The following is a 122,028-nucleotide window of genomic DNA, read 5'->3' on the forward strand; positions in this document are numbered from 1 at the left end:
TTAGCCCTTTCCAAACCCAAACTCAACCAGCTGTGTCATCTTCCTTTGACCTCAGTGTACAGTGGCCCCCAAGCCTGACTATCTTCTTGATGTGAGGCTCTGTGCACATCCGGAAGCCTGGTTGGGAAGGACTACCTCCTGCCCACCACCGTTCTTTAGGTCACTGCTCACTAACCACCTGTCTTCTCCCTTCTGCTTATTTACTCAGGGATTTGATTCTAGAGTAATTTCTATGGTTCCATTGGTCAAGACTGACATATGTTTCCCTGCAGTCCTGAGTATTGAGCCTAGGCCTCATGCATACTAGGCAAGCACTCTACCACTGAGCCGTGTCTGTGGCTCTAACACACACACACACACACACACACACACACACACACACACACACACACACTTTTATAGCAGCTTTATTTATAATTGCCTGAACTTGGAAACAACGCAAATGTCCTTCACTGAGTGAATGGATAAACACACTGGTCCATTCAGACAGAGGAACATTGCTAAGCCCTGGAAAGAACTGAGCTACTGAGCCGTGAAAAGACTCAAAGGATGTGTAAATGATTATTGCCAAATGAAAGAAGCCAGTGTGGGACTGGCAAGGTGGCTTGGTGGGTACAGGCCCTTGCTGCCAAGTTTGCCCACCTGAGTTTGATCCCTGGAACCCACAAGGAAGGACAAAGCCAACTCCTACAAACTGTCCTCTGACTTCCCTGTACCCGCCTACCTACCCATCCACACAAATAGGCCAATGCCATCTTTAAGATTTAGGAGTCAGGGCTGGAGGGATGGCTCAGTGGTTAAGAGCATTGGCTGCTCTTCCAGAGGGTCCAGGTTCAATTCCCAGCACCTACATAGCAGCTCACAACTGTCTGTAACTCCAGTTCCAATGGATCTGATACCTTCATACCAATGCACATAAAATAAAGTTAAATAAATTATATTGAAAAAATTTAGGAGCCATTGTAAAAAGGATGCAGCCTATGCTTCCAGCCCCCAACACTCTGGAACAGGCAACACTACCAGGGTTAATGAAAAGATCAGGCGCCTGAAGGCAAGAAGAAATTCCACAGGGAATTTTCAGGGCCATCACACTATTCTTTTCGATACTATCGAGCTGGATCTATACTGGTTTACACTGTCCAGACAGATAGAATGTTCAACCCCTAAAGTGGCCCCTGGTGAGAATTGCAGGCCTTGAAGTACTGCTGCGTTGTGTTTTAAGCCGGGCATTGGTGGCAGAGGCAGATTGATCCCTATGAGTTTGAGGCCAGCCTTCCAGGACAGCCAGGGCTACACCGGGAAACTGTGACAAGTGTACCTCTCCAGCACCAAGAGTGTTTTGTTTACTTTTAAGGGTCTCATCATGTCACCCTTGTTGGCTTGAAGCTTGCTGTAATCTCCCTGCCTCTGCCTCCCAAAAGCTAGACTGTAAGTGTGTGCCACTAGTCACACTACTTTTGTTTTTTGTTTTTGGGTTTGTTTTTTGCTTTTTGTTTGTTTGTTTTCAGACAGTGTTCCTCCATGTAGCTCTGGCTATCCTGTAACTCACTTTGTAGATCAGGCCAACGTTAAACTTAGAAATTTGCTTGCTTCTGTTTCCTGAGTGCTGGGATCTGGCTGCTGCAAGCCCCCATCTCTAACCCCCACCCCAGGACTTCTTTTTAATAGCTGGGCAGTGGTGATGCATGCCTTTAATCTCAGCACTCAGGAGGCAGAGGCAAGCAAATCTCTGAGTTTGATGCCAGCCTGGTCTACAGAGTGAATGCCAAGATAGCCAGGACTTTACAAAGAAACACTGTCTCGAGAAAAAGAAAGTTGTTTGTTTCTGTGTATACTTGTGTGTCTGTGGGGAATATGACTGCAGTGCCTGCAGAGGCTAGAAGGCATCAGAAGCCCCGGAGTGGGAGTTACAGGCAGCTGAGAGCCACCCTGTGTGGGTGTGGGAACTCTGTAAGAGCAGTTCACTCTCTTAACCACAGAACCGGTACCGCTACTCCCCCTTCTTAATAAAAAGGGATTCTGAGTGGAGGGAGTATGTGAGGGGCATTAGGGAACTGAATGCCATGCTTTCGGTTCAGTTTCTCTGTAAACTGAAAACTTCTCTAAAACTCGAGGTCTACTAATTATTTTTAAAGTCTTGTGTGGAGGGCTAGGGGTGGGGAGCTCATTTAATGGAGTGCTAGCCTAGCATGTGTGAAGTCCTAAGTTCCATTCTTAGCACCCCATAAAACCGGGCATGTTGGCACACCCCTGTAACATCAATACCCCCCTGAGGTACTGTCAGGAAGATCTGAAGTTCAAGGTTATCCTAAACAATATAACAAATTCGAGAACAGCCTAGGGTTACATAAGACCTCCTCTCAAAGATTCAAAGCAAAAAACTCCAAAGCTCAAACCTAACCCCTCCCCCCAAAATACAAGCAGAACTGGACTTGGTGACCCGTGGTTGCAATCTCTGCTTTTGAGAGGGTAAGGCAAGGAGATTGCTGAGGGTTCCAGACCAATATGGGCTACATAGTGAGTTCAAAGGCAGCCTGAGCTATGTACTCTGTCTCCAAAAACCAAGCCAAATAAAACATTCCCAATAACAAAAAAAAACACACGATTTTTACTCAAGAGCTAGTTCATAACTGTTTGTTAGGTTTGTAATTTGATTTGTCTTTCCGGTTTGGGTTCCGGTGCTGCATGGAACTCAGGTCCTGGTGCACGCTAAACAAGTGTTCTACCACTAAGGTTCCGGACTCCGGGGATGAAGATGTTTTGCAAGCCTATCTGTCATCAATCCCCATTCATAACTCCTCCTCCCCACTCCCCTACAACCTCCATGGCCTGCTTTTCTCTTTTTCTAACCCATCTCTGCTTTCTGCTTCCAACATGAATAGGCTGTTTTCTTCCATCCAAAAAATGCAACCTCGGGGCCTAAGAGGATTCCCATTTTTGCTTCGGATGCTGGGCTGACCTTACAGGCACTTCTCTGCATCTGTCTCCCTTGGGCTGCTAGGACTCTGGCCTCCTTTCCCCCTTCTGAGGAAGAGTGCTCCAGGGTCTAGGTCTAGGCCAGGCGCCAATATGAACTGAGGCTCTAGAGGCCTGGCAGTGCGGTTCCCTCTGCCTGTCTGAACTGCCATACCCTGTTCCCTGCCCCTGGTCCCAGATGGAGGTGTCCATTTCGCTACCTGGTAGCATTACCCCTCTACTCCCCACGCCCAGCCAGCTGAGGGGCGCCAACACGGCGGTGGGGACAGGAGGTGGCCGGACGACAGCTGGGGGGGCGGCCCTGACCTTCCAGCAATCGATGGGGCGCGGCCGGCCGCGCGGAGCCGGGGCGGTGCCGGAGCCCCCTGCCTGCCGCAGGGGCAGCTATAAAGCAGGGGCGCGGGGCTCAGGCTGCAGTTGCACACACAGAGCCGGACCATGGAGCCTCCACTGCCCACACCGCCGCTACTGCTGCTGCTGTTGCTGCTCGTGGGCTCCGCCGCGCTCCCTGCGCCCCCCAGGTGAGCTGGGTAGGGGGACTCCACTTCACCACGGCCACGCCCACAGGCCCATTTGGTCGTACTCTGAGCCCCCTCACGCCGCCTCTCCCCAGGATCCCAAGGCACTCAGACGGGACGTTCACCAGCGAGCTCAGCCGCCTGCAGGACAGCGCCAGGCTGCAGCGCCTGCTGCAGGGTCTGGTGGGGAAGCGCAGGTGAGCAGCCTGAGGTAGAACTCTCCAGACTTGCTGGTATGGGACAGGCCTGGCATGGTCCCCTATCAGCAACCTGCCACATCCCAATACTACCACTAATTCTAAATTGGGCTGGGGTGGGGGGCAGTGAGCAGGACACAGAAAGTATCCCAGAGAACAGCCTGGCCCGGTCCAAGCCTTCAGAGGACCAGCTCTGCTTGCTGTGGTCGAACACTCAGGCCCTACAGGACTGGTGAGCATTCCACCCTCAGCTGGACTCCTAAAGCACCCTTTCCTGTTCCCTCGCCACGTGGGAGCGTGCGCTCTAATGGTCACTTCTAATCCCCTGACCACCTATCTCCCTCCACAGGCTTCTCCCCAGGCTTCCCCTGGATGGGTCCTGGTCTCCCTGGCTGCCTCCTGGACCAAAGCCTGCCGTCGATGTTTCAGAGTGGACTGAAGCAACCAGGCAGCCCTGATGAGGGAGGAAGGGGCCTGGCTGGAGCCAGGGTTTGGTTGTCCTTGGTATCAATAAAGAAGGAATTTAGACCCTGGTCTTTTAGCTCATGGTGTGGTGATGTCTTATAAAATCAAGGCAACCCCTGCTCAGTGAGCTTGGCAGGTGTGGACAGTTCCGTCAACCTCATACAATGGCTAGGACCACACCCAGCTGCCCTTTGAACTTGGGAGGTCAGCTAAGACATTTCTTCCTTATCTCCAACATCAACTGTACTCCTCTTTCCCCAGTTGAACTCCCCAGTGTCCCACCCTGCCCTGGGATCCCAGGGATCCCAGCCCTGGTTCAGCCATGTGGTCGGGGTGCTTAGAGTAACGAAGAGGCCCAGGCAGGACAGATAGGCTTTACTTGTGAGTGGAAGGACCTGCCTGCATGTCTATGTGGTCTTGGCACAATCCTGAGCCTGGATAGTGATGTCATCTCCCAGTAGACAGCTGTGGGACCACTGAAGGGTCATGAGACAAAGTACTTAATCCTGACAGAGGTCTGGAGACTCAGGCATCCAGAGCAGCTCCGAAGAGGCCCAGAGTGATGATGGCTCTGCAGGCCCTTTCAACACAACACTCCTACCACCCTCCTGGCTCCACCTAGAGGCCTCTCCCCAGCTCTGAGGGATTATAGGGGAGAGGGGAGCAAGCAAGGAAGACTGGAGCAGGTCTAATGGAGGCCTGGGCTGTGTCTTCACTAGGATTCCTGTCTTCCATTAGATACCGCCCCTCCAGCCCCCCCCAAACTCCCATCCCCCCCACTCACCCCCCACCCACCCACTCCAGCTCCCAGCTGTGGCTGGAAGGTTTCATTTGCATCTTATTACCAAGGCCTGTCATGTCCTGCCAGGCCCTATCCTGGGGGAACTGCTGAGTGTCCCAGACAAGCGGTAGCATGCTGGGACAGTCTTTTCCTTTGGGAATAGAACAGAGAAGGGAGGCAACATAATGTGGCTTCAGGAATTTTGCTGAAGGACACTGGAGAGAAAGAGACAAGATGAGGGTTATCCTGATGTGGGTTACAGTCTACATCCCGTCCTTGCCCCCAGCTCCCCAGCCCTGCTCCAGCTCTTCCAGTTCCCCTAGTCCTATACCAGCTCACCCAGCCCGAACCAGTGCTCCAGTCCTGCACCAGGTGCCCCCCAGTTCCTCCCCAGACCCACCTTAAGCCTTTCTAGCTCCCCTGCCCCTGCCCCAGCTCCTCCCCAGCCATTTCTATCCCTCCAGCCCTGTCCCAGCTCCCTCCAGCCTCCTGCAGCTCCCAGACCTATGGTTCCACCCCGACAGGCCTCCTTCAGCACCCTCCTCCTACCTCAGCTCCCCAGGCGTGTTTCAGCTCCTGGGCCCTGACTCAGCCTCCTTAGACCCGTTGCCCCAGTCTGTCCTATATTTACCAGGCCCCACTCCCAGTGGTTCTCAGGATTTTTTTGTTGTTGTTGCTGTTGTTCTCAGGATTTTTATACCTCATGTGTAATGTCTACGGCTTGAGTCCCCACTTCCTGGAAATCCAGGCTGGAATGTGACCTCATGTCCCCTCTTAGTGCCGGCCAGCGGGAGCCCCCTTGGTAGAGGCCATCAGTAAAGGGTCATAAAATGAGGCGGTGCCTGGCAGGGGCGAAGGTCGCCAAGGCAGGAACTGTACCAGCCCTGGAACAAGGCAGCTGGACCCTTCTTCCAGCTGATAGCCGCCGCCATGGGGGCTCCGGCCCTCCTGTGGCCTCCCCTGCTGCTGCCATTGATCATAGTGCTGTTTGGCCAACCTCCAGGGACCTCTGCCCAGAACCAAGGTATGTGCTGGACAGGGGCAGGATGGGTAGGCAGCAGAGCTGGGGTGGAAGGCACCAACTTCTCCTTTACAACTTTCTAGCCTGCTCTGTGACCTCGGAATATTTTGAAATCAAGGAGAACACGAACGTTTCTGAGCCACTGGCAAACATTTCTGTCCCAAACGGTCAGCAGGTGTCCCTGGGATCCTCGTCCACTCCTTCTGCATTTAAGATTGCAGGCGATCAGCTATTTCTCACCGCGATTCCAGATTATGAGGTACAATGTGTAGGCTGGATGGAATGTGCCCCCATGAGACATAGGTGAGCATCCACTCCCCTAGCCTGAAGAAGATTCAGGGGAACAGGGGTTACTGGCTCTGTGTCCCCCACACAGTGAGGAGCCCTTTGGGTCCAGTACTTGGTGGGTCGGTACTGAGGGGTAGGACCACTGGGGAACAAAGTTGCCAGATGCCCCCTACACCCAGGATTTGCCACTGATGGCAGGGGCCCTGGAGAAGTACCGGCCCTCCTAGCCACACTCTCCTAGCCTAGGTCACTGCACTTCCTGTGGGACAGGTGATTCATAGGGCATTGGCTTCATCCTCAGGAAAACCCATTGCTGGAGGCAGTCCTGGAGTGCAAGACTGGAGAGTCTGTGGTAAGTCAACCCCATTATCTGTCCACTCTTGCCCTCTGTCAGAGTACCCCAAGACCACTCCTCTGGGACCTCCCCACAGGGAGTCTGAACATCAGCTCTTACTGGCCACTCCCACACTTCTTTGAGCCCAGACTTCCCTGAACTCCAGATTCAAATTCAGCTAATTTAGGGCTACATACAAGTCAACACCCTGAGACTCCCTAGTCTGCCCCTTACCCCTTGCCTGGGAGACAACTTCACCAGCCAGCCACTTAGCCTTTTGGGGCTGTGAAGGACAGATCTCCTAACTGACCCTTCTAGCAGATCCACTTGCTGCTGTCTTGTCACTGGCCCTCCTCAGTCCCTTTTACAGCATCGAGTCCCTTTCGGGTCATAACCAGACCCTGCCCAGCCTCACAGAGAAACTTCCACATTTTCTTACTGGAACTGAAAGCTAATTTCTCAGCTGGGCAGGCAAGGCTAGGGTAAGCAGACACTGGCCTAGTGGAGACCTTATACCTGCCTGCCCAGGTCAGCATGGAAAAGTCATCTCCTCAGGGGATGTCTAACCCTCTTACTCTGCCCTGTCTACCTCCCTCAGCCTATACCACATGACAGCCTTCACTAAAGGAAGCTTGCAGATACAACAGGCCCCACACAATTTCTGCTCCACCAAGAGCAACTCACACCCTGCACTCCTACCCTGTCCCATGACATGTTACCCACACATGTCTCAGCCCATGTCTCTGACAGATAAAAATTTTAAAAATAATAGCTGGGCAGTGGTGGTGCACGCCTTTAATCCCAGCACTCAGGAGCTAGAGGCAGGCGGATCTCTATGAGTTCGAGACCAGCCTGGTCTACAAGAGCTAGTTCCAGGACAGCCTCCAAAGCCACAGAGAAACCCTGTCTCAAAAAAACAAACAAACAAAACAAAACGAAACAACCCCCCCCCCAAAAAGCAAAAAACAAAAACAAAACCCTTCATTTATAGGAATAGTTTAGTAGTAGAGTATCTGCCTAGTATGGTTGAGGCCATGGACTACACCCCTAACGCACAAATACACATCACAGAGAGACACAGACAGACAGAGAGATGGAGGAGACAGAGACAGAGCAACCATGGCCTTGATATCTGTCACTGGAGAATAGCGCCTTTTCTTCTCTGTCCTTCAGCACCTGGCTGTGTTCACCTCTCCTCCTGGGTCTCAGGAAGGTCTCTCTCTTGGGAAACAGCTGGTTGATTTTAACCTGAAGGCTCCTTTCTCTGCTATTCGTTTGGAGACCTGTTTTTGAAGCTGTGAGGCTGCTCACAGTTTTCTTTCTTTGATACTTCACCCTTACATCTCCTCAGCACACTCACCGCACACATGCTGCCACACTCTAAAATGTGGTTTAGTTTAGTTTTTATGGTCTGAGTTCCTCCTAGCACAGGAGCCCACAGGCCACTCCGTTGTTGATGCCACCCATGTCTGTTGAATGAAAGAGCAAAAGAGTGGCTGAGTGAACTGATGAGGAAGGAAGGAATTAATGATGGGGGGTCAGAGCGCCGTTCCTTCCCCGGGGCTTGACTTGGTGACTTTTCTGCAGGTGACAGTGCTGAGGGTGTTCGTGGTTGTCCAGGATGTCAATGACAATGCTCCGGAGTTTCCCTTTACAATCAAGAAACACGATGTAGCAGAGGTGAGTCCAGTGGAGCCCGAGCAGGTGCCTCCTGAGTATGGAGGGGTGTCTGGGGGACACCGTCAGGGAGATTTCTATACAGAAGCCACAGCATGGCTGGATCAACTTCTTCTCCATCCCCAGGACACCAGAGTGGGTTCAATCGTCATCCCTGGGACAGAACTGGAGGCCAAAGATGCTGACAAAGATGACACCCTAATTTACACTCTCCAGGAAGTGACCCCTGTCAGTGCTTCCCCTGTTCCCACTCATTACCGACCCCTCCCTTCTGATGCCTCCAGGCCTCAGTCCCTCCACCTTCCAGAGTCTCAGGTTGTGCCCTCTCCCCCCTTGTCAGGACGCCAGCAGCTTCTTCTCCCTGGTGGGGCAAAACAACCCTGCTCTGAGGCTGGAGAAGACCCTGGATTTTTACAAGATTCAGAGCATGACCCTCAAGCTGCTGGCACGGGTAAGCAGACCACAGCTACCTGAGTCCTGGATATTCAGGCCCTGTCCAAGACATTGTAGGCCTGACCTGTCAGAGCTGGCTGTTACTACAGGATACTTTGGAGGAAGATAAAAATCCCAGCCACACGGCCACTGCCACCCTGGTCCTGAACGTGCTTCCAGCTGACCTACGGACCCCCTGGTTCCTGCCTTGTTCCTTCTCAGACGGCTACTCATGCATCCAGGCCCAGTACCATGGGGTGGTCCCCATAGGATACACACTGGTAATGGGGAGTAAGAAAGCCCTGGGTCTGACTTGAATCCAGAGCCAAGTCAGAGTGGGTTCAGGGTAGGGATCCAGCAGTGGTCCTGTGATCCTTGAGAGGCTTAGGTGATTTTGTGATTTTTTTTTGAAACTAATATGAATGAATAATCATTCATTAACTATCCCAGCCTCAGGTGGGGGACATACAGACAAAAATCAGTGAGGAGTGTGAACCCTGTGATGTTGGCTGGGATGTGAGGACTTCAGGCTGGGCTGATGCTAATAAAGGACTGCTATGTCCTTGCCCAGCTGACAGAGGGACTACAGGGCAGGTGGTGTCCAGCCAAGGCTACCACAGCCTCCACCGTGCAGAGAGTCACACATGGAGGCTGCGAGTCTTCTTTCTTAAGTTCTTGTTGCCACTGAGTCCTGCTGTGGTCGAGGCTCTGTCCCAAGCAGGCACTGCCCCCTCCTCTATGCTCCAGTTCATGTTTCAAGCCTTGAGGGACAACAAAAGAGTAAGAATTGGGTTGGTTCAACCTCAAGATGTCCCTATCTCCATAGCCATCCCCTCTCATCTTGAGTCCTGGTCCCATCTATGCGGTGGACGGAGATCAGGGCATTAACCAGCCTATCATCTACAGCATTGTGGCAGGTGAGTGAGAGCAAGTCCCATAGCACCTGGGCCCTACAACAGAGGGACCAGACACTAAATTCCATCCCAAATTCTCCCAGGAAACACGGATGACACATTTATCATCAACGCAGATTCTGGCAACCTCACGATGGCCAAAAGTATCCCCAGACCCATGACCTTCACCCTGGTGGTCAGGGTGGGTACCAGTACTGGATGACAGATAGGTCTCCTGCATTCCCTTCAGCCCCAGCTGCAGCCCTAGGTCCAATAAGTCTCATTGCTCACTCCAATTTCCCCTGACTCCCCAGGCTGATCAGGTTGATATGGCCCGCTACTCAATAACTCAAGCCATCGTGGATGCTCGTAATGCCACCGGGACCCCACTCCAGTTCTCTCGGAACCGGTACCATGGCACAGTGGTGCTTGGTTCTAAGGCTGGCACAGAAGTTAAGGACAGGACCTCCCCTTCTGAGATCCTGAGGATCCAGGCTCAGTACCCAGGCTTCCCGGTATGCAGTCCCTCCCTGACTGTCTAGAAACTCTCTAAGTACGACTGGACTCTGGTTCTCTGTCTGGGCAGCTTGGGATGGACAGTAGGACACCCAGGCCCAGGTCTCACTGCAGTCTCACCTAGGACCTCGACTCGGCCACCACGTACCAAATCACCAACTCCTCAGATTTCAAGATGGAGGAGGATGTCATGCTGACCACTGTGGCTATGGAGCATGTCGACACCTTCTATGTAGAGGTGGAGTGGGGAATAAGGGGACCAAAGGTGTGGGGTAAAGAGGGACCCAAAAGGAACAAGCCCCTTTCGTGATCCAGGTAGAAGCTACCAATACTGTGACTATGGACACAGCCACCACTGTTGTTGAGATCCAAGTGACAGAGCAAGAGCCCCCCATCACAGGTGAGCCCCAGGGCCCCCAAGCAGGGTGGCCCCTTCTCTGCAACAGGCATATTTGGGGACAGAGGCAAACCAAAGTTCTGTCCATGCCACCCCCAGAGTCCCCCACACCCCCAGAAGCTGGAGGAACAACTGGGCCTTCAAGTAGCACCACTTTGGAAACCCTTACAACCTCGGGGACCTCTCAAGGATCTGCCACAACCAGCTCTGGGGGAAGCACTGGCCCAGTTCCACCCTCAGGCACAACTCTAAGTCCACCTGCCTCTGCCTCATCCATACCTACTCTTGGAATCAGCACTTCCCCCGAGACAGCCACTCCAGGTGGGGGCTCAACACAGGCCCCTAAGCCAGGAACCTCTCAGCCAGTGGTTCCCATTACAAGAACAACTACCACTCCTCAGCCAGCCACACCCAGTGGGGGCTCCACACAGACCCCCAAGCCAGGAACCTCTCAGCCAACGGTCCCTATTACAAGAACAACTACCACTCCTCAGCCAGCCACACCCAGTGGGGGCTCAACACAGACTCCCAAGCCAGGAACCTCTCAGCCAACGGTCCCTATTACAAGAACAACTACCACTCCTCAGCCAGCCACACCCAGTGGGGGCTCAACACAGACCCCCAAACCAGGAACCTCTCAGCCGACAGCCTCTGTGCTCACCAGGAGTCCCTCACCCTCAGGTAGTCCACACATTTTTTGCCCTGGAGTCACCATCACCCTTGAGTCAGACAGGTTCAGACAGAACAGGGTCCACCCAGGTATTCTGGCCTTACCACACTGACCACCTCCAAAAGTATGTGTCTAGTTCCAGACATGTGGCCCCAGGGGCCAGAATAGGGTGAGCTGAAGAAGGTATGGGGATACAGAAGCAGATTTTGGAGCCAGTGAGTTCCATAATTCCCAGGACAATCTATCTTTAGGGCCTTAGGGTGGGAGCACTACTCCAATAATTAGGGAGATACAAGATAAAAATTAAGATTTTATGGCTGTCAGGGTGTGCTAATGTATCCCTTTAATTGCAGCACTAGGGAGGTGGTAAAAGGAAGATCTCTGTGAGTGCAAGGTCAGCCTAGTCTATATAGTGAATTACAATCCAGCCACAGCTACACACAGAGACTCTATCTTTAAAAACATAATTATGAGCCAGTGATAGTGGCACACACCTTTAATCCCAGCATTTGGGAGGCAGAGACAGGTGGATCTCTAAGTTTGAGGCCAGCCTGGTCTACAGAGGGAGTTAGCTTCAGGATAATAGCCAGGGCTACACAGAGAAACCTGTCTCAAAAAAAAAAAAAAAAAAAAGAAAAGAAAAAGAAAAAGAAAAAAATTATGGCTGGATATAGTGGTACATGCCTGTGATCCAACTAATGGAGAGACTGAGGCAGGAGGATCACCTGAGCCTAGGAATTCAGGGCTAGACTGGGCAACATACTGAGGCACTACTACTAAAAACCAAAACAAAAAATACAAAACACACACAATCAGGATTCAGGAGGTGACTTATTGGTAAAGTAGTTGCCTTCCAGACACAAGGACATGAATTTGGTTCCAGAACCCACATAAAACAGCTGAGCGTAGGAGAGTGCACTTACAATTCCAGTGTTGGGAAGCCAGAGACACGAATAACCCTGCAGGTCACTGACCAGATAGCTTAGCCATGGCCAGTGCTAGGTCAGTAAGAGATTGGTCCTGCCTTAAAACATAAGCTGGGGACTGGCAAGGGGGTCAGCAGGTGAAGGGCCTTCCCACATACACAGTAGAAGAACACTGACTTCTGCAAGTTGTCCTCTGACCACAACATGTACTAACCATACCACTCAGCACCAGCACAAATACACACACTACATAAATAAACTTAAAACATTCACGCACACACACACTCACACACACACATATATATATATACATACACTCACATACACACACACACATATATACATACATTCATGTACTCACACACACACACACACATATACATACACTCATGTACTCACACACACACATATACATACACTCATGTACTCACACACACACACACTCACATATATACATACACTCATGTACTCACACACACACATATACATACACTCATGTACTCACACACACACACACACTCACATATATACATACACTCATGTACTCACACACACACACTCACACACATATATACATACACTCATGTACTCACACACACACACACACACATATATACATACACTCATGTATTCACACACACACACACACTCACATATATACATACACTCATGTACTCACACAACTCTCACACACACATATATACATACACTCACATAGTTACCCCACACACACACACTCACACACACATATATATACACTTATGTACTCACACACACACACACTCACACACACATACATACATACACTCATGTACTCACACACACACACACACACACACTCTCACACACATATTTACATACACTCATGTAGTTACACCCCCCCCCACACACACACACATACACTCACGTAGTCACACACACACACACACACACACATATTCTCAAGGTTCCCACTGAAAGATTTTTGTACTGGTCATTTAGCTGTACCCACAGCTCTTCAGGGTACAGGATCACAAGGGGCCACACAGAGTTAGGGTCCCACAGGAATGGTCACCAGTGGCAGTTTTACATGGTACTTCTCACGAGTGTTCTCTAAAAACTGTGTCAAGTGTCACTGAACCCTGCTTATGGTCTAAGTGCAACATGTATTCAAAATTGGAGTTGAAGGCACATAAGATAAAGCTCACATTCAATTGTTCACAACATGCCGTTGAAGGCCATCCTGATGTATCAGAAGCTGGTGGCCATGCCATCAGGGGCCTTGAGATGCCCAAGCAGCCTCCCTGGTGGAGTTAGCACCGGTTCTCAGAACCTCAGCTCTAGTGGGTGGGCCAGGCCATGTCTGTCATGTTTTCATGGTACCTCAGGCTGGCCCAGGTTATACAGGGAAGTGCTTGGGAGTGTTCCAGCAGTAAGTGGTCAAGTCATGGTGTCTTGGACAGGTACACAAGGAGAAGACCAGCGATTTTCTACAGTGGACATGGCAGTGCTGGGCGGAGTGCTAGGAGCGCTCTTGTTGCTGGCCCTTATCTGCCTGTGCATCCTCATCCATAAGCACTACCGTCACCGGTTCAATTGTTGCTCTGGCAAGGTTTCGGTAAGGGCCTCGGTGGGGAACTGGACTAGGCAGAGTAGAAACAGGACTAACCCAGCAGGGCTGGGGAGTCATAGAAAGAAGGGGGGCATGGAGGGATGAATGTGAACATCTGGGGAAAGGAAGCAGAGGTAGGCAGGGGAAGCATGGGAGCCAAGGGGTGCGAGGAGGGTTAGGAAGGCACTGGCGGGAGTAACTGCGCTGCCGCTTATGCCTCTGCTCTTGCTGCACCTGTAGAAGCCGCCGCCGCCGCTGAGTGTCTATGACAACCTGGCCTTCTTCCCAGACCACAAGGCCAGCTGGTTGTCCACCTCCAACCCGCAGCCACAGCCGGACCCGGAGACCGCCCGGCCGCCCTCGGGGCCCCAGAGCCCCATGTCGTCCAGTCTCACGCCCCCCAGCTCCGCGCCTCCTAGCCCCGAGCTCAGAGCTCCTGGGTCCCCTAAGACCGTGCAGGCTGGGGACAGTCCTTTAGCCGTGAGATCTATCCTGACCAAGGAGCGGCGGCCAGAGGGGGAGGGCGGCTACAAGGCCGTGTGGTTCGGCAAGGACATCCGGGAGGAGGCTGACGTGGTGGTCCTCAACGAGCCCGCGGCAGGCGTGGACAGCGCCAGTGCCTCAGGAAGTGAGGGCAGCGACGAGGACAGCCCTAACCAGAGTTATATCTAGTGCGGCACCATCACCCTCCACTCCAAGACACTCCCTTTTCCTCCGCAAATTAAAGCAGCACTTTCGAATTCTGGAGTCACAGGGCGGGTGTGCGGGAACGAATGCCAGAGAAGGTCGCTCAGCAAAGCTCGATCGCTCGATCGCTCATGCCCCCTCTTTTGGAGCGGGACTATCCCGATACCCCACCCCCACCCCACCCCCACCTTCCACGCCCCGGCCCCCCCCCGCTCCCCCAGCTCCGTCCCTCTGCCCCCCTCCCCATCCAAGCGCGGGAGGGAGGGAGCCCGGGGAGTAAAACACCTGCTGTGAGCGCCCAGCTGCGCGCTTCCGGATGCCCTCTCTCCCACGGTAGCAGGCGGGGAAGAGGGAAGTCCTCGCTGGAGATCTTCAGCGCTTGGCCCAACGTGGACAGCTTCCCTTGAGCGAAGTGAAAGAAACAGAACCGCCCACGCCACATACACGTTCATTTGGGAGAGGGTGGTCTCTGGGACCTTCCTGAGGGTCACAACCTGGTTCAAAAGTCTGGCACATGCATTTAAAGTCAGCATTCGGGTAGCAGAGGCAGGGGGATCTCTGTGAACTTGAGGCCAGCCGGGTCTACAAGAGTGAGTTCCAGGGCAGTCAAGGCTTTGTAGAGAAAACCTTTCTCAAAAAAACAAAACGAACCCAAACCAATAAAAAGGCTGTTCAGGCAATGAACAATGCACTCTGCCCGACACAGAAACTTCGCCTATGAGAAACAGGGGCCTGCAGGTCATGTCAGTAGACGGAGGTTACACACGGCTCTCTGGGGCTGTTTGGGGGGGGGGGTAACATCATAATCTGGGTTCTTCCAGCAGAGCAGTCATGACATATTTCCTAATGAAAAATCAACCCGAATATCTTTCCAGAAGTTTCTATTTCTTAACAGTATTTGAATATTTAAAAAAAATGACAGCTTTATCCGTTTATACAATGTATTTTTTGGTTTCATTTAAACTGGTGGTTTTCATGGCCCATTTCCTTCTCTCAGCGCCCCCCCCCTGCCGCCCCGTTGGAAACCTTCTCAACAAGTCTCCCCCTACTCTCATCTTTTCTGAGCAGCCCTCTGAGTTTAATTACTTTCTCCATCCAGCTAGAACAAGGACAAATTACCACCGGATAAACGACACCCCCTACCTTAAAGGTTGCCACTAGTGGGGGAGGGGCCTGGGCCCATCCCATATCCATGATGAACTGTTAATGAGACCAATCTTATGGAGGTCCTGTGTGGATAGCTGCAGTGAGCTCATGACAGCAATGGCTATGTCATGCTCAGAAGACATCTCCTTTTGCACATCTCTCCATCCTCTGGCCCTTTCTACCCTCTTTTGGGAGATGCCTTGGAGGGGGTGGTAGAGATGTCTCCTTCGGGATGAACACTCCACCATCACTTATTCTCTGCTCTTGGGCCAGTTACAGGATTCTGCTCATTGCAATTAGAAGCTTCTGTAATGAAGGCTGGATGCAACACTAATCTGTAGTTATATTTTACATTTTGAGACAGGATCTTACTCTTTAACCCAGAAGGATTGGTCCTGAGATGGTATTACAAGTATCGGCTTTGGAATATTCTTCTTTTGTGTGTGTGTGTGTGTGTGTGTGTGTGTGTGTGTGTGTGTGTGTGTGTGTGTTTGGTTTTTTGAGACAGGGTATCACTGTGTAGCTTTGTAGAACAAGCTGTTCTCGAACTCAGAGATTCCGCCTGCCTCTGCCTATCAAGTGCTGGAATTAAAGGCGTGCGCCACCACCCGCTGAAATATTCTTACTTGTATCATTCTCAATGTGAAGCCGCTCTTTAGACTACACTTCCCAATACTTTACTGAGAGTTAAACAAAACAAAAGCTGCTGACTTTGTTTGAGATACCCCGCCTTCTCCTGCCGTGTTTTCCTGAGGAGGTTTAGAGGGAAAGACTTTTCCCACTCTCCCACCTGGGCAGCCAGGCGGGTAGACTAGGCTGCCACTCCTCCCACTGAACCTCCGAGGCTTGGCGGTGCTGTCCAAAGCAGGGTCAGCCTTTCTCACTGAATCTATGAAGGACTTGGGCGACTGTGATTCTGAGAGTGGAGTGCCCCCGGCACGTGATACCCCAATGGCGTCAGGAGCCCTTAGGCCACACCCAGCTGCACTCCGCCCCGCCCCTGACCCGGGTCCTATAAAAGTACTGGCCGCGTCCTTCTCACTGAGATAAAACCGTCCCGGCGGCTCCGGCACCAGGTATGCGGGACCCTTAGCCCACGCAGGGAGGGAGCGAGCTTGTGCCACAGGAGGGGGCATTCTTGTCCTCTCCACGGAGTAGGGAACGATCGAGGAAGGGAAGTGTAGAGGATCAGGGACACAGGAGGGCAGAGGGCCCGGCGGGATCTGCCATCAGAAGATCTGCAGGTGGGGTTGGGATCTGTATAAGGATAGGGTGGAGGTCGAGGACTGCGGCACCCGTAGCCATTGAGACACAGGGAAGCCCGCGGCTGCCCGAGAGCTGTTCGGGCTATTTAGGTTTCATTTTCCCGGGATGCAGTTTCGCTTTACTCGCTTGGGCCCGCCCCTTTTTCCATCCTGTCTTTGCAGGGTCCAGCCTGCGACAGCTGATCCAGGCTTGGACGCTGGATCAACACCTGTGACTTCACGTGTGCGTTCCCGCTACATCTGTAGTCACATCTATAGCCACCCTGGCAAGAGGAATCCACACTTAGGTTTGGAACCTAGGTGGCTACAAGTTCTCAAACCTCATCTGTGACCCTCAGTACCCTACACCTGGGTCACATTTGTGACACTTAAATTTCCACCTGAGACCAACAAACATAATCACATTTGTGACACTGGGCCACACTATCTGTGGCTACACCCTGAAACTTTAGTGACACCCAAGGGACTCTTACCTCCTGATTGCTCCAGTGACAACAACACATCACAGAGTAGGACCTACTCTTGATTCTTCCAAGGGAGCAATGGCCACAGAGAGGTGAGAACATGCCCACCCAGGTTGTGTCAGTTCCTGTATGCCTTGCCCTTGGTCCTGGTCATAGCGTTGCTGCCCTGCTTGCAGGGGGCCCCAGCGCATGCTCTTCGGAGAGTGGCTACTGGGTGAGGTCAGTAGCGGCCAGTATGAGGGCCTTCGGTGGCTGGACGACGCTCACACAGTCTTCCGTGTGCCCTGGAAGCATTTTGGTCGCAGGGATCTGGATGAAGCTGATGCACGTATCTTCAAGGTGGTATCCAATCCAGCCCGCTATACAAATCTGCCGCAACTCCCAGGGAATCCATCCTCAATCCATGTTCTCTGTCCTCTCCTTCAGGCCTGGGCTGTGGCCAGAGGAAGGTGGCCACCTAGTGGAGGTAACCTGCCACCCCCAGAAGCTGAGGCTGCTGAGCGAGCAGGCTGGAAAACCAACTTCCGCTGTGCACTCCACAGCACAGGGCGCTTTATCTTGCATCAAGACAATTCAGGGGACCCTGTTGACCCCCACAAGGTGTATAGACTTAACCCGGAGCTTGGATGCACTGGTAAGGGGTGCCATAAATAGGAATGGGTCAAGGAGGTACATGGACTGTTGTCTTGGTGGCTTCCTGGCTGGATTTGTGGTTTTTAAAACTGGTTGGGTAAAGGTTTGATTGTACTCCCAGTTGCTCTCTTTCTAAGGTGTATGGGGTTGGGGTGCAGCACGTTTCCTCCCGAATCAGAGCCTTGGGCTGAGTAAGCTCAGCCCAAGGGTACAGGGAAGAGAACTTTTGGAACTACTCAAGCATCATAACTAGGTTGCAGGTCAGTCTCAGATCCAAATTCCCCCTCTCCTTCAGAAGGCCCCGCCATGGAAAATAGGGAAGAAGAGACCCTCAGCAATGCCTTACCTACACAGGTACAGTCTAATTGGCTCTTCCTAAGTGGGAGGGATGAACAGCTGCCTACCTACCACTATGCTTTTCCTTACAGGGTGTGTCCTTGGGACCATTCTCTGCAAGAGGAAATGCTGGGCTCCAAACCCCAAGCCCTCTGCTTTCTGGTGATGCTGGGGACCTCTTGCTTCAGGTTCTGCAGTACAGCCTCCTGGATAACCACCTACTGGGATCTGACTCAGTCCCATCACAGGATCCTGGTGAGTGTCGGCAAGAACGGTTACTGAGCTGGGGCTAAACTAGAGAACCCCCACCTGCCCCAGGCTGTATGAGAGTCCTTGGGGACAGGAGGAAAGATAAGGATGCCAGCATGACAGGAGTGGGGAAGCTAGCACACCACGATGGGCAAGATGGACAGGCAGCTTCAATTTGTCCTCAGGCCAGGAGCAGGAACATGCTTCTGAGGATCCTCATGCAACATGGCAGGTGGAAGCTGTCCCCAGCCCGAGGCTTCAACACCCAGCTCTGATAAGCGGTAAGGACTTGTGAACCTGTTGGTGTGGGATAGAGCTGTGGTGCTAGCACAGGTCTTCCCCAGCACACATCTATTACCCTCCACCCCCCCCCCCGCCCCCCCCCCGCAGAGCACTGCATCACTCACTCACCCCTCATGTAACCTCCAGTGGGAGGTGAAAGGGTCCTAGGGGGTGGGACAAAGTGCCCCACCCATACCCACCACTCATAGCTTGGTCTGTACACAGAGCGCAATCTAGGGTACCTGGATGTGACCATCATGTACAAGGGCCGCACAGTGCTACAGGCAATGGTGGGGCACCCCAGGTGCGTGTTCCTGTACAGCCCCATGAGCTCAGCGATAAGAACCTCAGAGCCCCAGCCAGTGATTTTTCCCAGCCCTGCTGAGCTCCCGGATCAGAAGCAGCTGCATTACACAGAAACACTTCTACAGCATGTGTCTCCAGGCCTTCAGCTGGAGGTGCAGGGGCTGTCACTGTGGGCCCTGCGCATGGGCAAGTGCAAGGTGTACTGGGAGGTGGGCAGCCCCATGGGCTCCACCAGTTCCTCCACTCCAGCCCAGCTCTTGGAGCGCAACTGCCCTACCCCAATCTTCAACTTCAGCACTTTCTTCCAAGGTCAGTGAGGTGCCTGTTAGGGGTGCTGTCCTTGTGGGTCCCTGGGCCTTCTCTTAACTGCTCACCAGAGATACCTCCTAATAGAAGTGGAAGAGTTTCAGGCCCGGAGGCGACAAGGATCACCACACTACACCATCTACCTGGGTTTTGGGCAAGACTTGTCAGCAGGGAGGCCCAAGGAGAAGAGCCTGATCCTGGTCAAGGTAGAGTCTGGGTGGGCAAGTACAGGTGGGGGTGAGCTGCTGGGTGTGGCCCTAACATGTTCTTCCCACAGTTGGAGCCATGGCTATGCAAAGCATACCTGGAAAGAGTGCAGCGTGAGGGTGTGTCCTCCCTGGACAGCAGCAGTCTCGGCCTGTGCCTGTCTAGCACCAACAGTCTCTACGACGACATTGAGCACTTCCTCATGGAGCTGGGTCAGTGAGCCTAGCCCAGAACTGTAACTCACAATAAAGAGAGTCTACAAGCAGTGCTGTCCTGAGTCAGGTTTACTCCCTGGCTGTATGTTATCCTCTTTACTGGACTTGTGGGGTCCCATGAAAGGAGGTGAGCCCCCATCCCTGCACACTAATCCTCTTTTGTAGTGCTCATCTCTACAATGATGAACTGGCTTGAGTTACCATGCCCCTTACTGGATCCAAAAGCCCTAAGACAGCATTGGGGAGCACGCTTACAGTGCCAGGTGTACTGGGGAAGGTGGGATATGTGTGAGTCCCTGAGACCCACAGCACTATGTCCTGTCTCCTAACAGAAGCAAAAGCAACTAGAGTAACAAAACTGAGTGAGTGCTGGCAGGCAGCTATGTGGCAGATATAGGAGCTTCCCACTGGGCCATCAGGCTTTCTGAAACCAAAGAAGCTTCACCTTCCAAGCACGAGTACACAGAAAAGTTTCTAAAGATAAGCCATTTTTGATAAATTAGAACACAATGGAAACAGTGTATCTATAATATACATATAAAAAAAGTCCAGTTTTCAATTGTAAGCAAGACAGGTGCAGACAGGTGTCATGGGAAGCTCAGAGGCACGAGCGCTGGTAGCCCCATTTCTTTCCTACTGGAGCCACTCCTCACAGTGGCCAGCCTCAGGCCTCAGCACCCTGAGTGGGTGGTTCCTCCCCAGCTTCAGTCTTTTTGTGCCTGCGCATATGCCGGTATTTGTCCACATAGGCCTTCACCAGGTTGGCCACCTTCACGGGGTTGATTTCACCACTCTTGCTGTGGCAGATCTGAAGAAAGAATACAATCACACTGAATGTTCTCTACTGTCAGAGACCCAGCCAGGCGCCCTTGTCCTGCCCCTCCACACAGGCCCTTGGTCTTGTTAAGAGTACACACACCCCTCCCACACACACACACCTGTAACTACACTTAATAGAGCTGTTGAAGTTTCTCTACATGTGTCAGTAGGAAGCTAGAGACTTGTTCCTATAGAAAGATCTGGCCATCTCTCAGGGACTTGGTTCCTCCAAGAAACTGGATGGACTGGGAAAGTTTAGTTTATTTATTTATTATGTATACAATGTTCTGCCTGCATGTATGCCTGCTTGCCAGAAGATGGCACCAGATCTCATTATAGATGGTTGTGAGCTGCCATGTAGTTGCTGGGAATTGAACTCAGGACCTTTGGAAGAGCAGCCAGTGCTCTTAACCTCTGGAGCCCGGACAGGGGTATTTTAAATTCCTCATCTATGTTATTATTTAGTTTTAACAAGCATTGTTTGCGGGGCACTTATTAGGAGACAGGACTGATCTAAGGCTTCAGCCACCTGGCCCAGCTGACGGACTCCACACTTAGACCCAGGAGTCCGTGTAAACAAGGAATGGCAACTGCCACATGCAGATCTAGCAGGTTGTCAAAAGGCACATGTTTGCCTGCTTGCAGCCTACCTTCTGCACAGCTTTGCGCAGGATATCCTTGTACTCCTCCTTGGTCACTTCTCTCTTTTGGTAGAAGGGCTTAATGGCCAGCTTCACCTCCTCCACAGCCCGCTCCTGCATGTGCAGCTTCTTCATGTACTAGGAGTGAGGACATGTGTGACCCTGTGGCAAGATGGCCAAAACTGGCCTGTGGGCCCCTTGGTGGGAAGTTAGCAGTTCTGGGATGGCCCTTCACCCAAGAACACTAAAGGCAATGGGCTCGCTGCTCTCTTACCACCCTGACCACGCCCCCAGGCCTGGCTGTATGCTATAGCTAAAATCAGGCCCAATAAAACAGGGGCTGGGGCTGTGGAAGGACAGGCAGCACTCACCTCCTCCTTTTTGGTCTTCTCAGCAGCTGACTTGGGAGTAGCAGTTCTTTCCTCTGAGTTGTTGGTGGTGGTAGGAATAGCTAGCTCTGAGGTTGTGGCTGGCATATTAGACACTGGGGCCAGGCTCTGTGCTGCACCACAGCCTGCTAGGGGGAGGGTCCCCTGCAGGATCAACTGGACTGAGGGCTGGCTGACCAGTGCATAGGGCAGGATGCTTGAGGGCTGAGCCAGGGGTGGTGGCATGTTGGGGCTGTAAACCTGGGCAAGAATACCCCCTGCTGAGTGTAGAGTCCCAACAGCTGGCAGCCCTTCTGCCCTGGAAGCACCAGGGGGCTGTATAGAAAGGAAGCAGTGCCATGAGGTCTAAGCCCTAACAAGGGCAGCCCAAAATACCCAGCACAAGGACCATGCTCCTCTAGCCCAGCACCCACCTGAGAGGGATCTGCATCAGGTAACCCAGTCTCCTGGAGCACGTGGATGGGAGGGGGCAGGTCGGAGAATGGTGCCTGCTGAACTCCTATGAGGGCCCTGTCCTCTGCATCCCAGTCTCCTTCCTGGGGCCTTTGTGGCCTCTGAAGTGGTGTCCCTGAGGACCCAACAGACAGCGAAGGTGGGTACCTTGTAATCAACCCTGACCAAAACACTTTCAGAAAACCAGCAGCGGGAACCAAGGCCAAGCTGCAGATCTGTCTCTAAGAGGCTGGACTCAGCTGGGGGCCCCAAAGAGTCAGAAGAGGCTCTTGGGGTGGCTGCCTCCCTGCCTCATGTCTGCTCCACACCCCTGATTCACAAGGACAACCACCACCAGGGGCCCAGCCATTGGCAGGGCCAACTCACTTGGAACTCTGTCGGGGGTTGGGGTGTTGTCCTCTGCTTCCTGCAGGTTCCAGGTGACTCTTTTCACCAGGGTTCTGGACCGTAGCAGTGGGGCCTGGGCCACAGCATCCTTGGGCTGGACTGTTTCACATCCTCTCCCACTTAGCAAAGGACTGTCCTTTCCCATGGGGACCACACTCGGGGTGCTAAGAGTTGCAGCAGCGGTCTCTACAGTGTCTTGCCTAAGCAGGCACTGATCTGAACGGGTCAATGCCTGGGTTGCAGGCTTTGAGATATCTTCACTATGAACCAGTAACGCCTCCCTCTGGATAGTAGGTAGAGTAGTGTCCTGTGGAAGGCTGGCTGGGGGCACTGTGGGATTTGATGGGAAGTCTCGCTCAGGGGAGGAGTCTGTACTCTCAGGGGAAGGTGGTGAGCTCATGTCATCGAGCTGAATGAAGATGGCTTCATTTGAAAAATCTTCAAAGACGTGGCCTGCCTCCACAGAATCACCATAGTCTAGGTCCTCAGGCACACACTCAACTGGTTCTGCCAGGACAGGAGGGACATCTGGAGGGTTCAGGTCAGCCACAACCACCTCTGGCAGGACACTTACTTCCGGGACTGGCTTGGCAGGGTGGTTTCCATCCTGCCCTGGTTCCTCCTGTCGAGCAGGGGCTGGGGAAACCTCCCTCACAGCCTCCTTCTTCTCTGGGGAATGGGGCCGCTTCTCACGGGAACGTGGCCTCCGTGACCTATGCTCCAAGCTGGGTGACCGAGACCGCCACCTTCTTCTCTCTCGGGACCGAGTCATACTCTCCTTCTTGTCCATCCTCTCTCGGCTCCTCTCCCGATGTTTGTGTCTCCGGTCCCTCTCCAGGCTGCTGTGGGGTGAGCAGTCCCTGCCTCGAGACCTGGACCCTGAATGTCGCCTCTTTCGTCTCCTACTCTCATGGCGCTCACAGGAAGAACTGCCAGGACTCCCTGAGCGGGACCTGGACTTCCTCCAGCACCTGCCATGACCCCAGGGGCCCCGCCTCCGCTCCCTGTCCCTGTCCCTGTCCCTCCTCCTCTTTGCTCTGTCCTGGCTGCTGGCACGGTCACTGGAAGACCTCCGGCTCTTAGCCTTGGCTCTGTGCCTCTTGGTGTGTTCTTCAGACACTGGAGACACTGAACGTGAGGTCCTGTCCCTGGAGCCAGACCGAGTGCTGGAGCGTGTCCTCTGGTGTTCTTTGGCAACCTTCTTCTTCTTAGTTTTCTTCCTGCTGCGGGAGCTGGAGGTGGAGCGGGAACGAGATGGGGACCTGAGCTCCACAATCCTGTGGGTGGTTACCTGTGGAGCATCTGGACTTGGTGGAACATCTGGCTCCACAACAGTCACACATGTCACCGTCCGTTCCTCAGAGCCAAAGAAGGGTGTACAAGACACTCCATCCTCATCATCCCAAGGCTCTGGTGGGGATGGCCGCTGAGTTCGGACTGTGGAGCCCTGGATCGCTGTAGGTTCCATCTCCCCAAGTCCTTCTTGCTCCATATCAGAGGCTCCCTCAGCAGGTTCCTTGGCCAGGAACTCCAGCATGCCAGACACAGACTCACCAGGGGGCTGGGGCTCAGGCTCCACTTCAGTCCCAAAGTTGCTTTCTACCCTGTAGGAGGTAACACAGCGCACAGTCTGGAAGGCTGGGGCCTTTGGGCTGTTGATGGAGATAGTTCTCGTGATCTCAGAGGGCAGAAGGCCTGGGCCAAGACTCTCAGGGCTGCTGCTAGGAGGGCTGGAGTCTGAACCAGTGGGGTCAAAGGGGTCATAGATTTCACTCTTGAGTTGTTTTGGTTTCTTGATGGAGAAGAGGGGTGAAGGATTCTCCTTCCTCTGCACCTTGCTATCTACTGGCCGGAATGTGTTACAGAAGCCAGGGCTAGACAGCTGGCTGCAATGTGCAGTGTTCCCAGGGATGTTTATCCTGAAGCTTTCAAAGGTAGATCCGATGCTCTTTCCTCTTGAGGGTCCTAGGGGGGCCACGCTGCCATGGGAGCTAGGGGCAGGAGGGCGAGTACCACCAGTGTGTGAGCCAGTCTCCTGGGGACCCCTGCTGCTGGGCTCATTGTCAGGCCGGCCTCGCCCTGGCTGCCCAGGACCTTCCCTGCCAGTCAGGCGGCTGATGCAAGTGCTGGGGAGCTCCACGGTCTGTCCACTGGCTGGGGCCTGGTCCTGTGTGCCGTCACTTCGGTCCCTGTAGATCTTTGGTATCCTGGGTAGCTTTGAGAAATCAGGTTTCCTGGGATCTGTTTTCTGGGGATGCCCAGGAGTTCTATTTTTAGATGGAAAGTTAGAATGAGTAGTCATCTTAGATGAGGCAGAACCAAGAGGCAATGCCCGTGTATTGGAACCATTAAGCCGAGGGCTGTTATTCTGTTTCACAGTAGGCCTACTCTCATTTGAAAGGTTCCCAGCCTGACTTGAACGTGGGGTCACCAATGAGTCCAACCTTACAGGTGTCTCCACTGTGCGGCCAGAGATATGGCGAAGGGCTGCTCTGTCCCCACAGCTCAGCCCTGAGCTCTGTTGCCTGTCTCCCATGAGTCCACTGGATGTGCTCCCTGAGGGTAGTGCTCCAGTCTGCAGGTTGTCTCTGGACCTGAACTCTTCTCTGGATTGAGTCACAGAATTTCGCTGAAGAGAAACAGGAGCTAAAAAACAGAAGTCAGATAGCAACCCTTCCCACCTCCTGTAAGAAGTTCAATGATATGTCACATAAGATCAGAGGTGACACTGAAACTGTTGTTTCCAGAGTGGACACTTCTTGCCACCCCACAACGGGAGTGACATGGGCAGATGTACCTCTGCCCATCCTGTGGGAAGACAAATGCCCTCGCTGCCATGTAGTCTCTCTCTTTTCAGACATGACCATCTTCAAATGGGTCCCATCTAGTGTGACACAGACAAGAAGCTGCAGATGGAGGCACTGCCCACTCTTGACCATGCTGGCTCATAGGGCACTGGGCACTAAGTATCTGTGAAAACTGTCCTGGAAATGCCACACTCACCTAATTATACTCAGGCATGGAAGGACCCTGACAGAAACTCACAATGGTTATGCTTTTAACAGTGTTGTCCCCAACTCAGGGCAAAGCCTGAGAGCCTGTCCAACTCATCCATTTCTAGGACTGTGATTTCACATTTCCAAATCCATAAGGAAGGGCAGCAAGCCCATGGGTGCTCACCTGCCCTCTTGGCACTGAGAGAGCCATCCCGGTGGATAACAACGTCAGCACTGCTCATCATCAGGAGGCTCTGGCCGGACAAGATGCTCCCCAACAGGTCAGGAACTGGGGCCTCCTCCACGCTGGGCTCTGGGGCCACAGCAGGGAGCTGCCTCCTATAGACACAGACCAGAGAGTGGTTCTGCTAGCTTAGTCTCTCTGCATTCCTCTGGCTGGAATTCCTACCCACCAGCCCCGACACGAAGGCACCAGGTGTGTGCCAAAGTCACCTATAATGTATGTCGCCCACTCTACCACTAAGCAAGAGTGGGCAGGAGAGTATCTCCACCTGTTGGTAACCAAGACTCCTGTCCTGCCCAAGGACCCCTTCTCTCTCAGAGACTGCGGCCAATGTGGCCTGTAGCTGTGCTACTTGACTCTGAGACAACTAGCTTTGAGGTAGCACCCAGAGCCAACCTCAAACACATCCGCAAGAGGAGTTGCTCAGCCACTTCACTACAGGGCACACAGAAAGGATAAGCAATTCAGTGTCCTTACCCACCCCAGATGCTTCTGCTGCCCCATACCATACCTAGAGAGCCCCATGGCGACAGGTCTGGCCACAGGCTGGTGAGACTGCAGGGCTGAGCGGGACAGCACTCTCCTCTTAGCACTTAGAGGGGAAGGTGGATCTACAGATGGTTCCTCGTTGCTGGAGGGAACACTGACAAAACAGACCATTCTATCAGTTCCCATGCAGCCTAAACAAATCGGAGGATGAGCTGGGACACTGGGAGTCACCACTGCAGTTACCTGTCAAAGGGGTCCAGCTCATAGGGATCTCCAAACAGAGACAGAGAAGCTGCTCCAATATCTGCCCTCATCAGCCCCAGAGTGGGGTCCACTGGCTTGTACACTGAGGGCATGCTGGTGCCATGGACAGGCCTGCGGAGGCCTAGTGTTCGTGCGATGCGAGAACGAGATGTGACTTCATTCTAAATTAAAGTGACAGATAAAATTTCAATAAATGACTGGCATCCTGCACATGAACAGCCACACAAGAACAGTTGTGAACTTTTAACAGTATCACAACAGTAAACTATTCCTAAGACAATCAAGGGGCCACATGCCACTTCCCCTAGATTCTGAGCTTGGGTGGAACAGAACACCACCTTCAGCTAGGACTTCTCCCCAAGGAGTGATTCTTTCCATACCTCTACCTTGGGCATGGCCCCAGATGTTCTATTAGGGGAGAAAAAGGAATCACAGTAATTGCAGATGAAGAACGTGAGCTCAGGATGGAATCTACAACATTCTAGAATTTCCTAAAAATTAGGAAGAAAGCACCGACATTGCCAGGCCCTCACCTCAGGACACAAAGTGAGGGCTAGTGACCAACACTATCTACTTAACTTTCTCCTATTTAGTCACAGCCACAAGAATCTGTTCTGACTCTTCAGAACACATGTTCAGCTGGGCGGTGGTGGCGCACACCTTTAATCCCAGCACTCAGGAGGCAGAGGCAGGTGGATCTGTGAGTTCGAGACCAGCCTGGCCTACAATAGCTAGTTCCAGGATAGGCTCCAAAGCCACAGAGAAACCCTGTCTGGAAAACAAAACAAAAACAGAACACATGTTCAAACTACTGTCTATGCATGTCTTTATATACAACCATACTCTACAGAACATTTATCAGGCAATGGGCTAACAAGCATAAATTCACATAAAAACACAGGAAACACATGGCTAAGGGTTTTTTTTTTTTTTTTTCCTCAGCTTCCTGTGTCTTTACCAAATTTGTCTCATGGCAGCAGGGCTGAGTGAGGACACAGCAACTGAAATAAGTCCAGGCTATGTGCTCTGAGGACTTCAACTCAGTCTGTCCACACCTGCCCCTAGAATAGGAGTGAGAGCTTTTTGATCTCACCAGCGAGGAACTACTAGGTGACTCGGCCCTTGAGCTTTGCAGTCTTCCCTCTCTGCCTCTATATTTCAGGGGTCATCATATATAACTTTTCTTTTTGCGGGGTGGGGTGGGTGGGTGGGGTGGGGTGGGTGGGGTGTGTGTGTGTGTGTGTGTGTGTGTGTGTGTGTGTTCCAAGACAGGGTTTCTCTTGTGTATCCTTGGAACCTGTCCTGGAACTCCTTGAATTCACAGAAACCCACCTGCCTCTGCCTCCTGAATACTGGGATTAAAGGCATGAGCTTCCAGCCATCATACACAACTCCCCACCCCAAAGGACCTAGAAACATACCCACCCACCTCTGAACTGTTCCACAGAGCAACAGAAAAACAGCCATTCTGTTGCTTCCTGCTGCAGAGCCATATAGGGGAGCTAGACTGTTAAACTGGACACTACTGAAATAGCCCACCTTCAGCTTCCTCCCTTTTGTCTTCCTCACACGGTGCTGCCGTTTCTTAGCTCTTGTACCCCCACTCTTACTTTTCACAGATGACCTGGACCGGATTTTCTTTCTTCCCAGGACTTTCTTCCGTTTCCCTAAAAAGACAACATTCAATGTCTATGATTCAGTATCTGCAGGGCCCTTCCTGACCAGGTAAGCAGGTCCTCCAGGTCTGGTGGGGGAAAGCCCAGTAAGCTAGGGAGAGGATCTGGGCACCTCAGGATTGTGTGCTGGCTTGAATTTTACATACAATACACAGTGTGTGTGTGTGTGTGTGTTCACACATGTGTGCACACAATGTAGGTGACCACGAAGGAGTAAAGTGGGCCTTAGAACCCCTGGAACTGGAGTTATAGTTAGCTATGAGCTGTCCAATGTGGGTACTGGGAACTGAACTCAGGTCCTTTTGGACAGTAACAAGCACTTCTCTTCAGTTGAGCCATTTCTTAGCGCCCCGATTTTACAGATAACCTTGAATTCTTAATCTTCCTACCACCGCTTCACAAGTACTATATGTGTGGCTCTCTATTTTTAACTTAAATTTATTTACTGTTTTCTTTCAAAGACTTCTTTTCCTTTCTTTTAAGATTTTAAATTAATTTATTTTTATTTTATGTGCATTGTTGTTTTACCTGAGAGTATGTCTGTGTGAGGGTATTGGGTCTCCTGAAAATGGAGTTATAGAAAGTTGTGAGCTGCCATGTGGGTCTGGAATTAAACCCAAGTTCTCTGGAAGAACAGTCAGTGACCTTAACTGCAAAGCCACCTCTCCAGTCCCTAGTTACTTTTGCATTAACAATTATCTCAGCCTGTAGCTGGTCTGGAATTCATGGCAATTCTTCTACCTAGCTTCTCAATGTCGGTACATGCCTTGCTTAAAAAAAGTTATTTTGGAAGATTCTCTTCATTTTATGTATGTCCATCTGCTTTGTCTGCATGTGCACAGATGCGTGTGATACCCAGGCACTCAGAAGACGGCGTTGGATCCCTAGAACTGGAGTAACAGGCAGTTATGAGCAGTCATGTGAATTCTGGGAACCAATCTCAGATCTCCTGCAAAGCAACAAGGGCTCTTTCTTAACTTTACTCAGCCATCTTCCCAGCACCCTTGTCTTGTTAGGTTTTCTATTGCTGTGAAGAAACACCATGACCATGGTAACTATTACAAAGGAAAACATTAAAATTGAGGAGGCAGCTTACAGTCTGAGAGGTTTAGTCCATTATCATCATGGCAGGAAGTATGGTTGTGTGCAGGCAGACATGGTGCTGGCTACACCTTGATCAGAAGGCAACAGGAAGTGGACTGTTTCACTGGGAGTAGCTTGAGCATAGGAGACCTCAAAGCTCAAACCCCATAGTGACACACTTCCTCCAACAAGACCACACCTTCTCCAGCAAGGCCACACCTCCTAATAGTGCCACTCCCTTTGGGGACCATTTTCCTTCAAACACAACCCCCCCCCACCTTTAAAATTTTATTTGTTCATGTGTTATAGAAGTCAGAGGACAATTTGAAGGAATTGGTTCTTTCTTTCTACCATGTGGGATCTGGAGATTAAAATCAGGCTTGTTAGCTAGCATCTCTATCTGCTACCATTTTTTGCGACATGTTCTTACTGTGCAGTGTAAAATGACCTTGAACTCTTAATCCTCCTGCCTTCACCTGCAGAACACTAGAATTACAGACATGTACCAACTTGTTTGCAGCCTGGGCTACAAGCACTGACTTGGCTTGGATCCTCTCCCCGCCCCTCCCCCACAGGTTTCTCTGTGTAGCTTTGGAGGCTGTCCTAGAACTCAGAGAGATGTGCCTGGCTCTGCTTCCCAGTGCTAGGATTGAAGGCTTGGATTTTTAATCAGATAAATAAACCGGTAACATTTTAAAGTAATGTGCTCCTGGGGGGAGGAGGATCCAAATAACAAGGATGGGTTCCATTACTCTGAGTAGACCAGACTTTTAGAACCATCATATAAATTACATAAATCCAAAAAAACCCATGGTAACCAAGTGCTGAAGACAACAATGACTACATTCATGGTCCAAACAGAGAGTACCCCTAGAGACTGGAAGACAAGCGCTCTGGACATTTCTGCAGGCACAGTCTCTAAAAACAGAAGTTAATTGTTAAAAGACTTATGCTTTAGTCTAAACCCAACCTCCAAGGTGCTCCTGTGATTCTTCATTCTAGGATTCTGATAAGCTAGGACTTAGTTCACCAGGATGTGGCAGAGTATGAAGGGAATACCACGTAATTGGAAACACCTTCATTTTTGAGCTGGTAAATAAGGAAAGGCCGCTTGGTCCTGATACCCCTGCAAACTACACTGCTACATATGAGAGCAGATCCAGGGCAGTTAGTTATCTTCCCCAGAAACCCCCAGTAAGCAGAGAACATAGTACCCCTTCTCCCCTGGTTGCTCTTTCTATGGCTCCCATAACCCATGGTCAAGCATAAACAAAAATACCAAGAGGGAACTTCAAGAAGAAAGAAATCCACACATTTTAAATTGTATTATTTGGAATAATGGGATGAAATCTCAAGCTATCTTAAGCAACTCTGTCTGGGTCAGGAACCAATCTCTTCCTAGAGTGTACATGTGGTATGGGTCAACCCCTATAGCTGGCTTTGTGGTTCTGGTTATTAGACAACCATGGGATTGCAATGCGTTAGTTCATGTGACACTTATAAAGTAGTCTAGGCACTTGGGTCATCCACTGCCTCTCTTTTCATAGGCACTGACTATCTCATGGCAACACAGTAGAAGGGACAACAGTACAGGAAGACACTTGGAAGGAGAATGAGCTCACCTAGTTTTTATTACAGGGCTCTGTTATGACTGTTAAATACATAGCCCTGACTGACTAGGAAGTATGTAGATCAGGCTGGTCTCAAACCCAGAGACACACTGACCTATGCCTCCCAAGTACTGAGAGTAAAGGCACAGACACAGAACACTCTTGCAACACAAAAATCTAACACACTGAACTCATGCCCAGGTCTAGTAAGTGTCTAAGTTCAAGCATACAGTTTACAGACAGGAGGCAGTGAAGAGCAAAGAGAAGGGGCTAACACATGAATCTGACTTGGATCATAACTCAAATAAGCACTTTCACTTTTAGTTTGAGAAAGGATTTCCGTTGTAGCCCAGGCTGGACTCAAACTCATAATGTAGCTGAGGATGACCTTGAGCTCCTGATCCTTCTGCCTCTACCCCTGCCCCATGCCTCAAATATCCTAGCATACAGGAAGCTGAGGGGGAAAGATTTTTTTTTTATTAAAAAGGGGGTGGGCAGAGGAGCAGGAGAGGGAAACAAATTCAAAGAAATAAAACCAAAACCAAGGCTGAAGAGGCGTCTCAGTGGTGAAAGCACTGGTTGTTCTTGCAGAGGATCCATGTTAGGTTCCCAATACCAACATGGGGCTCACCACTGTAACTCCAGATCAAAAGGACCTAATGTCTTCTTCTGGCCTTTGTATGCAATAGGCATGCATGTGGTACACAAACATATAGGGAGGTAAAACACTAATACATAAAAATATAAAAAATAAAAAAACCCTTAAAGAGGAGTGTATGTCCTTATTGGAATTAAAAAGGAAACAAACTCCTACCTCTAATCAAATGCTGGTCGCAATCTACATAATTTGATGGAGCAAATGAGTTGTTAACAATCAGCACTGAGAAGCAGGATGTGACATGAAGAGCACGAGACACAGACGCACAACACAAGAAGTAAAAGCCTGACCTAGACAATGACCAACTGCTTATTCAGAACACAGAAAAGATTCTGGCTTCTAAACTCTACTCCTGATGAAATGAGAGGCTTCCTGAAGAGGATTCTAAAGACAGTCAGACTGATACACACACACTCTGATGAGTAGAAATTAAAACTCAACTATTATGGATGCTGCTGAGAATGCACTCATAATATGCAGAGTAGGTAGGTCTTTGAGAATACACTCATAATATGCAGAGTAAGCAGGTCTTTCAGATATACGTAAGAGATAGTTGGAAAGTTTGGTACTTCTAAAGTTAAATGTAACATCAAGCTGATGATCTAACCTCTTCACTCTTCCACACTGCCAGAAAAAAAAATGAAAGCATCTGCTCACAAGATGACCTGCATGCACGATGTTTCCAGCAGTTTTACTATTTTTGAATGCATATATTTCTTTGAGAATTTCATATATGCACATAACATATTTTGATAAAATTCCCTCCCAGACCTCCTCCTGGATCCAACTCATATCTCCCACCTCTCTCACCTTCATGATTTCCTCGCCCTCTTCTTCTTGTTTTTAATAAACCACAAGTCCAAGTCCAATTTGTGTTGCATGTGTACAGGGCCATCTCTGCTCTCTCAGAGGCCACATCTTTTAAGAAAACTGATTCTCCTTCCCTCAGAAGCCATCCACGGTCAATAGTTCCTAAACTAAGGGTAGGGGGTTGTGAAATGCTTACTTTTTTGCAGTTTTATTTTGTTTGTTTTTTACTTTTTGAGACAGTGTCTCACTATGTAGCCATAGCTGGTCTGAAATTCACAATGTATATCAGGCAGCTCCCAAATTCCTAGAGATCTACTTGCCTTCTCCTAAATGCTGGGATTAAAAGCATATGTCACCATACCCAGCTGTAGCTTTCTCTTTAGGAGACCTAAATTGGAAATAACACAAATGAGACCACCAACAATAAGTAAACGACTGACCTGGGAGTGGTGGCATACACCTTTAATTCCAGCATGTAGGAGGCAGAAGGAGGCGGATTGCCAGACTGGTCTACAGAGAGAGTTCTAGGAGAGGCTCCAATACTACAGAGAAATCCTGTCTAGAAAAAAACAAAACAAAAACAAAAAACAAAGGAAAACAGAAAAAGAAGAAAATTTTTGTGTCTGCACTTGGCACAAACACAACCTATCAAGAACAACTTGGACATGTTAGTTCTCTTTCCATCAGGCAGATTCCAGGGATCCTACCTGAGTTGTCGAGATGGCAACAAGAACCTTTACCTGCTGAATCATTTTGCCAGCACAATAAAGCATATTTTTAAGAGGCCACAGATTCATTATGATCCACTTAGGGAGGCAGAAGTCCTAATCCACACTGAGTTGTGCCCACCAGGAGCATCAAACAGTATTCAGAAACTGGGGGCAGGTCAGTATGGTAAGGTCAAGATGCAGATGTATTCTCAGGTTTCTGGGTTGTAAGGAGAACCCCTACAGAGCTACAACTCATCCTGGTTTTCTTTGATCTTCCTTATGTGATTGCTACCCTGTCTTTAGCACCTTCTGTCCAAAGTCTTATTTCAGAGTTTCCTTGGGGTTCAAAGCCTATGTAAACTTGGTTTTAGAAAAACCTAGCAAAGTGCATTATTCCTTGAATTTGCATTTGCCATTGTCTCTCTGACTCAGATAGGATGTTTGGGATATGGAAATGAACTTGCTAAAGGTATAATTTGGATAATAATAATGATGATAATAATAATAATAATAATAATAATAATAATAATAATAATTTAAAAAAAGCCCTGAGCTAAAGGAGAGCATCTCAGTCCCTGACTGAGCCCCCCACCTCTCATCACTCTGGTTTTATCTCCAAGGACCCACATGAACCCACACCCACACCACAACACTAGGTCCCCTCTAAAATGTGTCAGTGTTTGCTTACAGTTTATACTAGCTCCAGGTATTTGTAGGTTTAGGAAAATGCAGAAGCCATGTCAACACCAAATATAGTCTCCATCAGGAAATGACAGTAACACATCTGTCCCAATCAGTCCAGATGTACTTCTTTCTCCCTAGTGTTCTCCATCTAGGCTTAGATGAGCTTGTCAGCATGGAACCCACAGATGTGAAGGGTGTGCTGTACTTCAGGCAGAGAAAGTTGCAGGAGCAATCAGAAATGACCACACAACTAGACTCTAGAACAGAGCTGATGGTGGGAGGCAAGCCATCATGCCAGCTTACCTGCCTTCCTTTTCCGTTTTGCAGGAACACGAGGTGTCAAGGGACGCTGGTATACAGCAGTGCTCAGACCAGTGGCGACAGCCTCAATAGTTTCATCCAGCAGTGAAGACATGAGGTACCTTGGCACATGCTGCATACAAGGGACAGCACCACTCAGTGGATGACCACCCTTTCCATGGGTGGGACACTGAGCTAGGTCATGTGAGTAGATAGTATCGGTTCAGATTCCCTTTCAGATCCCTGAATGTGGCTCATCAAATTGACCAGAGAAGCAGAATGGTTTGGCACTGGAACCACCTCCCTCCACTCCTACCAAGAATGGACAGGATGATCACAATGATAGTGGTTCTTGGCAGTTTCTAAGAGGGAAGGTCAGGGCAAGAATGGACTAGGGTATTCCACTATCAAGGATCAAATGTAGGTACAAGCAGGAAGAAGGAAGGGAGCAGGTGTGAGCCAAGAGGAATGCCCCAAATGAGGCAGGGATAGGGAAAGAGCCCACAGATAGAAAACAAAGAGGTAAGTTAGAAATAGCAGTCCCCAACACTGTCCTGCACCCAGGGCACAAGGCAAAAGAGGAATGGCTAAGACTCCAGTGCAAAAGTGGAGATTATGAGACAGGGCATAGGACAGGAGATAGTTCCCAGTCCTCCAACCCATTTGGAACTTAGACCATGATACCACTATACTGACCATGGGAAAATGACTTCATAGAAAGAACTTCAAAGCTCCCTCAGTACCCAGAACAGAGGCCACAGACATCTAACATTGAGTGCCAGGAGCCAGGCATGAGGAAGATAATCTCTTGTGCCTGGAAGGGGCAAAGAGCAGTGAGTGGCCTTTTTCACACTAGAGGAATTTCCAAAAATCATCATCCCTCCATCAAAGCTTTGAGAAGGCAGTCACACTCATTGGTCCTGCTGGCATAGATGAAGTATAGTATCATCAATACACTGACCTGCTCTCTTGCCAAGCTAACTGCCTGAATGCTATGCCTGGCATATGAGAATGCTAGGGGCCCTTTACTGCCAGCAGAACCTCTTAAGCCCAGTTCCCAAGCCCAGAGATCACCCTATGTAGACCCAGCCTAGTGCCAGCTACCTACCTGGACCCTTCTGGCAGAGGAGATCCGGTTCCGGTTCACAGTTGCCCTCACTCTCTCACTCTGTCGTGTCCTAGCGATGGCCCGGGTCCTGCCTACTCGAGGCCGAAGCCTGCTGGTAGTAGGCACTACATCAGCCAGAAGCAGGGAGACCTCCTCATCACTTACAGGAGCTGCATCTTGGAAGAGAGCCAAAGGCTGCTGGGTCATGTGCAGTACACAATACAGGCTTTCCCCAACAGGCCTTAAGAACTGAAAGCCCAAATTGACAACCTGTTAATCCCAGCACTTGGAAGGCAGAAGCAGGAGTTCAAGGCCAGCCTAGTCTACAGAGCAAGTTTCAGGACAGCCAAAGCTACACAGAGAGAGTCTGTCTTAAACAAACAAACAGCCTGCCCAGCTTCTACCTAGGGGTCCACAGAAAGCCCTTTCCCGGATGGAGGTTCACCCTACATAACAAGTCCAGATTTTCTCCATGGTCCTTCTCTAAAACTGACAATAAGAAAGAGCCAAGTGCTCTGCAGGAAAAAGGATAACATATTACCATGAGTGGGAGCAACCCCAGGGGCTGCACACTCTGGGCAGAACCATTCATCCACAGGCACCTCCTGGAGGGGAGGGTCCAAACATTCCATGTGGTACCTATGGGAACAGGAGGTACAGTGTTAGCCCTAACCGTGAACCTCAAGTCTTACAACAAACCAAGTTGCAAAGATGGCATCTAAATACACCCAGTCCATAGGGCATCCTGCCAACGGCTCAACCACATCTCCACATTACGGAACGCTCAGTATATTCTGGTCCTGGAACACAGTCCCTGCCTCTAATCCCTAATCCCGAGAAGGATCACAGAAACTCTCTGACCCACTATGTCCTACAGCAGATGACTAAGTCGCCTTTCTTTTCAGGGAGTGTTTTAAGGGGCTAAGGAGAGAACACTTTCCTAGCAAAAAGTCCTACTCCATTCTTGCAGAGAGGATCATGCAATCTGGGCAGAGGCCCTGCTGCCTGATGGCTTTGGCTATCCCTGCCTGTCCAATTACATTTCAGCCCAATTGTTCATGCTTCGACCATACTATGTCATAAGTCTCCTTCAAGACGCTCAACGACAGGATATGGAAAGTTTCAAAGAATTGAGCTACACAGGTTTCTCAAGAGGGTATCCTAAGAAGCCCTGTACTCAGCCTCTACCTCATCATAAGCTTTTCTCTATCCATATCCTTTGGTCAGTGCCATTTCCCCACCCCCACCCCCCTTCCCCCAGACAGGAACTCACTATGTAGACCTGGCTGGCCTGGAACTCACCATGTAAACCAGGCTGGCTTTGAACTCACAGTGTTGAGATGAAAGGTGTGAGCCACCATGCCTGGCTTCAGGTCTTTTTCTTAAATTTTTTCCATCAAGCACTTTAAGCACGGAAACAACTCTCTCAAGTCTTAACCTTTTACCTTTCTATATAGCAGAATACACAAATGGCCCTGAGGTAAACACAAGTACACAAGACAATTAAAGTTCTTCTGAAACTCCAGCCCTGAATTCAATGTGACATAACTACCCTGTACTGACCACAGGACTGAGCCAGAGAAAAATCACTTCTCTACCAACCCAACAGTCAGGCGTGCGACAATCACTGGGACATCACACATAGGAGAGGTGGCCTATTTCTCCAGAACACATCACATACCAACACAAAGCTTTCTCCTGTCTCCCTGTGAACATGGACCTTTAAAGTGAGCCATAATTCTTTAAAACTCAAAGACAATCTTTACCTTATTTAATAAAATATCAAAGCATACACACACACACACACACACAAAGCATCTTTAGAAAGCCTTGTAATTCTGTGTCAAAATGAATGAGAAATTTTAGACTTGTGAGCTGAAAGACAATTATGAAGATATGGAAAACTGTAAAAGCCAACAGTATTTAGTTGCTGAGAATCACTAATAAGTGTTAATTTTAATATTTTAGATCTAACAGGACTTTAATGCTTGCACTGTAGTATCTGTTAGGTGAAATACATAAATCGGTATTAGATTTACAAATTAACTCTTTTTTAAAAAAAGAATCTTAACGAAGATAGAAAAATTCCCCAGAAACTCCTAATAAAAAAAGTTACTATGACTTGGCCTGACCGTGGTGGCACACACCTTTAATCCCAGCACTTGGGAGGCAGAGGCAGGTGGATGTCAGTGAGTTCAAGGCCAATTTGGTTTACAGAGTGAGTTCCAGGACAACAAGGGCTACACAGAGAAACCCTGTCTCAAAAAACTAAACAAAAAGTTACTACGACTAGAAACAAAACATCGATTTACAGAATTAACAGGCCCAGGCATAGTGGTTCACACCTGCAGGTCCTGCAACAGAGAAGAGATCTGTTACATAGCCTGGCCCACACAATTTATGTCAGATTAAGTCCCTATCTCAAAAAACAAAACAAAACAAAAATGAAATAAAACCCACAGACAGAAAGGATTAATAGAATTAGGTGTGGGAGTAGACATTGGTAATCTCAGTCCTCAAGAGCTTAGGGGGAAGGGTTGCATAGTCTAGTAGCTGGGACCTGATCTGGGCAACAGAGAGGACCCTGTCTCATAAATAAAACAAGCCAGTTAAGGTGGCAGAAACTTTTAATTCCAGGACTCAAAGGCAGAGGCAGGCAAACCTGGTCTACACAGCCAATTCTAGGCCAGTCATAGCTACACAGTCAGATATTGTTTCAAAATAAATAAATACACAAATTAATAGGGAAGAGGCCGTGGATGCTTGTAGGGCTCTTGAAGAGTTAGTCAGTAAAGTAGAGACATTCAGTAAGTTGTGGGGAAACACAGATTCAAATAAATTTTAGGCATGGAGGGAAGTCTGGAGCATCAGCACTGGGGAAGGAGGAGACCAAACCTACGGAGTATCGCCTATGAGGGGCAGGTAGGCCCAAAAACTGCTGTGAGGTATTCACTGTACCAACCAAATTTCCACAGGTGTGGGAGGAAACAGGTGACCCATGTGCCGGAACTCAGTTCCTGCGGTATATATCACACACAAAAGAACAGCCAGCAGAGCCAGCACAAATGGCAATACAGAAAGAAGAACTCCAGTGAACGGAGAGTGAGGGCAAGTTCAGGAAACAGCTCCCAGCATCCAGCACAGATAAAAAAATCTCTTGATTTATAAAACGGAGTGTTTACATGATCATAAATTGTTTTGTCTGTAATATTATGCTTTGAATAAACTTTCTGTACAACTTAAAAAAAAAAAAATCTCTTGCACAAACCTTGAAACTGCTACTTCTGTCCTAGGAAACATTTCAGATTTACCATCCTCACCATTTCAGGAAGTGTATTTCTATAACTCTTTGGTCACAATTTATAGCAGAAAAACCTTTCTAAACAAGAGCCAAGACACAGCAAGAGGCTGAGGAGGCAGTTCCATCTAACTCACAGAGATCAAATAGTAAGCAAAGAACATCAGCAGGGTCCCAGAAGACAGGGTCATAAGCACAGTAGATACTCTTCATTTTCCTGCTGTGGTGGGAGTGACAGAAAGTATATTGAAAAGGAGAATGCAGAGGCCTGGAGAGATGGCTCAGCAGATAAAAACCATATATTGACCTTATAGGGTACAAGGCTCCCACTTCAGGCAACTTAGACCCATCAATAATTCCAGCTCCAGGGTGATCCATGCCTGTGCTTTCCACAGATACCTGCACTCACATGTGCATATCCATGATACAGACCACACACATAGTGAAAAGAGTAATAATAGTAAAAAAGATGCAAGGATCCAGAGTAGCCAAAATAATACTGTCCCAAAAGCAACCCCTCAGCCTGCTGCCCTCTCTCCTAGGCGAGCCCACTCTCCTATCTTTCTTTTCTTTGGTCTTGATACACTGCAAGGTCTTTGAGCAGCCTCAAGTATAGACACAAGAGCTTGAGAGGTATTAGTGTCACTGTTGGTAAGTCACGGGGTCCTACTAGGACTCTACACTACAGTGGAATTCTCAGTGTTCCCTGTCTTGCTCTTTTAACCAGTTTAAGAGCCTGCAAGGCAGGTAGAAGACAACATTGCCCTTACCCAGCATCACAGCCATCACAGAGTAGAAGTCGGTCCTCACGGTCACTCCTGCCACACACCTCACAAAAGGTTGGGTCCTCTTCTTCGGCCTCCTCATCCTCACAGGCTCTAGTGTTTTCCACTGGAATCTGAAGACAGAACTGCTGGTCACTGAATGTACCCTCAGAATCTAGTGGTCAATTCATAGGACAACATGCATCTAATTTAGGGTAAATCTGTTGGCCTAAGATCTTCTTGGGCTCTATGCTGGCTAGTTTTATGTCCACTTGACTTAAGCTAACTTAAGGAAATCTCAGTTGAAAAAATACCCCTCCAGACTGGCTTATGGGCAAGCCTGGGTGGTATTTTCTTGCCAATCCACTGAAGACAGTGTCATCCTTGGGCTGGTGGTTTTGGGTTCTGTAAGAAAGTAGTCTGAGCAAGCCATGAGAAGCAAGTCAGTAGGCACCCCTCCATGGCCTCAGCTTGAGCTCCTGCTTCCAGGTTCCTGCCCTGTTTGAGTTCCTGTCCTGACCCCCTTCAATAATAAACAACAATATGGAAGTGTAAGCCAAATAAAGCCTTTCCTCTCCAATTTGTGTTTTGGTCATGGTCTCTGTTGCAGTAATATAAACTCTAACTAGGAGTGGTGGCGCATGCCTTCAATTCCAGCACTTGGGAGGCAGAGGCAGACAGATCTCTGAGCTCAAGGCCAGCCTGGTCTACATAGTGAGTTCCAGGACAGCCATGGTTATATAGAGACCCTGACTCAAAAACAAACAATAGGAGTTACACATGATGAGGAGCCTAAGGCCTGTGATATAAAGAACACTTCATGGTTTTGACTTGCCAACCTCTACATGTCAGTGAAGAAGTACCAGACATGAATGGGGAGAGCACATGACAACTTTAAAGCTGAAGCCACAGCAGCTCCACAGAAAAATTTCAGCAACACATAGAGCTCAGAGGCAGAGTGCTGACCCAGCATGTGTGGGGTCCTAAGTTCAATCACTAGGAAAGATCAGAAGGGGAAGAACAAGAGAACTAAAAGTTCTCTGGTTATCGTTTGGTTTTTTGAGACAGGGTTTCTCTGTGCAGCTCTGGCTGTCCTGGAACTCACTCTGTAGACCAGGTTGGCCTCAAACTCAGAGATCCACCTGTCTCCGCATCCCAATGCTGAGATTAAAAGTGAGAAAAATCATGAGGTCAATCTTTTGAAGCATACTAAGAATCTGTTTCAAAAACAAGGGCACCAGGCGGTGGTGGCACAGGCCTTCAATTCCAGCACTCGGGAGGCAGAGGCAAGTGGATCTCTGTGAGTTCAAGACCAGCTTGGTCTACAGAGCTAGTTCCAGAATAGCCTCCAAAGCCACAGAGAAACCCTGTCTCGAAAAACAAATAAATAAATAAAAAAACAAAAAAACAGGGCTGCTGTGAGTTGGTACACACCTTTAATTCTGGCACTCAGGAGGCATAGGCAGGGGGATCTCTGTGAGTCTGAGGCCAGCTTGACCTACATAGTAAGACCCTCTCTCAACAAAACAAAACAAAGAAACGGGGCTCAAGATGTAGCCCTTGGTTGTTTAGCTTGCCTAGAATTTGGCCTGGAATTTGATCCACCAAAAGGAAGTAAGGAGGAAGGGAGGGAGGAAGAAGAGAGAGAAAGGGCGACAGACAGACAGACAGGAAAGAGATTTAAAAAAAAAAAAAAAAAAAAAAAGGATGGGAAGGAAAGAAAGTAAGTAAAGAAAGAAGGAAAGGATAGAAAACAGAGACAGCAGACAGGAGAGGGAGGCAGGAAGGGGACAATTCGTAATAAATATGCAAAGGCTTTTTGTGAGAGAGGAAGAAACACCTTCCTTTCCATCCCCACAGTACTTTCCAAACTTCAGTTCACATGGTCCTTTGTCCTATCCTACTGCAACCTTCCCTACCGAGAAGCTCTGTAGTAAGAAGGGATGAGCAGGGCTGGAGAGATGGCTCAGAGGTTTAAGAGCACCAGCTGCTCTTCCAGAGGTCCTGAGTTCAAATCCCAGCAACCACATGGTGGCTCACAACCATCTATAATGAGATCTGGTGCCCTCTTCTGGTGTGCAGATATACATGGAAGCAGAATGTTGTATACATAATAAATAAATAAATCTAAAAAAAAAAAAGAATAAGAGAAAAAGAAAAAAAAAGAGAAAAAGAAAAAAAAAAAAAGGGATGAGCAATACAAGCCCAGAAACCCTTACATCTCTATCATGATTCCTATCCTGTGCCCAGAAAATATGGACAGCCCAAGCCTCCGGCTTTGCTCATGGCCAAAATGGGTGCCCCAGTTACTCCTGTATAAGCCTAACTGAACTGACAACCTCCTCACTGAGAAAAGCAAGTCACCATTTAAGGACACACATGAACAGAGATAGGCAGCAACTACACTTACCTTCTTTAAGATTTTACCATTAAACTGGGCTCGAATACAAATACATTTAAATATTATTCGATCCACTGGACAGGAGTTGGCATTCTGTAAGAAATAAAGATGGCATCAGAATCCTGTAGAATCATCTTTACTGGCTTCAAAAATAAAGAATTTACTTAACCATCAACAATTTCAAGCTAAATGTTGGGGCAACCACTCATTATCCCAGCATTTGGGAAGCAGAATAATTATGAATTTGAGGCCAGTCTGATCTACAGGGCACATCTCAAAAAAAAAAAAAAAAAAAAAAGTATGTATGTATATATTTCTTTTTTTATTGGGTGGTGGAGAGATGGTTCAGTGGTTAACAGCACTGACTGCTCTTCCAAAGGACCTGGGTTCAATTCCCAGCACCCTCATGGCAGCTCACAACTGTCTGTAACTCCAGTCCCAGGGGGTCCAACACCCACACACAGGCATACATGCAGGCAAAACACCAATGCATATGAAATAAAAATAAAATTAAAAAAACCTTTTTATTAGCCAGGCAGTGGTGGTGCACACCTTTAATCTGAACACTTGGGAGGCAGAGGCAGGCAAATCTCTGAGTTTGAGGCCTGGTCTTCAGAGCAAGTTTCAGGCCAGGGCTACACAGAGAAATTCTGTCTCAAAAACAAAAAACAACCCAATAAATAAAAAGATAATAATAATTCCTTTTATGCAGAAATTTTTACTGAAAGCCTTGGTCTTGGCTATGTTCCTATGCTAAGGTGCTAGAACTTGGTGAAAAAAAAAAAGTCTTTTGAAGCCACCATGCTAGCAAGGGAGAAGGACAGCAAGCTGGATGCATGTTACCATATAGGTGGCATGTTGGTGAAAAGGAAAAGGAGAGGAGGGAAGGAAAGGCCAAGTAGACAGCATTTCAGCCTGTTTGCTGCTGTGCCACATCCTCTCTCAAGCCTCTGTGAACTGCCCACAGAACCTGAACGTCTCTATGTATCTTCAGCATTTGTTTTCTGAGTATATGCTGATCAGATGCACACTGCAAATATTTCCTACTTGTCTCTTCAGTTCAAGTTGCTTTTCCTAATGTATACTATATACGATAAAACACATCCTCTTTAGCTGTGTACTCCACTAAATTCAAATAAGCGTATAAACTGAAGGACCACCCAGACCTGCCACCTCCCTGTGTCCTGCCACTAGAGCTGTGTGAGAATCAAGGAGTTATGTCTTCCCTGGGTGAGATTATACACAGACTTTTTAATGCCAAAGCCATGGAGGATGAGAGAATTTCTGGGGCTTACTGTCTTCCTATCTAGCTCTAAAAACCATCCTGTCTCAAAAGGACTAAGGTGAAAAGTGACAGAGCAGGATACATGGCATCCTTCATCATGTAAGTACAGGCACACACCATGCACCTGTACATACATAAAACTCTTTGCCAGTGGGAGAAGAGTCAGGCAATGCCCCTGAAAGTTCATGTGAGGTAGGCAGCATGATGCAATTTGTCTCTTCATTACTAGCTGACAGAACTGAGTAATAACACAAAGTAATTCAGTATCCATAGAGGCTGTTTCTCACTATTTGAAGTTGCCTCAGGATTTGTGTCCTGATCCTCAGAAAACCCAGAGTCCTCCTCTCTGAAGTTCCTAGACACCCCTAGACACATCCCCAGAGTAAGCCTTCCTGACAGTGCTAAAACAGGGGCCCAGGACTCAGCCCTGTGTTCAGCTTTGCTGAAGAGAAGCAGGTCTAGTCATTACAGATAGGAGTAGCCCAGTGAAAAGCAAACTCACCCTGGACCACTCAATGATACAGTCCAAGCAGAAATAGTGGGCACAGGTCTCTGGGGTGCCCACAGCCTGGTCTCTGAATGCATTGAGGCAAATGGGGCAGCTCTCTGCATCATCATCAGAATTGGGTGCACTGATAGTTTCAAGCTTCCCTTGAGTCTCCACTGCTGCCGTTGCCATTTCTACTCCATCTTCTGAATCTTCAGAACCTTTGGTAAAGAGAAGTATTATATTTTCCGTAAATACAGGAATGAATGCATACTCAAGGACTGGCCTTGGACATACCCAAGATGTACTCTGGAAACCAGCCTCTAGCCAGAAACCCAGCTCCTCTTGGGATATGCCTCCTCATCCACCTGCAAGGCTTTGAGAAGCCAAGCTAACCATGTCTCCTTACCCAAAGCCTCTTTGACCACAGCTGCTCTGAGCTAAGGGAACAGGGATGCTGGCTAAGTAATTACACGTGAGCCTCAGAGTAAAGACAGAGCATCCAAGAAGTTAGGTGTCAGGAACTACCAAAGGCTTCAGAGAAAACAAAGCACTTGCAGCCTTAGGTTCAGTCCTCAGCTCTCAGCTCTGGGGGGTAGGGGAAACATACAACATGGCAAACTATGACTAAGCCCAAGAATGCCATCTCTGAACAATAATCTTTGCATGCTGCACAAGTCTTTCAACACCATGACAACAAATATCTCCTCCTTCTTCCTTGTGGGATATAGCCAGAAGATCCTAACTGGGACAGTGGCTATAAAAAATGTGGTCAATTTTCAGGCTAGCTGTCTACTACACTGTTGGTACTAGCACTTGTTAGCATTTCCCTTGGATACCATCTTAGATACTTTTTTGTTTCTATGATAAGACACCATATAGTTAGCTACTGTCCATTAGGCTGTGGCTTAGATGTGTCTTTCTCTAAAAGCTTTTTACCTCCAGCTGTTGAAGCTCCTCACCACCATTACCACCATCACCAATGTCACACCCTGGGCATCTATCCCTGGTTGCTACTCTCACAGCTGGTCTCTACCACTAGACGATGAGCTATGGAATACCAGGAATCCTGACTGAGTTGGTACCACCTTCAATCTAGTCCATAATCACTTTCTGGCATCTCAGTCTGCAAACTTCAAGAAACGATGCCAGAGTCACCCAACAATGCCTGCCATCTTTTGCCCGCTGCTCTGGCAGCATCAGCATTGTTCAACCCTGCTGAGGATAGGACAAGCCTACCTCAGTGCTGGAAACAGGTACAAGAGCGAACCATGTCTGTGACTTTAACCCAGAACAGACTCACTCTCTAGTCCACACTGGGGTTACCTTCCTGGAACACTCAGCCATAGGAATATAATGAAAGATTAACATTCAGATGATAGTAGGTGCTTTGGGACTGTGACCTCCTGGTTTGAAGACCACATCAGAAGGAAACGTGAAGTGAACAGAACCCCAGTCCAATTGAGCCCTTCGTTTGTGTACTACCTAGTTTTATGTCAACTTAACACAAACTAGATTCATTTGAGAAGAATGAACCTGAATTGAGAAAATGCCCCACCAGACTGTCCTATGGAAGAGACTGTGGGGCATTTTCTTAATTAATAATGTGGAGGAGCTCAGCTCACTGTGGGCAGTGTCACCCCTAGGCTGGTTGTCCTGGGTGCTATAAGAAATCAGAACAAACCAAATCTAGTGAGAAAGCTAGTAAGCAGCACTCCTCCATGTCCTTTGAATAAGTTACTGCCTTGAATTCCTGACCTGATATCCTTAGATAACAGACTACAAATTGTAAGATGAAATAAACTCTTTCCTCCCAATGCTTTTTGTTATGGTGTTTTCTACCAGCAATAGAAACCCTAAGACACACTGAGAAAGGTAACTATGGGTGGGTGGGGCCAAGCCAACCATGAAAAGCCCTCATAGGCTGCCCAGGGTGGTCATGAAGGTTTTTCAGAGTAAAGGTTTGCCATTCAAGCACTGTTCTTTGCAGAAGTTTAAAGTTACAAACTTTCACCAGTGTACATAAGTTGGAATTTATTTATTTTTTGATTTGTTTTTCAAGACAGGGTTTCTCTGTGTAGCTTTGGAGCCTGTCCTGGAACTCACTCTTGTAGACGAGATTGGGCTAGAACTCACAGAGGCAGAGGCAGAGGCAGATGGATCTCTGAGTTTGTGGCCAGCCTAGTCTACAGAGCAAGTACCAGGACAGCCAGAGCTACATAGAGAAACCCTATCTTAGGGGGGCAAGGGGAACCCCACTAAAAACTATAGTAGGATTCAGTTGTTACTCCAGTGGCAGGTAACAGCCAATGTGGACAGCTGTGGATGTTCTAACACAGGCTGTCTCCTTCCTCACTAAGAAATCCAAGGCAACTGGCTCAAATGCCACCAATCTTACCAGATCTATCTTCTGGGTCTTCCTCCTCAGACATCCCCTCTGTTTCCTCCCCATCTGTGTCATCTTCATGCTCACTGCCTGTATCATCTTCAGAGTCTCCACTGTGGCCATTGCTGCTTTCTTCTAGATCACAAGGGGATAAGCACAGGCCTGTGAAGGCATCATCACAACCTAAGCATCAGAGAGCCACAACTGCTCTGGGAATGTACATGTAGCTATAAGGACTGACGGGCTACCAGAGCTGGAGTGTAGAGATTAGAGAGAGGCTTACGATGGGGAAAATGAGTCCTCAATTATCCTCAGCTATACATTAAGTTACAGGCCAGCCTGGAATACATGAAACCCAATCAAAAGCAAACAAACAAACATGTAATTCCCGAAGTCTGGAGATGTAGTCAGACTGCTGTTCAAGGCCAGCCTACGCTACATAGTAAGGCCCTGTTTCAAAAAATAAAGAATAAGCTCAGCAGTAGACTCTTACCAAGCACTCACAAGGTCTTAGGTTCCATCCCTAATAACTCCTCCATACAAAAGACCAAACACAATGACATGTGATTGTGGTCTTAGCTACCAGCTATTTGAGAGGTTGAAGAGTGCTGATTGCATAAGTCTAGCAGTTCAAGGACAGTCTGGAGCACACAATAAGACACCATCTCAAAAACAAGACAAAACAAAAAAGTAAACTGGGCAGTGGTGGCACACGCCTTTGATCCCAGCACTTGGGAGGCAGAGGCAGGTAAATCTCTGTGAGTTCAAGACCAGCCTTTCTACAAGAGCTAATTCTAGGACAGCCTCCAAAGCCACAGAGAAACCCTGTCTCGAAAAACCAAACCCCTCCAAAAAAATCAAAACCAAACAAACAAACAAACAAAAAGACAAAAACTTAACTTAATCAAAGACTTTTTTTTTTTAATTTTTTGAGACAGGATTTCTCTGTGTAGCTTTGTAGATGTAGTGAAAGATGGCATTCAAGCTTCCAAGAGGAGCTAACAAAGCCGGGCGTTTGGTGGCACACACCTTTAATCCCAGCACTCGGGAGGCAGAGGCAGGTGGATCTCTGTGAGTTCAAGGCCAGCCTGGTCTACATGAGCTAGTTCCAGGACTGCCTCCAAAGCCACAGAAAAACCCTGTCTTGAAAAACCAAAAAAATAAAATAAAATAAAATAAGAGGAGCTAACAACCTGGAGAAAGCAGACACCCTGCCAGCAAGGGGGGGGGGAGGCTTACCAGCATCACTGGCCAGGTCTGAGGGGTCGACTCGTGGTGGTCCATCTGGCCCAGGGCTATGAGTCACAAGCTCATCCAAACTGTCATCATCCATGGCTGCACATTAGAATTCCGCTCTGAAAAAGACCAGAGTCAAATAACTCCAAACTTCTTTGGCTACAGAGCCCCCTCTGAAAGGAAACTTCCCCGGTGACACAAACATCACCACACATGTAGACTTTGAGCTGTGAGACACAATACACAGGACCCTAGCCATAAAGCGATATGCAAACATAAAAGTTAAAAAATATACCTGGGTAGTGGTGGTGTACACCTTTAATCCATGTACTCGGGAGGGCAGAGGCAGGTGGATAAATATTTTTATAATATATTAATATCCTCATAAAAAGACAGTGACTTGAGCTAGGCGTTGGTGGCCCCCGCCTTTAATCCCAGCACTCAGGAGGCAGAGGCAGGTGGATCTCTGTGAGTTCGAGACTATCCTGGTCTACAAGAGCTAATTCCAGGACAGCCTCCAAAGCCACAGAGAAACCCTGTCTGGGGGGAATGGGGGGGGTAACAATGACTCATTTCTATAACCATATGAAAGCAGGATCTTAATTCCTAAGGACTAACAAAGTTTTCACTTGGGCATTCCTGGAGAGTCCCAATACCAAAGATAAGCCAAATGGTCATCTGAACTGAGACAGCAGTGCTTTTCTCCTGAGAGCTGGTTATCACAAGGACTCCAGTGATAAGTAGCCCACTTGCCTGCTGCCACCAAATGGGCATGCCATTATTGGCCAATGCTGGCCCTCTGGCATCTGCTCAGTTGGCTATCATCAGATTACAAAGCTCAGATGAAGTTCCTGAGGACTATGGCATTCCCAGGGGCCAGGCTGAAAGGTAGAAAACGCTGGAGGTGTCCCTCTCCTGACTTCAGGAACACCTGCTAGTCCTCCCTTGCAAGCCACTGTAAGAACAATGGAATACCTGTATAAAAGACCTCATAAATGTCACTAGACATTTATGTCATCTTCCTTCTATACCAAGCTCTCAAACTTTGGTTCCACAAAGAACCTTCTACCCATCCATATATATTACATGGTCTTTCCTCATCAGCAATACTCATCTCTTTTCCCAGTCACTCCCAGAGGAAGCCAACTCTCATAGGGAATTCATTCAAGAACTCACCAGCCTGTGCTGTGGGACCATGTGCTTCCCACTAAGTCTAGTGTCCAGTCAGAGGGAAAAAAGAAAGGGGGGAGAACCCCCCAAAAAAAACAGCAAAAGGAAGCTAAAGGGCACAGCTCGAGATCAGAGGCCTCACTTATGGTTCCTAGAGGTACAAGCTTACTTGTCTCCATCAGCCTCAAGAGAATACATGGGCTGCATGCTCAAAGCTACAAGGAGAAAAAAAGTGCAACCCTTCTCTAAGGTCAGATCAGGGCCAGGACTGCCAAGGCCCAGTAGAAGAGCTGATGTCCTCTAAACAATGGGGGCATGATAACTTAAGGAAAGTCAATGGTCACACATTGCTACTGGCTGGGAACAGTAAAGTGAGATTTTGATAAACTATCTTACTTTTACCTGATGCTTGGTGAATTGATCAAGTTGGAAAGGAGTCCTGGACGCAGACTCCTGCAAAACACCACCTCTTATATAAAAAGGCAGACTGAGACACAGAGCTATGGCCTGTCCAGTTTGGTGGCCTCTTTCCTGTGGGGTGACCCAGAGCACGGCACCAGTTCTCGGAAGAGAGGACCTATAACTAATTCTGTGAACCTCAGAATACAATTCTAGGCTTCTCTCGGTGCTCAAAGAGCCACAAATTGCTGTTTTCACTCAACACTCTCACCAAAGAATGAAAACCAAGGGGTTGATGGAAAGAAAGGAATGCTGAGCTGAACGCCAAGCCCGATCTCAAACTCAGAACTTGTGCTTCCAACCAGCGGCCAAAATGACATTCACCACACACGTTACTGGTTTTTGTTGTGGAGTACTACTCGCGAAGATACGATGGGGCAACACGGGTCTCATGTACTGCACAGAAGACATAGAAGGTTTAAAAGAGCAATGTTGGCTCTGCCACTCTGCAGCAATGTAACACCGACAACTGACTTTCACCTCTCTGAACTCTTGACTGTAAAACCCCAACAAACAGCGGAGCCTGCTGGAGACAGCTGCGAGGGCTCTTCGAACTGGGGAACATGATAAACCGCGACACCAACCACAATTTAGGCAAGTGCGGATGGTACTGACCGGGCGAGGGCCATCAGGACAGAGAACAAGGTAGCTAGGGGTCACACCTTTCTCATGCACCAGGCCAGGTTCTCGCACGACCACACAAGTGACCAGCACCACGCCCAGGAGCGTCTCGACCGCAGCCGGGCGTCCCGGGGCTCGGCTCGAGGCCTCGGCCGCCCTCCGGACCGACCCACGGCCAGCGCGACGTAGGCCTCGCCCGCCCCGAGGGCCAAAGACAAAGCGCACGGCCACCGTAGGTATCCCGCGAGACAAGACGCGACAGGGACACCGGGCCGGAGCGCCCACCGCACGTACCTGGAAACCTCGCGCCTCCCAGACGCTCCTAGAGGATCCCGCCTCTGTCCGAACGCGACCGCAACTAGGCCGGACAGCCGCTGCCGCCGCGCGCTCCCCGACCCGGAAGTGCACCGCCACTCTTCCGGAACTTTCCGCCCTGCCCGTTGGTGGAAACTACTGAGACCAAAACGGGGAGGAACCCGCGGCTCGGGATATCGAGACGTCGGAACAGCCCTCTCCCCTCAGAACAGTGACTGGAGCAGGAGAACTATCCGAGAGAGGAGACCGGTGTCTTGCAGGACATTTTCTGTCCAAGCTATTACCAGTGTACCTGGCCACGCTGTGCCCTCCACTTCGGGGAAGTTGGTACGGTCCGACTCTCCATCCGCCGCCCGGATGAATGTGAGCAGCACCAAGGCCACGCCCCCGGCCGTCACCGCCCCCGACTGTCCCGCCCTCCCCTGAGCGCCATCTCCTGGTTGCAGAGCTTAGGAGCTGCGGGCGGCGGCAGGAGCTCAGGAGGAAAGCTTCTGGGTATCCTCTGGGGCTTCCGGTTTCCTTCCAGGCATATGCTGCTGCTGCTGCTGCTGCTTCTTTTTGTTTGTTTGTTTGCTTTTTGTTTTGTTTTGTTTTTCAAGACAGGGTTTCTTTGTGTAGCTTTGGAGCGCATCCTGGCACTCGCTCTGGAGACCAGGCTGGCCTCGAACTCACAGAGATCCGCCTGCCTCTGCCTCCCGAGTGCTGGGATTAAAGGCGTGCGCGGTCCAGGCATATGCTTCTAACTCAGGATGGATTCTGTATCTGCACTCTCCTCCGTTTCTTTCAGCCGGGCGAAAGAGGCACACTAAATCGTGAACTGTAGAGAACTTAACTGTATGGTACAAGTGATTAATAGATGGAATGGGACTAGAGGTGCACTCGGTAGTAGAACACCTTCTTGCCTAGCATGCTTAAGGCCCTGGGGAGAGGGGAGAGAGTATGGTAGGATTAGGGGCAGAAATACGGGAGGACTGGCCAGTGTCAATAAGGTGTTAATAGGACCATGGAGCTGAGGGGAAAATTCGGACCACAAAAATGAGACTGACCTGCCAGGCGATGGTGGTGCATGCCTTTAATCCCAGCACTCGGGAGGCAGAGGCAGGTGGATCTCTGTGAGTTCGAGGCCAGCCTGGTCTCCAGAGCGAGTGCCAGGATAGGCTCCAAAACTACACAGAGAAACCCTGTCTCGAAAAAAAAAAAAAAATAACAATGAGACTGACCTAGAGGCTCAGAGGCACTGACTGGGGTCCCAAACAGGTGGCAATATTGGCTCACTGGATTCCACTGTACATTTGGTGGCTCAGGGACCACTTTGCCTTTGATAGGAATAGAAGACAGAGATTGTGAATTTCCTGAGAAGGGTGTGAATGGGCAGGAGAAGGAGATAAGGAAGAATATGAAGACAGGCATCTGTTTAAAAGGGGGAAAGCCAGGGGATCCCCAGATAGCAGATGGACAAAAGGCCTTGGGGATAAAGTGGGGTGGTGGTGGGGACCAGCATCATCTGAATCTCAGACCACCAGTGCTAAGAGTCGGGATTCTGCAAAACACATGCATGGAGAAGGGCAGGCATGGTAGCATACACCTTTAATCTCAGGCAGGAACAAGAGGATCTCTATGAGTTCAAGGATAGCCTAATGTATATAGTAAGTTCCAGGACAGCCAGGGATACAAAGAGACTCTCAAAAAAGGGGGGAGGGGGGACTTAGGGACTGGGGGTATGGCTAGCTTGGAGGGTGCTTGACTATCATACCCAAAGCCATGAGGCATACTCAACACAAAATAAACCAGGCATGTGCTTGTAATACCAGCACGTGGGAAGTAGAGGCAGAAGTATCAGAAATCCAAGGTCATCCCTGGATACATAGGGAGTTAAAAACATCCTAGGCTACATGAAACTCTAACTCAAAAAAGATGGTAAGGTAGGAGCTACTGAGGCTCTGATAATATCAGCCCTATCAAGGGGCAGAGGCTGTCTGGAGGAACTATAGAGAAACTAGGAAGACCAAACAGGGAAAGCCAGTGCAGTAACTGTTTGCAGTAGATTTGGTGGGAAGGGAGAAATAAATAGAAGTAGTTGAGAAGAGATGATTCAAATAAGTTTAAAATGGAAGAAACTGTCTGGGGCTGGAGAGATGGCTCAGTGGTTAAGAGTACTTGCTGCTCTTCCAGAAGGCCCAGAGTTCAATTCCCAGCACCCACATGGTGGCTCACATCCCTCTTCAACTCCAGCTTCAAGAGATTCAATGCCTCTGGTTTCTGAGGGCACCTGCACTCATGTGTATATACCCACATACCCCCTCCCACAACTATACTCAGCTAAAAGTAATGAATAAAAGACTGCGCTGGGCAGTGGTGGTGCACGCCTTTAATCCCAGCACTCAAGAGGCAGAGACAGGTGGATCTCTGTGAGTTTAAGACCAGCCTGGTCTACAAGAGCTAGTTCCAGGACAGCCTCCAAAGCCACAGACAAACTCTGTCTCGAAAAAAAAAAATGCTACTGGCAGAGTACAAGGAAGAAAGGATGGTGTCAGAGAGGGTTCTCTTGGAATAAATCCTCTCCTTTCTGTGGGCCATCCTGTTGTATCTGGATGGAAGGGGATCTGGACTCAGGTACATTTGGCTATCTATTGTGTAGCTTTGGGTGAACTTCTTACCCTCTTTGTGTCTTAGTGTCCTTTGCTGTAAGATAGAGATGCTAGCTAATCAAACTGGGCCAAACCCATCCTACATAGCACCTTATTCATATGTTCTGACACAAGGCCTCATGTAGTTCAAGCTGGCCTTAAACTTGCTATGTAGCCAAGGCTAGCTTTGAACTCCGAATCTTCTGCCTCTTCCTATAAAGTACAGGTAACACAGGTATGCACCAATCATGACAAGTAGTAGTACCTCTTGAGAACATAGACAAATATCTCTACATCTTACCTGCTGATACATTACCCCCCCCAAAAAAAAAACCCTGGTATATAAAACTTCTCACCTGTCCCCATACACATAGTGGACTGTCATACATATCCCACCCTCACATCAATGTTATGACCGACCTAGTGGCTATGAGTTGCTTTGAGTTGTCTACTGGCCACTTCTCACATGCTCCTGATAGTGTACACATAGGAATGCAACTTGCTCACCTAGACCTGTACCAGGAAGTGCCTGATTTTTTTTTGTTGTTGTTTTTGTTTTTTTTTCGAGACAGGGTTTCTCTGTGGCTTTGGACACTGTCCTGGAACTAGCTCTTGTAGACCAGGCTGGTCTCGAACTCACAGAGATCCACCTGCCTCTGCCTCCCAAGTGCTGGGATCAAAGGCGTGCGCCACCACTGCCCGGCGCCTACTGGATTCTTAATGTATGCTGGCACCCACTGCTTCTATCTCATGCATGAATAGACATAGAAATGGCATGTATGACCGGGCAGTGGTAGTTCCAGGACAGCCTGCAAAGCCACAGAGAAACCCTGTCTCGAAAAAAAAAAAAAAAAAAATGGCATGTATGTTCATAGAAGGTATAACTAGACTGTGTGTTGCCACTGTTCTGTACAGTCCAAATCAGCCTCTCTCAAAGGGTTTAGCCCTTTCCCCTGTCATCTGAATACCAAGCAACACAGAGCTGGGTGAACACTTTAGCCTAGGCATTGCCTTCTGCCTACTTGATCCCTGGCAACAAGAATGCTGGACAGTTAAGGGATTCCCAAAGGAAGCTGAAGCAAGGGCAGTAGTGAATGTGATTTGGGTAAGAACAAGGAATTTGAAACTTCCAAAATTGATGAAGAGACAAGGAGCTGCCTCCTCAGACCAGGCAAGTCTGTTGTGTTGTTTGACTACAAATTGGGTGGCCAAATGAAACAGAATTTAGCTGGGCGTTGGTGGCGCATGCCTTTGATCCCAGCACTCAGAAGGCAGAGGCAGGTGGGTCTCTGTGAGTTCGAGACCAGCCTGGTTTACAAGAGCTAGTTCCAGGACAGCCTCCAAAGCCACGGAGAAACCCTGTCTCAAAAAAACAAAACAAAACAAAACAAAAAAAACAGAATTTATTCTTTCATAGTTCTGCGTGCCAGATGTCAGAGTTCAAGCCAGGCCAGGCTCTTGCTTCCTACATAGGTATGGGGAGAATCTTTACTGCCTTTCTCAGTTGGGGGCACTAGGCTTCCCTGGGCTTTGGCATCATCACACTTCCTCCTGGACTTTTCCTTTGTGTCTGTGTTCTCTCTATTGTCATTTATAAGGACACTTTCATTGGATTTAGGGCATCCCAGTTAACTCATAATGGTCTCAAAAATCCATTCTTGGCTTTACATGCTGAAGTATACTTTGTGTATATAGCCTTCCAGTTTGTTTACCACAAACATATACCACAGAAGCCAGAAGAGAGTATTGCATCTCCTAGACTTGGAGTTGCAGACAAGTCTGAGCCACTATGTGAGTGCTAGAATTAAACCCAGATCCTCTGGAAGAGGAGCGAGTGCTGTCAACCACTGAGCCTTCTCTCCAGCCCCTGGTACACACTTAATCCAGCAGCTTGGAGTCAAAAGCAAGTGAACTCTGTGAGACTGAGGACAGCTAATCTACAAGGTGAGTTCTAGGCCAGCCACGTTCAATAAAACCCTGTCTAAAATATAGTAAAAAGACACCCCCACACCCTCCACACACACTTCTTTTTCAGTCACAATTATAAGCTGTAAATAGGATTTGGACAGATATTTTGGATGGTACCATACACCCACCACACAGGATGATAAGGTATACATTTCAGATGGGAAGTTCTGAGGCACATGTGGGAAACATCCTGGCAAAGCCAGGAGGAACCAAGCTTCTCCTGTCTCTCCCTAGTCCCTGACATCTGTCCTCTGAACCTAGGTCATGCTCTCAAGACAGGAACCTTCTCAGGATTCCCAATAATTATCAAGAATTCTTTCAGGATCCACATGGTCCATGAAAGGTTCAGGCATTATGCTGGCCTGCCCCTGTTACCTGGTGGAACAGGCAGTACCCTGGTCAGCCCAAGGTTCCATGGGAACTAAGTCTGCATGCAGGTACAGAGGACCCCTTTAAAAGACAGGTCCCTACACATTTACGCTCTGTTTCCCCGCTCTGTTTCCTCTCAGCTTTCTCTCCACTCTGTCTCCCACCTATGTGCTAGCTCTGTCTATGGCGACCGGCCATGTCGGTCAGCCATTTACCCCTGTTCCTCTTCTTAGTCTCCCCATTCTGCTGGTCCTTATAATAAACTTATAGTCAATATGTGTCATGTCTCAGCATTTCTATTCTTTTTAAACAAAAGAATAACAGTCCAAGCCTTGCTGACCCTTCAAATACCCTCCACCCCAGAGGCTGGCTTGAAACTTGCATCATATCCTTCTGCTTCTGCCTCTAATCAAGGTTACAGAGGAATAATTTCTGCCGGGTTAACGGGTGCATCACCACTTTCAGCTTGATCCTTCAATTTCTGATCCTCTGTGGAAACTGAGTCCGATGCTCCTGGCTTCTCGGTGCTACATCCCTAAATGGCCACAATGCACAAGTTTCTACATTTGAATTTGTTCCCTTGAGGTATAGGCTGGGCCAGATACCGCCCTGATAATGCCTCAGTACTTAAGATACCTAGGCTGGGTTTCTGGCAGCTGGCAGGCTCCAGCCCAGACTTTATGAGATTCAGGATACAGGGAGGCCAAAGAAACAGAGGGGACCAAAGCAGGACATAGAGTTGAAGGACAGGAGGCTGAGATGAGACTGGCCCCTGAGCCAAGGATCGGGGTATCTGTGATGGACAAAGGGGCCATTTGGAGTGGCCTAGAGCAAGGAAAGGCTGTTCCCTTGGGAGGATATCCCTGAGGATGGTTGAAGTAGACAGGAAAGCGGAAAAAGGACCTTTGCCTCACAAGCAATAGAACAGCTGCTGCATCTTCTTGAGTGATTAAGAGCCTTTAAATGCCCCATGATTCCCCGCAGAAACAACCTGGGTGAGGGAGGTGAGTAGGGAGGGAAGTAAGTCTCTTTTGGCTGTACCCCCATCCCATCCCTTTGGTTCTCCTCCTAGGGGTCCAATAACTGGCCCTGCTTATCCTAAGGAAGGTGACAGTTGCCCTAGCAGGCACTCCCGCCTATCAATGCATAGGGGCAAGCCCTCTGAGAGCACAGCACTCTGCTGGACTCTCCCTCCAGAGTCGGTCGCTTAGGTGGCGGCAAAGGCAAGTCAGACAAACGGCCCCCTCCTCACAGCCAGACGGACCCACATATCTTTAGATTACACAGGCGCTGGAGAAAGGCAGGGGTATACGTGCCTCCAGAGGGCATGCCGTCCCTGGCCACCCAGGCCACTCCTGGGTCACTGCCAGGACTACGTGCGCCTGGAGTGTTAGGAGTTCCCCAAGAGGGGCGGTCTTTAGACTGGGCGGGGGACAACCGGTCCGCCCTAACATTAGGCTGGGAGGCGGGGCAGCTTCTTTGCCTCAAAGGTCCCGCCTTGTCCAGCTGTCTCCTCGCGCTGGGCGGGTGAAGCACTCCACTGTCAGGCGGGAGGTCCCAACTCCAGGCCCAGATGCAGTGAGCCCAGACGGTACCACCGCTCGAGGGAAGGGGATATGCCTTGGACTATACCAACGATCAGCCACGGTCCGGCGAGGCCGTCCCGCAAGCCACGCCCAGCAGGTGGCGGCCCCTCCCCAAGCCGACGTGCAGAAAGGAACGCGCCGGCCTCGCCCGCGAAGGGTTGCGCGGCGGTGGGCGGGGCGTGCTGCCTCCACCTCGTGTTCACTGGCTACAGTCCTGCAGGGTGGGCCCTACTCGACCTGTCATTGGCTGCGAGACAGATACTTTGCATACGGGGCGGGGTAAATGGGCCCGATTGGGGCCCGCCTTGGGTGTGAGAGTGGCCACTGCCGCCACTGAAGTTGATTCAAGAGCTGGCCATGGCCCGGTGCCGGGGTCACAGGTGAAACAGGAGGGTTACAAGGTTGGCGGATGGGGGAGCACTTCGAGGCTGCCCTTTTCAGGGGCTATGGGGATTGGGCGGGACAAGAGAGGAGTGGCTCTGTTGTCCAAGTTGGAGGGGACGGGGGCGGGGACGGAGAGTGCGACCCCCTCCACTTGCCCGCCAGCCAGGGCAGTCCTTCCAGGCTCAGGACAGCCACTGCCCACCGCACACTGCGTTGCTCCGGACCCACTGTGCGTGTGACAGCGGCTGATCTGTCCCTGGGCAGCGCGAATCCCTGGCCCTTCAGTGACCCGGGTTGGCATCAGGCAGGCAGGCGCCACTGTGGGGAGGAGAGGCAGGGTAGCAGGCCACTAGGAGAGGATTGCACCTACAGACAGGCCTGCATGTGGGAGCCCAGCTAAGATAGCTTGGGCTGGGGGTACACTGGGGGCTTCTCTGCCCTTCACTTGTGGGACTGAGGTTGGGTCAGGTACCCTCTTGGAGGAAACTTTCTTCTTATGTGTATTAGGGTTCAAGGCTGTTTAGTTCCCTGAACAGCCACCGTCGAAGGCATCCAAGGCATCTCTGGGTATGCACAGGTGTGAACTTAAGCCAACAGAACCAGAGCCTACAGGACCCACCTCCCAAGGGGCAACTCTGGAACTTCCTACAGGGAGACAGCAGCAGTCTGAGTGCCCCTGCCTGTTTCTGTCACTTCAGTGATGAGGGAGTCTTTGTGGACTCTGGGACAAGCCTCTCCGAGGGACACTCCTGTCAGGTGTTCTCAAGTCCATCTGAAAGTGGAAAAGGATCTCTAGGGAAACTATAGGCTACAGGACTAGGACATTTGTAGTGGGTCTGGTCCCTGGAGATGGAGGGCCTTCCCTTAGTCCAGGCCTCTCCAGACTGACACTGGCCTGTTTTGTCATCACAGTGGTATCAAACTCAGAGTGTTCTGCAGATGAGGGGAGGTTTATGTGGCCTCTGGATTGAGAAACTGCAGAGCTGACTCTCATTGCTGGACAGCTACTTACTGGGGAGAGTCTCTGAACTAGGCTTCTTCCACTTCTGCACTGAAATGAACACGGCCTCTGAGACCTAGCAGAGTCTGGCCCTGACTTCTGGTTGGATTGCCCAGATTAGACTTGCCTACCCCACACTGATAGCTAACATGGGTGATGTCCTAACTTCACCTATATAGGATAGCTCACTTGGCCAGGTCCTGCCCTGTCAGGGACCAGACATTTGTGGGCAGCTTGTCTGTTCCTCACTTCAGCAAACTTCACACTATTGTTTCTAAAGTAAAGCTGCAAGTTCCAAAGTAAACTTTCCATTAACTCAAGAGTTTTTTGTTTTGTTTTGTTTTTGGTGGTTCAAAGCAATCTAGCAACTGCTGGGAGTATGGGAGTCTGTCCACTTGAAACAGCCACCAAGAAGCAGATCTCTACCATCCTTCCCCTGCAAAGCAAAGCATAGTGGCCATCTGAAGGAGGAGGCTTGGTAGCTTCTTCTTTTTTTTTTTTTTTTTTTTTTTGGTTTTTCGAGACAGGGTTTCTCTGTATTGTTTTGGAGGCTGTCCTGGAACTCGCTCTGTAGAACAGGCTGGCCTCGAACTCCCAGAGATCCACCTGCCTCTACCTCCCAAGTGTCAGGAAAAAATGGCATGTGCCACCAACGCTCGGCTGCTTGGCAGCTTCTTTAGTGCTACCAGCAATAGTATACTACACACTGGACCTGGCCTAGGCAGGGGCCTCCAGGAGAAACAGGTGCTCCTCAGGACACAGGGAACATGTAGAAAGACTCAAAAGAAGAGGATGTAGCTTACCCCTGCCTAGCTTCCTGTGTGGGGTGGTCTCTGGGTGGAACCTGGCACTGCATCCACTGGACTATGTGCTTAGCCTGGGAGATGAACCATGCCAAGAGGTTTATTCAACTCTCCCGAGGGCTTTAAGTGGGGGGAGCAGGTTCCTCAGACCCATCTTCGCACCAAGGACACAACCCTAGTGGCTTTTGCATTCTAGGATCCATCATATGTGACCTTTTGCTTGACCCTGCCTGCCTGGGGCCACGGGTCAGGCAGGTCTAGGCTGCAGCAGGCTCAGGCTGGAATGCAGACAGGAATAGTTGCTGGAAGTTCTGGCCTGCTGACACCAATCAGGAGCCTCCCTCCCTCTACCGCCTGGCCTCTCCTCTTCCTTGTTTCCTGTTTCAGGCAAGAATATGGTCTGTTGCGCAGTGGTGGTGCACACCTTTAATCCCAGCACTTGGGAGGAAGAGGTGGGCAGATCTCCGAGTCTGAGGCCAGCCTGGTCTACAAAGTGAGTTACAGGACAACCAATACTATATACAAAGAAACCTTGTCTTGAAGAACCAAAAAGAAAAAAAGAATATGGTCTTCCTTATTCCTCCAGCACAGGATTTCCATGTCCCCTTTCAGTCTGCCTCAGAAAAAATAGGGAACACTAAACCTTGCTCAGGAGCCAGCCAGAAAGAAAGCCGAGCGCATTCCAAATGTCCTCTTAAATATGATGTAAAGACTCTCATCATCTGCCGGGTGGTGATGATGCATATCTTTAACCCCAGCACCCGGAAGGCAGAGGCAGGTGGATTTCTTTGAGTTCTAGGCCACCCTGGTCTACCTGGTCTACAAAGTGAGTTCCAGGACAGCTAGGGCTATTACACAGAGAAACCCTGTCTCAAAAACAACCAAAAGTCCCTCATAATCTCCCAATTCTTATAGTTTTGATCCTCACAAAGATTTCCAGCCCCAGGTGCTCAGAACTTGTAGCTTGCCTGCATAACCAGGATTTTAGAAGCGGTCACTATCTGTTCAAGAACTAGAGCACTAGTTGGGCTGGGCTGTGGAAGCATCCCTGCCCCAATGTCAAAGCTAGAGGCTCATAAACAGGCTTCACACCCACTCTAAGAGGAAAGGGACAGCCCTACCATCCAATGCCCATATCTACCTTGGGGCTGGCAAAGATTTCTAGGGAAGATTCCCTGGGCCTAGCCAACCCAGAAGTCACAGACTTGACCCAGGAGTCCAGGACTCGCCCCCACAAGTTCTCAGCAAACCTGACGGGCGGGTCTAGCTTGTCCTGGCATCCTCAGTTCCTGGTGCCAGTGGTACACAGGCCAAACAAGGAAAGCAAGGGAAGAAGGGTCCAGATAAAAACCCAGGCCAGGGTTGAGCTAGCAGGCCTCACCAGGCTAGGGGTTGGTTACAAATAAATGTCCCTAGGAACATCAGAACATAGGGCCCTGGGAGCCCCAGCTTTGGACCCTACTGAGTATTGGCCTCTAAAAACATCACTTTCTCAGGAACCCAGCAGTAGTTGCCATGTGGACCTCAAGTTCTGAACCGCAGACACTGCCCAGTGGATACTTAAGCACCTTCGAAAGGTAGTTTATTGAGGTTTGTCAGGGCAAGAAGGCATCATATATTCAGTGGAGTCAATAGCAGGCGCACACCCCCCTCCACAGGATGAATGTACTGTCCACACTTCTCTCTCCTCCAGTAAGTAGTGGCCTTTGGGGCCTGGTAAGTTCTGAGCTTTGCCCATTGCTTCTTCAGGGGACTTGGGAGACTTGAAAAAGACTAGGACAACATGTCCACTAGCACTCCTGCCCCCTGAAGCAGAAACCCCAGGACATCATAGCTTTTCCCACTTTAGGGAAAGAATTCCGTGATCATGCTCGCCCATTGTCCAGGTGGCTCATCCCAGCTGTGCTGGCTCATCTGTATTCAGTGTTCCCTACTTGAGCAGGAAGTGCTACCTCCAGGAGCTCTGCCTCATGGGGGGAACTGTGAGAAAGACACAGGCTGAATGGGCTGATACCAGAGCTGGTCCCTTCCCATGGATTGGGGATAGGGGTAGGGAGAGAAACATACCCTCTGGACTCAGGCTGGACACTAGAATATGGCTCTGGGGGACTCCCTGGAGGGGCTCATCTCTGGTTGGAAGGTCCTGTGGAGAAAACAGGTCAGTTGAGAACTAGGGTGGCCCCCGCCTGACCATCACCTCTTCCCAGAACTACTCTGACCTGTGGGCTCGGGATGGTTCTGTCCAGCTGTGGAGGTGGTGGCACTGCAGCACCTGTCTGCTGGATGAACTGTTGCAGGTTGCACTGACGGAGTTCCCTGTTCAGCTCCTCCAGTTCCTGAGCCTGAGCCTGGGGGCACACAGGACCTTCAGGAACAAGGCGATGACCTTCTTTCCCACAGACAACATGCTCCCTGGTCTGATTCTATATCAAACCCCAAAGTGCCTGTGCAGCAGGTGGAGTGCTGACAAACTGGCTGTGTAGCAGGCAGGGAGTTGACAGGGGCGTAGGTCTCCTGGGCTCACCTGCAGAGCATGCTCAGCAGCCTCCAGAGCCCGGCTCACCAGGGCCAAGGTGCCTTGCATCTCCATACTATGCCGCTCCTGGATGGCCAGGTCCTGGCGTAGACGCTCAGTAGCAGATGCTGTAGCTGAAGGAGGGCCAGGGGCCTCAGCAGCCAGCCGAAGCTCTGCCTCCAGGGCACAGGCTTGGGCATCTAGGGCCTCCAGCCGGGCAGCATGCTCAGCAGTAGCTGCACTCAGCGCTTGCAGGCGTGCCTGTCCCTCACGCTCCCTGGCTTGTTCTCGTCGGAGCTCCTGCTCCCAGAAGGCCTCATGGCCCAGCTCCTCAGCATTCCTTTGTATCCTGAGTTCTAGGCCCTGCAGGTCTGCAAAGCAGTCTGGTGTGGGTCCTACCAGGGTTGTAGACTCAGGGATTGAGGAGCTGGGGACCAGTTTGGGACATCCTGGGTTGAAGGTCAGTGCTTTGTGTGGCTCACGGCCTGGTGCTGCCCATGGTTTGGGGGGCAGGCTGGCCCGAACTGGGCATCGTTCTGGGGGTGGACAGTTGTCTGAGGAGGGCCTTCCAGACAGGCTGGGCCCTGTCCGCCTCAGGACAAACTGGACATCACTGGCAAACTGTCCACAGGTGGCTTGGGCTCCCACTGGACACTCCTGTGGCAGCAGCTGCCGCTCCTTCTCCCTAAGGCGCTGCACAAGAACAAAGCGGCCTGTCTGGCCTGTGGGGGGAAAGACAGGGTCAGCCTATATCTCCCCTCTCTATCCACTTGGCTTGAGGACTAGAGCAAAAGGGTGGAGTCAACCCCACCCTCCTTGGAAGGGAAGATGGGGCTGGACTACGGCCCCACCGGTTTAGCTTCTCTGTCCCCAGGGAACTCACCTATAGCTTGGGCTAGCGCGATGACCACTTCTTGGCAGGTGGTCTGTTCTGAGACCCCACAGACCACCCGCTGGATGCCATCCACCCACACCTTCAGCTCCATGACCACAAGCTCCAAGACCATCCCTGTCCTGTGGGAAGGACAGAGACCCTAAGATCAGGACAGGCCTGCCTCCATCATGGCCTGGCCTTCCTCTTCTCTTAGCTTGCCACAACAACTGGCTCAGGACTGTGTCCCTTCAGCCCTGCCCTCCTGTGCCCAGCCCCACCCGCAGGCCACACATTCCTGGAGTGGCTGGGGAACTAGTTTGGCCCTCTTGAGCATTTTGAGGCGTCCCCTCCTGCACCAGCCTCCTCTTGCCCCACCCACCCCACTCCAGGAACAGGGCGAATCATTAACCAGGTCCAGGTTTTCCTGTCCCCCGGTCACCTGGCTCAAAGGCCACCACCCTTTTCATGCGAGCGGCCATCCCCAGGCACCTAACACCGAGCAAACGCAAATACGACGCCGTCCACAGTCATGGGAACGCCCCCTAGGGAAGGAACCCCTTGGGCCAGGAGGAGCTGAGAGTTAAGACCCAAACAGACCTCCATCTCCCAACCGACCCCAGATCTGAGCAGCCCCCCGCCAGTCCCCGGTCCGCCTCCGCAGTCCCTCCCGTCTAGTCAGCGCTCTGGGCTCCGGTGGTCCCGCCCCGCTGGGGGCACAGCCCGCCTCACGGCTGATCCCGGCCGCGCGGGATCCAGACGTCCCACTCCGCAGCCGGCAGACGCAGGTGCAGCACAGCCACCGCGCTTCCCTTCGCCCAGATCAGCTTCTCCTCTGTCGGAGACAGCTCCCTGGTGCCGCGCCCAGGGCTCAGGAAGCTCGAGAAGCCGGCACAACTCACCTGGGCGCCCGCCGGCCTCCCGGACTTAGGCGCTCCAGCGCCGCCTCAACCTGCTGTCCCAGCGCCGCGGCGCGCCCAACCTCACGGCCTCATTGGCTCCCGGTCCGCGCGCCCCGCCCCACGGTACCCCATTAGATCGGAGGCGCGTGCCTCCCGCCCCATGCCCACTGCCATTGGCGGCCTTTCTCCCACCACGCCCCATTGGCTCGTTAATCCGTCCCGCCCCGGAGCCATCCAGGTGTAGGCGGGGCCCTGAGTGGGCAGGGGCAGGACCGGGGCGCATGGGATGCTCACTGCTGATGATCAACACGGAAGCGCGTCTGCAGCTGCGTTCGCTCTGGGCTGGTTGGCCCAGGTGAGGTGTGTCCCCAGCTACAGAACGGACTTCCTCAACAGATTTTCAGTGTGACTGGTCTCCGCCCACCGAGAGGGCTCCTGACTGGAACCCTGCAACTCTGACTTGTCCCCGGGCGCAACATTCGCCCTCCCTTCATCAGCCCTGTAGGCTACGCCTCTTCAGTCCTGCTCCCTTAGCAATCTGTAGCCGAGAACACCGGGAGGAGAGGCCACGAGTGTCTCCCGCCCGCAATCCGACGGAGGTGGGGTTTAGGGGCCGGCTGACCTGATGGGCGCTGCAGCCCTGGTGGGGGAAGGGACCGTCCCTGAGGCCTGCCTGAGACAAAGACCCTGGGGTCTTTGTTTGAAGCGCCTTACTCTCCCCTCCCCCAATGGGCCCAGTGCCTTCCAGAGCAGCCCTTCTCTCCCTGAAGTGGGCCCCTGCTTTAACGTCTAACCTGTGTCTCGGGTGGGCTAAATCAAGCCAGTCCAGCCCCAAGTGGTCTGTCCCAATCACAGAGAGCTGTGGGAGCTGGTCCCCATGCCCTTGTGGCTGTGGACGAGACAAGGTAGAAGGAGCCTCTCCTGGACCTCACATGTTCTGAAGGAGAAGCAATGTCCTCCAGGGTTCCCTATTGGAACCACCATTGGAAAGAGCCCAGAGTTATGGAGATAGGCACAGGAAGATAGGCTTCCAAGGGTTAGGTAGATGGCTGTCATACACAGGCTCATTTATTGGCCAGGGTTAGTACAGCCACTCCAGTCTCTTTAGCACCATCCTCACCTGCTCACCAGCTCAGATCCCTAGAACCTTTTACATACTTAAGACACACATACATGCTGAATTCACTCGCAGGACACCAATCCCCAGTACCTACTGGCTAGGGACAGGTTCCAGGGATCTGTATAGTTCCTTGGATCCCTTCAGCTTTGCTGGGCAGGTAGTAACCTAGCTTACATATCCAAACCACACCGGCACAGAATGCACTCATGACCCTGAGTGTTGTCTTCCTGGAGGCTCCTGGTAACAGATACCCTCCCCCTCCCCCACCCCCAGGTGCAGAAATCCATGGCAACAATATAGAACACATCCCTCCCTAGGCCTTCTGTGGGTTTAGGCCTCAGGTGAGTATGGGGGTGAGTTCCTGGGTTGGAGGGACATGAATAAGAGTTACAGGAAAAGTTTAGCACCTCTGATCTTATCTCTAGGCTCAGGTCATGAGGGACAAAGAGGAGTCAGCAGGAAATATATATACATACCGGGGACATGCTTCCTGGGAAGTAACCTGCTGTCCTAGCCTGAAATATACACTCATATGACCAGCAGTCCTGTGTCCTGTTGGGTAGACATATGTGTAGGCCTTCTCAGAACTGTCAAGTGCTATCTGGGCCTCTTTGACACACAAAGAGAGCCCCATGAGGGTCCCATACCTGGGACACAGGGCAGACTGCATTCTACTTCCTTCCTTCCCAGCTCCTCACCAACATCGAGCATGGCCCCTAAGTCTTGCCAGGAGTCTGAAGATGAGCAGGTGTCCCCAGCTCCATCAGGTGTAAAGCCAGACAGCAGAGAATTAGAGTCCCCAGGTGGCACACCTCTGGACACAGTAGCTCCTTCGAGTTCCCAGAGCAGTAAGCCCTACTGTGCATCCACACCAGTGGGCTGCTCTGCCAAGCAGCAGTAAGGAGGGAGGGAATGGGGCAACCTCTTGGGTTGGGCCAGCCAACGAGCCAGTCCTCACCTAGTCTAACCACAAGGGACTGGAATTGCAGGTTATCTCCTGAAACCCTGGACCCATGTACCCTGAGGCTCTTATGGGAACAGAGAGAACTAGAGATCCAGGCACTTCGGTGGGCTGTCCAGAATGACCAGAATGCCCGATACTACCACATCCTGCAAGAGGTGGCAGGGATCCCCCCTGAGCGGTCAGTGGCAAAATCCCCAACACAACCCCAGTCCTACCTTGCTGTAACTCCTAGTTTTAGACGCCAATCTCACACACTGAGCTCTCTACCTGATTGCTTCTAACTTTGGTCTTTGCGTGATTTGACATCCCACCATACTTTTAAATAAGTTACTGTGCTGCAAATATAACCCTATCCCTGAGCATGTAGACACCTCTGCACATACCAGCTAAGGTTTACTTTGTCCTGGCCTGCTATAATGTGTGCCTTCAGGCTTTGGTGGCCATGGGGCATCCTTTACTGCTGGCCTACTCTCAGGAATCCTGGTGTGACCCAGAAGTGCTGAGATTGCTCCTCCTACCAGGAACTCCAAAAGTCAAGACAAAATCCTGCAGAACCAGGTCCAGAAGCTTACACTAGAACTGAAAGCACAGAAGGAACAAGCTCAACTGGTGAGGGGGTGGGATCAGGGAACAGGGCAACGCCTTGGCAGGCAGTAGCTTACCCACCTAAGGGGGGTCTGAAAGGTGGGGCTGCTGGAGGCCTCTTTCACTGGCAGGCACTCTTGATCAGGAGAAAGAAAGCTTGGAGGAAAAACTACAGCAGAACCTCTGTGCGATACAGCAGCTGGAGGCTGAGCTGCAGACTTTCCAGAAATCATGCCTTCTACAGCTGGCCCGTTCCTCTTGGGTGGGACGCATGCTTCGGTCTCAGACTGGCAGTGTGGAGGTGAGTTTGTGCCCCTGGCTCAATACCTGCCAAGCACCACCCCCAACACTGCTTGGGCAGCCAGCATGCTCCTTGAGGGATCCTGGCCTGCTTTAGAAACCTTGTCTCCCTTGGGATGTTTCCACAAGGAAGAATCATAAGACCAGCATCCTCCTCATCTATTACACACAAAATGCTGTTAAGGTCAAAAGTGAGACGCCCTGCCAGGCGGTGGTGATACATGCCTTTGATTCCAACACTTGGGAGGCAGAAGCAGGAGGGTCTCTATGAGTTCAAGGCCAGCCTGGTCTACAGAGTAAGTTCCAGGACAGGCTTCAAAGCTACAGAGAAACCCTGTCTTGAAAAACAAAACAAAAAAAGTGAGAGGCCCAGTGGGGGAAGGGTGTCCTTCCTCAGGCTCCCTGCCAGCTAATCTATGGTGCTTTTTTTTTTTTTTTTTTTTTTTTTTTTTTTTTTTTTTTTTTTTTGGTTTTTCAAGACAGGATTTCTCTGTGTAGCTTTGTAGACCAGGCTGGCCTGGAACTCACAGAGATCCACTTGCCTCTGCCTCCTGAGTGCTGCGACTAAAGGCACGTACCACCACCGCCTGGCTTCTATGGTTCCTTCTTGCAGGTGGTCACTGCAGAGGTTCTAAAGGACCCTAGTGACTCTTCTGAGTATGCTGAGGTTCCCACTGCTGGAGAGGTGAGCAAGGCTTGTCACAGGAGGCATTCCATGTGTATGATAAGGCCTCTGAAGCCCTGCAAGGCGGCAGAGCCACATACCTCTTATTTCCTGCCAGGGTTTCCGGTTGGAGGATGTAGACTGGAACAGCATTGCCCACCGATATCCCAACCTCTTCTCCAACATGAGTTATCACTCAGATCATAAGTAACTGCATTGGACAGGGAGTCCCCAGGGGTCAGGGGGAAGGGAGGACTTAGCCTGACAGAAGTGGACCAGTTCCCATTGTTTCCTTAAGTGTCCCCAGACAAGTCATGGAACCCCTTTAAGCTTCAGTTCTGATATGTAATATGTGGAATGGGTTCAAGACAAGGGGAGGAGCTCCAAGGTCATCATTAACTCCATTAATTTAACATGAGCTGCTTCTGACTCTTGAGTTCCTGGAACACAAACCAGGATGTCCATTGCCTTGGGGAGGCTGGCTGGGGTGGGGGGCATGCATGGGTCCTGGGTTTAGGAACCAAAGCAGCCAGTGAACATATCATGGTCCCAGGCTGCCCCAGCCCCAGCAGTCCTCTGAAATGGATGCCTCGGACTCGGAGAGTGTCAAGCATGTGGAGAAGCCTGGCAAAAGCCTGGAGTGGAGTGCCTTGCCTGTGGTAGACAACAGCAGCTCAGAGGGTACAGACTCTGACTACAGCAGCTGCCAGTTAGTTCTGCATTCTGGAGGAAAGGTGGTGACAGGCCACTCACCCCAGGGAACAGACTTAACTTCTGAGCAGATGCAGGAATCCACTAGGAGCGGCAGCGGACACATGGAAGGTGGAGTTGGGTGCACCTCCCTTTTGCCCTTTAGCAACTTCTCACTTCCACCTAAAGTCCTACTCAGGTCCTTCAGCCCCCAGGACTCAGCTGCTTCTGCCCAGGATCTGAACCCTGCTGCTCTTTCTTTCCCTATTATTCAGACTCCTGGTTTGGCCTCCTGGGGAACTTCCCCATTGGACTCTTTATTGTGTTCTCCCTCTCCTAAAGGACTTCTTTTTCCAGATCTCCATAAAAGCCGCTCCCCCTCGGATAGCAAGACTGTTCTGGAGCCCTTTGCAGACCTTCACCTTCAGTATGCAAGGCCCCAGTTGAAGTGAGGACTGCCCAGCCATGAGCACACCAGAAAAAGCAGGGAGGGCTGCATGATGGATGGGCTTTCTGGGAGGATGGGGCCCCTCTTCCCTACTCAGTATCCCTTTCTGGCTCCAGCCCACTTGGCTGCTGCCTGAAGATCGCTGCGGTTAGCTACCGAGAGAGGTTCATCCGTATCCTCAACCAGTCTCAGGCAGAGACTGTCGACCTAGGCGGCTTTGTTCTGCGGCAGTTTGTGAAGGACTTCCCTGTGTGCATGTACCGCTTCCCACCTGGCACTCTGCTAGCCCCACAGCACCATATCACGGTGAGCCCTGCTGCCTGCCAGCACACATCGCCTTGCCCTGGCCTACACTGTTCCTCACTTAGCACTCAGCCTTTTCCTAGGTGTGGGGTGAAGGAGCCAGCAGGACCAAGAAGCATCTGCCAGTGTCCTCAGGCCAGGATCCCTTCCACTTCCAATCTAGCCGAGGTTGTGTGACAATGCTAGTCAACCCCCATGGCCAGGTCAGTGTTGATCCCAGCCAAAGAGCAGAGGGGCGGCCTCACTGGATTAGAGTAAGTGACATGCCCTGATGGCCCTGCAGGTCCTCAGTGAGCATCAAGCTGCACCCTGTGTGACCCTGGGCTCGAAGATCTTCACTGACAACACTGACTGGTCCATTGACCGCTTCCCGCTCCCAGAGTCCGAGCCCAATGCTGACCATGGTGAAGAGCGGCATCGTCCTTCATCCCCACACAAGGGCAGGGTGCAGTATGCTAGGGCCATGCGCAAGAAGCCAGGGTAGGTGTGAGCCCCTGGTTCTACTTCGCAAAACCTGCCGCCTATTTCCCTGGGTGCCACCTTGGACAGGACTGCCACCCTGGCCATGCTGTCTTGCATTACTCCCACCTTTGCCCCGAATTGACTAGGATACTCCTCAGGTCCCTCCCACATCTCCAGGCCAGGTGTTCACCAGCAACGCACTAGTGGACTGAGGACTTCAGGATCTCTTCGCCCCACTGAGACCCGGGATATCTTGCCACTCCTGAGCACCCGAAAGCTTCTTCACCTCGGAGAAGTTCCTGCACAGCAGGAAGGCATGAAGACTGAGACATCGGAGCTTCTGCCTGCAATCCCAGAATGTCCCTCAAGAGTGTGCCTCGAGGACTCACAGGGTAGGCAGGAGCGAAAAGTCCAGGTGAGTGTGATGCTGTCACCCCAGGTTCTCTGGTCTGCCAGTCCACACAGCTCTTAGGCTCCTCTGGTCTGCCAGTCCACACAGCTCTTAGGCTCCAGTGTTTTCTGCAGGTGTGCCGGAAAAGCGTGGACCTGAGTTGCCCCATGGTGGCCCTGTCAGTACAGAACTCAGCCGAGAGCAGATATGGCTTCCGCTTCCTCTGCTACCCTCCCATCACTGAGGAATTGTTCCGGCGGTTGTAAGGCAGCCAGGTCAGGCAGGCAGTGCCAGCTGCATAATTTATTGAACCAACCATTGCTTATAAAGTAAAGCACATTTCTGCACACCTGAGAGTCGAAAATGATTCACTTGGCTTTTACAGAGGGTAGGTATATGGTGTCCAAAAGAAAGGAACTGCTGCACTTAGGGAAACCTGCAAATCTACCCAGGATAGCTATGCCCTTTTAAGGCCTAGGACAACAGGCTTAGAACTCGGACCACATAGGTGGCCCAGAGTCCTGGGGGCAGAGCCCAGCTTCAGCTCCAGCCATTTAAGCCTTGGCCCCATCCAGGCCACGAGATCTCAACGAGGGAGGGTTACACTAAGGGAGTGAATGGGCTGGAGGGATAGGGTTCAAGTGATGGAGGCAGCGGAGGCCTGGAGGGCAAGCTGCTGGAACTAGTGCTGGCTTTGGGTCTGGACATCCATGGACTCGATGGCTGGGACCTGAGGGCACCTCTAGGGCTCTCAGGGCAGTCACTGCAGCCAATCTCTCACCCAGGCCAGACCCCTCACCCAGGCTAGGCCCCAAGCTACCCAGGACTCTAAGCCTACGCCCCCTGAAGGGCAGGTCTGCAGATCTCCCTGAGGAACCACTGCCTGACTCAGGTGGCATTGGGTACTTTGGGGGAGAAGGGATCAGGTGAAGGCCTGATGTCCTGGAAAATTCTGGAAAACAAGGAAGAAAACAGCATGTTAGAGAGGACCTGGCAAACAAGGTGGGGGAGTGTTAGTTGCTGCCCACCCATAATCTTGCAGTTTGGAGATGGTGGTAGGCTAGGGGCAGTGTAACCACAGGTAGAGAGGGTTTCAGTGTCCTTTGTGGAACCTACAGAATGAAGCATTCCTGCCCCACTAGGCCACATCCCCTTGCTCTGCTTCATCTGCTTTCCAGGGAAAATATAACTTCAGGCCTGTGGCTGTCTCAAGAACGGTTCTCAACCTGAGGTCACCATCACCACAGGGATGGCATTATCAGACATCCTGAATATCAATTATTTACATCATGATTCATAACAGTAGCAACATTACAGTTAAGACGTAGCAACAAAATAATTTTATGGTTGGGGTCACCACAACATGAGGAACTATATTACAGGGTCACAGCATTAGGAAGGTTGAGAACCACTGCTCTAAGGCAAACAAAGTGACTGGGCTCTGGCTTGGGTTATCTGAGCTCCATCCTGTGTGTGTGTTCATCCCTGAAGGCCTGGTGCCTCCAGGCCAGTTCTTAAAGCTTCTGTTTTAGTGTGAGGTGGGTGGATGGGGTCATCCTGTGCCTTCTAGGCCTGACATCTGTTGCAAGAGGGCTAGACACCATTCCAGTCAACCCTTCTTCTGGTCACCTTTCCACTGTCCTTTAACCTGTGCAGTTCTTGTCCACTAGGGGACCAGCTGTTGATCCTGCTTTACTCTCAGGGCCCTCTTCCTGACCACTGCCCCAAGCACCAGCCCATCTACAAGGGGCAAAAGTGTGGTTGTTTGGGCCCTCAGAGACAGTTGTTGACAACCTTTATACCTTGTGCCCATAGTGTGCTTTTCTAAGGCATTGCAGGGTAACGGTCTCTCCAATGAAGCAGCAGTCACTCTGGCTCCCTTGGAAAGGGTTCTGCCTGGCCTAATTCTGCATTGGATTAGGATTGAAGCCACTGAATATTCCTATCCCTCTCTGCCTTAGTCTTCTGGTGGTTTTGTTGGCCACTTTTTCACCCCTGGATTCCTACCAGTTTCTCCTGAGAACTGGGGTCTGCTTCTGGATGCCCCTGACCACCATGAGGCTCCCAACAGGTGCTTGCCTCTGGACTTGCCCTGTATCCTTTTGTGGAATGCCCCCCCACCCCGTCTCATATAGCTCAGGTCATGGAATGGAGGAGGAGCTAGGATTGACCCTCACCAGTACGCCCACCCCTACTCCACCAAGAGGAGAAGAGGACTGCCTCATGCAGCCCCTTCCAGAGCCCGGCAAAGGAAGGGGCTGGACTATATTATGATGGGGACATCCATACCCAAGTGTGGGGTTAGCTTGCTCTCAGGCACCGAGGTAGTACCTGAGGCCAAGCGTGGGGTAGTTAGGGAAGTATTGGTTCCAGTCTGGTCTTCCTGTTCTTCGGGAACCTTCTGTGGGTCCTGAGCTGGAGCCTGAGCAAGCCTTTCTTGCTGGAAGTCCAGCTGCCTGTGGAGAAGGGGACTGAGGTGGGAGAAGGCAGAGCTGCAACCATGTCTGTCTCAGGCTCAGTCCTAATGCCATCACACTGGGATGGATTACTGGCCTGTGGCTCCTTTGGCATCTTGGGGGACCAATGACTGCTCAGCCAAGACAGTTTCTATCCCAGTGCCCCCCTCCCCCAAAGACAGGACAAAAGGTGATAGGGCTGGCAGGGAAAGGGACACCAACCGCAGGCCAGGCTCCCTCCAGGCCTGAAGCCCAGTCATGTCCTGGTCACAGATTTCTGCAGGATCAGGCCTTGGGGTGGAGGGGCTGGTGGCCAGATCTGGCCTATGTGGGGGCAGCTTCTCCAGGGATGCCCATTCCTAAGGAAGGGAAAGGGCTGGTATGGGGACCTTGACCCTGGAATGGGAGAGCCAGAACATGGACATGCCAGTAGTCCTAAACACTACTGGTGGGGAAAGCTCTGGTGTTCCAATTCAGGGGAAGAACTCTGGGTAATGGTTTACTATGGCATGAGGGCAATAGGTGATGGTCTACTTTGGGAAGGAGAGCTGTAGTCATTGCCCACTTTGGAGTGGGGGGAAGGCATACCTGGTACTGGTATCTACGTTCCCGCAGGCCTTTGGTGGGGTTCCCACAGAGAACTTGACCAGCACCTGAAGAAGAGGGTGTGGCTATGCCTGGTTTGGGGTCAAGGTACTGCAGGGTCAGCTCTGGGCCAAATAGGTTTAGTTACCATGGGTGAGGTTGCTGGCATGGTCTTCTGTGGCTGGGTTCTCAGAAAGCAGACCTTCAGGCAAGGGGTCCTCAGGGACCAGCAAGGACAGAGCCCATGGCTGGGTCTCAGGCACAGGTAAGGTTGGGTCAAGTTTCTGTATGGTGGTTCCATGGGAACAATCTGTCCAGGGTCAAATCCAGAGATCTGGGCTTATGCTAGCCAGTATGTTTCAAACTCAGACTGTAGAGCACAGCCTGTCACTCAAGAAGCTGTGTGACCTAGGGGTTGGCCTGTGATGGTTCCTTTCCCTTCCTAAAAGACTTCAGCCTCAGACCCTCCTCTCTCTCAACATAGGAAAGGGGAATCCAACTGGTGCTCCTAATGGGAGTTTCCTGAACGGGGGGGGGGGGGAGACAATCTGCATGGTTCTGGGGACTAGGAGATAAGGCTGGGAAAGGGAACAGAATGCAGTGGTCACCCATCTCTGCAAGGCCTGGGGAGCTAGTGGAGGTCCTTTTTTTCTTGGGGTACTGGTAGAGACCCATCTTCCTTTAGGGTTGAAGGAGGTCCCTTCTAGAGTCAGAGGGAGGGGCATAGTATCGAGGTCCATAGTAAGTGTCTGGCCTACCCAGCCGAGGGAGGAGAATGTCAAGCACGCTGCCTTCCTTGATGGCCTCCTTCACCATCAGCCAGTCCTCGTTCAGTTTCTGGGGAGCAGGCAGGTTGGTGCATGTGGTGGGTACCTCATCTAGCATGTGGAGCTGGGGGATAAGCTTCTTTACCTCTACCCTATAGTTGTAGTCCTGGGGTGCCTAAAAGGTAAAGGGAAGGGGACAGCAGACCTGGGTCTGGTGGACCCTGCAGGCCAGCTGTTTCCTGGGACTCCCTCTTCCAAAATGCTAATGGCACAAGACAGAGGAGATAGGGTAGTGATACTGCCTCATCCTACTGGAGCTTATGGGTACCCTCACCCTCCAAGCCCATAGCCAAGGTTCAGGGAAGTCCTTTAGCATGTGGAACTGATTATGGGTCTACATTAAGCAGCTATTGAGGTGGACACTGCGCTTAGAGCATGCATGGCCTTTGTGGGATGCATGTGGATTTACCTGCTGCAAAGGAGCTTGTATATGCCTGATATATCCAAATAGTTAGGCTGTTTAAGCCTCCAGTGACAGAAGAGATAGTTCTCATGGAGAACAAGCCAGAAGGTACATATGGGCGTTTTGGGATGGAGGTGTCCCTGCCAAGTGTATGCTGACTGGGTGTTCAGCACCCACACCTTGTTGGAAGGACCAGGGTCTGGCTTCAAGCACACCAGATTCCCCTCCAGCGTGAGCGTGGCCAACCTTGGGCACAGCTGCAGGTACCGCATCTGCCCCAGGTCCTCCACATCGTTGCCCTCGAGGTCCAGCACCTCCAGCTGCTCCAGCAGGCACAGTGGGCTCAGGTCTGAGATATTGTTGTAGGAGACATAAAGTTCCTGAGGACCACATGGGAGAATCTCAGTTGGGGTCTGACTCAATCTCTGTTGCTTTGTCCCTGAGTGCTACAGACTTACCTTCAGTGCCAAGAAGGAGCCAATGCCATCCAAGTCAGTCAGGCCACAGCGAGCTAGCCACAGCACCTGCAGGTGGCCCAGAGAAGTGCCCAGGTCTCTGCAGAAGGCAGGCAGAGTGGTGTGGTGGTTAATCTTCAGTGTCAACTTGACTGGATTTAGAATCACTTAGGAGACACATTTGGAACATGTGTCTGTGAAGGCATTTCCAGAAAGGTTTAACTGAGGAGAAAAGATCCACCCTGAGTGTGGGTGGCATCTCCTCATGGGCAGGGATCCTGAAGAAAATAAAATAGGGAAAAGGAGAAAGCCGGCTGATTGCTGGCACTCCCTTTTCTCTGTTTTCCAATCTGCTCAGATGTGAGCAAGCTTCCACCTCCACAGATATGAGCTGAGTCTGCTGTCATGACTTCCCTGCCATGATGCTGGACCCCTTAAACCAGAAGCCAAATAAACCTCTCTTCCATTAAGTTGCTTCTTGCTAGGCATTTAGCCACAGTAGCAACAATAAAAAGTCACGACTGTAAGTGATTAGTACTGGCATGGGGTTGAGGGTTCTGTCTTTTGCCAACAGAAGCCACTGCTGAGCTACCAACCATCTGGCTGCCCTCAGGTGCAGGGATGGTTGTGACTTTGCTTGTGGTAGCTTCCAGCTGATGGGCTCTATAGATTCCCTGTTCCTCTCCTTGCTGTAGCATCCTAGGCATGGTTAAAATGTGTCCCTAGAGAGCCCATGTCTTTGGGCACAGCGGTCCCTGGAGTGTGAAGGCCCCTTTTCAAACATGCACCTTGTTGGAAAAGCCTGAGGTGTTACCAGATTGACCATAAGGAGCTGCCTTCAACCTGATGCCTTGACTCAGCCCTGCCTGTTACATGTACATACTACCGGTTGCTGTCCATCCCTGTCCGGCCTATTGGACCTACCCATGGGGCCTCTTTTTCCTGCAGTGTACACATACAATGTGTTTGAGGACCTGTCCTTACTCTCTCCTGCTGTGATGCTCTTTGCCTCGTAGTACAGTTGCCACCTGGCCTCAGGCTTCATGAACTGCCACTATTTCTCCATGGCCCTAAGTCTTTTTGGTAATGACTCATCTACCATGTAGCCTGTCTGGGGCTTGTTTGCTGCTGTTGCTCTAGGCTGTACATTTACTTTAGTCTTTTCAGTTGAAAAGATTCAGCATTTACCCTATCGGTTACCTTAAATAATCATTTTTCCTATATTTTTTAATTAACTACTTTGGGTTTTTTGAGATAGGGTTTCTCTGTGTAGCTTTAGAGCCTGTCCTGGAACTTGCTCTGGAGACCAGGCTGGCCTCCCTGCCTGCCTCTGCCTCCTGAGTGTTGGGATTAAGGGCATGTGCCACCACCTCCTGGTTTTTCATTTTCTTTTTAAAGTGTGTGCTTGCGTGTGCGTGTGCATGTCTATCTGTGTCTGTGTGAGTGTACACCACATTTGTGCAGGTGCTCATGGAGACCAGAAGACATCAGATCCTTTGAGGTTAGAGTAACAGGTGGTGATAAGTCACGTGACATGGTTAATGGGCACTGAATCTAGGTCCTCTGAAGAACAGGCCATCTCTCCAGCCCCCCTACCCTCCTCAGTTTTTGAGATGGTCTAACTCTGTAGTCTAGGCTGGCCTGGGACTTGAGGCAGTTTTCCTGTTTCAGCCTCTTAGGTGTGTATCACCATACCAGCCACTCTCCTCCCTCCCTCTCCCTCTCCTTCGCCCTCTCCCCCTCTCTTCTCTCTCTCTCCTCTCTGTATATATGACACTGTGGCATTCATGTGGAGGTTACAGGACAACTTGTTGGAACTGGTTCTGTCCTTCCTTTGTAATCCTTTTAAAACAAGACTTACTTATTTACGTGTATGTGTATCTTAGTGTATACCATGTATGTCAAGGTATCCCAGGAGGCCAGAAGAGGCTTAGACCTCTACTGTGGAGCTGCCGGGATCCAAATTCAGGTCCTTTGGGAGAGCAGCAAGTGTTCTTTACTGCTTTCTCTGTCTTTTAAATTCCGTCCTGGACAGTTGGTTTGATAGATCACATTGGTTTCCTGAGGGGTTGCCTTCACTTGGGCTTGCCCATTGCTGTTTTAGCCTATTTCTTTTCAGAGCTTTCCACTTCTTTCTTCTTGCAACATGTGGCTCAGAAGAGTTACACGACTCGACTGAGTTTCAAGGGAGTCAGGCAACTTCCATTTCTTTCAGAGGACCACATATCCAGCTGAAAATGGATTCTTCTTGTTGTAGAGGAATAAGTATCAGGAAATAATTTGATTTTGCCATACTTTGTAATAATAGGAAAACTATAATATTCTTAGAGTTTATGGCAAAAAGCAAAGCATAAACCACTTGTAGAGTCTTATAATGGACACAAAAGAGATGTCTAAAGTTTAAAATGAACTTACCAAAAAGTTAGAATACTTTGGTGTCTTAGTTAGGGTTTCTTTTCTTTCTTTCTTTCTTTCTTTCTTTCTTTCTTTCTTTCTTTCTCTTTTTCTTTTTCTTTTCTTTTTTTTTAAAGATTTATTTACTATACATACAGTGTTCTGCCAGCATGTATGCCTACAGGCCAGAAGAGGGCACAAGATCTCACTATAGATGGTTGTGAGCCACTGTATGGTTGCTGGGAATTGAAATCAGGACCTCCAGAACAGCAGCCAATCCTCTTAACCACTGAGCCTTCTCTCCAGCCCCTTAATTAGAGTTTCTATTGCTGTGAAGGGACATCATGATCACAGCAACTCTTATAAAGGAAAATATTTAACTGGGGTGGTGCGCTTATAGTTTCAGAGGTTCAGTCCATTAGCATCATGGAGGGTAACATGGTGGTATGCAGGCAGACATGGTGCTGGCTACATCTGCTCAAAAGACAACAGGAAGTGGACTGAGTGTCACACTAAGCGAAGTTTAAGCATATGAGACCCAAAGCCCACCCCTACAATGACACACTTCCTCTAACAAGGCCACACCCACTCCAACAAAGCCACACCTCCTAATAGTGCCTAATAGGCTTTTGAGGGCCAATTACATTCAAATCACCACACCTGGCATACCTGTTATTGAAGTTCAGGAAGCTAAAAGAGACATCATAACCTCAGTTCAAGACTAGCCTGGGCAACCTGTCCCATCACTTAAAACAAGCTGGGTATGGTGGCACATGGTTTTAATCCCAGCACTGAGGAGGCAGATACTGGATTCAAGGACAGTCTGGTCTACAAATAAAGTTCCAGGACAGCCAGGGCTACACAGAGAAACTGTCTCAAAAAAGCTCTGCCCTCTCCCAAAACAACCAAGCCAGGCATTGTGGCTCAAACTTGTATTCTCAGCACTTGAGAAGTAGAAGCAGAGACAGGAAGATGAAGAATTCAAGACCAGGGGCTGAAGAGATGGCTCAGTAGTTAAGAGTACTGGCTGTTCTTCCAGTAGATGGGAGTTCAATTCCCAGCACCCATAGGACAACTCCTGACCACCTAAAACTCCAGTGTCAAGGGCTATGATGCCCTCTTGTGGCCTCTGAAGGCATCAGGCATACATGGTGCATTGACATACATGTAGGCAAAATACCTATACACAAAATAAATAAATAAGTAAAATAGTAAAAAAGGAATTCTAGGCCAGCCTTGGCTATATAGCCAGTTTTAGGTCAGCCTGGGTTACTTGAGATTCTATCTGAAAAAATAATAAAAGCTGGAGGATTAGAACAACTGTGGCAAGCACTCAGTTCACGGAGAAAGAATAGTAACAAAAGCCAAAAAGGAAGAATGAAATCAAGATAAGGATGGACCTGTTACAATCAGAGAAGGATAATAGCCCAGAGTTGACTTTCTAGCTGGCAAGACTGATGAAGAGCTAGAGATAGGTAGGTAGATGGGTAGATAGAAGAAAATAGATAGATTGCAAACATAACACATCTGAAAAAGAATCAAGGTGGCCATAGCAGCAATTTAAGATGATCAAAGACCAGTACGAAGGAAGCACGCACCAACAACTTTAAGCCTTGATAAGGTTGGCACTTACAGAAACAGAAAACTTGGCTCAAGGACTGGGAGGTGGCTAAGTGGGTAAAGTGCTTGATGTGCAAGAATGAGGAACTGTGTCTGGATCCCAGGTATAGCAGCATATACACATAATCTAAGCATTGGGAACCAGGTATAATAGCAGCATACACACATAATATAAGCATTGGGAGGCAGAAGGCAGGCTGTTCCCAGCTGTTTACTGGCCAGCTTATCTTGTTGAAACAGCAAGCTTTGGGTTTAATAAGAGACTCATTCTCAAAAACTAATGTGGAGAGTGATAGAGGAAGACACTGGATGTTGACCTTTGGCCTGTGGATGTGTATACATAGATGGGCAGGGTACCTGCATATACATGTGTACATACACAGACACTCCAGCCCTACCATCACTACCACCACCTACACTAAAAACCTGATTTGAAAGTAGGACTCCCGGCGCTGGAGAGATGGCTCAGGGGTTAAGAGCACTGACTTGCTCCTCTTCCAGAGGTTCTGAGTTCAATTCCCAGCAACCACATGGTGGCTCACAACCATCTATAGTGTGATCTGGTGCCCTCTTCTGGCATGCACTGTATACATAATAAATAAATAAATAAATAAATAAATAAATAAATAAATCTTAAAAAAAAAAAAAGAAAGAAAGTAGGACTCCCCTGGTTTGAACTGAATTTGAAAGTATGTTATCAAACTGGTGATGCCAGGCAGAGGCAAGAGGCAGAGGCAAGAGGATCACCATGAGTCTAAGTGTAGCCCAGGCTATACAGAATTCTAGGCCAGCCTGAGGTAGCGCATGCCTATGATTTCAACACCTGGGAGTTTGGGCAGGTGCAGGAGGGTCAAAGAGAGGCCAGGGCCGGGCAGTGATAGCCCATTCCTTTAATCCCAACGCTCTAGAGGCTGATGGTGCAATGCTGAACTGTGTGCGAACTTTGAAGAGTTCAGATACACAAAGAAGACACTTAGGAAATCCAGTCCTGTTTCTGCCCAGTCTCTTCTTTCTTCTTTCCTCCCTCTCTCTCTCCCCCCCCCTCTCTCTCTCTCCCTCCCTCCCTCCCTCCCTCCCTCCCTCCCTCCCTCCCTCTCTCTCTCTAATCCAGGGAGTAGGCAGATAGAGTATCATGTATCCCAAGCTGGCCTCAAATTCCATACGTACCAGAGGATGAGCTCTTACATTCTGGGATTATAGGCATGCGCCACAATGCTTGGTTTATATAGTGCTGGAGGATCTAACCAGAGCTTTGTCTACACTAGGAAAGTACTCTATTGACTGAACTATATCTTCAGCCCAGTTTCTGCCAATTAAAAGCTTTGCTATTTGCTCCTTTCCTCCTTCTCTCCCATCCTTCCTTTCAATTTTTTTGAGATTAGGATGTCATTCTACAGACCAGGCTGGGTTAGTATTCACTCTGTAGCCTTGTCTGGCCACAAACTCATGGCAATCGTATTTCCTCAGTTTACTAAGTGTTGAGATTACAGTTGTGAACCACCACACCTGGCAGTATAGTATTTCTTCATATTTTCAGTAATTACCCCAAAGGAAAAATCAACAATGAAAAACCAGAATCAAGATGGCATTTACAGTCATAGCCACTGTGCAGTGTATAGGAGTCCAGCACACCTGGTTCTAGGGCAGGTTGTTGGTGGGAGACAGGTTGGTTTACCACAACTATAATTCCCATCTCCTAGATAATAGTTGGTGGAAGAGATTGTGATGGGTACAGTTCTTACCAGGGTTGTGGAAAAGGGTTCTGGGGGTATCGTTTATACTTTCTAGGGGGAAAAGTTCCTGCTGTAGATGAAGGTGTCCCTGCCCCAGTCACATTTGAAGTCTTGGTCTCTGGCATGACTGTATTTGGAAACAAGGTCATTATGGCTCTAGTTAGTTGGGATGAAGCCATGTTGGAGCAGGATGGAACCCTATAAGTGAAATGAGGAAAAAATGGACGTACCAGAAGAGTGCCATGGGAAGATAAAGTTGGAGGTTCATGATATTTCTATGAGACAAGGATGACCAGTACATGCAGAAGGTGGGACAGACTGAACAGATTTCCCCTCATAGCCTAGGAAGGACCATCCTGCCCTACATGCATCAAGGGTTTCTGTCTCCAGCCCAGCCTAGGCAAATGTACTGCTGAAGCCTGTTTGCTTATAGTGGCCCCAGGAAATGGTAATACTCTCCTAGTCACCTGTACTGAAGGCTGTAGTAACTGCCCCATTATAGCACAGGCTAAGTGACAAAGGGTCATATTTCACCTACAGGATCCCTGGGCCTTTGCTGTGAGTCTGACTACTCATCCCAGAGCTGCTTGTCACCAGAGCAAGCAGGCTATAGTGATGCCTTCTCACTGAGGTGCCCCTGGGCTTTGCTCTAGAGTATCAGCATGGAATAATTTCTCTAGTTTAGACTGATATGAAATGAGCTGATGTTTGTTTGTGAGCACACTAACTGACACACTATAGAGAGCAAACTTGAAAACTCCATTTAAATACGTAAAACACACTAATGGAAAGAGGCCATATGTATGGATGTATGTCACCTAACAAGTATGCCCAAACTAGTATATAAATATTTTTAAATTCCAGTTTTAAAATCACAAAAGATTAGTATGCATGAATGCATGAAGCCCACTGGCCTGACTGGATTATAAAATTCAAGTGCAAGGATAAGTAAGTGTTTAAGACAGTCGTGGTCAGTCTGGAGTAAGGAGAGCAGAGGAGAGTGTAGTACAGACTGAAGTTACCCAGATAACATGGCACTGAGGTGAGGGACCAGCTAATGATCCAGAGTTCCCAACATAGAAACATGGTCCTCACAAATGACAGACCAGATAATAGTTCACTGGGAATGACATTGCTTTGCAGACAATAAGAAGTCAGGTATTATCCAGAACTGGTTGGTTTGGAACTAATCAAATCAAAGGGCTCTGCAAAGGTGGCCACCCCTGGGCTGAAAGGACACACGGAGAAGTCTTGCAAAATTGATGCACCAGAATATAAAAGATAATTCCTGGTAATTAACAAGGAAAGAGAATAAATACACCCTTGAATTAGCACATGGTACGGGAAGCAAAACTCAGCATCTCTAGCAATGAGAGAGTGAGGAGCAATGAAGGTGTGTGAAATGGGTGCATCTAAATTTTTTTTAACAGTTTCCAAATTATCTATGGAGTATCAGAACATGTAGATGGGGTTTCCCACACAGTGGCACTGAGCAAAAGATGCTTATCCCAACCCTGCTAGCATGAAGTAATTCCATGGCAATTCCAGTCATGTATTTAGAACATTTGTATGCATGTTGGTGGTTATTTTCAGAGGATAAATTATCTCAGCTTTGGATGAAATGACAGACACTACATTAAAATTATTTCCCATCTCATATAACACTGCCTGAGATTTTAATATTTAATGCTTATATTTGCAGTCATCTATGTTATACTAGCAGTTTATGGCATGCTGTTATTCAATTAGTTTCCTGTTACAAATATTATTCATTTTCAATCACTACAGGGTGGTAAACACCAACTAACCTAGTTGCAGGATTAAGTAACTGAAAGAACTCAAAATTTCATTATGTTTTCATTCCTGTGATCAAACTGCTGAGGGTGTTTTCAAAACATTTGCTATCTGACTATATTTCATTTAGAATTATTTTGTTTTGTTGCAAGTACTATTTTATTTTTCTTTCTTTTTTTTGTTTTGTTTTTTTTTTTCCAGACAAGGTTTCTCTATTGCTTTGAAGGTTGTCCTGGAACTTGCTCTGTAGACCAGGCTGGCCTCGAACTCACAGAGATCCACCTGTCTCTCGAGTGCTGGGACTAAAGGTGTGCGCCGCTACCACCCGGCTTATTTTATGTTTCTTAAGGTTTTTGTTGCTGTCTTGAGACAGGGTCTCATGTATTCCAGATTGGCCTTTAACTCACTATCTATGGAGCTGAAGATGACCTTGAAGTTCTGATACTTAGTATGAGGTCACAGGCCTGCACCACTACACTTAGTTTCATTATTTCTTAGTTTTATAGTATCTTTGCTTCTCTGTCATGTTTTCCATCATTTATATATTTGGTTTTGTTTGTTTGTTTGTTGTTTGTTGTTTTTGAGGCAGGGTCTCACTGTATAACACCGGCTGGCCCGGAATTCACTTTGTGGACCATGCTGGCCTTGAATTTACAGAAATCAGACTGCTTTAGCTTCCTGAGGGCCAGTATTAAAAGTGTGTGCCACCACGCCTGGCATTATCTATTTTAAGTGCTTTTTCAAAAAAAAAAGTCTTTATTGTTCTTTGAGATAATTTGTTCATCCAGACCTAGAAATTTTCTCTGTTAATCTGGAGGGAAAAGCCATCTGCTAGAACACCGTGTGACTTCAGGTGCACAGCTGGGAAGGTATGTCCCATGTCATACCTAGAAAGAGCTGCTGCTGGGCTTCAGTACCAGGTAGCTCCTTGACGTCTGTCCCTCCATGGCTGCTGCTGAGCATGAGTTCTCTTGTCTTTGCCTGCATTTGCACATCTTCATTTGCTTTGCTGAATTCTGTTTAGTGCTTTATTTGTTAAAGGAAATCAACTAGAAACAATGGGATACTACAATTGGAGTCCAATCCAGATAGTTAAGAACCTAAGCCAGACAAAGAGAGAGACTAAGACTCTCTCTCTCTCTCTCTCTCTCTCTCTCTCTCTCTCTCTCTCTCTCTCTCTCTCTCTGTGTGTGTGTGTGTGTGTGTGTGTGTGTGTGTGTGTGTGTGTGTGTGTATACACTACTGTGGATTGCATCTAGGACCTTATGCATGAAAGACAAACTCTCCCAACTGAACTACATCCCCAGCCTCTTTCTAGAATTTTAACTGGAATTTCCCTGCCTTATACTTCTAGGCTTGAGGCAGCAGCACCTTCACAAATGCTTTTGCTCAAACTTACATACAGTCTATTCTCTTGGCTTTGTTCTTTCTAGTCCAGTGGGACAGAACCACATTTTGAATGTCATCTTTTAAGCTAGTTCCTAAGAACTCTGAAAACACCAAGCTTTGTTGACACCAGTCCCTGTTCAGGAGATACATATTCTTCTGGGCCTGGCTTCAAGTAGAGGGTCAGCTTGGAGGCAGCTCCTACCTTCTCTTCTTCCTAGGGACACTAGCCACTTCCCTCCAGCTCCTGGCCCTTAGGGTGTAGTTGATGCCTGGATTGCAGTGTGAGGTAAGGGAGCTCTGGAGCCTCCAAGTCTAGACTGGTTCCGGTTGTTATCACCCAGCCACAGGACCTGGTATAACCACCTTGACCAGGACCTCGGCTTTAGTTTTTTTCCTATCACTCACAAGTGGCAGCTTCCCCTCAGGGTAAGAAGAAGTAGCAGCCTCACTGCAGGGTGTCAAAATAGGAGCCAGAGGCTCTAAGATACGCGGAAGGCAGGGCACCTGGGACCCACCCATAAAGGATCCTACCCTTGAGTCTCCCTTCTCCCTGCCACGGAGCCCATAAATGAGTCAAAGTCTCTAAAACCATCGGATGGCAGCCTTCACCCTCCAAGGGTCAACAGGGTACAGTGGAGTCTTGACAGTAGGGGCAGCCTGCAGCAGCTGAGTTCCAGGCCCAGCCCCTGCTTGCCCAAGACCAGGCTCTCACCTGAGGGAGCCCAGACAGCTGTGGTTCAGCTTCAGTTGGATCAGGTTAGGGAGGTGCACTCCTGTGGGCCACAGGAAGGAGAGGTTGGCCCAGCTCCAACAACCCTGCCCACCTCTTTGTCATGCTCCCCACACCCCCAAGGTGCATCAATATCTGAAGGGCTGTTCACAGGCTGTCCATGGCCTTTTCTGGCTCACAGTGGGACTGATACTGTGGGACCTCTACAGGATCTGGCCCAGGTGTTCTGAGCCTTCTCTCCGAGCCTCGCCATGTATGCAGAGGCTGCATGCCCTTCCACCCATCTACAGCCTAGCACAGGTAAAACAGGTGTAGAAGGTGAACACACTGGCAAGGACTTGACTTGAAGAAGGGGAACCAGGCTGGCATGGATAAGGTGAACCCTGAGCATATCCCCTCCTTGGCCCCCAGGGCCCGAAGCACCTCCTTGGAGGTCTTACAGCATGCAGCATTAGGTAACAAATCTCGAGAATGCCCTGCCAGTGTCCTGCATAGCCTAAAGCTCCAGGAGAAGGTCTCCATTCTCAAAGCTTCTTAGCGTAAGACTCTGGCTCTATGAGACAGAATCCCTGAATGATGGAAAGAGGGATATAGTGTGGTCTATACGGCCCCAAGGAAGAGTTGGTGTCCCTGATCTCACAGATGCACAGAGATGCTGCACTGAGGCATCAAACACTTGAATGGAAAACTAGAAACAAAGCTAACTGGGGTTAGGGGTGTTTAACTTCACTTGTAATCAGAGAAAAGCAGACAAAACGCACAACTATCCCGAACAGTAAGACTCATTCCTGTTGGGATGGTTGGTGTAATCTAAACAAGGTCTGTGACATAGATAAGACTTGGATCATTATACTGAGAATATTTAAGATAATGTTCTCCTTAGGAAGTAGGCATTGAAGCATTAGTGAACAAGAAGAACAGTCACTCAAACAGATTTTTAAAAAGTGTGTGTCTGGGGGCTGGAGAGATGGCTCAGAAGTTAAGAGCGCTGACTACTCTTCCAGAGGTCCTGAGTTCAATTCCCAGCAACCACATGGTGGCTCACAACCATCCGTTATGAGTTCTAGTGCCCTCTTCTGGTGTGCAGATATACATGGAAGCAGAATGTTGTATACATAATAAAATCTTTAATAAAAAAAGTGTGTGTGTGTGTGTGTGTGTGTGTGTGTGTGTGTGTGTGTAGACGTGAGAGAGAATAGTAGGATCTCTGGCAATTTCAGAGGGGATTCTGGAGGAAGAGTACATGAGACATCAATATAACATCTGTGCAATGTGTCTATAAATTCCAAATCCTTTCCAAATAAGCTCTGGGAGCACCTTTCGTGGGAGCATAGTACCCTCGATTTTGCCATACTGGAACTGGTGTTTGGGTGTGGTCCCTGAAAAGTCACTTTGGAATATATACCCTGGACTAAAACATATTTCTAAGCTGACTATACATCTTAGTTCTACAGTCCAATCTTAAGGAAAGGGACATGCTGTCCAAGGTGTTTGTTAGCCTTTCATTTACAACAAGGAAATATAATTGGCTCATGGGCAGGTCAAGTTGTGACAGTCACAGGGGCATGGGTGTGATCAGTGGCTCTCACCGAAGTTCCCCAGGCTGTTCTTACGCGTGTCCACACACATCTCCAGCACCCTCACCAGTTGGAGGTCATCTACCTGGGTCAGGGCCTGCTGCAGAAATCATCAGGTGTCACTCCCAGTTTTCTCCATGCTTTTGGCTGAGGACTCTGTAAAGGTGCCTACTGGAGCAGGTGGCAAATGTTCCCCTGCCTCATCCAGGTTGGGCTTGCAATAAGTGGCTGGTGGGCATGACATGAGCAGAGGTTGTAACTGACTATCGGGGAAGGAGTGCTGCCAGGGAAGGGCCTACACTTGAGGGGCCAGTCTCCATATGAGACCTTCAGAACAGATCCAACAATGCAGTTGGAGCCCAGAGCCCTGCTGAGCAGCACCCAGCCATAGCATATCTGGACTACAGGACACACAAAAAACTCGAGCTGGAAGTCAAGGGGTGGGGGCCTGACTGGTCTATCTCTTCTTGTAGATGGGATACACAAGCCCGCTGCCCCCACACCTTTTTTTTTTGAGACAGGATTTCACTGGATAGCCTTGGATGTTCTGGAACTTGTTCTGTAGACTAGGCTGGCCTCAAACTCACAGAGATCCACCTGCCTCTGCCTCCCGAGTGCTGGTATTAAAGGCATGTGCAACTACCACCCAGCTTAGACAAGACCTTCTTGTATACGAAATGCAAGTATGGTCTCTTAGGACCCTGGGTCACAACTGCTATGGCATCAGGGGACACTTTGGGAAACATATGAAGGTTCTGGACTAGCAGGCTAAATAGTTATTCTGAGGAGATCCTGGGTGATACCATCTATCAAGATTCTCACCTTCATAGTGGCAAACCATGAATGGGTGGCAAACTCTAAGTCCTGGGAGCTTCAGGGTTGCCAAGATGGACTCTCCAAATCCTTAGGACTCAGGGATGGGGTATACCAACAGGCTCTCACACTGGGTTTGGAGGAAAGTCTTTACCTGCTGCCAATATAGTCAGCATACAAAGGACAGATCCTACCTCAGGCAGGTTGAGAGGAGACTGAAGAACTCTAGCCTTGAGTGGGGAGCCATACGCCATCACCATCATCAGCTTCCCTTCCAGCATCCCAATATGCCACCTCCTAGTCTTCCCTGCTGCAACATCAGCTCTTGAGTAAGAGACTTCTTGTCTGCTTGAGCACAGGCCTCAGCCAATAGTTACAGAACCCTGGCCCAACAGTGCCATCTGTGATCTCAATGCCTGGGGATGCTTGTGTCACTTGGGTTGCTGGCAGGGACCCCAATGGTGGAAAGGTAGGGGGTACCTAGCGGAGGGAAAGCTGGATATCAGCAGAAAGGGTGCCAGTATGTCACCTCATGCAGACCCATGGCGGAGCCTCAGGCCCAATCACTTACCAGCCGAGCAGGGGAAAGGTGCTCCTTCACCCGCCGCTCCCTGTGGATATCCCCATGGCTGCCCAGTCTCTTGTTTTGTGGGCAGGGGTTGTTTAGGCCCTGCCAGCTCAGCTCCCGTACCCGGATGCTAGCTGTGCCTGGCCGAGGCCCCTGGGATCCATCCCAGGCTGGGTCCATCTACATCCAACCTGTTAGGAGAGGCAGAGGGCCAAATCTCCTAGTTTACAAGGCTCTAGTTCACATCAATGGCCCACAAAGCTGCTAGGTCAATCTCCCCACATCCCAGCCTGACTTGGCCTGGCCTGAGGGGCCCTGGGCAACCTCAGTGGTCTAGATAACTGGACAGCACCTGTCCACTTCCCTACTTTCAGCTGAAACTTCCTGCTTATGCTAACAACTTCTCTCCCTTTGCTTCTGTAGTTTGGAAAAAAAAAGAGATGTACTTATCCATTTTATAATTTGTGTGTGTATATGTTAATTGTTAGTGTGTGTGCATATGTGTATATGTGGAGGCCAGAGGACAACTTTGGGTGCCATTCCTCAGATGCCCTCCTCCTTTTTTTTTTTTTTTTTTTTTTTTGAGATAAGGTCTCTCACTGGACTGTGGCTCACCAAATAGGCTAAACTGGCGTGCCAGCAAGTCCCAAGCACCTACCTGTCTGTCTCCCCAGTGCTGTGATTACAATCTCACACTACCATGCCTGACATCCTATATGTGAGTTCTGGGGATCAAACTCAGGTCTTCATGCTTACAAGGCAAGCAATTTACTGTCTGAGCTATCTCCCTATTCCTTTATTTGTTTCTGTATTTGTTTTCCACAGTGTCCATGCAATGAGTACTGGCTCCAGGCTTTGCCATCTTGGGCCTCATAAAAGCTGTGTATTGGGGCTGGAAAGATAGCTCCATGGTTAACAGCATATGGCTGCTTTTGCAGAGGTCCTGTGTTTGATTCCTAGCATCCATACTGGGTAGCTCACAAATGCCTGTAACCAAGGGATGGATCAGCTGCCCTCTTCTGGCCTCTGAGGGCTCTTGTACTCTGTGGTACACACATACACTCACACACATGATAAAGAATATTTTTTTTTAAGGCTGTAAGACTAGGGACACTGGGCAAGATGTCTGTATCGACCAGCAGCCACCCACCTGTAACTGACAGTTCCCCAGGCTGCCCCAGACCCTGGCTCTAGATCTTTCTTCATTAATGGTCTCTTAAATCTAGGTTCAGGCTTAAGATAGCAGACATTCCCTCCAACACCCCCTTCTCTGATTGAGGTCCCACCTGCAGGTAGCTGGCTCCTGCTGTAGGTCAAACATCCGGGCAAGGGGGCCACATGTGTCTACATGTAATACCTGTAAGAGAGAGTTAGATTAGCTTCCTGGCTATGTCACTGTGCTTGGTCTGTAGACCTGGACTGAGCTGGCCAATGTCAGCTCAGAAGCAAGTAGGTACAGGAATGGAGTGCTATTAGCTGGGGGCCTGGTCCTGAATCCCTTGTAACCATTTTAATGGGGGATAAGGTTTAGATGATGACAACGACAGTCAAGGGTCCTTCTGGGTCACCCAATGCAAACTAAGACACGGTCCTCATCCAAACTCTGCTGCTTCTTCAACTCCTAAAGGGGTGTGTGGTTCTGAATCTTCTGTAGGCCCGCCTCTCCTGAGCTCCTCCCCATACCTCTGGAGGAGTTTTTTCAGGTGCCTCTATACCTCTGGCAACAGGCTCACCTACTGTTTCTCCTTAAAGATACAGAGGTCTGTGTTTGGCTTCAGACCTTGAACTCAACAGTCTTTGGGCTGTAGTGAGAACTCTGCCCAGAACATTCTTCTTGGTCACCATCCCGTCGTCCCTGACCTCCATCCAGGTTTGGCCGACCTCTAACTCCTGCACTTCTTACCTGTCTTTCCCAGATACATTTTTGTAGTAAGAGTTACCTCTTTCCACTGCACTTCATGGTTTATTGCTTACTCAGTCCAGTGTGTCTTGCCCCAAAAGATGTAGGCCCCACTCCAGGTTTCCCCTAGCACAAGGGACATGAAGAGGCAGCTCTCACCTGAGGGGTGGGCCAGGATGCCCGAGACCAGGGGCCCAGCCCTGGACCCCTCCACCAAGGCGGTCGCTCTCTCAAGTGAGGGTTTTTTTTATTTTTTCCTCCGCGGTGGGGTTGCGGCCCTGGCGCCATGGCAACGGGGGCGGGGCCTCATTTGAATACCCAAATATTCGTGAGCCGCGGGCATCCGGGGCTGCGGCAGGATGAGCCCCGCCCCCTAGCAACGGTTGCCGGGACACGCGGCAGATCCGGTGGCAGGGTTCCCCTGAGTGGCAGGCAAGCGAGACGGATGAGAAGACGCCCACAGAGGTTCGGAGAGTTGCCCGTGAGAGGTTTCTGTCCCGCTCTGGGTTATCTGACTGCTGGCCGCATCGGCCGAGCCTAGCTCTCACCCCGGGATACACGTGAGCGCGCGTCCCCAGGCCTGCATCACCTGAGAAAGCCCTGTCGGTTTTCTAAGGAGGACGTTCTTACTCGTTTCTTTGAAATTTTCAAAAAGTTGCAAACATGTCATTTGCGTCTGACACAGATGTACCCTACTTGCATGAGTGGATGGAACATTTCATTTCGCCCTAATACCAACTTTTCTGACTTCCGGGGTCGTTCTTCAAATGGGGCACAGTATGAGCTGCTGCAGGGTTGGGACCTCGAGTTTTGGGGGAGGTAAGGGAGGGTCTTCTCCAAAGCACAAGGAGCGCGGTGTGATGGGCCGATGCTGCCTCGGGATGGGGCCTTCGCTACACCTCGGCCTCCGAGAACAGGCAGCTTGGGGTTCCGGCGGGTTCTGCCTTCCTCTGGTATCCCGCGTCCGCGGTGCTGACTGTCCCCGACGCCAGGTCCCGGTCGGAATGACCTTTCCGCTCCCAGGGCCTTTGGGCCTCTGGAGCGGCTGCAGAGTGTGGGCTCTGTGGCAGGCCCCGCGACCCAACCCGAGCGTACCCCAGTTTCTCTCCGGAGGAATCTCGGGTTCCCTCATTCTCTTCCGCACCTCGGAACTAGGCGTCACTCATTTGAGTGCAGTACCCAGGTCGCGACAGCGCTCTCTCTGCTACTCCAGGAAGCCCCGCCTAGCTGCGGCTCCTGACGGATGGGTCGCTCAGCCAACCACAACAGGTCGCGGTGAGGCGGAGCTCGACCAATCACCGACTGTCTAGAGTTGACGGACGGGGCGGAGCGGGGCGGGGCGAGCGCGGGCCCGGCCGAGTCCCCGCCGTCCGCGCCCGGCGCCCGCAGCCCGAGCCGCACCCGCCGCGGACGGAGCTCATGCGCGGCCCAGCCAGCGCCGGTCCGCGCCCCCACCCTGCCCCGGCCCCGGCCCCGGGGGCAGTCACTCCAGCAAGCGGTGAGTGCGGGCGTGGGGTGGGGCGCGGGGCGCAGGTGATCGGTGCTTCCCCTCTCCTCTCACCCCGGCAGCGTGCCTAGCGCCCGGCTGCCCGCCTCTGCGGCCCGGCCCGGCCCGCCCCGCCTGTAGCCGCCCTCCCGGCGAGGCGCCGCCCGGGCCTCCGGAGACTCTGCGCCCCGCGGCCATCACGCTCCGGCCTCGGGGCTACAAGGACACCCGCTTCAGGCCCCAATCAGGGCCTTCTGTTCCCCAGTCACCCCTCGCGCCCCTTGTGAGTCTTTCCCGCAGTCACCTGCTTCCCACACCCTCAGCCGCTTTTCCACCCCTGCTTGCTGAAGGCTCCCTGGCCTCTTGTGGAAGGTCTGTCTCAGCGGAGGGCAGGGTCCCTCTCCAGCCACCCTTCCCCCGCTGCCCGGACCGCGCCTGGCATGCAGTAGGCGCTCAGTAAATACTTGTCGGTTGCACCCACATGCCGGCGGGCCGGAGCCGGTTGTAGGCTGGCACTGGCCTGCCTGGGCACGCTGAGTCCGCCGTGGCAGGACCTGTTTTTGGGGGGTGGCCTCAGCCCTCAGGCACCTCCCGTTGAGGCTTTCTGCCTACCTAGCGACTTCTAATTTGGGTGCGTGGTTGGGAGAAGCTCTCAGCTGTCAGCCCTGCCTTGGGGGCCTCTCCCTGCTTCCTCACACAGCCATTAAGTGCTGGTGGAGGAGGTGGGGGGCCTCCCTGTCCCAGCTGGAGGTGCCACAGGTGAGTGACTGGGCCACTGTGGTGGCTGGCCTGCCTGCTCAATGCTGGTTAGGGCCTTTGGGTCAGGCATCTACTAGCAGTCTCAAGTGGCCCGGGCCTGGATAAGTGTGGCTCTCATTGGCAGGTGGGGCAGGAGCTCCTGGAGTGGCAGCCTCTATAGAAGCGATGACAGAATACAAGCTCGTGGTGGTGGGCGCTGGAGGCGTGGGAAAGAGTGCCCTGACCATCCAGCTGATCCAGAACCATTTTGTGGACGAGTATGACCCCACCATAGAGGTGAGCTCTGGCTACCTGGCTCTGGCAGTGGTCATGGAAGAGTCAGGAAGGCCCACATAGCTAGGTCTTGCAGGTGGTATGGGTCTGCTGCCACCTAATCTATCAGAACATGAGAGGTGCAAGGGTGGGTGGGCTCTGTGGATTCTCTGAGGAGAGGTGGAACGCCTAAGCTCTGTTTTTTTTACAGGACTCCTACCGGAAACAGGTGGTCATTGATGGGGAGACATGTCTGCTGGACATCTTAGACACAGCAGGTCAAGAGGAGTATAGTGCCATGAGGGACCAGTACATGCGCACAGGGGAGGGCTTCCTCTGTGTGTTTGCCATCAACAACACCAAGTCCTTTGAAGACATCCATCAGTACAGGTGAGCCACCTATGGCTAGCACAGGTGAGGAAGGTTCCATGTGCACACTGAGGGTTTATGTCTTCTGAGTGTCCTGGGTACAGCCATGCCTGTAACCTGCTAGCTGGCTCACATACTCCCCATCCCCTTCCAGGGAGCAGATCAAGCGGGTGAAAGACTCAGACGATGTGCCAATGGTGCTGGTGGGGAACAAATGTGACCTGGCTGCTCGAACTGTTGAGTCTCGGCAGGCCCAGGACCTTGCCCGCAGCTATGGCATCCCCTACATTGAAACATCAGCCAAGACCCGGCAGGTGAGCTTGCTCCCCACTCCATAGCTAGTCAGGGATTCACCCCACCCCACCCCAGCCAGGGAGCAGAGCTCATCGCCCCTCTCCCTCAACACAGGGCAGCCGCTCTGGCTCTGGCTCCAGCTCCGGGACCCTCTGGGACCCCCCCGGGACCCATGTGACCCAGCGGCCCCCATGCTGTAAGTCTCCCAGACGGCAGGGCTGTGAGGGAGGCAAGGGCCAGGGTCTGGGCTTATGCCCTGCAGTTCTGGGTTGACACAGCGCCAGGGCAGGAGGGGGTCCATGGAGAGAGCTGCCCTGAGCCAGGCCGGAGCGGTGACCCAGGAGCCTAGTCCTTCTTGTCCTCATAGTGTCCTATGAGTACCTGTTAGTTTTGAGCCCTAAGTATGGGCAGGGTGTTCAGACCTGAGCCATACTGGGGGTCTGGGAGAGTTCTGAGTCGAGTTGCTCTGAAGGATATTCCAGAGTGAGCCTACTTAAGGAGAGTGGTCCTGTGCCTTTTAGATGTGCAGAGCCCAGCTCCCTATTTGTGTTGGTTGTGCAGCCGAGGAAGGGTTGTTTTCCAGGGTTGGGGTGTTACCTGATCCAGGCAGGGAGTTTCTTACCCAAACAGCACCCCTTTCCTCCTTGGAGTCCCCTCTGATCCAGTCCCTCTGTTCCCAGGGTGTGGAGGATGCCTTCTACACACTAGTACGTGAGATTCGGCAGCATAAACTACGGAAGCTGAACCCACCCGATGAGAGTGGCCCTGGCTGCATGAGCTGCAAGTGTGTGCTATCCTGACACCAGGTGAGGCAGGGACCAGCAGACATCTGGGGCAGTGGCCCCAGCTAGCCAGATGAACTTCATATCCACTCTGATGTCCCTGCTCCCCCCCATCCTGCCAATCTCCCTGCCTGAGGTCAGTGGTGTCCTTTGTGCCCGTCCCGGCACAGGCTCAGGACGTGGAGGTGCCGGATGCAGGGAGGAGGTGCAGACGGAAGGAAGGAAAGAGAAGGGAAGGAAGGAAGGAAGCGATGCTGGAGCCAGTCCAGTCCAGGGATGGTGGACAGAGGTGACCAAGACCTTCGCATGGACAATTGGAACAGACTGTGTCATGAACTGTCCCTATTGCCACTGGCACCCCAGTCCTCAACCCCTCTCAGTTCCCTTCGGGTGCCTATGGGGCACAGGTTGAATTACAGTAAATTATTTGATGGTCTTGACTTGTCTCTGGCTGGGAGCAGGAGGTGTAGTGCCTGTGGCCTCACAGAAGATACTGGGAACCTGAGATTCATCATCTGCCTTCTTCCTGTTTCTGAGAAGAGGATGGGGTGGCTAGCCTGGGACCCTGGACTGTATGGTCCTTCCCTTCTGCCTGCCCCAGCTGTCTTGTGTTTCCTGCAGAAAGCTATATGCAACACAAGAATAATCAGGTGATCTAAAGAGTGACCTATTGTCCTTTAACTAATGGGAGGAGGAGGGCTTAAGAGTAAGGGGGCATCTCTTGTCTCCAGCAGGAAACACATTTCCTGCATTCTGGGATCCATGAAGTATAGCCCCAAGGATTGCAGAGTGTAAGACCTGCCCCGCCCCAGTATCCTGCAGCCCCCTGACCAGTGATAGAGATTCTAGGACTCTGAAAATAGGACCTCAGTGTTTTCTGTGTGGCCTCAGACTTCTGTCCCATCAGTGCCTAAAGCCTAGCAATCTCAACTCCCTGAGAGGGTAGAAGCTGCCTTACCAGTTCCTACCACCTCTCCAGTGTGTACAGATGTTCTCCAAGTCACCTGTATGGTCTTGAGAGACACATGCCGGTCAGGTAGCTGCTCACTGCTCCCAAAGGGTGTGCCATGCCCAGGGCCTCATTCTAGCACTGGTCATGGCTACAGGAGGGCCCATCTCCTTATCCTGGTCCTCATCCTGCCTGCTGGGTCCCTTGGTGTGTGCACTTTACTCTCTCAAGTGGAAATGGGTGAACTCCTCTTTTGGAGGACACTTGCAATATAAGGAAGCTCCTCTAGGCAAAATATAGGGGCTGCTGCTGAGTGGTTAGGCAGTGGGACACCATGCTTGCCCTCTTCCACAAGAGCCAAATGTTCAGCTTCCCTGTCCATGTGTATTTGAGGCTCCTGAGGTATCATCTGGGGCTTCAGTGGCTCCTTTGGAGCCATGTTGGCCATGCAGGTGGGTTGAGGACAAGGCCTGCTATGCCAGTGGTTGTCTTTGGCCCTGTTTGGGGGTTTTTAGTAGGTTGGACATTCTGGGCTATGATTGTAAGGGTGGACAGGAGCTTAGTGTTCCTGCTGGAAGCAGTATGATGGAATCAGGGGCAGAGCTCATGGGGCCTAGACATGCCTGTCCTGGGAAGGGACCTCAAACTGGAGCTAATATGGGAAGAATGTCACATTCTGTCCTTCAAAACTCCACAATGGAGGCCTGAAGGTACTTTAGCATTGTGTGGTTCAGCCTGAAGCAGCATGTGCTAGAGAGAGACTTCGGAGGTTATTCAAAGGTATGAAGTTCGACTTTGGGCTGGACCCTGGAAAAAGGTTATTGTCCATGTCCTGCCTGTGCCCAGGTCCATCTTGCTAAGGCTACTGTACCTTTCTGTTTCTAACTCTGGTCTTGTTTTCTACATAAGACTACAACTAAAGAGAGATCCTGCCAGGAAAGCACCCTCAACTCTTAACTGTGGTATGGGGGCTGGGCTTAGGGCTTGGGACAATGCCTTGCCCCCTGCTCAGCTGACAACATCTGGTCTGGCCCACTCTTTGTGGTTGGCTCACTCAGGCCTGGAGAGGTAGACAAATGGTTGTTTTGAGTGTGGCCCACACCTAGTCAAGGTCTGTATTGGATACCTGAGAAGTGACTTCCATGTACCTTGAAGGGTGTTTTTGTGCCATGGTCATGACCACAACCTCATCCTCCAGGTGTGACCCTGGGGTGATAAGGGGCTTACCAAGACTCAAGAGTTTCCCTGGTTCTCCTGCTCTGGCCAGTTCTGCCAATGGCACTGGTTCAAACTCTGATGTGTGCTGTGGCTTCTGTGGCAGGAAGGCAGGAGGTCTAGGGCCTAGCTCATCTGTTGGATATGGGCTCTCCTGGCCTTCTTAGAAGGCAGGGGAGTTTCTGGTGCAGTCACACCCCTAGGCTGGAAAACTGGCCCTGTGCCTGTCTGCACTTCATTGCTATAACACTACAGGAGCCCTGGACAGTCCGTGTCTCTCACTGTCCTGATAGAGGAATGGAGTTCCTCTGGAACCCCTGCTCATAATGGCCCTCAAACCTCTCTATCCCAGATCCAGCCCAGTGCCTCCCTTATACCTTTTTACCTCATTCTCATAAGCTGGGAGCCAAAAGGCAGTGGCTGGAACCATATGTGGAATCCTGAGAGCCTATAACCTACAAATAGAGCTTATTCCAGAGGGGTCGAGCCATAGGTTGAAGATAGTAGCAGGTGTCCCAGGAACCTGAGGCTTCCCCTCAATCCACTCAGTCCCCATTATGCAGTTGCTGCCTCAGAAAAGGAAGAAAGAACACCCACACAAATCCCAGCTAGCCTTGCTGCCTTGCTATGCCCTGGTTCCTGACAGGCAGGCTAGCCTTTGAGGCCAAGGAAAGACGATGACAGATAAGATTGTTTTTTTTGTTTTTTTGTTTTTTTTGGGGGGGGGGGTTCGAGACAGGGTTTCTCTGTGTAGCTTTGGAGCCTATCCTGGCACTCGCTCTGGAGACCAGGCTGGCCTTGAACTCACAGAGATCCGCCTGCCTCTGCCTCCCGAGTGCTGGGATTAAAGGCGTGCGCCACCAATGCCCGCTCGGCTGGCATATAAGATTTAAGCAGCCTATTGGGCTCATGAAGCTAGTAGGGGACAGGGAGAGGGATGGAGGTGTGTGGCTGCCTGTTGGGCTCAGGATCAGGAGAGGATATGGATAAGTTGATGCTGTCACCTGGATTTTGGCCATAGATGGTGAGAGCTGCAGAATAAAAGGCTGGAATATATCACCTGGTTTGCTTATGCATAGAGGGATCTTGACTGATAAGGGATATGAGTGGGTCCTTTGACAGCCCTGGGACTACCTACAACAGACAGTCCAGTGGCTCAGAACAAATAGGGAAGGGAAGGTGCTATTACTGTAAATTGCCATCACTAGTCAGTCTGGTTGTCACCTGGCCTAGCTGTTTGGTGCCATGAGAAGTTGTCTATGTGTATGCTGCTCATTAATGGCTTGGCAGCTGGGCTGTGCTCAAAAGGCATCTTCCTTATTGAGGACCATCATCAGGATGGTGGCAACCTGGCCACCATCATCAGGATGGTGGCAAGCTGGCCAATGACCAGACAGTGGCCCCTGCTTTCAGGAGTCAAAGTCATTGTTGGGGGAGACTACCCAAGAGGGTTGAGGTCCCCTGGGAGGCTGCCAAAGGCCCCAGGAAAATTGAATCCGCAGCCTCTGCACGTTCCTTTGATACCAGACTTCCGGCCAGAGGACAGGAGCCCTGCTGTGGACAGCCTCTGGAAGGAGGTCTGGAAAATGGGTTGTGGAAAGGAACAGATACCTTGGGGACTGCCTGATGGCCTTGTTCTCTTGTGGGGTTTAGGCACATAGAAACCTCTGACTCTGCTAAGCTGAAGTAGCAACATGGCACTTCCAGGATCCAGGCTTGAGGACTAGTAGCATCCACTGGGTGTTTCAGTAGCCTGCAATGTGCCTCTTCTGGGATAGTGTGCTGCAGCATTGCCAAGCTTGTGGGGTTCTGGGGAAAACTCACGAAGGAGTCAGGTCCAGGGGAGACCAGGAGCTAGGACCCCCATATCCTTTCAATCCCTGTCCTAGACCAGGAAGCCCTAGCTCCTTGCTACACCTCAATATCACGGTTAATCCACACTGCTGTGTCTTGCCTACATAGTGATAGAGATGGCTTGGAGGTGAAGGTGCAGGACTAAGGGAGGGAATGAAGTACTTCCTGTAAGAGGAAGAGAAATACTACTCAAGGGAGACTAGGAAACAGACCATAGAAGCAGCAGTGGTGATGGGATACCCATACACATGGTCATTGAGTGTGACCCATGTCACAGGGCCCTGTACTGCCCATAGGAGAGGTCACAGTAGTAACTAAGGCTGCTGCCTAAGAGAACATGTTCATGCCTGCCGGTACTGTGACAGTCCCTGGCAGGGAAACCCAGGCTGAGTTGGGACTATGCACCAAGCAGGCAGCAAACCTTTCAGGGCACTGCTCTTTGTACATTTGAGGGTAAACCATGTCAAGGATCCAGTGGGTGAAGGTTGATTTTCATTCTGGTTGATTTATTTCGTTTGTGCACATGGTTTCAGTCTTTGGAATAAAGTCCCACAGGTTTGAACCAGAGTGTAGAGCCCTTTGGGCCACATGGTAGTCATTGGGTTTGGTTCTGTAAGAAACCAGTGTCTTCTAAGGAGGAGGCCTAGTAGGTGTTTGATAGAGAACTATACACCAGGTCTCCGTATTGCTGGGGTCCCTGCCCACCCTCCAGTCTGTTCCTAATCTCCCCTGAGGAGTACTTTCTTCTTACAGTTCACGCCCTTTAAACTTACACCTTCACTAGCAGGCCAGTTCTGTGTCACTTTATAGGTTTTTACTTGCACGTGGAAGCAAGAGTCCCTTGTCGTGGGCCCTCTCTGTAGGGCATAAGTCATGGAGAAGCTGTCTACTTAACTTGGATGGTATGCTGCTCATTAATGGATTGGCAGCTGGGCCAGTGCCCAAAAGGCATCTTCCTTATTAAGGACCATCATCAGGATGGTGGCAACCTGGCCTATGCCCAGGCAATATTATTTGTTTACCAGTATCACTCTCCTTGAGTGCCACCTGCTTCCCAGCCCTTCCTGTTTAGGGCTTGATCCTAGTAGTACCCAGTAGAGGGATGTGCTACTTTCTATAAGGAAAGGTCCCTTGGTAAAATCACGACTCCTATATTTTGTTTAGGACTCCTCCCTGTCCTTCTGGGACTCCTCTCTGCTGTGCTTCCTTGAAGAATCCTTGGCCTGTTGCTTCCCTGCCCCCCTCCAATCTGTATCACACCCTCCTTTCCCTTAATCAGGCTGGGAGAAGTTCCATTTACTTATTTGTTTGTTTGTTTAGATAGAGTCTTACTGCCTAGTTCTGGCTGGCCTGAGACTCTCCATGTAGGCTGGTCTTAAACTCAAAGAGAGCCACCTGCTTGTCTTCTGAGTACTAGGATTAAAGGCATGTACCATCATGCCTAGTTGAAGCTCAATTTTAATGTTGCCCTTCCAGAGATTCTGTTTCTCTGGTTTTTGTCTGTGTGTGGCGTGTGTGTGTGGCGTGTGTGTGTGTGTGTGTGTGTGTGTGTGTGTGTGTGTGTGTGTGTGTGTGTGTGTTGTGTGTGTTGTTTTTGTTGTTTCATCTTTCATTTTGAAACCTCTTCCTAAAATTCAGATACCCAGGGAGGCTTCAGGGTTGGGGCTACCTTGGAGTATCTCTGTGTGGGGGTGGGGGAGGGAGTTGTACCCATGCCATTGCCTACTCTGAGAAAGCCAGACTAACCTGGTTTGTTCATGGCACCTCCTGGGATTCTGCTGTCCCTGCTCCAATTCTTCCCCAACTCTGACACTTAATGTTCTTTCCTTGGAAAGGGAGGGCTCAGTTCCTTATCCTAAGTGTGGGATGGACTTGGGAACGAGCTTCTCACAAAATGAGAAACATGGGCCTGGGAGAGACATTAGGTAGAGACATATCAGGTATTGCTGCCACTCGGGCAGGGATGGTGTCCAGGACATGTAATTGGCCATGTCCTTATCTACTTCCCCAGTTAGTGGGAGACTTAGGCTCCTGGCTATTCATGCTGCTACTGGCTAGGATACAAAGATAGTGACTGATATTTCCCTTGGTTCTTGGCTTTTTGGATTCCTAGCGGGTCTTCAGTAGACCTGTGGAGAAATATGTAGGGAGACTAATAATGCTGAGTGGCAGGCCTAGGATGAGCATGAGAGGACCAGAGTGTGGGGATTAGGGAGATCCTATTGGCTCATGGCCCTCAGGAGAGGTCAGTCCTCCTGAAACTGGACTTTGCCTCCCATGGTTAAAGAGTGGACAAGGGCTCAGAGTTGTAAACTTTGATCCCTCCTTTCCACCAGGTGGCACCGCTACCCCTGAGCTGGGGTGGCCCAAGCTTTGGCATCAGGTTCTTCCTCATCAAGGTGACATTGCAGGAATGGCAGAAACCTGGAAACCAAGACCTGTGTTCTCAGGGTCAAAACAATGTACTTCCTTTTCTAAGGAGCCGAAGAAGTGATACACACCCTGACAACAGCAGGTGGTCTGAGGGCATCATCTTAGCTCAGCACTTCACCTTTTGCTGCTCCTGTAGTTCTTAGCTACTTTCCTTATGTCTGAACTTCCATCAGTTTTTCTAGAACATGAGAAATGATTGCATTAGCTGAGTTCTTCCTTCTTGGGGTGGCCCTAGGACACTGCTTTGCCCTCTTGCTTAGAATACTGAGGTGATGAAGCAGGTAAGGTGCAGACCCTGGCCAGGTCATGCCAGTGGCTTCATTTCATGTCAAGGGACACACCTTCCCCAGGCCATAGAATCTTGAGATCCAACTGGATCTTAGAAGGCAGCCACTCCTGAGCTGCATAAATGGTCCCTAGGGATGGAGTCCTGCTCAGTGGCCTTCCCACCAATAACTACCCATGCCCTAGAACTTGCAATCACCCTGCTGTAGCCTCCTGAGTGCTAGGATTGCAGGTGTGTGTCATCATGCTTAGTTAATATACAGTTTTGGAAACATCCTGCCAATCTTTCTCTTGATTGATGTGCTGTGTCTGTTTTCATTTAATGTGACTATTGAGATATTTGCCTTTAGTTCTATTATCTTATTGCTTTCTGTTCCTGTCTGTTTCCTATTTCTCCGTTTCCCCTTTGTTGCAAAATAGTCTGATCCCAGAGTCTAGAGACCGGTTCCAAGGTGCAGTAGAAACAAAGACAGATCAAGGGTGGCACAGGGTACAAGCTATACGGTACTCACCGATAGAAGGGTGGTGCTGGGCAGCCGAAAGGCCCTTGGCTCTCTGTAATTAGGGTCAAAGGCCGAGTGTGCATATTGATTAGGAAGAGGTGACTTCATTTTGCTAGAATATTCCTGGCTGATGTTAAGGTAGTAGCAAAGTCAGGTGTATCACTGGTGCAGGGTTCAGGATAAAAGCAGTGTGCACCACTCTAGTGGTTTTATGTTTATAGTTTGCTGGGAAACTGTGGGGGAAGCAGACCAAGGGATACCCAGAGCATTGTGATGGTGACAGCTGCAGATACCTGTGCTCATAATAAGCTGGATCCACTTACCCTTTCCTGCCTTCATTTGGGTTATATGAAGCATTTTTGATACCGTTTAAACTTTTTAATGATTTTAATGTTATTTATTCACTGGGGCTGTGTGCACGTGTCATGGCAGTATACGTGTGTGGAGGTCAAACAACAACTTGTGGGAATTGGTTCATTCCTTCTACTGGGTTCCAGGGATTGAACTCAGGTCAACAGACTCGACATCAAATGAAAATTTTACTCACTGAGCCATCTTGCTAGCTCCCAAATTGTGTTAAAATTATTTATAACATTTACTTATTTCATGGAGGGGAGTTTAGGGAGTCAGTTGTCAGTTCTCTCCTTCTACCATGTGGAACCCAATGATTAAGCTCAGGTCATCAGGTTTGGTGGCAAGCACTTTTACTGGCTGAGCCATCTTGCCAGCCCCCTAACTTGTATTTCCAAAAAAAAAAAAAATTTTTTTTCTGAGACAAGGTTTCTCTGTGTAGCTTTGGAGCCTATCCTGGCACTAGTTCTGGAGATCAGGCTGCACTCAAACTCGCAGAGATCCGCCTGCCTCAGCCTCCTGAGTTCTGGGATTAAAGGAGTGTGCCACCAACGCCTGGCAAAAGATTTATTTTTATTTTATGTGTACGAATGTTTTGCCTGCATGTTAAGTATGTGTACTACATGTGTTCATACCTCAGGTATGTGGTTCATACCTGAGGTCAGAAAAGGGCATTATATCCTCTAGAACTAGAGTTACAGACAGTTGTGAGCTGCCATGTGGGTGCATCTACTTGCAGCCATTCCTTCCAAATTCAAGTCTATGTGGGTTGAAAACCTGACTGTACAAACCACATTTTAAAAATAGTTAGAATAGGCTGGGCATTGGAGGCGCATGCCTTTAATCCCAGCACTCGGGAGGCAGAGGCAGGCGGATCTCTGTGAGTTCGAGGCCAGCCTGGTCTACAAGAGCTAGTTCCAGGGGCTGGAGAGATGGCTCAGTGGTTAACAGCACTGGTTGCTCTTTCAGAGGTCCTGAGTTTGAGTCCTAGCAACCACATGGTGGCTCACAAGCATGTGTAATGAAATCTGGTGCCCTCTTCTGGCCTGGGTACATGCAGACAGAACACTGTATACATAATAAATAAATCTTTAAAAAAAAAAAAAAAAAAAAGGAGCTAGTTCCAGGACAGCCTCCAAAGCCACAGAAAAACCCTGTCTCGAAACACAACATGCCCCCCTCCAAAAAGATAGTTAGAATAAGATATCTTTTCCGGGCTAGAGAGATGGCTCATCAGTTAAAGCCTTTGCTGCTCAAGTGTGAGGACTGGAGTTTGGATCCCCAGAAACTTACCTAAATTCTAGGCAGGTGTGGCATCTTGTCTGTAACTCTGGCTGTAGAAGGCAAGAGACAGGATGTAGAAGCCAGAGCAAGATGGCTAGTGAGAATACCTATATCCAAGATTTCTGGTTTTGATTGAGAGATCCTGTCTCCAATGAATAAGGTGGAAGATGGTGGAAGATAATGGAAGATGATTCCTGACACCAACAATAGGCTTCCACATGCCCATGTACATATGTGCATGCATGCCCATGAACATCACACACGCACGCACTCACACACGCACGCACACACACATGAAAATGGGGGAAGACAATAAAAATTAGCAAAAATGGCTGAAGATATAGTTGAGTTGGGAGAGTGCTTGCCTAGCATGTATGAGGCCATAAGTCTAATCCCTGTCACCACAACAGTGAGCACGATAGCACACACTTTTTTTTTTTTTTTTCTGAGACAGGGTTTCTCTGGGTAGCCTCAGCTGCCCTAGAACTTGCTTTGTAGACCAGGCTGGCCTCTAATTCACAGAGATCCCCCTGCCTCTGCCTCCAGAGTGCTGGAATTAAAGGCATGCGCCACCAATGCCTGGCTGGTGGCACACACTTTTAACCCCAGTATTTGGGAGGTATAGACAGAAGGATGAAGAGTTCAAGGCCTTGCCCACTTTGGCAGCACATATATTAAAACTGGAAGGATACAGAGAAGATTAGCATGGCCCCTGCACAAGGACGACACACACATTTGTGAAGCATCCATAAAAATAATAATAAAAAAAAGAGTTCAAGGTGATCCTTGGCTTTAGAGACATCTAGGCGGCATGACCAGGTGTCTAAAGGAAATAGGGATGGCAATACATGTATGACAGCAGATGAACACAGCCTCAACCTCACTCACTGAAACTGGTACACACTGAAACGCCAGCTAGAGGCACAGTGAGACATGCCTTTGTATTCTTTTATTGTATTTGTGTGTGAGGGGTGGTAGCGTGTGGAGGCTAGAGGACAGTTTAGGGCTGTCAGTTTTCTTCTTTCACCATGTGGGTTCAGGGTATCAAATTCAAATCATGTAGTTTGGCTGCAAGTGCCATTACCCACTGAGCTATCTTACTATCCCCTTTTCCTTCTTTTTGAGACAGAGTCTTACATTATCATCTCAGGCTAGCCTGGAACTCACTACATAGCCCAGACTGGTCTTGTACTCCCAAATGCTGGGATTACAGGTGTGTGCCACCATGCTCAGCTGTTTTAAGATTGGTGAAGAGCTACATCAATGGAGGATCTTCTGATGTCGTTAGGAAGGTGAATTATAAAAATATTGTATTTATTTATTTAACATGTATGACTGTTTGCCTGCATGTGTGTATTTGTGCCAAATGCATGCCTGGTTCCCACAGAGCCCAGAAGAGGGTGTCAGATCTCCTGGAATTTTAGCTACAGGCAGTTGTGAATCACCACTTGGGTGCTAGGAAGTGAACCCAGGTCCTGAAGAAGAGCAATTGATCTTAACCACTAAGCCATCACTCTAGTTCTGGGAAGGTGAATTATTATGCCATTTGGGGATGATAGATGAGACTGATCATACCATAACACAACAAGGATACAAAGAAACATAAAGCATATTTACTATAGCAGAAAAAAATCTATTATTTGTTTATTTATTTTTTTATTATTAGCACTACCTTTTCTTTTTTGGTTTTTCGAGACAGGGTTTCTCTATGGCTTTGGAGGCTGTCCTGGAACTAGCTCTTTTTCTTTTTTTTTTTTAAGATTTATTTATTTATTATGTATACAGTGTTCTGTCTGCATGTACCCAGGCCAGAAGAGGGCACCAGATCTCATTTCAGATGGTTGTGAGCCACCATATGGTTGCTGGGAATCAAACTCAGGACCTCTGGAAGAACAACCAGTGCTGTTAACCACTTAGCCATCTCTCCAGCCCCTGGAACTAGCTCTTGTAGACCAGGCCGGCCTCGAGCTCACAGAGATCCGCCTGCCTTTGCTTCCTGAGTACTGGCTCATTTGTTGTTTTTTGCGACAGGGTTTCTCTGTGTAATAGTCCTAGCTATCCTGGAACTTACTTTGTAGACCAGGATGGCCTTGAACTCACAGGGATCCATTTATATTATTTGTAAGTATGGGTATGGGTATGTGCATATAGGTGTGGGTATCTGAAGAAACCACAAGTGTCAGATTCCCTGGAGCTAGACTTTTAGGCAGTTGTGAGCTGTCTGACATGGGTGCTGGGAACCAACTTGAGTCCTCTTGAGATGGCTAAGTGGTTAACAGCACTGGTTGTTCTTCCAGAGGTCCTGAGTTTGATTCCCAGCAACCATATGGTGGCTCACAACCATCTGAAATGAGATCTGGTGCCCTCTTCTGGCCTGGGTACATGCAGACAGAACACTGTATACATAATAAATAAATAAATCTTAAAAAAAAAAAAGAAAAGAGCTAGTCCTCTGGAAAAGTAGGCATTTTTTTTAAAAGATTTTATTTATTTATTATGTATACAACATTCTGCTTCCATGTATATCTGCACACCAGAAGAGGGCACCAGATCTCATAACAGATGGTTGTAAGCCACCATGGTTGCTGGGAATTGAACTCAGGACCTCTGGAAGAGCAGTTGGTGCTTTTAACCTCTGAGCCATCTCTCCAGTCCCCAAGCAGTAGGCATTTTTAACCACAGAGTCATCTCTCTTTTTTTTTTTTGTGGCGGTGGGGGTTCAAGACAGGGTTTCTCTGTGGCTCTGGAGGCTGTCCTGGAACTAGCTCTTGTAGACTAGGCTGGTCTTGAACTCACAGAGATCTGCCTGGCTCTGCCTCCCTAGTGCTGGGATTAAAGGCGTGCACCACCAATGCCCTGCACAGAGTCATCTCTCTAGCCCCTTTGTTTTATTTATATTTATATTTGTTTGTGCCTTGTGAATGTATGCTACAAGTGTGCAGGTATTCTTGGAAGTCAGAAGATGGTATGGGATAGCTGAGCTAGAGGCACAGATGGTTGTGAGCTGCCCTCAGTGGGTGCTGGGAACTGGAGTTGGGCCCTCTGCAAGAGAAGAAATTGCTTTTAACAGCTGAGCCATCCCTCCAGCCTATACTTTTATTATTTGTACTTGTGTGCTCTAAGATTTATTCTAGCATGTGTATCATTGCTACCTGAGGGAAACAAATATACAAACAGTTTTTAAGGAGCTGGGTGGTGGTGGCACATGCCTTTATCCCAGCAGGGGCAGGTGAATCTCTGAGTTTGAGCCTAGCCTGGTCTACAGATGGAGTTCCAGGACAGCCAGGGCTACACAAAGAAACCCTGTCTCAACAAAACAATAACAACAAGCCGCGTGGTGGTGGCACACACCTTTAAACCCAGAACTCGAGAAGCAAAGGCAGGAGGATCTCTGTGAGTATGAGGCCAGCCTGGTCAACAGAGTAAGTGCCAGGACAGGTTCTCAAGCAATACAGAGAAACCCTGTCTCAGAAAAAAAAAAAAAAAAAAAAGAAGAAGAAGAAGAAGAAGAAGAAGAAGAAGAAGAAGAAGAAGAAGAAGAAGAAGAAAGTCATTTTATAAGATATTCAAGGGGTAATAGCCCCACAGTCCACAGTGCTGAGGACGGGTATGTTTTGGCTTCCTGAAGGAAATGTTACCTTATCTCCAGAATTCCACACTCCATCTATAGCAAACATCACTCAGGCTCAGGCTCAGCTGCTGGTAAATGCTGTCTGGGCCTCTGTGTACCACTCACCTGTCAGGCTGCGGGTCCTCTGTGGTTTCTGATGGAACTTCATGAATTCTTCCTAGCATTCCCACTTCCCTAGGCAGCCAAGGTGAGTTTTGGGAGATGTACCACACATGGAAGTGCCCCAACTTGTTCTGGTTCTCTGCTGCTCCAGGATAGGAGCCTCAAGTTCAGGACACATCTTCCTCAAATGCTGCCAGCTTGTGTCCACTAGAGGGAGCCAGAATCCTGCACAGCTGGCCCTGCTGGTGAAATGGTTTCACTAATCCCATGATCACTGCAGCAGCCTGTTTCATTTCTGAATTCTCCCTGTTATATCTGCCCACACGTATCTACTTCCTCAAATTAAGAGAATGTAATGGACAATATAAAATTAAAAAAAACGTTTTCTATGTGTGAGATGTATGTGCATACACACATACCAAGAAAAAAGTCTACCATGTGGTGGTGGTACAGGCCTTTAATCCCAGCACTCAGGAGGCAGAGGCAGGTGGGTCTGAGTTCGAGGCCAGCAGGGTCTACAGAGTGAGTTCAGGACAGCCAAATCTAGAAATTCTGTCTAAACCAGAAAAAAAAAAAAAAAACTAGAAGAAAGTTCTATGAGACTGTGAGCACTGGAAATAGGGCTCACCTGAACTGAGATATCCATGATCAAAGTAAACGTAGGGCCTCAAGTATTGAGTATTAAAGAACTTTGACTCATAAAACTCTGAGCACGTGCTGAAATCATGTTTCAGATGTACTGCCTTAACGATTAGTTTCACCTGCCTCTTCCCTTTTAACATGTATCTATTGTGTTTGGGCGTGTAAGGATGTAGACATGCCACACTTGGGAGTGGAAGTCAGGGGCAACCGAGGGACTTGGTTTCTTTCTTCCCTCCATCATGTGGGTTCCCAGAATAGAACTCAGGTGTCAGACTTGACAACAAGCGGCTTTCCCAACCGAGCCACCACCTGTTTCTTCTAAGGTCTTTTCTCATAAAATTTTCCTGCTATTAGGTCCTGTTACATCATGTTCATGGGCACAATGCATTTCTTTTTTTTTTTTATTTATTTATTTATTATATATACAACATTCTGCTTCCATGTAAGTCTGCACACCAGAAGAGGGCACCAGATCTCATTACAGATGACTGTGAGCCACCCATGTGGTTGCTGGGAATTGAACTCAGGACCTCTGGAAGACCAGTCAGTGCTCTTAACCTCTGAGCCATCTCTCCAGCCCCCACAATGCATTTCTTTACACCATCCTGGTCTATAACAAATACTAGTAACAAGAGTCAAAATTCCAATGTTTTCATCTAGACCACAGGATTATAGGTTGACACTATTTTGGTAATGTGGTTTCAGTTTGTCTACAATGAATGATTCCTTGTAAGATAAAAAAGAAAAAATTTCCAGCTCTTATAAAGTGGGTAGCGTTTTCTAGTATTGTATGGGAAAGGCTTAGGTTTGGTGGGTATGTGGGATGGACATGTGGATTTGAGGAGGCTACCCAGTTGCTTAGCACTGCTGCACTTGGAATCCTTCATTGGTGAGGAGCAGACACTGGCAGATTGTTGGGTCTTGCTTGTTTCCAGTTTAGCTTCAGGTTCGGTGAGTGTGGTGGTTTGGATGAGAATGGACCCCCATCGGCTCTTGTTTGAATTCTTGGTCCCTAGTTGGTGGAACTCTTCTGGAATATTAGGCCTTGTTGGAGAAGGTGTGTCACTGGCAGTGGGCTTTGAGGTTTATTTTCAAGACAGGGTTTCTCTTTGTAGCCTTGGCTGTCCTGGAACTCACTCTTTAGACCTGGCTGGCTAACAGCTCACAGAGACCCGCCTGCCTCTGCCTCCAGAGTGCTGGGGTTAAAGGCATGAGCCATCACCACCTGGTGGGCTTTGAGGTTTCTACACCCCACCACACTGTTTCCAGAGAGGTCTCTCTCTCTGCCTCCTATTTGCAGATGAGGATATAAGCTTTCTGCCACTGCTCCAGAGTCAGGCCTGCCTGCCTGCTTGCTGCCATGCCCCCCACTAAGATGGCTAAGAATTTACTTCTGGAGCACAACAAATTAAAAGCTTTTATAAATTGCCTTGGACATGGTGTCTCACAGCAGTAGAAACACAGTGAGAGACGCTGTCTGATTGGAATAGTGGGAATGAGACAGAGCAGGACACTGGATGTTCTCCTCCCAAGCACTGGGGACAAGTATACATACAACATGCGCGCGCGCACACACACACACAATAATAATAATAATAATAATAATAATAATAATAATAATAATATCATCCAGAGGCCAGGTGTGGTGGCCACATAGTGAGGGTTTGTTCAAGCAAGCTAGGCATAGTAATCCCAGAACCCGGGGAAGCGCAGGCAGGATCGACTTGATTTCGAGGCCACCTTGGCCACATAGAATTGTTTCAGGCCATCAACGAGACCTTGGCCCCGAAACAAACAAGCAAGCAAACAAACAAACCAAAACTCTCCAACACATTTTAGCAGAATTAAGGAAATATTTATCGTGTAGGTCCAGGAACCGGCCAGCACCACCCGTCACAATGAGGCGTAAGCTCCAGCCCAGGCGCCGACCACCCCTGGAGCACCACTGCTACACATCCCAACACTCGGGATGGTAGTCCAAGCATCCTATCGCCAGCGAAAAGTAGCAGGCGTTAGGCCCCGCCTCCACAGCAAACCCCGCCCCCACACTCTGACACGCTTCGTAGGGCCTCGCCTCGCCCACTCCAGTCAGAAGGCCGCCATCACGCCCCGGGTCTCCAGGCCTCCGTCACCGCGAGGTCAGTTTCACGCGCTGTCATTGCTCGTGGTCACTCAGCTGTCCATGCGCCGCTCCGCCGGTGAAGAGCTGGGGGCGACACTGGAACTCCGGGGCGGGGTAGGGTGGGGCTGGGGGGGAGGAACGGACGAGCCGGTGTCTGCGCACGTGGATGACGCCATCGCATCAAGTACCCCCGCCGCGGTTGGCTGGGGAAGGGGATGGGGGTCCTGGCGCGTCGGTGTACGCATGCGCATGCGCAGTCTCACACCGAAGCGAGGACCCGCCCAGTCAGATTTGCTCCCCTTGCCTAAGCAGCCCTTGTCCTTTAGCACCCCTTCCCCAAAGCACTTCCTCGGGATAGGAGTAGGTGGAGGCCCTCGATGGGGCGAGATCTGAAGTGGAGGATCCTCGATCTTCCAGCTTCTCCGAGAACTGCGGACTCACAGTGGGGCCTGAAACGGGCAGCCAGGCTAGCTAGCCCTAGGCCTCCCCGACTCCAGGGGAAGTGGAAGCAGCTCCCGTGGGAGGACATGTAACTGGTTCCGCATCTCCCGAGAGTCGCTTTGCAAACAGCTAGATTTCTGCTTCAGTTTATGCCATTTTGGCAGTGTTTAGTAAGGAACTGAGAACCGGCTAGATCTTCTTTGCTGGGTAGTAAAAAAAAAAATCTGAAAGCAGTCCACCATAGAGATTGTTGATTCAGTCACATAAACAGATAATTGTACACAAAGGGAAGTTATATTGTATATACTTTTTTTAAATGCGTATTTTTGAGACAGGGCCTTGCTTAGTAGTCTGGCCATTGTAAGTATGATTTTGTTTTTTCTTTTAAAGACAAAGTTTCACATTTTAGCCCAGCCTTGCTTGGAATTCACTGTGTAGCACAAATTAATCTTGAACCCAACCTGATTTTCTGGCTCAGGCTTTTGGATGAAGTGCAGGGATAAACGTAAAGATTGGGCCGACTCACTGGGGCTGTACACAGATTAGTAGGTTGTGTGTGGTGGCACAGGCTTCCAAACTCAGAATGGAGGAGGATGAGGCCAGCCCTAGTTACATATGTGGTTCAAGGTGAGCCTGAACTACATAGCAAGGCCATGTAGTTTGCTTTTTTGTTATTATTTTGGTTTTTCGAGACAGACAGGGTTTCTCTGTGTAACAGCCCTGGCTGTCCTGGAACTCAATCTTGCCTCTGCCTCCCTAGTGCTGTGTGTGCCACCGCAGCCTGGCTGTTTGTTTATTTATTTATTTATTTATTTATTTTTGAGACAGGGCCTCACTCTGTAGAACAAGCTGGCTTTGTACTCACAGAGATCCTCCTGCCTGGGCCTCCCGGGTAGAGTGTTGGGATTAAAGGCAGCCCACATTCTGCTGAAAGACCACAGCTTTAAAAAAAAAAAAATTATCAGAGCCATGTGTAATGTGCGTGCCTTTAGTCCTAGCACTCAGTAGGCAGAGGCAGATGGATCTCTGTAAATTTGAAGGCAGCCTGGTTTACATAGTGAGTTGCAGGACAGCCAGAACTACACAGTGAGACCCTGTCTTGAAGGAAAACAAAACACCCAGAATTGTAATAGTTCTTAAAAAAATACCAGTTTCATATCTGTTGTAACAAAATTGCAAATCTGTTGGCTACTTTGCATTTGTCACTTTACAATTCTGGAGAGGAGTCCAAAATGAGTTAAAAATCAAGTGTCTGTGGGTTGTTCCTTCTGGAGACTCCAAAAGACAGATGTTTCTTTGCCCTTTCCACCCGTTTCTCTGCCACTTCCTTAAGAGGAGCCTCATGGTTACAGGGGACACACACATGTTAGTTTCCCATACAGCATCCAGTAAAGTCTGTGGAAACTCAGCATACCCAGGGAGCCTTTGCACCCTTCCTTTCCCTTGTCACCCTCCCTCAGTGGAGGTGGTCTTTATAGAAACCCTCACATTTTTCATGCATGCAGCGTCAAGAGAGGTGCTCGATGCCTTCACAGTTTGTCATGAGGTTCAGGTGAAGTGCTAGAAACACATTGTACCTGCCAGGCACATGGCTTGCTGGAACCCATCACCCCATATTGGTAGCCCCTGCCAGAATTGTAAAGTGACAAATGCAAAGTAGCCAACAGATTTGCAATTTTGTTACAACAGTTGAGTACAGAGTGCCCATGCAAAAACCACAGCTCTCATATTAAAGAGAATATGATATAGTTTATTTTGGGTCATTGTTAGTGACCATGGCTTGAGGACATTGTTATGAATAAAGCATGTGAGGAACCTTGGTGGATTCCATGGCAGGCTAGGGTGACCGAGGTGCGGGGGACAAACATGCCAGGTAGATAGAGCCTAAGTGAGAAGTTTTATTAGAAAGGGAAGGGGGGGGTTACAAAACAGGTAAAGAGACACAGAGACAGAGAAAAGACAGAAGAGAAGAGGGAGACAGGAAAAGTCCTGTCTGCCTCAGGGGAACAGCAGGGAAGAGAGAGGGAAAGATATTGGGAAAGAGAGAGCAGAAAGAGAGCATAAGTGGGCTGAGGTCTTTCTTTTGTATTTTTGGTTGTGAGCCAGCCTTTTAATGGCTGACCCATCTCTCTAGTCCTGGAGGTCTTTCTTCTAAAGTGGTCCTTTGCACCTGGGTTGGCCATGATACTGCCTGAGTGCATTCTGCCAGGTGATGGACAGGCTAGCATGATGTCTGAATCCTTATAGATACAGATTTAGGTTGCCTTAAACTCCATGTTCCAACATGGAAATTTTGTAGTTTTACAGAACAAAGTCATAAATCAAGCCAGGTTTAAATGCCATTGGTAGGTACATCAGAGAGGTGGGTACAGCAAGATGGAGGAAGCTCTTCTATAGGTCCAAGATGCTATCTGATAACATTCTTAGCTTTGGGGTTGATAGAAACTATTGGTCTGCTAAATTAAAAGATTACAAAAGGTTTCTTTCAGTCACAGGATGTTAGTTCTGACCTGGAGATTGGTCAAGGAAGGGCCGCCTGAGAGGGCTAGAACTAGCCCAAGATAAGGTAATTAGGCTCTGGAACTGCACCATTCCAGTCTCTCTAAGGTACTGGAGTTCTAATCTGTCAGTATCTGTAGATACAGCTTCCTGTCAGGAACTCTTCACATCTGCACCAAGAAAGGGCTGGCCTGGCCGAAGCTTCCCTTCTAGTCAGGAAGCCTTTACCTTTCCCAAAAGAACTGATCCCCTAATTCACAGTTGCTGGTGTCTTGAGTTCTCTTGGCTCCTGCAGCCAAGAAGATTAAGCTAGGTCTGTAATGACCACTGTGCAGGGTTTATGAAGCTGAATTTCAATCTACCTTTTTGCCTGCCCCTTTGCCTCCCTCTCCCTCTTCAGGCCTCCCTGTTCCAGGTCTTTTGGGGAAGACAATCCCTGACATCCTATGCTAGCATGCTGGAATCCCCTTTTCTTGTGTTACTTAAGCCCCAGGAGGGCTGGGACTTGGAACAGTGACTGGCATACAGTAGGTACTCAACAAATTGGTGAATGAATGCTAGTTCTTTGACAAGTGTGTGGCTATCTGTGCAGGAGAGCAGGGCTCCTGGGTGACGTTTAAACTCTTTGCTGACCTTTTCCAAAGTGCTAGAATTCTAGCACTCAGGAGACAAATCTGCACATTCTAGGCAGCTACACATCAAGCCTTTCAAAATGCAAACACCAAAAGCAAATCCCATAATGTGGGAGTATGTTACAACGTTTAAACATGGGCTAGAGATGGCTTAGCAGATCTTAGCTCTTCCAGAGCACCCAGGTTCAGTTCCCAACACATATGGGAATGGTGGCTCACAACCATCTATAACTCCAGTCCCAGGGAATCTGATATCCTCTTTTGGCCTCACTGGACACGATGCACAGACATATATGCAAATGAAACATTTATATACATAAATAAAATTTATAAAACTAATGCCAATGTGATTAAACAGTGACAAAATGCTTGCTCTCCATGCATTAAGAGGCCTCTGTTTACTATCCCCAGCCACATTCTCCCCACGGGGGGGGGGCATAAAGGATTTGGGGGGGATCGTGTTTTGAGACAGGGTAACAGCCCTGGCTATTCTGAACTCACCATGTAGACCAGGCCTCAAACTCAGAGATCCACCTGCCTCTGCTTCCTGAGCACTGGGATTGAAGGCGTGTGCCACCACGCCCGGCTATAAAGAGTGTTTTGAACACTGTTCTATGCATGAAAACTTTTGGCTCGTAAGAGACGTGGGCGTGTGCTGTTGTTCGTACCAGAATCTCTCATCGCAGTCGCACCCATTTCGCGGCAGCTGTGAATCGCTTCACATAATTTTTAGTCAGCCCCAAAAGAAGTGACTCAAGTTTGTCCAGTTCCCAAAGTGCAGTTTGGATGTGGGAGGGGCGGACCTGGTGGGTGGTTTCCTGAAGGCAAAGTGAAAGGCTAGTTGGGGCCAGAGAGTGAGGACCCGCGAGAGTCTCGAGGCCCCGCCCTGGGCGGAAGAAACGCGAGCTGCTGGGACCTCTATAGCAGCGGAGCCAGGTGAGCTAGGGTCATGCTTCGGGGCGCCTGGCTGGCTCTGAGAGTTTTTCTCGAGTCCCCTCCTGGCCCTCGTAATACGTGGCAGAGCGTCTGGACCAGAAGGTTCGAGGGACCAAAATTAGGGCGGGGGCGGGAATGCTGCCCCGGCGCGCTTCAGAGGCCTGTTCCTTCCTAGGGTGGAACAGATGTGCTCTGAAGGAGCCTTTCTCGGTGCTTGAAGGCTGAGCTCATGTTTCCGTGGCCAGCGGCCTATTGGCTTACTTAAAGACCCAAAGGGGGCTGTCTTCAGATCCTAGAATTAACCCAACTGGGCTACAGTTAGGAGCAGCTAGCTAGCAATCCCCAGTCGCAGCTAAAATGAGATCTGAATAATGCTAATGCTTCTAAGCTGGGCTTGTGGGGCCTCCCGCCTGGTCACCTGTGTGCATTCCAAGGGCTTGCTTACACGCCAAAGGATCAAGGGTCCAAAGAAGCCAAGGGCCTGGTCCCAAGGCCAAGCGAGGGGAGGAGTGTGGGAGGAAAGCCAGCTGCCTGGTTGCTTTCACATCCCTTGTCCCTGACCTCATATGATCAGTCAGAATTGGCTGGCACCGGTTCTGAAAGCCCAACCCTGTGCTTTCCCTAACGGTAGACACTCTAGAATCCCCTAGTCTATAATGAGGAAGAGAACCGGACTTGGCCTGGGGATGTTGCTGTGAGAGAATTCCTGGAGCTGCCCCACCCCACCTTTAGTGCCCTATTGATGACTGTGTTTGTTTGACACACCCTGGGATCCAGGCTGTGCTGGTTTTATTCATTGGCTCATTGAGGGTGGGGATGACTGGCTGTTCTGACCACAGTGAGTTATCCATGCCTTTGCATCAGTTTCCCCTGTCACTAAATCTTATGTCAAGATGTGTAAAGTGAATCTTTCTCCTTGATTGACATTAAAGAGGTATTCTCCCAGCTCTGGGAAGGAAAAGGAAGGCCCATTTAGTAAGACCATGCTGTGCCAAGCACTGTAACCTCATACAAACTATTGTCATTGTCATGACCATTATAGAGGGCAGCTGGAGCGGATTTCTGTTGCTCTTAAACAGATCCCAGTACCCCTCTCTCACCTCTGTGCTAGCAGCACAGCACAGATCACTTCTTCCAAGGAGCCCTCCAGGATACCAAGCTGGCCTGCTCAGGAAATGGGGGGACATGGGTATCTGCCCCCCAGGCCTCAGGAGCATCCTTCCACAGCCAGTGCCAGCCTTGTTTATTCAGGTTCTGAATAAACCATCCCTGTCAGAGCCTGTGGCCTGTTTGTCCCAGCTTTCCTGGACACAGGTCTCATTTTTCTCAGCCTGATGGACAGCCTGGATCTTCTGTGGGCTGGGCCTGAACTGGCTGAGGGTGTTGCCAAAGATAGTCCTGGCCCCTAGCCTTCCTCAGAAGGAAATCATGGAAGCAAGTGCCCCAGTGGCTGCCCTTGAACTCTTACTTCCCTTTCTCCCAGAGTCCTATGCCTTCCCACCCTTCAGGTGGTTACTTGTGTCCAGGATCCTGGCTCCCGGGCATCTGACTTTGTGGATAGCTTGGCAACAGTAGAGTATGGTGCTGTCTGCCACCCAACTTGTTCTCAGGACATGGGCTGAGTGAGCAGGAAGCTCCCCTATTGGGGTTTCGCCATGCCAGGCACATGGGGCCAGAGAGTTCAAGGCCAGACTTGGTGCCTGGTGCTGTCTTCAGCAAGGAGGTACCCCAATGGCTGGGCTCCTTCCCACTGTCTCATAGTGCTGGTCTTTAATGGTATTTTCTAGGGTACCAGCAGGTAGCCTCACCTGACACCTTGTTATCAAGCTATGGAAATTTCCTCAAGAGTTCTCTTCCTTCTTTCTTAGGCTCAGATTACACTGTGCACCCACCATGAGTCTTGACATCCAGTGTGAGCAGCTGAGTGATGCCAGGTGGACAGAGCTCCTTCCCCTGATCCAGCAATACCAAGTGGTCAGGTAGAGGCAGCCTTGAGGACCTTGTGGATACCGTTGGGTCTGGCTGGGAGGGTGGTACTCTGTTGTGGAGGTGGGTGCTTCTTGCAGCTTGGGGATCACCTGATAGGGGTTTGCTGTGTTTCAAAAGCATTCTATTCATGGACATGAAGATCTTCATGAGGTGTTACTTCAACCTTTTTGTTTGTTTGTTGTCAGCCAGGGTCTCACTTTGTAGCCCATACTGGCCAGGGATCTGGCTATAGGGACATAGCTCAGTAGTTGAGTACTTGCCTAGCATGCCCAAGGTCTTGGGTTCAATTGAATTCCAATAAAATATAAATGAGCATGGTGGTATAAGCCTCCCAGCACTGGGGAGGTGGAAGTAGGGAGATCAGAAGCCCATGGTCATTTTCTGCTACATAATGAGCATAACGTAACATGTTAGCTTGAGCTACAAGAGTTTAAAAACAACTGACAACAGGCATGTAGCTCATATAACTAGGTAGTAGAACTTGACTAGTATGTGTCAGGTATGAGAAGCATAAGGGAACCACTGCAGGCTCTGGTAGGGTGGGCAGGCTTGGTGTGGAGACTGGTGGCAGTGGCAGGTGGTGGGCACCCCGAATCTGGCAGTCCAGACCCTTAGTACTTAGCTTTTCCTTCTCTGGAGAGAGTAGGCTTTTCAGGTGGTGGTAGTGCCTGTCCACATTTGTCCGTCTGTCCATTTCTGACTGAGAAGGGGAATTGGTACCAGCCCTCCTCACTAGGCTCTCAGGTTCTTCCCAGGCAAGAGATAGGTAGCTGCTGCATGCTCATCTTTCCCGGGATAGTTTTAGGTTTGCCACAGAGTCAGTCAGGCAATTAGGCATCCCCAGCCCTCCATCAGCCTCCCATGACCATGTCCCAAGACTCTCATGCTGCCTAGCACTGCTAGTCAGATACGGGTTCCCAGCTTTGTCCTGTGACTTGCCCCATTCTTAGTGGCTTAGGAACCCACATGACTTTTACTGATTATCTCATTAGCCCCTTCTGTAGGGTTCCTCTTCCTCTTGTCCTAGTTAACTTTGAGTTTGAGTCTGGATACCTTGCATATGTTCCCTTGGGTAATCTGAGGGCTCTTTGCAGTGGTCATGTGCTTTTGGAGAGTGTGGAGACACTATGGGTGTGGCCTGTTACACTGTCCTGGGTATACAGTGTCCCCATGTGGACATAAATGAGTCATAACTTGCTGTGGTTCATCATAGACTCAAGCTGCTGCAGCTCTGATCAGGTCTGAGTTCCTCTGCCAGCTATCAACATCCGTTGCTACCTTCCCCACCCCTACTCTCAGTGTTGGATCTTTGTGCAAGCTAGGCTTTTTTGTTTGAGAAAGCTTTCTCCCACTGTATAGCCCAGACTGAGTTAGAGCTTGGTGATCCACCTGCCACCACAAATGCCTGTTTCAAGTTTAAACATTGTAGTTATAATCCACATTTGATCTCTTGGCTCCTGATGGGTCCTATCACCTATCATGTGAGATGGTGTGGTGGTTGGGTCTGAGGCCAGCACCATGCTGATCCAGGGGTTCTGTCTGCAGGTTGGATGACTGTGGTCTCACTGAGGTGCGGTGCAAAGACATCAGCTCAGCCATTCAGTCCAACCCCACCCTAACAGAGCTCAGCCTATGCACCAATGAGCTGGGGGACCCTGGCGTGTGCCTGGTACTCCAGGGCCTGCAGAATCCCACCTGTAAGATCCAGAAGCTAAGGTAAGCCAGGGGCTCAGCTCAGTCTATTCAGGGCAGAACCTGAAGTGGCAAAGTAGGCAGCTGTGATGTAGAAAGCCACTGAGAGGTGTGTGAGGTAGGAAGGGATAGGCTGTGGTAATAGGCACTCCCAGCTCCATCCAGAACAACACAGGTAAGTATGAAGTGCAGGGACAGGCCACATTATGGCTATCTTCTAGGCCCTAGCCCCAAGAGAGAATCTGGCTGAGCCACACTGGTATCCTCCTTTGGCCTGGGACCCCATCTAAAGGAAAAGTAGTGCCCCAACCCCTGTAAGGTGTGGTGGGAGCTCTGGCAGGTATGGGCTGAGTCTGTTCATGGCTGCTACTGATGGCATGTGCTTCAGCCTGCAGAATTGCAGCTTGACCGAGGCTGGCTGTAGGGTCCTGCCTGATGTGCTACGTTCTTTACCTACCCTGCGGGAGCTACATCTCAGTGATAATCCTCTGGGAGATGCAGGTCTGAAGCTGCTCTGTGAAGGACTTCTGGACCCCCAATGCCGCCTTGAGAAGCTTCAGTGAGTGTTACCTTGCCAGGATCCCTGTGCTCTTTGCTGCCTCTTACCCAGAGCCCAGCCAGCCATCCTCAGTAAGCCTCACACCAGTACTGTGGATAAGAACCTTAGACGGGACTCCTAGGATTTGAGGGGCTCTCCTTTGCTAGGGGCTGGCAGATGACCTAGCCTCTGAGAGTAGGAACTGATACTGGTGGAGTCTGGCTTGATTCTGTAGTGTGACCCCAGATGGCCTGAAGATACTCTCCAGAGGAACTTGTATCTTTCTGCTGGTTCTGGGAGAGCCTCAGATTTTGAGGTGGGGCACTTTTCAGTAAAAGTTTCCTGAGCCATGTTGGTGTCCACATGAGCCTGAAGGCTGTAGGTATCATTGTGTCTGACCAGATGAGGCCTGAAGAAGCAATGTGAAATGAGATGCCAGCAATCTCTTGTTTCCCTGATACCAAGTTTCTAGGCCCATCCTTAATCCTTTTGATGTGCCTGAGACCTCTGCCTGCCCCCAGGTTGGAATACTGTAACCTCACAGCTACCAGTTGCGAGCCTCTGGCTTCAGTATTTAGGGTGAAACCCAACTTCAAGGAGATAGTGTTGAGCAACAACGACCTCCATGAGGCTGGTGTCCAGATGCTGTGCCAGGGCTTGAAGGACTCTGCCTGTCAACTGGAGTCACTCAAGTATGTACTAAGCCACAGAGGCTAAGGGGTAGGGGCAGGCACCAGTGCTTCTCTCATTATGTCCTATGTCTCCAGGCTGGAGAACTGTGGTATCACATCAGCCAACTGCAAGGATCTGTGCGATGTCGTGGCCTCCAAAGCCTCACTACAGCAACTGGACCTGGGCAGCAACAAGTTGGGTAATGCAGGCATTGCCGCACTGTGCTCAGGACTGCTGCTCCCCAGCTGTAGGATCAGAACTCTGTGGTGAGTCAGCTGCTAGACTTTCCATGGAGATGGGTACATGGTGAGAGACATCCTTCAAGAATGTTGATGTCCCACAGGTTGTGGGAGTGTGATATCACTGCAGAGGGCTGCAAGGACCTGTGCCGTGTCCTCAGGACCAAGCAGAGCCTGAAGGAACTCAGCCTGGCTGGAAATGAGCTGAGAGATGAAGGTGCCCAGCTGCTGTGTGAAAGTCTGCTGGAGCCTGGCTGTCAGCTGGAGTCACTGTGGTGAGCGGGCCTGAGGTTCTTCTATGACAGAATGGGGAATGGGCAGAAATGCAGAAAGGCTAGGGTGGAGTGAGGTTTGGGAGCAGCTGAGGACAGCGCTGGGCTGAGGTGTAGGTACACAGAGGATGAGAGATTGGGAAGGGGTTGGTGAGCCATCTGGGTTCCTTATGAACCTCCAAGGAAAGGGCTAGTTGGAGCTATTGGCTCCAGCCTTTCTGTTCCCACAGGATAAAGACCTGTAGCCTCACAGCTGCCTGTTGTTCCCACATATGCTCGGTGTTGACCAAGAACCGTTCTCTGCTGGAGCTGCAAATGAGCAGCAACCCACTGGGGGACTTGGGAGTCCTGGAGCTTTGCAAGGCCCTGGGCCAGCCAGACACTGTTCTGCGTGTGCTTTGGTGAGTGTGCAGGTGGACACGTGCTGGGAGGTAGGTTCAGCTCCAAGTCTGACCACCTTCATCCTGTGAGGAACCCCAGGTAGAGATGTCCTAGGGTTTCCCCCATCCCATCCTGCCTCTTGATAGTATCTCTCTCTGTAGACCAGGCTGGCCTCAAACTCAGAGATCTGCCTGCCTCTGCCTCCTGAGCATTACAGGTAAGACATGCATCTCCAAGCCTGGGTTCTTTCATTTTCTTAGTCATGTTCTAGCAGCTTCCAATAGTACTAGAAACTCATCTTTTACAGAACTGTTGTATCCTGGTCATTGCGCTAGATGTGGAATCTGAGCCACTCATCTTTCTTCTGTGTCTTTCTGGTTCCAGGAAGGTCTCTGCTGTCCCAAATCTATGTGTCTGCTTATTCTCGTTGGCAGATTTTTTTAATATATATATATATTTTACATTTCTGTTTGTGTGTGTGCACCCTGAAACTCAGGCACCATGCACGCATATGGAGATCAAAAGATACCTTATATGGTTTTTCTATACTGGGGTTCCAAGTATGGAACTCAGGTTGTTGAATTTGTCACCAAGTGGGCCCAGCCCTCTTTGGCAGCTTTTAAATTTTTCTACCCATTGTGCTCTGGGCTATTGATTTGCCTTTATATGGATCTTGGTCCTGAGAAGTCATGTGCTTTCTTCATCTTTTCCCGTTTCCTCAATCTCTGTCCAGGAGTCAGTCCTTGGGTTTTAAGGGCAATCCAATTCCTGTCCTCATGTTCTTTCCAAGTTTTTGTTCTCATTTTTAGACATTTCCCATTTTCTAGCGAGTCCAGAGGCTCATTTCCACTCTTAATGTTCTCATTTCCCATTTATCTCAGCCTTGACTTCTATGGCGGCACATCTTGACTGCTGGTCAAGTGACAGTCATTTACAGATAGGGCTCTGTGGATTTTAGGCCCACCTTGGGGAAGGTTTTTGTTTTTGTTTTCTCCCAAGACAGGGTTTCTCTGTGTAGCTTTGTAGATCAGGCTGGCCTTTGCCTCCCAAGTGCTGGGATTAAAGGCATGTGCCACCACTGCCTGGCGCCATAGCTTCTTGATGTCACCTGGTCTACTTGTACCTTCAACTCCCCAGGGCTTCCTCAGGTTCCATCTGATGGGCATGGGTCCTGGCCCTGCTCACTTGTACCCCAATCTTCCTCAGTCTGGAACCTGTCTACGCTGTCACTTTCTATAGGTGCCCGGATGTACTTGGCCTTGGTGCACAGAGTTCTGATCTAGCCAGGCTCTTGGTGCTGGGAGATGGATGTGCTCTCTTAGGATGAGTGCCCTTCCTCTTTCAGGGGAAGCTAGGCTATTGTATCCAGCTGAGGGAAGTTTAGCTGTCCTTGAAGTATGGAGGGGCTGCTTTCTTGCCAAAGCCCAGATATGCAGAACAGCTCTGCCCTCTCCACCCAGGCTGGGGGACTGCGATGTGACCGACAATGGTTGCAGCAGCCTTGCCACAGTCCTGCTGCACAACCGCAGTCTACGGGAACTGGACCTCAGTAACAACTGCATGGGGGACTCAGGTGTCCTGCGACTGGTGGAGAGCGTCAGACAGCCCAGCTGTGCCCTTCAGCAGCTAGTGTAAGTGGAGGTAGTTGGTGAAGGTGGGGTGACAGGGGCTGCCTGGGCTCAGGGGATTCAGACAGGAAGGTAGGAATGGATGAGTAAATAGCGGCACCCCAACTCACTCTCTCCTGCCTGCCCATGTACAGCCTGTATGACATTTACTGGACGGAGGAGGTAGAAGACCAGCTGCGGGCCCTGGAGGAGGAAAGGCCATCTTTGAGGGTCATCTCCTGAGATGTGCACCTCTGGACACACGACATTAATGCAGCCCCAGGATGTCTGGCTCTGGGTGTCCTAGTGTTGACTGGGGATAAGCAGTGTAATCTAATTACAGCAGAGAACTTGAGACACTTTATAACTATTAAAACACATGTAGGCAAGAAAGGCCCTGTCATTCTTTGTGGACCTGTGTAGCTATGCTAGGACTGCTTTCTGTGTATGGGCAGTTCATTCTTATGCTATCCTCAGTGGTGGGTCATTAATCAGTATCCAGTATGGCCTTTTAAAAACCAGGGATTTGCTACTGTGGCCCTGGACAGCCTTGAATTTGGGCATACTCTACTGCCTAAGTGTTGGGACTACAGACATTGTAGAAGGGAATCCCAGCTGGGTGCCATTACACTTTGCTCCAAAGCAGTTCTCCCTACTACCCCCAGGGTTTCTCCATGGCTTTGGAGGCTGTCCTGGAACTAGCTCTTGTAGACCAGGCTGGTCTCGAACTCAGAGATCTGCCTGCCTCTGCCTCCCGAGTATTGGGATTAAAGGCTCACGCCACAACTGCCCAGCTCCAAAGCAGGTCTTAAAGGGACTGTGAAAGCTGAATCTTCCTCCTGCCCAAACTGAGTAGTTAGTGAGGATGATCTCTTTCCTGTACCTGAAATCCCAGAAGACTGGGATAAGATTCAGTGGTGGAGTTCTAGTATAAAAAGGGTTGAAAACAAAACAAACCCCAGGAGATCAAAATCTCTAAAGTCTAAAATCCCCAAATTTATAAAACGATGAAATCTTCAAAGTAAAACTGCCAAAGTAATTTCCATGACTAAAAGTGAGGAATGAGAGAAGGGTGGGCAGTCAAATTCTAGAAGAAACTGGCTATGTGATGTGGCAAGTATGAAAGCTAGGGGGCTTTATTTTTATTTATTTATTAACTTACTTATTTTGTTGTTTTTGAGACAGGGTTTCTCTGTGTCTTGGAACTTGCTCTGTAGACCAGGCTGTCCTGGAACTCAAGAGATCTGCCTATTTTTAAGATTTTTATTTTATGTATCATGAATGACAATTGTGAACTGCCATGTGGATGCTGAGAACCAAACCCAGGTCTTTTGCAAGAGCAGCCAGTGAGTGCTCTTAATCACCGAGTCACCTCTTCAGTCCTTATTTACTAATTTTGGGTTTTTGAGACAGGGTCACATTATAGCTTTGGCTTGCCTGAACCTGCTATATAGACCAGGCTGGCCTCAAACTCACAAATATCTGTTTGCCTCTGCCTCCCAAGTGCTGGGATTAAAAGTGTGCACTATTGTAACCATACACTTTTAAATCTCTTTGTTTTTCCTTTTGTATAGCCCTGGCTGGTCTTGAACTCACAGAGATCCTCCTGCTTCTGCCTCCTGAGTGCTGGTTTTAAAGATGTATGCTACTATAATCCAGCTAAATTTTATTTTTCTTGGGGCTGGAGAGATAGCTCAGTGGTTAAGAGCACTGGCTTCCAGAGCACTGCTCTTCCAGAGGACCTGGGTTCAATTTCCAGCATCCATACGACAGCTCACAACTGTAACTTCTTTTCCAGGAGATCCAATACCCTCACACAGACATACATGCAGACAAAACACCAATTACATAAAATATAAACAAATTACTTTAAAAATTATTTTTATTTATCCATTTATTTCTGGTCTTTCTTTCTTTCTTTCTTTCTTTCTTTCTTTTCTTTCTTTCTTTTTTTTTTTTTTTTGAGACAGGGTTTCACTAGGTATTAGCTGACTTCAAACTTGCTAAATAGGCCAGGCTGGCCTTGAATTCACAAGATCCGCCTGCTTTTGTCTCCCAAGTGCAGGGATTAAAGGTGCGTGTCACGACAAGACAAATTTATTTTTATTTTATGTGTATGGATGCTCTGCAAGAGCAAATGCTCTTAACTGCTGAGTCATCTCTCCAGTTCCCAAATGGCATTTTTTTTTTTTTTAATATAAGTTCTCACTAGGCAGTGGGGGTGCATAATTTTAATCCCAGCATTCAGGAAGCAGAGGCAGGTGGATCTCTTGAGTTCCAGGCCAGCCTGGTCTACAGAGTGAGTTACAGGACAGCAAGAGCTATACAGAGAAACCCTGTCTCAAAAAACCAAACCAAAACAAAACAAAAAGCAAGCAAACATACAACCAACCAGCAAGATGTCACCTTACTTCATTGAGAATGGCTGTTATGAAAAAGGTGAGAGACAAGTGCATGGTGCTGGAGAGATGACTCAGAGGTTAAGAGCACTGGCTGTTCTTTCAGAGGTCCTGAGTTCAATTCCCAGTAACAACATGGTGGCTCACAATCATCTACATGCCAGAACACTGTATGCATAATAAATAAATAAAATCTTTAAAAACATGAGGGGGGAAAAGTGCTTGTTGCTCTTGCAGAGGACCTGGGTTTAGTTCCCAGCACTCCTATGTTGGCTGTCAACCATCTCTTAACTACAGTTCTAGGGGATCCAATGCCGTCTTCTGGCCTCAGGTGCTTATGTAGTGTACACATACATACATGCAGACAAAACACTCCTCATACTCATAAAATGAATCTCTAAAAAATTTTGCCAGGCAGCGTTAGTACACACCTTTAATCCCAGTGCTCAGGGGGCAGAGGCAGACAGATCTCTGAATTTGAGGTCAGCCTGATCTACAAAGCAAGTTCCAGGTCAGGGCTACAAAGAGAAACCCTGTCTCCAAAAACCAAAATAAATAAATAAAATAAATAAATAAATAAATAAATACAAAACTTAAAGATGGAGCTATGGTATGGCCCATATCAGATATATCTGATGATATGGCCCATATCATCAGATGCACATATAAAGCAAACTAAAATCTGTTTGTCAGAGACATCT

At 49.7% G+C, this 122,028-nt stretch overlaps 9 protein-coding genes, 1 long non-coding RNA gene and 2 other non-coding genes across 29 annotated transcripts; 9 read left to right on the plus strand and 3 right to left on the minus strand.

Annotated features, from left to right (window-relative positions):
• The first annotated feature begins 3,414 nt into the window (after positions 1–3,414).
• Sct (secretin) lies at positions 3,415–4,149 on the plus strand. Its single transcript, XM_027409204.2, has 4 exons — positions 3,415–3,497; positions 3,590–3,691; positions 3,819–3,923; positions 4,041–4,149. Exons 1-4 carry the CDS (start codon positions 3,415–3,417, stop codon positions 4,147–4,149), a joined length of 399 nt encoding a protein of 132 aa, XP_027265005.1.
• Positions 4,150–5,810: 1,661 nt separating this feature from the next.
• Cdhr5 (cadherin related family member 5) lies at positions 5,811–14,448 on the plus strand. The gene is made up of 15 exons (XM_035442116.1): positions 5,811–5,961; positions 6,042–6,217; positions 6,548–6,598; positions 8,168–8,260; positions 8,384–8,485; positions 8,598–8,708; positions 8,800–8,970; positions 9,516–9,606; positions 9,687–9,784; positions 9,897–10,097; positions 10,223–10,336; positions 10,414–10,498; positions 10,595–11,179; positions 13,534–13,688; positions 13,923–14,448. Exons 1-15 carry the CDS (start codon positions 5,868–5,870, stop codon positions 14,352–14,354), a joined length of 2,559 nt encoding a protein of 852 aa, XP_035298007.1. The 5' UTR covers positions 5,811–5,867; the 3' UTR covers positions 14,355–14,448.
• A 2,027-nt stretch (positions 14,449–16,475) lies between these two features.
• On the plus strand, positions 16,476–19,829 carry Irf7 (interferon regulatory factor 7). Of its 5 annotated transcripts, none has more exons than XM_027408984.2 (10): positions 16,476–16,591; positions 16,943–17,336; positions 17,421–17,583; positions 17,671–17,878; positions 18,173–18,231; positions 18,306–18,468; positions 18,648–18,743; positions 18,970–19,359; positions 19,444–19,562; positions 19,634–19,829. In XM_027408984.2, exons 2-10 carry the CDS (start codon positions 17,323–17,325, stop codon positions 19,781–19,783), a joined length of 1,362 nt encoding a protein of 453 aa, XP_027264785.1. In that variant the 5' UTR covers positions 16,476–16,591; positions 16,943–17,322; the 3' UTR covers positions 19,784–19,829. The 5 variants fall into 5 exon arrangements, with proteins under 5 accessions (XP_027264785.1, XP_027264786.1, XP_035298005.1 ...); XM_027408985.2 differs by having other exon boundaries at positions 18,402–18,468; XM_035442114.1 differs by having other exon boundaries at positions 18,176–18,231.
• A 417-nt stretch (positions 19,830–20,246) lies between these two features.
• On the minus strand, positions 20,247–49,856 carry Phrf1 (PHD and ring finger domains 1). Of its 7 annotated transcripts, none has more exons than XM_027408979.2 (18): positions 49,501–49,856; positions 46,960–47,075; positions 45,733–45,852; positions 43,350–43,555; positions 41,572–41,655; positions 39,168–39,295; positions 35,641–35,738; positions 35,100–35,275; positions 33,995–34,124; positions 28,000–28,127; positions 26,440–26,621; positions 26,219–26,350; positions 25,648–25,802; positions 22,447–25,113; positions 22,041–22,195; positions 21,610–21,867; positions 21,248–21,376; positions 20,247–20,586 (listed from the first exon to the last, which is right to left on the minus strand). In XM_027408979.2, exons 2-18 carry the CDS (start codon positions 47,051–47,053, stop codon positions 20,443–20,445), a joined length of 4,986 nt encoding a protein of 1,661 aa, XP_027264780.1. In that variant the 5' UTR covers positions 47,054–47,075; positions 49,501–49,856; the 3' UTR covers positions 20,247–20,442. The 7 variants fall into 7 exon arrangements, with proteins under 7 accessions (XP_027264780.1, XP_027264777.1, XP_027264779.1 ...); XM_027408976.2 differs by having other exon boundaries at positions 21,610–21,942; XM_027408978.2 differs by having other exon boundaries at positions 45,733–45,855.
• Positions 49,857–56,350: 6,494 nt separating this feature from the next.
• LOC113834948 lies at positions 56,351–57,777 on the plus strand. The gene is made up of 2 exons (XR_003484009.2): positions 56,351–56,451; positions 56,963–57,777. It is a non-coding gene; the product is annotated as an uncharacterized LOC113834948 (long non-coding RNA).
• Positions 56,635–56,713, plus strand: Mir210 (microRNA mir-210). Its single transcript, NR_105174.1, has one exon. It is a non-coding gene; the product is annotated as a microRNA mir-210 (primary transcript).
• Positions 57,778–59,535: 1,758 nt separating the features above from the next.
• On the minus strand, positions 59,536–62,635 carry Rassf7 (Ras association domain family member 7). 2 transcript variants are annotated; one of them, XM_027408987.2, is made up of 6 exons: positions 62,547–62,635; positions 61,657–61,787; positions 60,783–61,495; positions 60,478–60,606; positions 60,326–60,401; positions 59,539–60,238 (listed from the first exon to the last, which is right to left on the minus strand). In XM_027408987.2, exons 2-6 carry the CDS (start codon positions 61,778–61,780, stop codon positions 60,207–60,209), a joined length of 1,074 nt encoding a protein of 357 aa, XP_027264788.1. In that variant the 5' UTR covers positions 61,781–61,787; positions 62,547–62,635; the 3' UTR covers positions 59,539–60,206. The 2 variants fall into 2 exon arrangements, with proteins under 2 accessions (XP_035298008.1, XP_027264788.1); XM_035442117.1 differs by having other exon boundaries at positions 59,536–60,401.
• Positions 61,769–68,820, plus strand: Lmntd2 (lamin tail domain containing 2). Its single transcript, XM_035442119.1, has 14 exons — positions 61,769–64,007; positions 64,357–64,563; positions 64,656–64,808; positions 65,152–65,239; positions 65,361–65,516; positions 66,129–66,200; positions 66,298–66,386; positions 66,733–67,001; positions 67,227–67,317; positions 67,434–67,623; positions 67,704–67,823; positions 67,904–68,100; positions 68,260–68,497; positions 68,608–68,820. The coding sequence occupies exons 2-14, from the start codon at positions 64,376–64,378 to the stop codon at positions 68,737–68,739; spliced, it is 1,983 nt and encodes a 660-aa protein (XP_035298010.1). The 5' UTR covers positions 61,769–64,007; positions 64,357–64,375; the 3' UTR covers positions 68,740–68,820.
• Positions 68,762–88,110, minus strand: Lrrc56 (leucine rich repeat containing 56). Its single transcript, XM_027408992.2, has 13 exons — positions 87,877–88,110; positions 87,104–87,174; positions 85,821–86,008; positions 84,449–84,536; positions 82,842–82,902; positions 73,203–73,299; positions 72,924–73,124; positions 72,273–72,456; positions 71,663–71,824; positions 71,518–71,582; positions 71,152–71,288; positions 70,805–70,944; positions 68,762–69,425 (listed from the first exon to the last, which is right to left on the minus strand). Exons 3-13 carry the CDS (start codon positions 85,995–85,997, stop codon positions 69,079–69,081), a joined length of 1,659 nt encoding a protein of 552 aa, XP_027264793.1. The 5' UTR covers positions 85,998–86,008; positions 87,104–87,174; positions 87,877–88,110; the 3' UTR covers positions 68,762–69,078.
• A 950-nt stretch (positions 88,111–89,060) lies between these two features.
• Positions 89,061–92,099, plus strand: Hras (HRas proto-oncogene, GTPase). 5 transcript variants are annotated; one of them, XR_004769068.1, is made up of 7 exons: positions 89,061–89,215; positions 90,087–90,238; positions 90,426–90,604; positions 90,738–90,897; positions 90,992–91,073; positions 91,558–91,683; positions 91,801–92,099. XR_004769068.1 is itself a non-coding variant. In XM_027408999.2 (6 exons), the coding sequence occupies exons 1-6, from the start codon at positions 89,137–89,139 to the stop codon at positions 91,590–91,592; spliced, it is 687 nt and encodes a 228-aa protein (XP_027264800.1). In that variant the 5' UTR covers positions 89,061–89,136; the 3' UTR covers positions 91,593–92,099. The 5 variants fall into 5 exon arrangements, 3 of the variants coding, with proteins under 3 accessions (XP_027264800.1, XP_035298009.1, XP_027264798.1); XR_003484011.2 differs by having other exon boundaries at positions 91,830–92,099; XM_027408999.2 differs by having other exon boundaries at positions 91,558–92,099.
• A 9,084-nt stretch (positions 92,100–101,183) lies between these two features.
• Positions 101,184–101,290, plus strand: LOC113834979. Its single transcript, XR_003484045.1, has one exon. It is a non-coding gene; the product is annotated as a U6 spliceosomal RNA (small nuclear RNA).
• A 5,639-nt stretch (positions 101,291–106,929) lies between these two features.
• On the plus strand, positions 106,930–119,321 carry Rnh1 (ribonuclease/angiogenin inhibitor 1). 3 transcript variants are annotated; one of them, XM_027409002.2, is made up of 10 exons: positions 106,930–107,046; positions 113,407–113,517; positions 115,073–115,243; positions 115,608–115,778; positions 116,279–116,449; positions 116,525–116,695; positions 116,773–116,943; positions 117,171–117,341; positions 118,782–118,952; positions 119,084–119,321. In XM_027409002.2, exons 2-10 carry the CDS (start codon positions 113,432–113,434, stop codon positions 119,169–119,171), a joined length of 1,371 nt encoding a protein of 456 aa, XP_027264803.1. In that variant the 5' UTR covers positions 106,930–107,046; positions 113,407–113,431; the 3' UTR covers positions 119,172–119,321. The 3 variants fall into 3 exon arrangements, with proteins under 3 accessions (XP_027264803.1, XP_027264802.1, XP_027264801.1); XM_027409001.2 differs by lacking the exon at positions 106,930–107,046 and adding an exon at positions 111,388–111,538; XM_027409000.2 differs by lacking the exon at positions 106,930–107,046 and adding an exon at positions 111,495–111,640.
• The last annotated feature ends 2,707 nt before the right edge of the window (positions 119,322–122,028 follow it).

The sequence above is a fragment of the Cricetulus griseus genome, chromosome 3, assembly GCF_003668045.3.
Source record: "Cricetulus griseus strain 17A/GY chromosome 3, alternate assembly CriGri-PICRH-1.0, whole genome shotgun sequence".
In the NCBI taxonomy this organism is placed as follows: domain Eukaryota; kingdom Metazoa; phylum Chordata; class Mammalia; order Rodentia; family Cricetidae; genus Cricetulus; species Cricetulus griseus.

Excerpts from the sequence above, each read along its gene's own strand:
- Sct (XM_027409204.2), top strand. The coding sequence starts at position 3,415 with ATGGAGCCTCCACTGCCCACACCGCCGCTACTGCTGCTGCTGTTGCTG. Across the intron at positions 3,498-3,589 it reads GCGCTCCCTGCGCCCCCCAG|GATCCCAAGGCACTCAGACG; the intron begins GTGAGCTGGGTA and ends GCCTCTCCCCAG. Across the intron at positions 3,924-4,040 it reads ACTCAGGCCCTACAGGACTG|GCTTCTCCCCAGGCTTCCCC; the intron begins GTGAGCATTCCA and ends CTCCCTCCACAG.
- Cdhr5 (XM_035442116.1), top strand. The coding sequence starts at position 5,868 with ATGGGGGCTCCGGCCCTCCTGTGGCCTCCCCTGCTGCTGCCATTGATC. Across the intron at positions 5,962-6,041 it reads GACCTCTGCCCAGAACCAAG|CCTGCTCTGTGACCTCGGAA; the intron begins GTATGTGCTGGA and ends ACAACTTTCTAG. Across the intron at positions 10,098-10,222 it reads CTCAGTACCCAGGCTTCCCG|GACCTCGACTCGGCCACCAC; the intron begins GTATGCAGTCCC and ends AGTCTCACCTAG.
- Irf7 (XM_027408984.2), top strand. Across the intron at positions 17,584-17,670 it reads CTGATGCACGTATCTTCAAG|GCCTGGGCTGTGGCCAGAGG; the intron begins GTGGTATCCAAT and ends CCTCTCCTTCAG. Across the intron at positions 17,879-18,172 it reads CCCGGAGCTTGGATGCACTG|AAGGCCCCGCCATGGAAAAT; the intron begins GTAAGGGGTGCC and ends CCTCTCCTTCAG.
- Phrf1 (XM_027408972.2), bottom strand. The coding sequence starts at position 47,053 with ATGGATGATGACAGTTTGGATGAGCTTGTGACTCATAGCCCTGGGCCA. Across the intron at positions 35,276-35,640 it reads TGGGGTTGCTCCCACTCATG|ATGCAGCTCCTGTAAGTGAT; the intron begins GTAATATGTTAT and ends CTCTCTTCCAAG. Across the intron at positions 26,622-27,999 it reads CAAAAGGGAGGAAGCTGAAG|AATGAAGTCACATCTCGTTC; the intron begins GTGGGCTATTTC and ends ACTTTAATTTAG.
- Rassf7 (XM_035442117.1), bottom strand. The coding sequence starts at position 61,780 with ATGGTCTTGGAGCTTGTGGTCATGGAGCTGAAGGTGTGGGTGGATGGC. Across the intron at positions 61,496-61,656 it reads CGCGCTAGCCCAAGCTATAG|GCCAGACAGGCCGCTTTGTT; the intron begins GTGAGTTCCCTG and ends TTCCCCCCACAG. Across the intron at positions 60,402-60,477 it reads GAACCATCCCGAGCCCACAG|GACCTTCCAACCAGAGATGA; the intron begins GTCAGAGTAGTT and ends TTTTCTCCACAG.
- Lmntd2 (XM_035442119.1), top strand. The coding sequence starts at position 64,376 with ATGGCCCCTAAGTCTTGCCAGGAGTCTGAAGATGAGCAGGTGTCCCCA. Across the intron at positions 67,624-67,703 it reads CCCCACAGCACCATATCACG|GTGTGGGGTGAAGGAGCCAG; the intron begins GTGAGCCCTGCT and ends GCCTTTTCCTAG. Across the intron at positions 68,498-68,607 it reads GGCAGGAGCGAAAAGTCCAG|GTGTGCCGGAAAAGCGTGGA; the intron begins GTGAGTGTGATG and ends TGTTTTCTGCAG.
- Lrrc56 (XM_027408992.2), bottom strand. The coding sequence starts at position 85,997 with ATGGACCCAGCCTGGGATGGATCCCAGGGGCCTCGGCCAGGCACAGCT. Across the intron at positions 71,825-72,272 it reads CATTCTCCTCCCTCGGCTGG|ATTGTTCCCATGGAACCACC; the intron begins GTAGGCCAGACA and ends GACCCTGGACAG. Across the intron at positions 70,945-71,151 it reads TGGAGGGAGCCTGGCCTGCG|TCCCCTTCTCCACAGGCAGC; the intron begins GTTGGTGTCCCT and ends CTCCCACCTCAG.
- Hras (XM_035442118.1), top strand. The coding sequence starts at position 89,137 with ATGCGCGGCCCAGCCAGCGCCGGTCCGCGCCCCCACCCTGCCCCGGCC. Across the intron at positions 90,239-90,425 it reads AGTATGACCCCACCATAGAG|GACTCCTACCGGAAACAGGT; the intron begins GTGAGCTCTGGC and ends TTTTTTTTACAG. Across the intron at positions 90,605-90,737 it reads GAAGACATCCATCAGTACAG|GGAGCAGATCAAGCGGGTGA; the intron begins GTGAGCCACCTA and ends ATCCCCTTCCAG.
- Rnh1 (XM_027409000.2), top strand. The coding sequence starts at position 111,552 with ATGCTTCGGGGCGCCTGGCTGGCTCTGAGAGTTTTTCTCGAGTCCCCT. Across the intron at positions 116,450-116,524 it reads TGTCAACTGGAGTCACTCAA|GCTGGAGAACTGTGGTATCA; the intron begins GTATGTACTAAG and ends CTATGTCTCCAG. Across the intron at positions 117,342-118,781 it reads ACTGTTCTGCGTGTGCTTTG|GCTGGGGGACTGCGATGTGA; the intron begins GTGAGTGTGCAG and ends CTCTCCACCCAG.